Source organism: Lutjanus erythropterus, chromosome 5 (genome assembly GCF_056507025.1).
Source record: "Lutjanus erythropterus isolate fLutEry1 chromosome 5, fLutEry1.hap2, whole genome shotgun sequence".
NCBI classification, from domain to species: Eukaryota; Metazoa; Chordata; class Actinopteri; order Lutjaniformes; family Lutjanidae; genus Lutjanus; species Lutjanus erythropterus.
The window spans coordinates 7132277-7276455 of record NC_139321.1 but is presented as its reverse complement, the minus strand read 5'-3'; the positions used below and the strand labels follow the sequence as shown (position 1 = coordinate 7276455).

At 41.7% G+C, this 144179-nt stretch overlaps 2 protein-coding genes across 5 annotated transcripts; both read left to right on the top strand.

Annotated features, from left to right (window-relative positions):
• Nucleotides 1-28973: 28973 nt before the first annotated feature.
• Nucleotides 28974-33191, top strand: il12ba (interleukin 12Ba). Its single transcript, XM_084718652.1, has 6 exons — nucleotides 28974-29360; nucleotides 29489-29594; nucleotides 31022-31263; nucleotides 31383-31555; nucleotides 31740-31861; nucleotides 32998-33191. Exons 1-6 carry the CDS (start codon nucleotides 28988-28990, stop codon nucleotides 33041-33043), a joined length of 1062 nt encoding a protein of 353 aa, XP_084574778.1. The 5' UTR covers nucleotides 28974-28987; the 3' UTR covers nucleotides 33044-33191.
• Nucleotides 33192-42382: 9191 nt separating this feature from the next.
• LOC146326395 (transcription factor COE1-like) lies at nucleotides 42383-128304 on the top strand. Of its 4 annotated transcripts, none has more exons than XM_084718647.1 (17): nucleotides 42383-44527; nucleotides 45285-45441; nucleotides 46493-46556; nucleotides 47341-47396; nucleotides 48684-48757; nucleotides 52076-52144; nucleotides 87128-87209; nucleotides 88839-88980; nucleotides 92732-92862; nucleotides 95439-95565; nucleotides 107079-107167; nucleotides 114019-114084; nucleotides 115470-115632; nucleotides 116811-116990; nucleotides 120828-121025; nucleotides 122975-123043; nucleotides 125270-128304. In XM_084718647.1, the coding sequence occupies exons 1-16, from the start codon at nucleotides 44394-44396 to the stop codon at nucleotides 123040-123042; spliced, it is 1800 nt and encodes a 599-aa protein (XP_084574773.1). In that variant the 5' UTR covers nucleotides 42383-44393; the 3' UTR covers nucleotide 123043; nucleotides 125270-128304. The 4 variants fall into 4 exon arrangements, with proteins under 4 accessions (XP_084574773.1, XP_084574775.1, XP_084574777.1 ...); XM_084718649.1 differs by having other exon boundaries at nucleotides 125267-128304; XM_084718651.1 differs by lacking the exon at nucleotides 122975-123043.
• Nucleotides 128305-144179: the final 15875 nt, after the last annotated feature.

The following is a 144179-nucleotide window of genomic DNA, read 5'->3' as shown; positions in this document are numbered from 1 at the left end:
CCAATTTGGAGAACATGACAACTCTGATGACTGGGATTCTTACCTCGCAAGGTAGCTTATAATCATGCTATAAGCAGGGTAATGCCCTTTGAGGCATCCATTATCAGGAATTAATGGACTCCACAGCCTCCACGTCATTCATTAATTGCTGATAATGGAAACCTCGTTGGGCATTATCCCTTACATAATGGTTAAAGCTTCAAATACATAAAGTATCATGTTAATTAAGTGTTAATAACTGAAGATTTGTTTCTTTTCATGTAAAAATCTTGTTGAATCAGCATTATTTTTACATTTTATGGAAGCTGTGGTGTAAGTAAATGCCCAAAAAAGTACTGAGAGCAAAACATATACCTGTAAAAAGCAGACATCGGAATATATCACAACAAAATCCATAATGATATCGTAACCACAACTGCAGCTTTATATATACTGTACATGGTTGGTTGGTTTTTGCCTGTTAAAAGTAGGTTTTTCCTCACCACTGTCAACCTAATGCTTGGTCTTGCTGGGAATTGTTTGCTCTCTAATATTATAAAAATGATGGTCTTCTCTGTATGAGGAGTACCTTGAGATAATTCCTGTAATGATTTGGTGCTATTTTTATTAAATGCAAAGCTGGTCATCTAATTGCCAGTCTCAGAAAAATAGTGGTAAACACTTACAAAGACAAACAAGCAAGACTACTGTTTTTTTAGCTTCTCTTTCAGACAATAAACATATAAACATCACATTAGCTTACTTTGTCAAGAAATATTGAGCAGAATATTCCCAATGGTCTGTAAATACAGACAATATATTAAGTCCAATTCCTGAAAAAAGGTTTACTAATAACTTGGACCGGCACACACAAACACAGCTCCAGCACAGCCTCTGCAGAGTGTGGGTGGCCTCAAAGCAACACGAACACAAAACTGCTTTAGAGTCAGCGACTTTTTTTTTCCCCACAGACGACTATTCATTTCAGTAAGTTGGAGATTCATTTTGACCTTTGAACTGAAGCTACTCACCTAAGTGGTTAATTCAATGAGTTGCCCTTTATTCTGGAAATCAAAAGCTGCAGGGTGACCGGACATGCAGCCTAAACACAAAGACGCTATTTATCCAACAGATAGGAGCCTGGCTGTCTTCTGACCTGTGATAAAAGTTCACCCCTCCATCTCAAACTGAAAAAATATCATTGATATCTAAGTCTACTTTGAAAACTTCTTTGGCTGAGCACTGAATTAGCCCTCTGTGACTTTTGTGTGCAGCACGCCGTACCTGCAGCTGCTTCACAGTAAATGTCTTCCAGACATGTCTCTTTGATCATAATGACATCGCTGACACACAGTATAACGCCGAGAGTAGTTCAGTTCCCATCATCGTCTCTACAGACCAAAAGCTCACATTTCCTTAAGCGCTGGATTCAGACAGGAACTGATGGGCTTCGCAGCATCCGGTAAGTCAAGTGTTTAGTCACAGGAGGCTTATTTACTGATTTACAGAAGTCTGGTTTACATCTAGTGCCCTGTGGTGCCACTTTGAAACATTGTATAACGCGCATTTCTGGGCAGAATAAACGTCATTCCTGACGCTCTGACAAAGCATGGCGAACGGGGCCTTATCGGAAAGGTCGCGCTCCTGTCTGTGTGATGAATAGTACAAACAGTATCGTAGGAGTAACAACAACGCCTACAGTTACAGTCATTGTTTGACTCAAAATCCGGCATGTTGGAGCACAGAACCAAAACAATATGACATGCACAGCTGATTCACCCAGCGGTCGTTTTAATCCCGCTGTTGAAGGACACAGTGGATAGCAGTGGTTCATTATCTCCGCAGGGCTTAACCCTGGAGGGGGTGTGTGTGTGAGTGTGTTAGGGTTACATCTGTCCACGGCTAGCCTCACATAATACTGGAACCATCGGCCTCATATTTTTGGCACATTTGTGACTGTGTACTCAAGGACCTCTTGTGGTTGTTGTGATTCATAGTTTTTGAAAAACCTTACTGCTCTGAATTTTACTAAAAACAAGGCCTGCATAGTCTGTTGCAGGCTGAAAAAATGGACATCCATTGAAAAGTTTGGCCTCACTTTGTGCCAGAGCATGTGCAGATTATTTCCATACATGATATGTAAGGATCCATTAGAGTGAGACATGATAGGGGATGAATAAATACCCTTTTTTATTATTTTCATCACATCTTAAAGAAGCCTTGAGGCTCATTTTACTAAAAGTAACAGTTACATCATTTGAAACGGACAGTGGTGGACAAAGTACTCGATCCCAGTACTTGAGTCAAAGTACAAATACTCCTGGTCAAATATTACTCAACCAAAAGTGGAAGTTGCTCAGTCGAAATTTTACTGGAGTTAAAGTACTAGAGTACTTGCTTTTAAAAATACTTAAGTATTGAGATTCCAGAGTACATTTTCTAATATCAAAATGCTGCTGTATTGTTTTCACAATGCGTTTAGCTTACACACCACGACGTACCTTGAGATCCTCGGGCAGAGGTCTTTTGTCTGTTCCACTGAAAACTAAAGGGGACGGGGCCTTTTCAGTCAGGGCCCCAAGGCTCTGGAACAATCTGCCCGAGGAAATTTGGTCAGCCGAGTAAGTGATCTCCTTTAAGTCTCTTCTTAAAACATACTTTTAGCGGAGAGCCTTTCCCGATTTTATCTTAGTTTGAACTGTTTTGCACTTTTTTTATTTTCTTAAAATGTTTTTACTTGCTGTACTATTTTATTTATTTTTTCCTGTTACCCATCTGTTTTATTTTGCTGCCTTTGTGAAGCACTGTGATTTTTGAGAAGTGCTTTATAAATAAAGATTAATATTATTATTATTATTATTATTTACAGAACCTTATAACTCTCTGAAACCACCTAATGATGCACTGACTCACTTGTAAAACCACGATGCTGCACAAAGCCAATAGAAACGCCTAAAAAAACTTGACCATGGAAGCAACAGGAACACAGCATGTGGCCGGTTCCATTTTAGAAAAGAAAAACACAGCAACAGCTGACTTCAAAGCTATGCTTAGCCTAAAAGTAATGAGTAACAACAACCTTCCTGGAAATGTAGTGGAGTCAAAAATGATACGATATATTGCAATGTTATTATTATCAAGAATCACCAGGACAAAAGTTGAGTCCTTAAAAATAGAAGCCCCCCAAAAAAAGCTGTGAAATTCTTTTACATAGTATCACAATGTGTGGCTGACTATATTGCTAAAAGACACGAGTGTACGCGCACGTCAGCCTCATTCAGGAGACAGGCTCGAGATAAAAGGAGGCCAGACGAGATAGAGAGAGCGGCAGACACAGAGGTTCTGTTTTATGGTTCAGATAAGCACAGTCATGTGTTATTAACAATGAGGAGCTGTTTCATTATACTGCCTGTCACTTTACATCAAATGTGATCAATGTGACCTTGCTGCTTGGACCAAGTTTGTGCTGAGAGTGCTTCACCTATAAGTGCAGCTATACGCACCACTTAATGAAAGTGCACCGAGACATTTGCTCTTACACAGCTAATGCTACTGTATGATTGCTTTTCCCCGTCATAAAAGCTGTGTAATTTCTCAGCACATAATGACTGCAATCTGCTTGAACTTAATGAAATTTGTATTACAATAATTTGGCCAGCCAGACATTAATTTTTAACAATCCAGGTACAATCTTTTCTCTCTCATTCGTCCAGCTGAATAATAATGACTTGAAGCAAACCGACAGTCTTTTAACTGAGCATCTGGTGTTGCGTTTTGTCATTTTGTATGTGGACATTGGATCGTCACCCAGCCTACACGTGAATATTTTTTTACTGAAATGCTGAAGTAAGCTAACATAAGAATAGCATTGGCGAACAGGCGTGACCTCTGAACAGGAGCTGTTAGCATGGATCATGTGAGTTCCTGTGAATTTAAAGTGTTAGGCTCCATGTTTTCACATCAGAAAAAGCACCAAAATGAATGTGGAAACTTTTTAAACCACTCAAAAGTGCAATAAATATCTGTTATATGTTTCCAACAATCATATTCTCAACAAAGAAAAGGCCAAATACACTGATTATCTCCTGCTGCCTTCCTCAAACCTCAAATAGAAGCTCTTACTGACTTTAAAGGCCTGCAGAGAAAAACTACAAGCCACATTTCAAGCCTACATAAGACACTAAAGATAGATTTCAAACAAAAACATCTGTCATTATTTTTCCTCATGTCTGACCCCAGCTAATGAATACATTTCTGCTGAAACTCCCAACCAGTCATGCATTCACACATACACATATATAATATAACAGCATCTGTAATTATTAAACAGGGTGACACAGTTTAACCGAACATTTCATTCTGAAGACATCTATTTGTTATCTAACTGTAAGCAGTTAATTATCCGTATTGTTAGCTTATCTCATGACTATGAGCCGCTTAACCCTCCAAAGGTCGCAACTAGCGCTGCTTTTTTTCCCCCTCAGAAATTAGCAGGTAGTTCATCCAACATTTACCTTGGCTCTCTGCCTGAATACCCTCAGCTGAGAAGGAGCAGTTTTCATGCCTGGGTAGTCATAGTGGCATATTTTGTCTGTGGCTGAAATCAAATTTAAATCCCAGAACTAGCTAGTAGCTAACTTTGAAGCTACTACATATACATACATACATATATATGTATACACATATATATATATTTGTTATGTTATTTGCTCTGATTATTCTTTGATTTTGAAACAGAAGCCTTATGTTGTTGACATGCAAGAAAGCAGGGCTTCCCCGAAAGCCACTGTGTAATTCAAACCCTTTATAAAACCGATATAGGTCAACAGCAGCAGGTTAGCTACTAGCAATGTTGGGGAGTAACTAGATACATGTTGTAATTGTAATCTGTTAGGTGTAATTAAAGTACCGCTACCAATCAAAGTTTTGGTGATTTTACAGGGTTTACATTACATATTCCTTTCAGGTCGCCTGGTGGAGATCTACAGTCTTCTGAATGCACTCTCCTTCCCACAAGCTCATCATTTAAACTGCTGAATATTTCATCAGGTTTTTACAAAACATAACGTCTGGTTCAGCTTGCCATTAGTAAGACACACATCAGAACTGTAAAGTCAATCTTCTTCTGTCTTCAAACTTTTTGCCAGTGAACAAGATATATTTTTAAACACACTTAAACTGTTAACGTTCATTGTAAGTGTTTCACCTGCCAGTCATCTAACATTTAAAAAAAGAAGTATTTTAGGATTTCTTTTACAGTTCAACAACATTTAAAATCTTCCAGTTGCACATCCAAGAGAGGAGTATTAAGACATCAGTTTGTTTCAGACCCACTTCAGTTCAGACAAATGGCTCCTAAGTAATGAATGATAGGCTTCAGTTTTTCCTCCCAGGTTCTGTGCCAAGATCATGAGCGATGAATAATGCAGCTTTTAGATTCTGAATTCAGCTGAAAGATGCATTTGCAGAATCTCGACTATTAGCGTTGTGTTCTGGAAGAGAGCTGATATAATTATAGAATCTGATTGCCCTCCATCTCCACCATCATCTCTGACGTGTTGTTTACGAAATACAAATCAAAGGGATAATAGAATGGCGCCCACCTGCTTGCTCACCTGCATATAAATGGGAATATTTAGCGAACGCAAAACTGAATCCCAAAGATCCTGTGAGTGGGAGAGACCACAAAAGAGGTCTTTTTCTCCTTTCCCCGCTCATCCTTTCATAACAGCATTTCACTTGGACCAATTCTGGGCCAAGTTTAAAATTTAAAACAGTCGCCCACTGTGAAAGCCAATATCCCACATCCTAAAAAGTGGAGCGTTATTCTATATCTGTGAGAATTAGAGTGTGTATATTACAGTAAATTACCACTGATTCTGACTGATGCCTTTTAGTTTTGAAGCACTAATCACACAGGATGTATGTATGCCTCTCCCTGACAACAGTTGCTATAGCAGCAACATCACAGACACTCAAGCAGGACATTTGGCCTTGGTGGTCTGTTTTGTCCTTGTGCTGTTCTAGTTTTTAAACAAAAGCATAAAATAATGTAATGTAAAATAATGTATTGTCATAAAACACCATATCTGTTATTTAAAAAAATAAATGTGTTTTTTTTTTCGGCTTTAATGATTAATTATCTATCACCTATGACATAAATACACCTGCAGGCATTGATAAAGGAAGCATGGGCTTTGGATTAATGAGCGGCAGACCCTGAAAGGATCAACAATGCAGCACGGCATCTTGCCAAGATCCAGCCAGATCAGCTGGACGCACCGTGTGAGGAGCGGGGGTGAGCCATGCCACAGCTGGGACTTCAGGCTGCTGTTAATGTCCGGCTACGAGAGTGAAACAGACACAAAAAAAAAGGGCCAAGTAACAGGAAAGCACATCCTACAGAGATCCCTATATCGCAGGTCGAACTGCTGCACCTGAGCAACAAGCAAGACTACGACAGGTCGAGGGAAAGAGGACTCTGTGCTTTTACATGGATGATGTTTCACGTACAAACGCGGTCACACTGGATGAACGCATGTTTCCGAGATGTCGAACTTTTAACTCTTTCCCCACCAGCGTTTTTTAATAAAGTTGCCAGCCAGTGCCAGCGTTTTTGACAGACCATGGAATATGTCAAAAGAAAGAACAGATCTTCTAGTTTCAGACATGAAAACATGTTTTGTTCTGGCTTCATTCATTCTTCTTTCATAAGAACTTGAATGTTGGTTGGTTGCATAAAAAAAACATCCACTTTTATGACAAAATAAACAGAGATAACAGTGTTTTTGTGAGACATTTTAAGCAGAATATCAGCTTCACATTTTTATTTTTGTTCTGTTTTTTTCTCCTCATCTCCTTCTGCTGCTCAATTCCAGCGGTTCCCTTCTTCTTAAGAGTGACAAATTTTTGTCAGGTGATGCACCACAACGTCCCCTACTGCCTCACAGTGAAAACAGCAATTGACGAGATATCTCGTCATTCACAGGGAAATATTTAATGAGAAGATGTTGACCATATTTTCATCACCATTATTTCCTGGAAGTGTACATATGCATCTATATTTAAATAGCTGTATATATTGTTTTATTTTATTTTTGTTTCACATTTTATCCTATTCCATTCTGAATTTAATTAATCATCTGCATGTGAAGAGAGGAACCGATGCAGAGCATAGCATCCATAAAAGCAAACAATTCATCATTTCTATTTGCTATCAGAGCTCGATTATGATTTTGTGGTATAATGTTAATAGTGATTGGTTTGAAATACTTAAGCTGATTTTCTTACCATATGTAGAGCAAATGTTCACTGACCATATGCTGTAAAATAGATGTGACTTGTAGTTAATGGGCTTCAGCATGAAACCACAAGTGGAGGGGGTTCACACATAGTTTCCAAACTTGTTAAATGAGGCATTTATGTGTGACAATAACAAAGGCGGATAAATGTGGTCAGCCCAGGCAATAAGACTTCATGCAACCACATCACATCCCACCAAATATGTGCCATTATCACAATGATTTACATGAACCCAGATTATTAAACACATTTACAACAGTCACTCAATAAGAAGTAATTGTGTGCTGCTCAGCAGGGATGAAACTCATTAGAAGCTGAAACTGATTTTGAAATTGTTTGTCAGTTATTGAACGCTGACTTCAGAGATGAGCTTCGGCAGTTATCAGTTAGCAAGGTTGTAGAATTGTTTAGGGACGGTGGGGACATGTCCCTATCAATATCCAGGAGTTACTGAATTGGCCTCAATAATTTTGATCAAAAAATTAAAACATAACCACAACTGTCTGTCACTGTCTGGTCATTGTTAGTATCAGTGTTGTGATCAGTGTTGGAAAGAGAACTGAAAATCTGTACTCAAGCACAAGTGCTGTTACATCACTAGAATATTACTCAATTACAATAAAAGTTCTGGGGTACAAAGTGTTCATCTCAAAAACTACTCAGAGTATTAGTTACTTTTAACTGTTGATGTCACTGTCACCTCTCCAAACTAGGGTTACAATTTGTGTGTTTTCCTGAACTGACTATCGATTAATCATGAAAAATTTATAAGATACAAAACACGTTTTTCTCCTAGTTTTCGGGGGGGGTTATCAATTGACACGATTGTGACATATGTGTCCTGGTTTTCATTGGTCCATTTGTGATCAGATTGCCTGATTGGCTACTAAAAAGCAGACAAAAGTACAAGTAAAAGTACAGACTTCAAAATCTACTCATAAAAGTACAACAGTAATTTGAGTATTTGTAATAAGTTCCACCCCCGGTTGTGATAAACCCTCTGTGCTAATTATAGATGCAAATGTTGCATTTTCAAGTTTTGAAAGATTGCATGCTCCCCGTCTTTGCCTTGCATTGGTTTGGTCCACTAATTAACTACAGCCATGGGGGTTTTTTTTTTAACTGCAAAATATTTAGTATATGAATTAAGCAACGAGCAACAGGAGGAAAGTGAGAAATATACAAAGAACTGTTAGTTTATCATTTATTTCCATGCATCCTGTAATCTCAGTAAGAGCTCCTCTGGCAGCAGTACAGTGTCTCTTCTTGGACCATGTGCTTCATGTAAGAGAGTGACAGGTTTTACTATGTTTACGGGGACACTATGTCGCTCTGAAAACCTGCAACAACAATCAACAGGCAGACAACACAGGCGGAGAACAGGGTAGGGTGCTAGAGAACACAGTTGCAGCTGATTTTGTAGTGATAAGAAGTTTTGAGTGAACTGACAAGTCTCATTGTTGTAGCTCCAGCTGGGACAGGTTTATTGTCCCCGCCAACCGTGACTTGAAAAGTCCGTCCTTGTTAGTTACTTTCTTAGCCTAAAAATGACGCCTCCTCCTCCGAACAAATGCTTACGCAGCCGGGCTTAACTGGATGGAGCTCAAGTTCTTTGAGAATGTGCAGACAAGGGTCTTGGCTGAAAACCACACAAGTGGATATTTCACCACCCGCCTAAAGCAGGACCATGAACAGAACCAGGATTAGACCGGGGCTTGTCTTATCACCATTACTACTGGAAAGAGGACCAGAGGCCACTAGAGCATCAGTAATCAGGTGCTAGGACAACACAGCAACAGTGGCTGATCTTTTATAAAAGAATGTATATATGTTATTTCTTTGATTTAGTGAATAATGAGTCAGTAATATACTTCAAACTAATATTTTACATCAAGTATTATTAATTTGAATCAAAACTGTTTATTTTTCATAAAGGAAATAACAAATGCTTAGCCAGGAAGTCAGCTTAGCCCTGCTGGTCCCCCCTTGGCACAGCCCCTGAGTAGCAAGAGAACATAGCAGTCAGATTCTGATTCTTTGGAGCAACTGGAACATGATTGCTCTGTAGAAAGGCAGTGGGTTCTCCACACAGGTGCTCAGAACCATTCATTTCCTGTCAGACACTGTAATTGTTGACATAAATTTGTTGAGATGACTGTAGATTTGCCTGTATTGTCTACTTGGAGATCTCTTACCCAGACATTCCACCAGGTACGGCACGTCTGCGCCGCGGCTCTGATCTGTCCTCCGCACGGCTGCAGCGCCAACCAGCAGCGTTTCAGAAGCATCTGTCTTTATGATTGCGATCTTCTGCATGGGGTCTTTTATTTTGAAAATTAACCCGATTCTCCCTGCCTTTTTTGTGTCTGACTTCCTGCCCCTTCGATTTGCTCTGTGCTAATTGACGTAGCAGCTGTCAAAAATAGTCTCTGCGCTTCTGGGACACGCCACTGCGCTTCTGGTGGAATCAAAGGCATTGTGTAGAATGGCCTTGAATTGCTCCGACTCCTGCGGCCATAACGCGATGCAGCCATGCCTGGTGGAAACTGCGGGTCCTGTCAGTTCAGGTGGAACCCTCCATTGTGGTACAACCCACACAAAACCTGAAGGTTCTGTGTAAACCACAAGCTCCTGAAGGTTGATGCGTAAAGAGCCAGGCGATGTCCCTCCAACACCAAAATGACGTCAAAACACCTGCAGCCCAGTTGCAGCCCCTCCAAGCCTGGAGCCTGAAGCACACTGGACGTTCTGTGTTCTTCCACCACCCTGAGAGGAAAAATAGGGATACTCCTAACCTGATTTGGCAGTGAGTGTGTGGATCCAGAACCTATTGGCAAATAGCAGAACAAGTATAAAAGAATAAACTCACTTTTAAAAACTTAGTTGAGTGAAAAGAGGTAGCAAAAATAAATATCAACATGGAAATGGCTAAAACAGCAAACAGCTGAGTTCATGTAAGGGCAGAAAATAAGTCAAGTAGAACTTGCATGAGTTATGACCATGGGAACATTTTTACTTTATTGTGTTGATTTAACCATCATAATTGTGGGAAATACATCACATTAGCTGAAAGAAATGTGGTCCTTTTTAGAAATATTTAGTTTTTCGCCCTCTGTGCTGCTCCCAAATTCAAGAAAAAGAAAACTGCAGGGTCGAGTTGGTTATATAACAAAACATGAAGCCCTGACGTAACTGGAGTTTCTTTCTGTGTGAACCCCGACATGTTTCTGTGATGACCACAGCATAATGCCTGGACAAAAAAGGTTTGTATAGATACTGTAGTTCAGTTTTACAATGGTTTTTATTTATTACCATGGTACAGAGAGAGCAGGCACTGAAAAGCTTTGCACAGAGCAGCATTACAGATGTTTTTTTTGCTGTGTTCCAAGATGAAGACTTAGTGGTGCTGATGATTGGTGCTGAGGGTTGATTTGCTCAACCCTGTCTTCTAGAAATTATGTTTAGATATGACTAATTTGTTGTGTGAGTCCCTAAACAGAACCATAAAAGCATGTCATAATGCTTCAGTTGCTACAACAGGCATTGCATTGCAAGAACAGATATTGCTGGTAAACAAATTTGATTTGTTGGGTGAACATTTTGCAGAGATGGTCAGTACATTTTGTGACTTGGCAGACACGTTAAAGCCGCCCTTAACAAACGCATGTTTTGCTTATTGTTATTCCACTTGGATGCTCGAACCTCTGCTGTGCAGAACAAGGTGTTCTGTGTAGAGTTTGATGCTACAAGGCTGTTTTCACATTCATCTGCTGAAGGTGAAATTTTAGCCGTGCTCATCTTAAATCACCTTGCCAACCTTGAGGCCTCAAAAACAGGGAGGTTTTTCACTCCCAAAAATTTTAGTGTCAGAGACCTGCATTCTGGTGACTTTTAGATAATGAAAGTAACAAAATAATAAGTACAATGCAACAGCATTTTTGTGTCGAATACTTTTAATTCTGCTTGTAATTCTCAAGAAAGAATGCAAAGTAATGTGTCCCTCTAGTATGAAGTTTTATAGGCGTAAACTAATCATTTACTAATATTAATTTATTTTTTTGCCCTTGTCCCTAAAAGAAAATTGATGTGGCAGACAAAATGCATGCCCCTTTCTTTTAGAATTTTCCTCACGAAATGAAATTCATCTTGGGAAGTCTGGTTTGGTGCAGCTGTACAGTGTCAGAAACAGGTTGTGAAAATGAAAAGGTGAAAAAAAAAGTATGAAAATTGGGCAGAAACTGGGAAAAATACAGGAGAACTGTGATCTTGAGAGGAAAAAATTAGACTGAAATGAAAAATGGGAGTCTCCTGAGACAGTCAGGGGGTTGGCAAGTATGAATTTGTTTGTGGATTTATGACATCACAACTAGTTTAGAGCCATCAAGAATTTTTAACCAGGTGATTGAACTTTTTTCTGGGGAAAAAAACATATCAGACACAAATTATTATTAGATGTTGTTCATAAAACTTGTCTTAAGATCTTTAATCAACAAAAAATCCTCAATATGTTTATTAAAAAAAACACGAGTTAGCTAGTATTAAAAGACCAGTGTGTAAGATTTAGTGGCATCCAGCCACTAAATCTAACCCTCGCCTCACCCTCCCCTTCCAAGCATGTAGGAGAAACTACAGTGTGAAGTTCAGAAAGGCTGTGCAGAGCCAGTGTTTGGCTCATACATTCTGGGCTACTGAAAAAACGCAGTGGTGCAACATGGCATCATGTGTGAAAGAGAACCTGCACCCTCTGTAGATCTGAAATTTTCATTCTCAGGTGACAAAAACACAACAGTTCTTGTTTTCAGGTGGCTTTACGCTAATTAAAACATACTTTAATACTGAATATTTTATTGCATTGCCAATAAATCCCCATAAATTACACTGGACTTTTAAGTTTCTTTCAAATGACTGACAATGTTAATGATGTGTATTACTCCTTGGAATAACATTCATATATTTTTAGAGAATGAAAATGCAAGACTGTGACACCAGGGTTCGCGTCAATACTCAATGAACAAAAGCACCTCGATAAAGGCACGGAAATATTGTGCAAGCAATACGAGATACATCAGAGAGTGACGTGAATGAAACTTAATACATTTCCTCGTCTGTGAACACGATAAGTCATGTCTGAGAGATTTTCATCAGAAATGGTGGTTGTTTAACAATGAAGGCAACTCCCATGGTCATGGGATTTACAAGGTCATCAAATTATGTCTTTTGCTAATGTTTTAATGTGAGAATTTACAGAATTTACGTTGTGCGTTTAAGCAACAAAAGCACTTTGGATAGGGAAAGATTGTAAATCTCATGTCTCAAATTACTGCTGACTTGTAAAATGTATTTCAGTCTGTGTTACATTTCCTTCAAAACTTCGCTGTTGCAAAGTAGTTGTAAATAAGGTCTAGGGTTTTAGATCTTAGGTCTATTTTTGTGATCCTATCTCTGTTATTGACCTGTGCTTCACCTCTAAGCCCGTTGTGTTGTAAGCTTGAATAAAAAGTTTCAAAGCTTTACATGTATCTGTGTCTTTCATAATTTTCCTTTGGATGAGATCGAATAAACAAACCACACATGGAAAATTGTTCAGTGGAGTTTGCGCTCTTTGATGTAACTACAGTGAATTGTTTCCTGGAGGCCTTGACAGGTTGGACTCCATTTCCTGCTGTTATATGAATCGTCAGTTTTCCTCGCACACTCGCCCGAGCCGTTCATCAGGAGAGACAGGGAAAACAACGCCATGGCATGATCCTGTCTTTGAAGAGGCAGCCCGGTTGGACGTTTGACATTCCACTGGCACGGCATCACAGCTCCACTTCTCCACATATCAGCTTGTGCAGCTCTGATAATACAATGTGACCAGACCGAAATAGTCCATTACATTGATTGTGTTGGCCTCCACTACCACCAATTACACATCCCCGTCTTTGATCCAAAATTACACCTGAATGCATCTGAGATATGAAGTACTACCTTTAATCAAGCACAGACTAACAAATCTCGTAGACTCGTCTTTCTCTCTCTCGGACTGACGGATGAGAATAAGTTTCACGGAGGGTTGTCTCAGTCTGCACCTGTTCATGTAATCATCATTTTTGAGACTTTTGAATTGTGATTACTTTCGCAGTCACAGACACGCTGTAAGCCAAGGCTTTCCTCAAAATTAAATACAAACTTTTGATGAAACTTTGCTGCTGTTTTTTTTTTTTTTTAAAGACTGGACTCCTCAAATGATGCTTCAGCCCATCTGCTGCACAGCTAAATACATTTCTAAAACAAAGTGCAAACTGCTCTTTCAAACAAGGATGGCAACCATAAAACAAACTTTGTCTACTCATTTTCTGACAAACTATCCTGTAATTAATTTTTTTGTAAACGATGGGCCTATTGAAGCATGTGACATGCAAAGACGGGACACTGAAAAGAAAAAGCAAGCAGAAAACATCAGCTGATTGTGATGGGATTGATCTGACTGTAGTAAAAAGGATTATCGACTGTTGTTGATTGTTTATCCTTTTGCCCATGGTATTATTTCACACCGGTATTTTTCCAGATAAGATGGAAATATAGTGAAGGCCACACCGCTTTATAAAAATAGAGGTAAACAAGAAAGTACTAATTATAGGCCGCTGTCCTTACTTTCACAGTTTTCATTGAAAAGTTGTTGTATGTTGTTTCAGATTGTAGATTTTTTTGTTTTATGTTATATTTAGGATTGTAAAAGTACAGTGAAGTGACAAAAAAGATAAGGAATGAATCTTTTTTTATTAGATTAATTTATCCATTCTTATTGTATGTTGTGCTATATTTTCATATTTCCTAATGTAATAATGTGCATATTTAATCCATGTAAGTGTGTGTGTGTGTGTGTGTGTGTGTGTGTGTGTGTGTGTGTGCATCCTGTTCTCCACAGAAGAACAAAAAAAGTGGGACGGCCAATCCCAGGTTACGGATAAGATTGCCTCAAAGGTAACATCAGCCTCAATGGAGGCGGAAAAATCACTTAAATGAAGCCGCTTTTGTCGAACTGACAGGACATTCATGTTGTCTTTGTCTCTCTGACATCCTTTAATTATCATGACTGCACATGTGAGAAGCATTTGACGTTGCTATGGTAAGGCTGCGATGTACTTCTCTGCACATAGTGGGACAGATTAGCCCATTTTGTCTCAGATTTCTCTGGCTTCGCTTCCCGGTGAAAGAGGCTCCCAGGCAGGATGCCAGGATCCCCGAGGAGAGTCCAGACATTTGCCCTGTGCCGCTGTAAGGACAGCAGCACAGGAAGAAACACATTAATCACATAAAAAAATTAAAATACAAAAAGAATGAAAAGTGACACATGTAGCGCTTGGCGCCGTAACACTCCGAGATAACAGCCAGGCCAAAGGTTGAGCCGTTCAAAGCAAGTTAATTTGGCCAGCTGGAGTCACTGTTACGGGCAGATTCTTAAAATAAGACATAAAGGGAAGTGATCAGTGAGTCAGTCACCTTGTCCTGTTTTAGTTCACACACTTCATGCACACACACAGAAACACAAACAACAGTCACTGACCTCATGAGACAGTCTGATAAAATTGTTAGACAGAAACAACAACATCTTGTGCACGACCCCGCTCCTTTTTATGTCACTGTACCACCCACAGATTGAGCCAAAAAAGGGCCAGAGCTCTAACCCCCACCCCCACATACACCACATACTCTTTGAAAAAGAACACCATCCTTCCTGGGAATAAAGCCGAAAAGTCAGAGTTTAAATAAAATGGCCCCGTGTGACCATGGAAACTAATCCCGGGTATTTTAAATGGATAGTTCAGATCATTTTATGAGGGGCTGTATGAGGTGCTTATCAATGTGTGTTAGCTACACTAGCTGCCTGTTGGCACACCCCCCAGTTCGGAGAGGTAGAGAGAGGCACTAGCATAGCAGCGAAGTACTGCAGTGGATGAGACTGGCAACAAAAGCTTAAAAAAAAGTCCACCTAGAAAAAAAAAGGGTATCATTTTAAGTGTACGTTCTATTTAGAGTATTTTTACTGCTTCACTTTGCTGTCAGACAGCCTTCTGCAATGGGAAACCAGTGTTACATAAGCCAAATAACTCTCTCTCTGTCCAAGTCAACCAAACTCCATAGAATAAATCAGTAATTTTACTGCGCAGAACATGGGAATTGCTGGACCACCACCGTCTCGATCTGTTAGTTTCTTAAGGTTGTTGTGTGACTTCTGTGAATCCAAACTATCCTCTGACGACACTGAAGTAACACAATAATGCAAACAAACTAACAGATCGAGGCAGTGGAAGTCCAGAAGCTCTTGTGTCTTACAAGGTTAAATCACTGATTTCACCTATGGAGTTTGGTTGGTTTGGAGAGAGTGATGTTTGGCTTACATAAAGGCAGTTTCCCATCAGAAAAGGCTGTCTGATGGCAAGGTAAAGCAGTGGACATTTTCTAAATATAGTGCTTAGTTAAAGTGATATTGATTCTTTTTTTAAGTAAATACCTTTGGTTGCTGACCCCACAACATATAGTTTAAGAACATCATTGCTACCCGCCATAGGAAACTCCTGCACACTGTCATTAGTTTTAATTAACACAAGTATGTGAAAAGGAGGAAGATTGCTATTAGATCTTTTGTCTCTGCTCCACCCCCTCTCCCTCAAAAATACAGATTATGATTTATAGTATTTTATAAGCTATGAATCATGGGATGATGAGTACCTCTCCTCTGTGTCTTTACAACAAAGCTGTCAATGTGCACTTCACAGTAATAATCTCTTGCTGCTCAATGCACAATAGGAAAATCAATGCCCTAAACATTTTCTGGTGTTACTGTATTCTTCAATTGATTGTTCTCTTCCTCTTGTCTTGTCTGTTTAGAAAATCATCAGTTCTTCTTGACGATCCTGGCACACAAAGAAGGGGAAAAAACACACAAAGGGCCTCTTTGTTAAACCAAACCATCGGGCCATTTGATCGACGCTTTGATCACATTGATCTCTCTCAAACTCAACAATATTTTCTTTTCTTCTATTTTTTTTCTGTGTGAAAACTGTACCAAAACTTAAATGAGGTGACTTTTCTCCACTCTGGCTTGTTAGAAGAGACACTTTGTAGGCAGTCTGGGGAAAGGTGATATAATGCCTGAGAAAATCCCTCCACCTACCTTTTTTCTCCGGCAGGCTACCCCTCACTGACCCTGTTCTTCTGAGAGAGGACGATAAATGGTGCGGCACCAGCCCGTATTTCCCTGAGAGGAGACGATAGAGACTGTGGCACTGGCGGATGCCGGTTTCATTAATAGCTCTTCATCTGCAGAGAAAGTCTAGTGTTAAAACTTATTGAACCCCGTGAACCCTCTTATTAACTCTGAAACAGGCTTTGGCGTTTGTTCCTCTCTGAGCTCTAACGAGAGATGATTTGATATCAAGTTAGCCTGGCGTCAAGAGCTATTTATTGTAATGCAAATTCATAAATCTTTGATGATTAAGAAAATGCATTCATGTTCATGTTTTGTAGGAAAGTGTCGTCTTTTTATTGGGGAGGTCAAATATACATTGTGCAAAAGGACACAGGGCCGTTAAATAGAGTTACTGAACGCACCCCTGTCTCATGTGCAGGACACAGAGGTGATACTGTGTAATTGGCAATTATTCAATGTGACACGTGGAAATTAAGAAATGAGTTGTAGCAAAGTTGTTTATTTGTGCATGAGGCAAGTATGAGGAAGACCTTGAGACTGAGAATTTTCTTTCAAAGCACAGTAAAACGTTTTAGCGTGTCTTTAGGGATGGAAATATTGGTCAACTGGATCACCATTTTGGACCAGACTGAAATAACTGTTGGATCATGTTTTGGATGGAAATCAATAACAGGCATTTTTTTTAACATTTAAAATTTCATTTATCTGTGGTTGTAGGTCTAAAGTCATTCCCCAGTTGTAAAAATGTGTTAACCAAAAGATGTTTGCGTAGGAGTTCTTCCTGGACTCACAATACATTTCTTTGAGGTGTTCTTTGAATATATGGACACTTGTGTGTCCCTTAACAAACACAAAAAAATCGAAGGCACTCTCTTTGAAAAAAAAAGTCATGGCATGGTCATCTTTGACCTTGAAATTTTAAGGTACATACAGACATACAGACGTCTAACATGACCGTGCTGTGACAATAAAGGCATTTTACTTGTTTTAAAACAGGGTGCCTTGGAGTTTCTGAGCAAAAATGTGTAGCCTATACACCAAATTAAAAAAAGAAATGTACTGTCAACTAAAACATTGATGTTAACAAATGTGAATTAGTCCCACTGACTCTCTATCTTCAAATGAGTCCAGTGACTTTGATTCGTCCAGAACTGAGCGTGTCTGAACTTCTGCCTGAGGAGTTTATACAAATATTGTTCATTTGTAATTAATAATATACATTTTTTTAATAAACAGTTTTCTTATTTAGGTCTATTTAAATACATCTATTTCATTTGCCCATTTCAATAAAATCATTGCTAACCCTTAAGATAAATTCAAATGACAAAGGCCTTTCCCCGAAAATTATGAAATTCCAGACCTGATTTATACCATTAGTGAAGGCCAGTACCTGTCAAAAGTTTGGACACGTCTTTTTTCTTTATTTTAATTATTTATCTACGTTATAGATTAATACTGGAGACATCAAAACTATGAAATATGGAACTACATAAAATTGTGTAGTAAGCAAAAATCTGAGAAACATGTTTTTGCTTTTAAATAATCTAAAATATAAAAGACTCCCGCACACAGTTTTCTGCTCATGCAATCAAAGATTTAATAACATTGTTTTTATTAAATCTTTGATTGCAAGTGCAGAATACAGTGTGCAAGAGTGTGTTTTACTTTAAACTGTCAGATCATCGTCTTCTCCCACACACCTGTCACGCTACAAGTGTGCAAAAGTTTTTTGCTCTTGGTTTAATCTGAACCATTTTCTTATTCTTCTTATAAAAAGTAAAGAAAAAATACTGAAGGAGAAATGTGTCCAGACCTTTGACTGGCGCTGTGGTCCAGTGGTTCATGCAGTCTGTTGTTAGTCCGAGCTGTTACGTTCAGCTCAGTATAAAACTATACAAGCACTGCACATAAGGTTTACAGCTCCACAGCCTGTTAATCTGGACAGTTATCAGATGATCAGATTATGTGGTCGTCTTTCAACAGACTTTGAATGCAGAAGTAATTTTACTGCTTATCACGGCTGATTTGACACTTTTGGCCTCCAGTAAATGTCTTGAAATAAAATAAAACTGAGAATGACTGGGCAACAGAAATAAATGAAGACACACTTTTATTGCAGAGCGATTCAGTAAAGAACAATACTGGACACAATGTGTTAAACTTGAGCCTCTGGGTGTCCTCTGTGCAGGATCAGAATACAGGAAGAATGAATGGGAATCAGTTCTCTTTAGTCAAAACTCCTCTTTCACACCAGTTCACAATGCTGGAAATTCCTCACTTGACAGTTTGACTTCATTGTTATTAACACAGTAAATCTGGTTTAGTTGTTAAGAGGAATTTTGAGAGCAGGAACCACAGTTCCCAGTCGGAGAAACGTCCATGAATCTGTGAATCTGTACACAAATTCAGCTTCTCTTTTCCCGACAAACCCTTCAAGAGATTCCAGAGAGAATTTGCATAAACACAGACAGACAGACACACACACACACACACACACAAATAAGCCAGAGGAAAGCCTGCCAAAACAAATTAAATGCCACAGAGGTCCATCCATACTGAAAAACAAATGTTGTTGCTCACAATCACAAAGGCCTCTGTCAATAAGAGGGAAGGAGCCGTGCATCATGACGCAGAATCCAACACTTTATACGACTCAACCTTTCTGTACCTCCATCCTCTCCTTTCCTCCTCTCTAACACACACACACGCATTACATCATTAGACTCTTCTCTTTTTTCCCTTTGTTTCCCTTCTTTCCATCCCTCTCACACACACACAGATGAGATCATTGCACTGATTTCATTCCAGCTGTTAGGGTTTGGGGGCATCTGGGAGACATTCCAGCGCAGAGCCACAGATCACTCGCCCGTACAGAGCCTCCTGCCCAGCCGTGTAATTCTCAACAGCTGCGGAGCATCGAGTAATGACACTTGAGCAAGGACACCGGCCATACTCAATTAAACGTGAATCTGTTCGAAGCAAAAGTGCACATGTGCCACAGTGTGTGTGTGATGTAATTACACTGCTTAGATTATGCTGACTGCATAACAGATCCAACCACAAGGATTTAATATGTGGAATATCTGAACTATGACTTCAACTGCTTAGACAACTTTTTGTTTCAAATGGAAACTGCAAGGAAGTCCTGCAGACACCTGTAACTTACTGGGGACATCTAGTGGTCAGACGTAAATATTACACAGAACATATTCTTGTAGGAAAATCCTGACTTTAATCATTTAACACTTTAGTCCAGACATTTTACCACAAACTCAACTGATTTTCTGTCCTCAATATGTTCTAAATGAGAAAAAAGAGGCTAAAAAAATGTTTAAAACCGGCAAAATATGATCCTACCTTTAAATGTCTTTTTCTTATTTCCTCATAATCTTTAAATAATCAAACTTGGATCAGTACAAATCACAGTCTATATTAGAGGCACCCTTATTTCTTCCATTGTTCCATTCCAAAAATGTGATAAAAGCTAAAATATTCTATGTCTTCTTTTTCTGGGGACTGTCTACAACCCACTCAAGGACCCCTGTTGGTTCACGGTGGTGGAGGTTCAAAGGTGTTTCTTAATGATACCCTGGTACAACATATCTGCTTCCTAAAATAAAAATTTACATCAACTTCTCTATTTTAGTATACTTGTAAACAAGGCAACATAAATTGGCACTAATCCATATAAATTGTCATTGATTATAATAAAGACAAATTATTTAAAAGTTACGTAAATAGCACTTTAGATGAACATCAACTTTAACACCATCTTTTTTGAACACACACTCCATGTCTCATGTAAAACAGAGTTTCTGGTTGACAGTGGACAGCACTGAACAGTCTGAGTGAACACGATCAGACAAGAAGACATGCACAAATCTTTTTTTTTTAACATGGGTGGGTGGGTTTAACATTTCAGTAATTTTCAATCCTCTTACCTACTTGGATTTCTTAGTATTTTTCAAGTGAATTGACACATTCATGAAAGGAGAACAATTCAAACAAGAATTTCTGTTGCGATTTGTGTGAAGGGCCATGCTGTATAGTGTCTGTCCTACTTGTGTTTTGTTGATTTTGGACTTACTTCCTAACAGATCCACTGCTATATGTGTAAAAACAATAATTTCAAAATTAACCACTTATTCCCTTTAGTATATATTTTCAAGTAGCACAGTACAGAGTGTGGATTAGTAGCTGCAGAGGTGCCACTTCACCTCCTAAACACTGTTGATGCACCTCTGTGCAAAACAACGAATCTACCTGCTGGGAGCATCGACTATGTGACGGCCCCTTCACACTGACATCCAACTAACGCATGTCTGTAGGTCCTGTGTGGATGTGCATGTGTGTGTGTGTGTGTGTGTGTGTGTGTGTGTGTGTGTGTATGTGCATGTGTGTGTGTTGTTCCACCAAGTTCTGAGAAAATCCTAAGAACAGCATATAACAGCTATCTACTGGAACAAAAGTCATAACAGCTCTTGGTGAGTGATGAAGAAATGCTTCTGTCTGGTTATGCTTTATGAAGGTCAGTGTTGTGTTCGGGACAATGAGTTGGATAAAACCAGGGCCGGCCCGAGGCCGAAGTGAACGAAGGCCCTCTGAGGGCCACCAGAGGGCCCCCAAGAGATTCCTGAGTTTTTCTTTGCTGTGTATTTTGAAATCTATTTATTCCATCATTTAACATCCCAAGTCTTCATCACCACAAAGCATTATTCTTCCTTTTTACCTTTTTGGGGGAAAAAACTTTTTGTCTTACTACATCAAGTTTAAACACATGGGTCCAAAATGACCCATGTATGCAAGTGTGACTAAAAAAAAAGATAAAAATAACTTTGTTCTAATGATTTAGAACAAAAATTAATACATTTAATATTCAAAATATGTTTACGAATATGTATTTGAAGTGTAGGGTATCTGTAGTTCACTGCCATGTTTTTTTTAAATGTAATTTTGTGTTAAATTACAGTCGTTTTTTTGGCTACACGCGCTGAAAAACATGAGGTGTAATGACCTGTGATAATTAGTCATGTGATCTATGTGTATTCATATCACGCCTGTGAGTCCTCGTGTAATTCTGCTGAGCAAACCTGACGAAGCCACAGGTGAAACCTGTCATTAGCTCTCAGTAAAATCAGCTCAGTGTGTTGTGGTTTATTTTGATACTTCGCCAAAGATGTTCCTGCAACTGAAATCCACCTGAACGCAAATACTGGCTGGGGAGAGTTCTGTTTACTGTAACTGTTCATCTGTTGTATTGTACTGCCTTGTATTGAATATTGTTCCCCGGTTCCCTTAATTGACTGACCTCCTGTCCCCCTGTGTCACTCTCATATTATGAAAAATAGTTAACAATCAGGGATCATACATATGTAAAGAGAATTTTTACCTCACCCAAGAAAAAAACTCCATTAAAACTGATTTATTTAATTTTTGAATGCTTTTTTTTTTCTTCAAGAGAACCATCGGACGGCCCAAACTGAACCTTAGGACGGGCCAACTTTGACCCACAGGCCCCACTTTGGACGGCCCTGATTTAGCAGCTCTTTGAAAGTCCAGTCAGAGTTCTTCGTATATTATACACAAAATGCACATGTACACGTGAGCACGATCACAAACAAACGGGAACAGGGAAACGATGGGGAACAGAGACAGGCCACAATGTCTCGATGTTTTGACCTGCAAAGCAAAACTAACCACAAACAGCACACAAGACCAAGAAGACAAGACAAGAAGTTTAATCACTGCATGACTGTGACACTGTCTGACATCACACACACACACACACACAAAAAAAATACTGTAGGTCATTTCATAAACGGACTCCTTTGTTTACGGTGTTGCAAGCTCATCTGTATGTCATCATCATATGTCTAAACAAAGGTGGAATGAACAGATACTACACAGGAAAGTACAGACAGAGATATAGAAACTCCTCTGTAGCAAACTTTTATCACTCAAAACCTGAATCAACAAGTGAACGCAACACAAACAATGCTTAGGGACATCTGGGTAACTTTAAGACAGTTTCACTGTAACTTCTCATATAGAAAGAATGACTAAAAGTGACATCTGTGACAAAAGTTTTCAGTTTTTGGCAAATATCCTGTATACATCTGTCTAAAACTATATGTATTACAATAATCCTCTTTTTTCCTCAAACTGAAGCTTGTGTGTGTGTGTGTGTGTGTGTGTGTGTGTGTGTGTGTGTGTGTGTGTGTGTGTGTGTGTGTGTGTGTGTGTGCACATTAGGCTGCTTTGTTCAACTACTTTTGTGGTTTGTGTGAGGAATAAGTCTTGAGTTTTGGCACCATTGTGTTGCCTAAAATTTTTAAGCAACAGGTCTTGGAAAATCCAGTCCTTTGTCTGTCCACCTAGTTGGGCAAAGTCCCATCTTCTGTCCTGCTCATGTTTCTTTTCATATCACACATCTCAATTTCCTTGACCTCTTTGTTGTCCATTTTATAATTTCATCCGTATTATCAACCCTCTGGACGCAATATTGTTCTTTGACCCGTCAAACCTATTTTTATTTTCTTACCGTCTCTTCTTTCACTTTGAGGATTACGGTAAATGGCAACCGAGGATAGTCAAACCTGTTTTAAAGGTAATACACGCTGCTAAATGGCATGCAGATCAACATGTCTTTGTGACATCATTGTGATACTAAGGATATAATAGGACGCTATAATAAATATAGCTCCTTTATTTAAGTAAATATTGTAGAAGAGGTGCCTAAGATTTGTAGCGTTTGGTCCTGGATTTCAAGCTTAAAATCATACTGAATCAGAAATTAAACAATCAGAGAGATGAAACAGAAACAGAAATGAAAAATTAATGAATCGTGGAAATAACATGATCCTACAACACGTATCAATTTACATATTTTTACACATTTCACTCAGTACTTTTTTAAACAACCAAACACAATTCATTTCATCCGGTGGCTCTGATGACAAATTGTTTACTCTGACGTGCTTTCACCTCTTTTTCTGACAAACAAATGGCAGAAGTGGCTCTAATAATTCACACAATAAACACCCTGATGTTTCCAGAGCGTACTGGGAATGCACTAACATCATTAATTGGTATCTAAAAACACCTGACACGCACGCACACACACACACACACACACACACACACACACACACACACAGAGAGAGAGAGAGAGAGAGAATTACCTCACTCCAGAGTGAATAAGAAAGCAAATGGAGAACTAGAAAATTTAATCAAAATGCCATTAGTGTTGATGACAGTGTCCATTGTTGTTGTTGTTATGTTAGTGGACAGGCGTGTACACAAACCAACCAGTCCATCTGAAATAAACTATAATATATTTTAATATTATCACAACCATGGTTGGACAAACTATAATAAAAGTTTCTGTCACATCACAGGAGTAAAATTTAAAATCATTGTTTGGCAAGTCACAAATAAGTCTCAAGTATTTCCACTGAAGTATCCAGTTAAGTCCCAAGTCAAGACTAACAAGTCCAGAGTCTAAAATGCTAGAGATCATAATGAACTCTCTATCTCAGTCATTCCCAAACACTGGGTTGGGGCCCACAGATGGGTCACAGGAGATTTTATTTGGGTCCCCAATAAAAGACAGTAGAGTGTTCCTTTTGTAAACCATTTAAAATGTGTGTATTATTTTGCTGATATGCAGAAAAAAACAAGAGCCTGTTAATGCACTTATTTTATCTCATTTATAAAGGAGGCAAAAAATGTCCTGTGTTGTTTGCCTGATAAGAAAAAATAAAAAACAATAAGATGACCTGTTAACTCAGCCTAATCGAATGTAGCTCTCATTTCTAAAGTTTTGACGTGTGAACATACTTTCAATAGCGCATCCATATACGACAGGTTGATGCAGAAATGGCAGTAAAAATGGTCAGGAAAGTTAATTGAAGTCGTCTCAAAGCTCATAAATCTATTGCAGTACCTTTCCTTGAAATGTTGAGTTGTCTCAGCTTTTTTTTTTTTTTTTTTTTACAGTGTACAGTTTTGACGATGGCTAGTCTTCTTTAGTCTCGAGGATGCCAAATTTTAAAAAAACTCCTCAGGGCTCCAAATGGTTCTTTTTGATCGTAAAGGTTGCAGAAACCTGCCCTAATTGAACACAGAAAACTTCGGTTTATCCCAAAGATGCACGATTTGTGTATCGCAGTACTTTATACTCACACTATTTTAGTCGATAAACCTGTAAGAAAGAAACCACAACCCCTTAAAAATGAGTCATACTGAGATTCTGTGGCCTTTTGGACTGTTAGCTAACATAGGTTACAAATGTGAAATTCTTGTGGTTTCTTGTGACTTCTGGTCATGCGACCTAGTAATGTTTTCATTATTTTGTGGTTATATGACAATTAAAACAGCAACTCATGTAACTTTAAAAATATTTAAAAACTAAAATGAATTTTTCACCCATCTTGGCAGAGGTGTTGCACTCGAGAGACAAGATTTGGAATCAAAAAAGACTTACAACTTGACTGGAGCTTGAATTGATTCACTTGGACTTAAGCCTTTGATTTAAGACTTGAAGGTATACTTTCCTCCGAGCCCAAAGATTAAAAACCATGTAATTTAAAAAGTGTGCTACAAATCAGTTCATTTGCCTTCATTTCCTGAATTAACCAACATTAACACTGTTGACAGTTAATCCCCAGATCTGCTTTATTTGAACCAGTCTGACAGCATTCACTTAAACTATAGGAGAAAACCATCAAGAATTAATTCTATAAACTCCAGTTGGAAAAAAAAAATGCATGCAACAAAAAACAAATTGCAGGATTTGTCAGAGGCAAAACGACTTAGTTCGACATTTAAAGTTGTACAAAGAAGGTTACATCAAGACTCTGTTGTTGAAATGTCATTACATTTGATAAAGCAGTGTTTCACTTTTATTTTTCTGGAGCCCCACTTTTTAAAAATGACAAACTGTCACCGTAATAATAATAATATAATGATAATATCAATAAATTCTGGGAAGAGGTAATTTGTGCTTAAACTCCTGAGTTCTGAAATAAACTTTGACCTACAAACTTTAGTTGAGATAATTTACTTTTCTTCTTTCGATAAACTTGAATCTTTGAGTTTTAGAAACTCAAAAACAATGCATTTCAAAAATTGGTCACCGTAAGCTGTGAACCAGATGTGTCATAATTTTGGTGCCTGAAAATATTAAAATTTTAATTTGCTTTCACAACTATGAATATACCCAACATTTTTTTTTAAATACTACTTTTTAGGGTTTCTAAAATTTAAAGATTCAAGTTTATCAAAAGACAAAAAGTTAATTTTCTCAACAAAAGATTTGTAGTCAGGTAAAACTTTAAAAAAAATTTAAGAATCTGGGCTGGGCTCAAAACTTTTTTTTGTTTTTTTTACAGTGCAGGCCTGCAACGATGATAGGTGAAAATTAAAATTAAATTTAAAATAAATGTTATTAATTTCCATATAATTTTACAGGGAACCACTGGAGAGCGGCTAAAGAGCCAAACACGGCCCTGGAGCCAAGGGTTGCAGACCGCCAAATTAGGGTTTTGTGGGATTATGCTCTTAATCTGAAGGATTTGGGCCGGAAGTCTTGTTGCTGGTACTGCCGCTCGGCACGAATACCCGTATTTACCGGATTTTTTTGGAAGGACGCCAAAATTTTGCCAAAGAAGGCGAAAGCAGGTCGTGTGTTTTTTCTCGTCAGTCATAATGATTCCCTCCAGTTCCCCTCGAACTCATGACAAGTTCAATGGAGATATCACCTGTTTCTTTTTTTTCCATGTTTCGTAACATGTTTGTGACGGTGAACAGGTAACGTCCAGCACGTCATTTCAGGTAACACGATAGCACGCCACCTCTTAGGCTCATTAGTGCGTAACAGAAGCTAGTTTGCATCTTTTTTTTTGGCAAAATAAATGAAATGGAACAGGGACATAATTCTGTCATGATTGAAAAATCCCTGAGTACTGGGGACAGTTCAGAGAAGCATGGCATTTAACAGGTAACTTCACTGGTCGCAAATGTGTCAATCACATGTTAAACCAAAGTGAAAATGAAATGGGAAACTCGCCGACCTGAAAGTAAATAAACAGTTAGTGCACAGGGTAGTTAAAGCGACAACAACGTTAATATCAAAGGCCAATGCCCAAGAATACAAATAAACTATGTTCCGCAGTGCAGCACCGGGCTGCTGCATTCATCCGCGAGGCTCAAAAGTGGAAGTGAGTAAAAAGGTGACCGCATACCTCTCTGTTCATGCCTGGCTGGAAAGCGAAGTTCCGCTGGACTTTTTCTTTTCTTGGCGTCGTGGGGGAAATCTGTCCATGAATTGTTGCTCACATCATTAAAAGCGCTCACCGTCGCAAGAATCGCCACTGATGCTGGACACTCGTGTCAAGGTAAGATGACTTTGACTTTGCTTAGCAGAAGTGATGTGAGATGAAATCAGTGGTGGAAGTAGATATTTTACTTGAGTAAATGTAGAATTATTTAAAAAAATGAAATAAAAAAAGTATTATGTATTGTTAGTATTATGCAGAATGCGTAATTTCTCAGTGTTATATTATTAGAGAGTATTATTGTTCTAATGTTGTCACTAATTAATACATGTAAAAATATTTTAATATTGTAGTTGGTCAATATGGAGCCAGTTTTAGATGGTTGGTATTACCGGGTAGATTAATAGTTGTATTGGATCACATAAGCATATCATAGTTTTTTTCCCCTCCTTTGTGAAAATAAATACACAAATGGAGTAAATTATATCAGTATATTTGTCTCTGAAATGCAGTGGAGTTTAAGCATGAAAAATATTCAAGTAAAGTTCAAGTATGTGTCAAAACTGTACTTAAGTAAATGTACTTAGTCACTTTTCACCACTGGATGAATCCACTAAAACTGGCAAGGAAATGAACAGAGTGTAGGCTTAATAGTTATTGTAAATAAAATGATCATAAATTAAACATATCTCACTAATTAGCACTGTTTTTTTCTTTAGGTGGTTGCATGCTGATGAGCTAAAGTTTTTTTTCAAAGTTTGCAAGGATAAAATGAATCCAGTAATAGTTTATAATTTAAGTTTTAAAAATGTCTTGATTTTGACTACTTTTACTTCTAACTTTTATTTACTTAAGTACTTTTTTTTGAGTATCTGTACTTTACTTGCATATTTGTTTTTAGGAAACTTATGACTTTCACTCCACTACATTTTGTACTTTTGACTCCACTAAATTTCTAGAAAAGTTGTTGTCACTCGTTACTTTAAGGCTACGTGGTTCGATGGTTTCAGAGAGTTTTCAGGTGCCGCAAAATGCTTTGTGAAAACAATACAGCAATCTATTGATACTACAAAATGCACTTTGTAATTTATACTTTTGAATACTTAAGTATTTTTTTTTAAAAAGCAAGTACTCTAGAACTTTAACTCTAGTAAAAAGTTTCACTTGTAGTTGAGTAATATTTGACCAGGAGTATCTTCTGTATCTACTATGACTTGCGTAGTGAAATTGAGTCCTTCATCCACCACTGATAATAATAATTCTGTAAGCTGTGTTTTAGCCTGCGTTTTTGTGTTGTCTTGGGTTTGGTTTTATTTATTAATTTAATTAAAAAAAACTTTTTTTTTTTTTTTGTAGAATTGTGACTGGACTTTATCATGATATATTGTCTTTTCCTCATTTTAAAGGCTGTATTGCAGCAAAGTGATGTAATTTTTTGAACTTACCAGACTGTTCTAGCTGTTAATGTTGTGTGAAAGCACAAATAGCCATGCTTACAATATTGCAGCCATATCGATACATATTTATATCAAGGAATTTGGTCAAACATATCATGATATTTGAGTTTGTCCAGCCCTACTGCACTATTAAAGAATTTGTGGTATGATATTCCACAGAAAATGTGTATGTCGAGAAATATATCCTATATTGTGGAATAGCCTAAAAATTTCAATATTTTATTTATTAGCCTCATCAACCACCCGATGTTGAATTTATTGTTTACTTAGTTTATTGTTGACTAATTATAAAAGCAATTTAGTTTTTTGTGCTAGTAAATCATGTGCATTCATGAATCATATCTGTACTGATTTAGTTTTTTCCCCTGTGCCCTTTTTTCCTTTCAATTATTTTTCTTTGCTTGCGTTCTTCACATCGCTGTCACCACTTAACTTTCTCCCTCTGTCTGTTCTGTTTCATTCAGATGAGGTTCCTTATTTTCACCATCGCCTGTGCGTTTCTGCAAGTCAGTCGCCAAAATCCTACAAGCCAGTGGACTCTGCTGCCCCACGGTATGTTTGATCGCTATGAAAAATCCAAAAATGTCTGATGTCTGATGAAGAGCTGGTGCCCGAAACGTCACATGTTAAATGTCCTATGTCCTAAACGCACTATTAAATCTCCTAAAAGAGCAGTTTCTGGTGTGCGGACCTATTTTTGCACTTTTGGATTTGTTGTTCTGTCTGGCACTCGGTACCCATCGTTTTTGGATGTGCGTGCTGTGTTTTGGGTCTACATGTTTGATCACTGTGAAAACACATCACTGTCCAAGTTCAAATCATTCATCCTTAACCTTCTTCAATTCCTGTGTGTTCTCCTGTTAGTCCTGGTTGCAGATGTGGACGGCACGATGGGCCAGCTGACCCTGAGCTGCCTGGAGGAGCTTAAGACATCAGAAGACGGTCAGGAGAGTCGGGACATCTTTTGGATGAAGAACGGAGTGAGGGTTGCGCAGACGGGCAACTCGTATGTGGTGTGGCTGGAGGAAAGCTTAGGAGGAGGCAACTACACCTGCTACAGCAAAGATGGATCTCTCCTCAATCACACTGTGGTCCTGATCCATGAGGACGAAACTAAGATTAGGAGGATTCTTGTGAAAACTGACCAAGGTGCAGTGTAATTCACTGTTATAGAGCAGCTAGAAATGGGGAAGTATAAAAACGTCATCTGATCAATAGCCTCTAATTAGTTTTTTTGTGTTCCCATCTTTGCATGTTTGTGTGCCGTTTTTCATTAGAGGATTATCTGAAGTGCTCGACTCAAAATTACAACGGAGAGTTCCACTGCTCTTGGACCTGGCACAGCAGTCGTGTTGGCAAAGTTGCGTTTGTCAAAGCTCGACGGTAAGCTCGCAAAAATAGCCAAAATGTTTTCTGTTTCACTCTCCAATAAAAACACAGTCTTCAGACTCATGTCAGAGCTCAGACTACGCAGGAACACCCATAAATACCTCCTCATGAAAGGAAACAATAACAGTGTACTTTTGTTTTTTAATGCCATCTGGGGATCAAGGTCATGTCTTGGGATCATATTTCTGTAAATTCTCCTGAATGATTTATGTTTTTCTTCTGCAATGCTTTTATGAGGCACTACTCCTTCACTTACGTGTCCATGAACAGGGCCGGCCCTAAGATTTTGGTGGCCCAGAAACTAGAATTTTTTGTCACCCTAAAACAATCCCAGCGAAACCACCAAAGCACTGTTCATATCTGAATGAATGAACTGATCCACAATAATTTTAACCTGGCAAGCTGGCTAGAAAGTAATTAATGTTATTAATTTTAGATGAAACATTTTGCATTAGAACAAGCTTGTCTTTTTGCTATTTGCCTGCAAAATAACCTGTGTTACCATGGCTACACACTGAGTTATTAAAGCGAGCAGTTCATCTTAACAGCGTTAACGGCCTTTGGTGTTGTCAGTTTTTGAGGCCTTGAAATAAAACAACAATTTTAAGTCCATGTAAATAATCAGTTTAACTTAAGGGTTCATTTAATTTTTATGTATTGTATATACTATATCTCAAAACAGTGAGTTATCTCAAAATATTGAGAATAAAGAATAAAGTGTTAGCATCTCAAAATGATAACTTTAACTCTAAATCCTATTACAAAGAGAAGTGCACATTAGGAGGGCAATATTTGTAGCAGCCATGTTGCACATGCAGTGGACAGTGAACCGACCGCTTGTGCTGGTAGCTGCTTAAAAAATGCAAGTGAAGCATTCACTAGAAGTGCTAGCACCAAACAGCCCAAAACAGTAAAGTGGTACTTGGAGAGCTCAGTATTTTCTGCCTTGGTGCGCGGTGTAAACAGTTTGAGAAACACTGATCTAAGTCATTATAATGACTTACAGGATCTTCCTTTTTTTCCCCTCACGTTGGTGGAAATGGACCTCCACAGGCAGAGACAGCGCATGAACAACAGCGCTATGAAAGTACAGATGTTTCATAGAGGAGTTAAGCAGATCTAGCCATTTGTCACTGTTAACAGAGACTCTAGTCTGTAGTGTAAACCACAGAAGTTTAGAGTGAGGCTTCATGATCAAAGAAAGTTTATATCACATCAACACTTCTGTCCGTATTTGCACACTATGTCTCTCTCTTGCTCTCTCTGTCTGCTGCGAGTCTGCATCACACTTAAAAAGCTCAGTTTTCCAGCAGTTCGTAGGAGCGCAATACACAGGAAGTCACACTGATAAACTACAAAAAAAAACTATAAAATCACTGTGTTGTCTGAGTAAAGAGACATTTTTTTGTTATTTCACACAGGGTTTCTGACAACAGCATCACCCATTGCTCTGTGGATTCCAGCGGTCGGCAATGGACATGCTCTTCAGGTCAGAGTAACTTTGTCTGCTCAGTGGACAATAGCGGAGACAAGGTCTTGTGCGTGGACCAGCAGCACTGCCCCTACGCTGAGGAGACCCAGCAGATCAGCTTCAGTGTCTACGTGACCACTAAACACTTCCTGCTGGAGAACTACTCCAAACAATTTTTCCTCTCTGACATAGGTGAGACGTTTTTATTTTCCATCGCATAACGCGGTCTCCTCTTTCACTTTCTTGTCTCTTCTTCCTTCTCCCCTTCTTTGCTTTTATCTCACCCTATCTTTTGCTTTCACCGTCAATAGTGAAACCCGACAAGGTGAGGATCAGTAAAATCAACACTACGATGATAGAGTGGAGTTACCCGAGCTCCTGGAGCAGTCCCTTCTCCTACTTCCCCCTTACTTTCCAGATCGCACAGCTCAAACAGCGATGCAAGAGATGTGACAACCCATGCACTGACTCAAAAGCTGCAAAGGTAACAGGAACCTAAAAGAACTAAAGCGAAGTGAAAATAATACACAAGAAAGTCAGCAAAAACAACAAAATATTTGCCAAATGACAGAAAATCCCACAAGTCATAAAAGAACTGCGCATAATAAATCACAAGAAAGACTAAATGTTGTATAACTGGAGTGATGCCACTTGTTTTTGTCTCTTAGACCTCGACAGTCCACTCTCCGGACATTTGTCAGTTTGAAGTCAAGCACAGGACTAAGGCTGTCTGTATCCGAGCTAAGGATGCTCTCTGCGACTCACAGTGGAGCGAGTGGAGCCACTTGAGGTCAGTGCCTCCCCGTGTGCGTGAAGCGGGAGATTCAGCTTTTATTCGCCCCCTAATGCTTCCCAGTTAACCTCAGTGGTTTCCCATCTTCTGCCAGCTGCCTGACTCTCCTCCTGCCTGGAATCTAAACTGCGTACCTTCTCAGTAGCTTAAAGTCTCAGCCAGATTTTCTGTTGTGCCTGATTGTGCCTGTCTCTGTCCGTCTTTTTTGCTTATCATCATTATTATTATTATATTTTTTTGCTTATTACATTTCAGTGCTCCCTGTGGTGTGTTGTGATGGTCAAGTAACTTAAAATTCTATAAAAACGTAACTTAATATCCTATAAAAAAAAAAAAATCACATCTGCCTGAGGGCTTATTTTTATCTATAGTCAGTGTAGAAAATCTATATCAGTTTAAGTGTACGGTTTATTTAGAATATTATCACTGCTTTACCTTGCTCTCAACTCTTGTGTGACCTCCGCTGTGTGATTAAAATTACTGTTTTTTGCCAAAGAAGTCTGGTTACATGAGAGGAAAAGTGATATTTGGCTTGTATAATGGGGGATTCCCAGGCTGTCTGAAGGCAAAGCAAAGTCATGAACATATTCTAAATATGGCAAACACTTAAACTGATGTTGATTTTGTTAGGTAGGCCTTTTTTAAGAGGTTAAAATGCCTTTTGTTGCTGACTGCAGTACATTACAATACGATACGATACGATACGATACGATATACTTTATTGTCCCTGTAGTGAAATTTGTTTTGGACTCAAATGCTGCACACAAAAATGCCTCCACAGTTGCAGTGAAACAAACAACAAACTACATAATAAGTTGCACATAATTCACATTGCACATTACAAAATATTGCACATGCGTAGCACATAACACATATTACTCATACTTTTTCGTGCTGGTACTCCTCTCTGCTTCTCCAAACTGGGGGCATACAGGTAATAAATTGACTGTTGATAGGTACCTCATACAACCCCACTTCAAATAACCTGAACTGTCCCTTTACAATAATTGTTTTAACACAGTTACTTTTTTTTACTTTTCAAGTTTGATCTCAGCAGTTTGCTTGCTTGGAACGTAATACACAATAAGAGACATTTCAGACTAATTTACTTTATTATTTGTGTTTCATTTCAGATTGAAAAAACACAAGAAGAACAAACGGGACAAAAAACAGGCATAACAGAAGAAAGAGAATCCCAAAGCTGGACATCTCAAAAACTGTTTATTTATTGAGCTTTTATATTTTTATATTTATCTTATCTCATGTCATAGTGTGTGTGCGCCGAATTTTCATGATAAGTGAAGAAATAAAATGAAGTTTAGCATAATATTTTTGTTTCTTGCCTCATGTAAAACATTTGTTCATTTGTTTCACAGCAGCTTCATCATTCAGCTGTAATAATTAGAAGAATTGTTTGGTTTTTTTAATTGAGCGTTGTCAAAGTCCTTCCTGAAGTCTTTATGGAAATTTTGTACAAAATCTCACGGCCTGTAGTAGACTCTCTAAACACCTAACCGCATACCTTTAGTGGAGAACAGAAACCTCAATAGTTGTTTCTATTTGACCAACAAGCAAAATGTTCACATGTCGTCAGCCTCTGAGAGTTTTTTGATTATTCCCTGACCGGTTAGGTGAGACCTTGGTTCTTTTGGTGGAAACTCTCCTCCTCACGCACGCTGCAAACAAATCACAGAACTGTCACTCGGCTTTGAACTGTTGCCCGCTCTCTGGAAGAAGATATGGCACGTATGGTATTTCCTCTGTCACACGCCAAGAAACACATGTTTTTGTGTTGTGTTCTCCTCTCATCTCGCTCGCTCTCGCTCTCTCCAGCCTTCCCCTGGATGCAACTGCGGATTTATCCACCAAAACAAAACGTAGCGATACCACCCTGCTCCTGCTTTACATTATAAAACACATTATGGCGGTGAGCAAAGACAGTTTTACATAGGATCAGCTCGCAAACAACAGCAAAAATCTGTTTTTCTGTCCAACAACAGCCTATAAACTAATGTTAGAGAGGTAATAGACAGTACAGTAATATGAAAACTGAGCTCTGAGACAGTTCCTCAGTATGTTTCATCTGTATGAGAGGAATCTCACCCACACTGTGTTGATATTTAGGTGCAAACAGCTGACCGTTCACCACCACCCCAGCAGCACCAGTCACTGCTGGCATCTGAAATGTCAGGAGCTTTTTGCCCCTGGAGGCAGAGGAAGTGTCTCCTATTACTCACAAGAATGAAAGTGACTGCAGCTTTATCATAGTTCATCTACGGCATGATGGTACATTGGTGCAGCGCTCGTGACATTGCATCACAGAGTGGAGTACTGGGATAGTCTGGTGTGGTAGTTCCTGACCTTTGTGGTATGTGACCCCTTTAAATAAACAAATGTCAACCTGTGACCCTTCACTGTAGGTTGTGGCCTTGCAGTGGAAGTGAATTGTTTTCTCATCTGTTCAAGTATTTAAGAAGAAGGGAAAACTCATTATCCATAAACTTGTGAGTTAAAGTTTTTTTCTCCTAGGACTGGGCAATCGAGCTGAAACATTTCCAACATTTTTATGATGAAACGTTTCAGTCGATATAGATACTTACTGATCATTTTTTATGACCTATTTTTAATAAAGACCAGGAGAAAAAATATTGGCTTTAACCTTTATTTTGAATTTAACTGCCTTACTCATATTTATCACACAATTTATCAAGATACAGCTAATAGAATAATAGATTTTAAAAAAAGTGAAAGTTGCCTGCAGTCATTTTCTCGATGTTTCAGTTGTGTCACATGAACTACACACCTGTTGCATGGTTGGCTGTTTTCGTGCATTCGTGTGTTTTGTGCATTAATGGCGAGTTGAATTTAATGCATTTAAGTGAAACTATTGATCACTTTATTGAACAGTTTTTACTTATTGCTATTGATGAAGTGTCTATTGAGTAAACATGTCACTATAGTTCTGTTGCCCAGGACTGATCCTTCATGTAGGGCCAAGTTTTACTTTATATTAAACTGCATTTATTTGACGGCAATAGTTACTAGTTTCTTGGAATATTTAGGATTGATAAATAAATGATGATATGTGATAAAACATGATAAAATATGCATTATCATTGATTACTCACCACTATGAATAGTTAAAATAAGCTCTTCTGTGACAGCATTAAAATTCTCCTTATATTTACACATCGATGAATCAGTAATAATATTCCAGTACTATCTATATCTGCCCACCATAGAGCCTGATTCTCAATAAAGGATAAAAAGGACGTTTTTCCTCATCGCTGTCACCTTAGTGTTTGTTCTTGGTGGGAGTCTTTGGGTTTCTAATTAATATTATAAAGAGAACAGTCTTGACCTGCTCAGTATGAAAAGTACCCTGAGATAACTTATGGTTGGAGCCATATAAATAAAATTTGCTTAATTTAATTGAATTGTTTTGGCCATTCTGCATAATGAGTGCTTTAGTTTTTGATACTTCAACTTCATTTTGCTGGCAATACTTTTGTTCATTTTCCTGTATTTGAGTATTGAGTATTTTTCATTGTGGTATTAAGAAATCTCAGTATTCCACAGGTTGGAAACATCTGGTCTGATAAACACACACACTTGATTAGCACTCATCCACTGAACTAAGAAAATTCATCCAAAAATGAGCACAACTCTTTGCTAGGTGAGAAAAACACTGGTTGCCTTTCTGTCCCACAACACCTGAAGGCATCGCACATCAGTGGCCTGTGAATCCAGCAAACCAGGGCGGGTTGTGAGTCAGTCAGAACTGAAAATAGGACAAACTGCAGGCTGTTTTTTTTTTTCTTTCATAAATCTATATAATCATTCATTTACATAACACTTTATAATTCACTGGATAAAATGAATGTACCAGATTCAGACAAGATGAGGAATGCTGCTTTGTGGTCTAAATTTGTCATCTTTTATAACACATTACTTCAGATCGTGGAAATTATTCAAATATTAAATTAATGTGACTTTGAGTAAGTGATGTAGACAGAAAGCTTTTAGATTAATGCATTACACTATTTTTTTTATGTATGGAAACTAAAACCCTTCAGAAATAAAGAGTAGATCTAAAATTCCAGTGCAGTTAGCGAAGTGAATACAGTTTTATTTATTACTGAAATTCCACATCACATGTAAGAAAAACCCAAACAACCAACACCACAGGAGTAGTAAGCCAGTGTTCCCAGTATTGGTGCATAACTTGCCTGGTCAGGCGTTTGTGGCGAACCGTTGATTCACTTCCCTGTTGTAAAAAAAAAAGCAGAAGAGGTTAAGTGATGTAGGGCCTTTCAGGGGCTGCACATATTAAACCCGTTACCTCTGACCTACATTGTTCGTGGCTTGTTTTTTTGTTCCACACGGCTACTTGACACATTTTTGGGAAATGTTGCTGCTTTTCGTTGTCAGTTTACCGCTTGTACAAAAAAAAAGTCAAAGGGAGGAACAACATGATCAACCGTAACTGTTGTGATTCTGTGTGACCCTGCTGAAAGGCAAATTCATCGTAGTTCAGTACGTCCGGAAATCTTTGTTCACGTCACTGACATCATACAGATGGTCAGTGTCTATGTTCAGTTCTGATATTATCATTAACTGATAGTTTTAAAAAAAAAGTTAATATTTCACCATTAACAAATAACAAAATGATAATTACATTTACTAATTATCGGAAGTGCTATAATTTATCTTAGAATTAGTTTGTGTAATATATGATAATTAGTTTATGAATTGTACTTTGTATCATAACTGATAAGAGATGATCACATTCTGATTTATAAATGATTTGTAAACATTTAAGAAATCATTACACAGAGAGACGCACCAGATATTTGTAACACTGTATTAATGGATATCAGGGGTGGAAGTAACTAATTACAAATACTCAAATTACTGTAATTAAGTAGTTTTTTGAGGGTACTTGTACTTTTATGAGTAGATTTTCAATTCTGTACTTTTACTCGTACTTAAGTATACGAACGAAAAACAAAACAAAATGCTGCAGCAGCAGCGCACATTTGGAATAAGGATGTTAATGATTGAGCATTAATCGATTAATTGCCATTAAGAATGTAATCAATTAAAAATGTATTGATGGATATTTAATCAATAGACACGGCAGTAATTGCACCTCATTTGACATTGTTTTGTCTGACCGAGCCATTTGCAGCCATTCTTAAAACGTGTGTAGTATCTTATAGTACTTTTACTTAAGATGACGTTACATTATGTCACGTTACGATATGTTACGTTACATAAAATTACCCTAAAGCATTATTACCAGCCAAAGTAGTTTTTGTGCCTTTATAGTAGCCATATTGAGAGAGAAGGTGAGAACGTGTTATTGAAATATTATCTTGATGGATTATTTACATGGATAAAGTTGCGCTGATGTTTATAAATCTTTAAGACTGCTCACTAAATGGTTTATAAAGGATGAATACAAATTATTTGAATGTTTGACTATTACTTAAAGTTTGATTTACAACAATTTGCTATTTACTAATGATGGTGACTATAAAAGTGTTACCAATTAATCTGCCAATTATTTTCTCAGTTAATCAAATATTTTTCCAGAAATTGGCAGAAAATAGTGAAAAATTTCCGAAAGAATAAGGGAATATATTTAAATTGCTTGTTTTATCTGTCAAACTCAAAGAAAATAGCATCAAACAAACTACTAGTAAAAAAAAAAATTACATCAATGATCAATGAATCTGCTGATCACTTCAGCTGTAATTTACAGTACATTTAATGGAATAATATTAATTCATAAGCAATAGAGAAAGCAGAGATCCATATTTCACTTGTGACCTGAGCACATCACTTATGAAGACCAAACTGACCAGGATTTAAAAGAAGTGAAGTGTTCCTGTAGGTTAACAGAAGAAACTGAGAAAGAAGAGACAGTGGTGACATTAGTGGTGAGTCGGCCTTGACCTTTGCTCTGGTGTCATGTTGTGGACACTGGAACAAACAACAGTATGTCTCTGATTGATACAGGTCAAAAAGTACAAGTGAAATTGTCCTCTCTGATAGTTTCACTCGTCCATCAACCCACAAACTTTTGTAACATATGAAGCTCCTCTGGTCCAGTAGGTGAACAGACGTAAATCACAAAACATAATTTTGATGATAATAGCACAACAACATCTAATGTGATGAAGCGGAGAAATAATAATTCTGTAGATAAATACGTAATTTACTTCAGCTGTAAGGTGCTGGAAAAGTTTGAAAATGCTTGAAAAGTGCTCGAATTTGACTTTGGAAAAGGTGTATGAACCCTGAACTTGTGATTTTAGATGACATGTGCAAATCTGATTTTGAGGACCTTAGAGCAGAAAGAAGCCTTGGGTACCCCTTGTGATTTCTGGCCCCTCCTTAAGGGGGGCCCGGACCCCAGATTGGGAACCAAAGGTTTAGTCTATAAAATATGCTTATCACAGTTGTTTCTTTTGTCCAACCAACAGTCCAGAACCTGTAAAGACTCATCATTTACTACCACAAATGACAAAGAAAAGCATTCAAAAAGCTGTAACCAGGAAATGTTTACACACAAACGATTAATTGATTATCAAAATAGTTTGCAACTAATTTTCTTTCGATCGATTTGATTTATCGACTCTATGTAACTTTGGCCCATGTATTTCCAAAGAGAGACGCTATATAAATCTGATCAGTCATGGCAGAAACGCATATTACTGCTATGCTGTGATTTTATTCTCAATTTTATCTTCATTGGTTTCATAACATAACAACCTGGGGGTTAAATAACATGGCAATGTCCAAAAATATAGTCACATAAATGTAAAATCATGTATGTTGTAATTTAAGATTTATTTGATTTGATAGATTTGGGTTTATCGGGTCTCTGCAAAGTATCTGTTTGATTTACTGGATAGACTTTGGTCCATCAGGCCTCTAAAAAGTATGTAGTATAACAGAAAATGTGTCTTTGGCTGAAACAGTCACGACTCACAGACGTATGCAGCTGGTGAGGAGGAGTTGCAATTAGGCACCGCTTCATTTTAGTGGGTCACAAGCCAAACAGTTTTAACTTGGAGCAGTAAAACTAGTCCAAATGAAGCCCCAGTCACTTTAAATCTGTGTATGTGAGTGTATGAAACTGTATTCATTTTTCATTAAAAACAGTCTAATTTGTTACAATAAAAAGCACATTTAGTATATGAGAGAAAAAAACATGTTTTTATCATTTTGGAATTAGCTGAATTATCCTCCTACTCAGAAATCAAACACAGAAGTTGCCCTGTGCCTTCAGTGAGCGTTACGTGATAACTTTTTAAAAACCTGACAATTCATACCTATTGTTAAAAACTCAACTTAAAACACAGAAATGTCATTCACTCAGAACAAGAACAACAAAATCAAGAAACTTTGTAAGAATCTTGTAAATCCGCTTATAAGACAGTAACAGAATTAGACCAAACCCTCATCCACCAACCGTCACAGTAAAATGTTAACTCATATCTTTCTTATAACATTAATATTTATGTAATTAATCTCATCTTAAGAAAAATACATTATTTTTTTTTATTTGCATATTGTGTAAAACAAAAATAGATGGCGTCCCAGTGGTCTCCGATACCCTTTGGCACTAATTAACTCAAATATTTCCATCTATTAAAACTTCTGGCAGAATGGGGTGATTCTGACAAGACATTGGTATTTTTAAAAAGCGCTGATTAAAAAGGAAACAGGAAAAACTGACAGACAGAATAAAACACCTGTGAGATCAGACGTAAAGTATAACTCTGAGGTCTACAATTTAAGTTAACCTGAATCCACATGATTTATTCCAACAGTTCATCTTCTGATGTTTCCTGCAAGATCAGTTACATTTCCAACTTGTCCTCATGAGTCCACAGTCTCACTGACCTTGTCCACATTTGCTGACCGTGTTAATTAACGGACACAGAGTTAACAACAACAGTTTGGGCAGATTGCATTTACTTGCATATGCAAGTTCTACATTTGAGAATACGAGTTTAAATTTAGTCGTGCAATGTCGTCTTAAAGCCACTAGATGGCAACATTGCACCAAATACTGTGACTGGAGATTCTGCTTTTGCAGGTCCTCAAGTCACCTGAAGAAAAGTGGGAGAGGTCATCATTAGGGGGTGCCTCAAATGTGTTGCAAAGAAACTGGAAAATTAAAAACACTTTATTATAGTTTGTTATTAGTTACAATAGTGTTGTTATTTGGCGTCGTTTGTCCCTGATGAAATCTTTAAATCTGCAGTTTTTTCTGTAAGAATAGTGGTTAAATATTTCCTTGCATGTTTTAAAAACTATTTAAGTCTACACTCTCTTGATAGCATTATTTTTTATGTATGTATCAAGGACATCACATTCTGCTGGCATCTCGTCTCCATACTTTCAATGGTTAACGTCTATATTTGTCTTCTTTTATGTCGACTAGAGAGCATATTGTTAGACATAAGGCCCATTCTCATAAGCATATGCCTGCCTTTTTTTCCCCTTTTTTTTTTTTACAACTAGTCATTTTTATGAGTCTTCAATTCAATCAGGCCATTATTATCATCAGCCCAACCTTTTGATTTACGGGAACATCTGGTGGTTGTACAGGAGGCGGGCAGCAGCGCCTACAACTCCTTTCTGATCACTTACTTCAAAATGTCTAATAGAGTTATAACGCGGGGGATTTTTAATAGCCTTCCCATATGTGGACACTTGAGAAGAAGTTGTATACACACACACACACACAGAGAGAGAGAGAGAGACAGAGAGAGAGACAGAGAGACAGACACACACACTCACCTTTGCATCGTTTACATGGCGTGCGCATTCCGGCCTGTGCGTAATGGGCACGGATATTTTGCAAACCCTGGTGTCTGGGTGCCATGGCGTTAGTAAATCACAGTATTAACATGGCTGGATCATCCGGCCTCAACTGACAGCTCTGTTTTTGGACTCTGCGACAGTGATATTTGGGCTAACAGTGTGTGTTGGTGCTCGGGGATATAAATATAAGCCACCTCAGGGGGCCCCGGAGTGTTCGCTGCTGGCCCCCACATGCCGACCAAGGCAGACGGATCGTGGCGAGAGAGCCGGCCACAATCAAACAAATGTGCTGAAGGATAGCTCTGACCGTGTGTGTGTGTGTGTGTGTGTGTGTGTGTGTGTTTTCTCTCACGTTGCTTTTATTTATCACTATTTATTATGCCGTGTACTCACGTGGTGGGCCGCTCACATTTCTCCTCCCACAGCAGGAGACATAAATAAACAGCTATAGACAATGATGAGATGATTGCGGGGGAGTGGTGTCCAACCTTGACCGTTTATGGCATTTATTAGACTCTAGACTCTTTCTGTATGTCTGTGGTCTGCTGGCTGCACGGCAGATGATTGTATATATGCAACCAAAAAAATGTAATATCACTGCTAAAATGAAGGTAAAAGTCGTTTTAGATCATTAGAATTACAAAAATATAATAATATGATGCAAAATATTGAAATTTTTGTCATATTTTCTTTTTTTTTCTAAAACTCTTAATTGTGCAGTTTTAACTGCACTGTAAAAATCATGCAAGAGTTCAGTGGAATCAATTAATCTTTTCTCATTAACTTCACGTAAATATAGAAGTTTTATTTATTCAAGTTAATTAAACTTGACATTTCTGTTTCTAGAAGAACTTGTGCTGATTAGTTCTTCCATCTTTAAGTCTTTTGACTTGAATTGATGAGTTGGGTGAATGCATTGTGCAGAGTTCAATCAACTGATTAAATTAAGTGTATGAAGAAACATGAGCAGCATCTTAACAGACTGTGAGAAATTCTAAAGGAATTTAGTGGACTCAGCTAATCTTTTCTCATTAACTTAACACACATATATGCGTGTTTTATTTGCTCTACTTAATTAGACTTAAATTTTTTGGTATTTATTATCAGAAAATTTCTGAACTTATAAACACATGTTCTTCTAACGTGAAGTCTTTTGACTTGAAATGATAAGATGAATGAATGTACTGTGTAGAGTTCAATCAGCTCATTACATTAAGTTTCTAGATTAGCATATTAGCATCAACATCCAGACATGCTTTGTTTGAGAGCTGAAATTCTCCTGAGAGCTTTCTCTTTTTTTAGTTTTTAGTTTAGTTTTACACACTGTCTTTGTTCTGGAAGCAGCTCCATCAGGAGAAAATGCACCTGTAAGTTCTTTATATGAAATGATGAACTGAGAAAATGTAAAAGACAATCAAATCTGTTTGTAATATTTGTCAATTTGGCTCAAGCTTAAAATCATAAGCTTACTGAACATGTTTTATCAAGTAGAACTGAATTAATATTAAGTTTATTTGACTAAAAAGTGTATTTGTTTTGAACATTACCAGCTTCTCTTTTCATATTTAGTCAATTTAAAATTAAGGCAGTCTGGACTCTTAACTTTTTAAAGTTATTTTTTTTTACAGTGTGTGATCCAAACGTGTCAAACGGATTCATTTCAACAATTCTTGATAAAATCTTAATTTTCAAAGATGCCCCCCTGATAAAAACAGGACTCTCTCATTCTTTCCATTTCATTATAATAAACCAAACAGTACTTATTGAACAGATGGCCCCCAGACAATTCAATTTGACAATTTAGAAATGACTCTGTAATGATGGTGAGGGGAAACCAGGACTGATGAGGGGAGCTGTAACATCCTCACTTTCTGCAAGCTGCTCTTCTTGGCTGTGCACTTTCCATGCAGTTGCACGGTTCTCTGAGCAACCATGCAAATTTTTACCTCACACTTTTTTTTAAATTATTTTTGAGCAGTAATTTCAGAGTGTTTTTTTTTTTTGTTTGTTTGTTTTTTTTTCTTTTGGACAGTGGGACGCAGCGCGGTTTAGCTGTTAATCCTCATATTTATGTAGGATTCAGCACTTAGTCCCGCAAGATTTATGTAATGCATCTAATCAAAGCTAATTTCAAACCATCGGGCTGTAACAGAAAAATGTGCGCGGCGGCTGTGCCAGGCTTTTTGGTTGGAGCTGAAACTTTCTTAAGCTCATAATCTGCAAGAGTTGATACTCTGAATGGGCACTTAGAGAAAATACAACATTTACATTTCACATTAAATGTTCACATTAAGAGTTTTTTAGTATTTTCTTCCAGGGAAGTTCATTTGGAAACATGCACAATGCCGAAAATTAAAATACGGCTGCTCATTTGTTAATGTTGAATTAATTTAACACATATATACATAAGTAAACCCACTTAAATCTGCACACAAGTACTGCTGCAACTCTCGCTTAAATAGTTTCCTCTCATTGTGCTGCTGATCATTTTTGTCACATAATAACGAGACAAAAGTCTTGTTTTATCTGATACTAGCGTAAAAAAATGTGATCGGTTTCTGTTTGGTCTTGTTTTGCAAACAGATGAGGCACATTTTCATTGCTGCAGCTCAGCAAACAGGCGATAAGATACAAGCACCACGGGTCTCCTCTTTTCTGCACCCTGCCCTTTAGTCTGTGCACGGATTAAACTAATGTCCTCCCCTGAGTTGATGCTTGATAGTCGTGAATACATTAATTGTCAACGCTAAACACACACAAAAAAAGACGCTGCACACACACACACACTGTGCACACACGCAGCTTCTGGCTAAGTGTCTGGGGCGGGACGCTGCGTGGGACGAGGCGGGGACAGCAGGCAGGCGTGCAGGCTGGTCGGGTTGGTGGACAGCTGATTGTCCGTGTTATTAACTGTGTTTGGGGGCGTTCCCGCTCGCTGTGTTGGCCACGCCTCCCTCACCTACTAGTTCTCTGCTGTTTGGCATCCCAGAGATGGTCCAAAGTGATTCCTCAGGGAAGAATAGAGCGCAAATCACCCGAGCAGGAGCTGACGAGGAGCTGGAGCCGCCGCCGCTGCCCAGGACTGCCTCTTAATTGCGCGTAATCTTCCGTTTCATTCATCTGAGCAGGAGGAGAAGACTTTGTGAATAAAGAACCGGAGCGAAGGAGGGTGAAACTGTTTCATCTCCTCGGTTTTCCTCCTCACTGTGGACTGTTTGTTGCAGAAAGTGACATTTTGCGTGTGTTTTTGTCAGCTGCACCTTGATCCGGGGGGGGACTGTCGCCAACTCGGTGCAGCCTCTCATCCTGCGCGTCCCCTTTCATCGCTGTTCATCTTCATAGCTGCTGCCGCTGTCGCTGCTTCCCCCCTCTCTGTTTCTTTCTTGTGGAGTCGCTGACATGAGGTGCAGCTAACCCTGGATGCTGACAGCTCCCCTTTTTCCTTCCACATGTCGCATCTTTTGTTTACTTTGAGAAACACACGCACAACTAAACGCCAAGTGAAATAGACCACGCCACTTTGCTCCTCTGACAGCGCGATCAAACAGACGCAAAGAAGAAGAAGAGGAGGGGAGGCAGGAGGAGAGGAGAGGAGGAAAAAAAGGAGGGAGCCGAAAGGAGAGGAGGATAGAGAGGGAGGAGAGAGAGTGAGAGAGAGATAGCGACGGCGTGAAGGTGCGTTTTGATGTTTGGCATCCACGAGAGCATCCAGAGGAGTGGGAGTAGTATGAAAGAGGAGCCCATGGTGGCCGGGATGAACGCGGTTCGGACATGGATGCAGGGCGCCGGAGTGCTGGACGCCAACACAGCCGCCCAGAGGTGAGCCCGAGGCGGCCTTGGCGCTGCGCTGACACCGCCGTGGAGACCAGAGTTTGGGGGGGCGAGAGCGCGTAAAGATGTGCGGAGCGGCTGTGGGGCAGCAGCGCGTTCCCAGAGGACGTTTAGTTGTTGGATGATAACCTCAGTGTTTCTGCTGGATTTATAAGTTTTTAGCTCTCACGGTTAAATAGTGCATGTGGCTCAGAGTGCTTTAACACATTTATGGAGAGTTTAAAGAAGCACTTTCAGGGTTTAAAATGTAGGATTACATCAACTTTGGTGTGAGGAAAGTGTGAGGAAAGATTTTCTGCTCACTTTGGTGGTTGTTTCTCTTCTCAAGTAGGTTCCTTTTCATAGACTGCTTGCATAATTTTTTCCAGCTTTAATTTAGTAGTTTTTATTTTAAAAAGACAATCAGATTATTTACTATGAATCAGATTGGTCAAGTTTAAAATAAATCTAACATAATGAAAGCAATTAATATATCAAAATTATGCTTGTAATATAAATTTGTATATTTAGAGGCCTGTATTTGTCTCATTATTGCTGATTAATCTGTAAAGGGCGTGTGTGCGCACTAGAAAGAGATTTTAATTAAATTATGACGGTGCAAATTTTAGAATGGACAGGGGCGACTGAAGCTTGGGCTTATAAAATCAGATCTCTTTTGTGTTTTTAATTAAATGAATTTCTTTCTTCTTTTTTTTTTTAATCGCCTTCGTTGTGGCCGGGGGCTGGTTTGTGCTTGTGTCCGCAGCGGAGTGGGTCTTGCTCGGGCACACTTCGAGAAACAGCCGCCCTCCAACCTCCGCAAGTCCAACTTCTTCCACTTCGTGCTGGCGTTATACGACAGACAGGGTCAGCCGGTGGAGATAGAGAGAACCACCTTCGTGGACTTTGTAGAGAAGGAAAAGGTGAGTTTGTATATTTCATAAAAAGTAAATATTTTACCATATGAGAGCTTATAATAAAATCTTAAAAATAAGCTCATAATTCATACATTTTAGTGGAGTGATGCCTGCCACAGAACACCGGCCTGTTAAGTCAAAGTGATAAATTACCAGACGTGTGTTAACAAAGTGGCCAGACGCACACAGCAGGGATCATGAGTCCTGAAGGCTTCCCTGATGTGATTTTTAAGATGTGGTTTCCTGAAAGACTTACACACTTCTGATTATTTTAGCTTTTCTTTATAATTACAAAACCTTCCAAATCAATTTTATCCCAATTTACCTAAAGGTGTAAATCAAGTGCATGAACACTTTTGCGCACAGCTGCCATTTATAGTATTTAGTAACATTTTTTTTTCTGACACTGCAGCTCAGCGTGCTGCCTGTTCCTGCAGGTGTTCTCGTCAGGGAACATATTTAATTTATTAAACAAACATCAATATTAGCGTTCGATTAATTGTAATATTGATCTGTTTGCAAGTGGCGTTAAAAGTGAGTGTTTTACGTTAAATGTTTGTTTTATTCATTAGCATTTGGCATCGGCTTGTTTATTATTAATTAGATCTAAATGTTCTTCTGCTGTTGGTCAGTATTAATAATACATTTTAATATTATGTACACTGTGATTTATAGGATATAGAAATAATAAATATGTCAAATTATTATAATTTATTATTAGTAGTAGTAAATTTAAATTGAATTAAGTTAAATGTCTGTAGCAACATTCTGAGCATTTTGTAATTCCAGTGTAGAATAATTAAGTTGTAAACAGGCCTATTTGTAAAGACAGTTGTTTTCAAAATATCAGATTATTAAGAAGGTGAGTTTATGTAAAATAACATAAAGAAAAGTTACAAACAGAACCTTTTTTCTTTCCTTTTGCTGTGTGGATGATTTAAACGAAGTGAAGCGATTTAACATGTTGGGGAATCTAAAAATATCGAGTTGTGGACGCGCAGGAAAAAGTCCCAGGAGGAGCTGCTCTGACCGGCTCTGTTTGGTTTAATTTTCATAGGAAACGACGGGGGAAAAGACCAACAATGGGATCCATTATAGACTCCAGCTCCTCTACAGTAACGGTGAGTGTGGTTTCCATAATTTTTATGGAGCAATAACAAAAGCAGCGAGTGAATGATACATTAAACCAAAGAGAGGAAACTCAGGAAACAAATGTCTGAGGTCACAGCGTTGATCCACATTTTTGACTGTTTATTTCTTGTTCAATGTGAAGGAACAGTGCTTTATTTGATTAGTAAAATGTTTTAAATATTATTATTATTGTAATCATTTCTATTATTATTATTATTATTATTATTATTATTATTATTATTATTATTATAACTATTATTACAAATATTATTATGTTACTACAGTAAATATATCTTCTTCTCTTTGGCTTTGGCAGCAGTAAACAACCCAAGGCTTCAAAATAAAATGTTCCTCGTCCTCCCTTTTATTTATTTATTTAATTAATTATTTGCCTCCATTGAATAATTTAATTACATTGATTATAATTCAAATATAATTCATAAACCTGCTGCTTGCATTTTCACAATTAAGTTCTGTAATAAACAAATGTTTATAAGAGATAAAAAATCAACGGGGTTGAAAGAAAGTAAATTAAATTTTCAAGTTCCCAGCAAACTGACAGCAATGCAACAAATACTGAAAGTCATTAGTGGCAGTTTGGACTCATTCAGTCTCAAAGAGCCTCACAGGGGAAGTCAGAATGAATAAAATTTGTGATCTAAAATATCCCCCAGAATGGGGAAAGCTTTGCCTCAGATGTGATATGAATACTGCTAGTGACATTTTAACTATCTCTGTCTGTTTCCCTGTCTCTGTCTCTGTCTCTGTCTGCAGGGATCAGGACAGAGCAGGACTTGTATGTTCGACTCATCGACTCGATGACTAAACAGGTGAGAGGTTTGCATTAAAGTCGAAGAATTAAACATGTGCATCAGTTCGTCTGGTTTTGTTGGTCCAAATGTTGCCCCCACCTCCAGGCGCCCCCTCCTCTTCCTCCTCCCTGCAGCCCCCCACCACCACCACCCTCCCCTCGCCCCCGCTGCATGCCTGTGTCTGAGACCCTCAACTTCAGCACAGCACAGCCGGCTTGATAAACGACCTGTCTTACCTGTGGAATACATTTACAGAGGCCCAGAAAAGTAGAGGACATGTGTCCTCATACTCTGCCTCTGCACAGCAGCCTGTGAGCAGGGCTGCTGTGTGTTTTTATAAGGCAGCACATACTGTATATGTGTGTGTGTGTGTGTGTGTGTGTGTGTGTGTGTGTGAGGCTGTGTGATTGTGCAGGAGCTGTTGTGTGTGAGTGTTTGAGAGAGACAGTGATGCATGCCAGCTCACTTTTTGAGGACCTTGACCCTCATTTCCTCAATGTGAAACAGAACAAACTATCCCTGAGTGTGTTATGGCCAATTCAATCACACAAAGAAATACAGAGCAGCACATGTGGGCTGGCGCACACTGAGGGAATTCTTCGTTTGGATGAATTAGATAACGAAGAAAATAAGCTGCTCCGACGCTGTTTTGATATCAGGTCTTTTGTTTTGCCAATTCTGCCTCTAGTGCCATTAGGCTTGAAGAGAGTTTGCCTTAGAATGAAAGGAGTAGGAGGGGATGTTGTTTGTGTGAGTGCATGTGTGTGTTTGCATGTTTATCGGTGTGTGTGTGTGTGTGTGTGTGTGTGTGTGTGTGTGCAGGGTGATCACAGCCCTGGAGAGCATGTTGAGTGGGGTTGGAGGGGTAACCAGACTAGATTTTTGGACGATGTGCTGTATGGACCAGATGGTGCACTATACTCCAGTCTGGCAGTCCAACTGCTCACTGTACACAGCGTATAAACATACGTGCGCGCACAAACACATATGCACACGCAGGAGTACACACATGCACGGCCATGCACGCACACACACAAATGTTTTCTCTTTTACTGTCTCTGTCAGAACAGAGCGTTCCTGTTCAGGAGGACTGGATTCCCACGATACACACATTTGCCAGATAGACAACACTACTCCCAGATGAAAGACACACACACTCTTTCTGTTTTTTATTTGCCCCTGCAGCGTGGCTCACTTTTTTTTTCTTTCAGCTTTACCACATTTAAAAAAAAAAAAAAAAAAAAAAAAAAAAAGATATCACACTTTAATTTTTTTTCTCTGATTTTCTTTTCTTCCATCCTTTAGGCGATTGTCTACGAGGGCCAAGATAAAAACCCAGAGATGTGTCGGGTTCTTTTGACCCACGAGATCATGTGCAGGTAAGAGAAAACACACCCAGCTACAACTGCCTTTCACTGGTCTGTGTCTGGTGTACGCAACTTGCTTTCCACAGGGGCCACTTTTACAAGATGACAGGAGGCCAGGGGCCGGAAACAAACATCAATAACATTATTTATCAGATAAAATGAATAAAAATTAAAAGGCCCATAACCCATCTTTCTTTAAAATTCTTATTAAAAAATTCTTATTTAAATTCTTAACTACTTATTAAGTTTTCAACTATCACTGAAATTTTTCATGGATACATAAACATAAACTGCTCCTACAGAATGAAGAGCACATTTAAGCTCTTTTCGTCTAAAGTATAAATTTCTGCGGAACTTTTGCTCCTCTTTAGGGGGACAGATTTTGCCCACAGGCCGCAAAACTGAGTGTCGCTGGGATAGCCCCTGGATCTTCAACAGGGGGTCCATGACCCCGAGGGTGTCCTCAAAATTACTGAAGTGGGGGGGGGGGGCACCAAATTATCATTTGTGAGTTTTTTTAAATGAAATATTTCTGAAAATGCACATTAGTATGAATCTGACAAATTATTAGAAATTGTCAGTCGGCCTGAAATCTCTTACATTTCATTCACACAACACTGACAAAAAGCTACCCATGAATCCTCATGCATGTGAGCTTGTTAACCTGCTAAATCACTGTGTAGCTCCTATCTATAGCAGCAGTATAAGATTTGAAGGGGGGGTTTCATCCTGCATGTTATGAGCAAAATGCATCCTGCTTGTTAATCCAGCACCTCATCCTCTATTCATCCCGAAGTAGCAGAGAGTAGTGTCATCTTTAATTTAGTCTTTGTCTTGTGACAGATGTCCTCGGTTTTACAGTATTCATCACATTCAGTCAACCTGCTTTCTTAGTCAGGTTTTAGTTGGCTAAAAGTGTGTGTACTTCAGTCCGATCTTAGTCAAAGAAAGCTGTAACAATGTTAGTCTACTTTTAATCAATGAAAACTGTGGACATTTTAGTCTTTTTATAAGTCATAAGATTATATTGGACATTTCAGGCAATCTTGTTTAGCCAAAACCAATATTCTCTGGAAATTTTAGTGAAACTTGTTTCACATAAGAGTTTATCTTATCATTATCTAATAAAAAACACATGTTGAATGATCCAAAACACAGCGTACATGAAGTTACACCGCATTATTACTGAACTAGTTGGCTTAATATAGCTTAAAAAACAACCCAACATTTGGCCGACCTTCCTAAATTTCTTCGTGGCGAGCCTTAATGTGTCCCCTCAGGTTTGTGGTGGAATATCTTACCAGCTATTTTTATGGCTGCATTGCTTCTCTTCTGATAAACCAATGCATTTTTTCACAGCTGCATTTTTAAAGAAAATGGGCTCAAATGTCACCTTGTTTCTTTCTCCCAAGCCCGGTTGTTGCCATCGGTCATTGTCAAGAGAGTTGTTCATGGGTCAGTTTGCTAGTTGCAGGTGAACAAAACGAAGCAGGTCCATCCCCCACTGTTAAAAATGAACAAATCACCTTGTTAGCTGCTTGCACTCTCTGTAACTTCATGAGCAAGAGACTGACAGACCCTCCACCTCAGAAACCACTGCCAAAACCGTGGAGGGTGAGGTTACTGCAGCTAACATTAGCCGTGCTACAACTGCTGAAAACTTAGCAGCTAATTTTAAGCACAAACAAAAGACGATGCAAAAATATTCAATGCAATATTTCTAGTAGGGGGTCCCGGGAAGGGATCTATGGCCTGAAAATTCGTTAAAGACCTCGGGTAAAGGCGATATCTTAACCTCAGGATGAAGATGAATGTTCTGCTCACTTTGGAGATGTCTCTGTTGGTGCAAAGAGGAGGCAAAGACATGAGGAGCACTGCTAAATTACAATAGAAATCTTATCATTTTCCTCAAAGTGGGTTGGGGAGATGGGCCCTGGCCTATTTCTGTTGATAGGGATGTGTGTGAGTGTGTGTGTATGTGTCTGTGTATATGTGTGTGTGTCTGTGCATCCCTCTCATGTTCAGCTAATTAGGACAAGGAAAAGCTCATTACTCAAACCCATCCTCCTTAGTCTGTGTAATACATGCAGTTTGCTGTGTCCTGACAGTGAGCTATGTGCAGAGGGGGACAGACTCAAATTACACCTAACACACACACACACACACACACACACACACACACACACACACACACACACACACACACACACACACACACACACAGAGTCAAATATACTAAAGCAAGCACAGATCTCACAGGCCATTGCATGCATTTACAATCAATAACAGCATCATGCAGCATGTGATTGTCCCTCATAAACCAGCCATTTGGAAACACACATGCAGAGTTACATGTTAGAAAAATGGCCGGTGGCGAAGTGTAGCCACTTCCTGGTTATCACACGAGGCAATTTAGACCACTTGTTTTCATATGCTGCAGGAAACGCTCAAGATCAGAAATCTGATCTGGCTCTCCAAGCCTCCTGTCCTGAGGGACTCAAGAAAGTAGAAGGGGGGGAGGGTCAATCTCACTCTCCCCCCGTCTCTCACTCTCTTTTGTGCCTTTCTCCATGTCCTCACACACACACGTACAGTAGATGCACGCAGGTACACACAGACACGCATACTGTACGAGCAGACAGAGAAGAAAAGGTAGACGTGATGATACTTTTTGGGGGAAGTGGAGGTGGGGGGGGGGGGGGGGGGGGGGGTTGACGGCACCAAACACACTGTTACATTGTAGTGCAGTCAAATGATTCAGAAAGGACTCGTCACATCAGTATGCAACCCCCTTCTACCCAGCATGCACTACTCCCCAGGTCCAGTGGGACCACTCTGTGACCCACTTCTGAGAGAGAGAAAGAGCGAAAGAGGGAGAGGCGGGATGGAGGGAGGGGACGAGCACTGAGGAAAAATAGAGAACATAAGATGTCTGGTTGTGTGATGTCTGACAGAAATGGAGCTAACCTGAGCCCTGGAGGCTAATTCAAGTTTGGATCCAGCCCCATTCGAGCTCACTGCTTTTGCGCTTCTCCTCCAAAAACTTTTCCTTCAAATCGCCCTGCTGATCTCACCTACTGTAGCGGTTAGAGCCCCGGTCTTACCTGGAGAAGCCCGACAGAAATCCAATCCACGCTCTCTCTTAAAGTCTCACGCCCTTTTACTCCTCTTTCTCTTTCCTGTATCACTCATCTGACTTCCTTTTCTCCCTCTCTGTGATGTACCTTATCTCGCTTTCTCTGTTGTTCACATGTCAGTGACTAACTCCCCTTTGTCTCTGCACCCTCCACCCCCACCCCCCCACCCCAACCTCCTCTTCTCTCCCTGCAGTCGATGCTGTGATAAGAAGAGTTGTGGCAACAGGAACGAGACCCCATCAGACCCTGTCATCATCGACAGGTAAGCAAACTTTGTCCTTTGACCTCGGCTGACGTGATGCTGCGCTGTCATCGCAAACACAAACACAGCACATATGACTGAGTGCAGAACACACAGGCAGCAAATGCTGCAGAAACACCAGGGTGGATAATTCATACCATGCTTGGTGGGGACAGTCTGGGGCTTGTTGTTCATGAGTTGGCAAGTGAATAACACAAACTGGGTTACTTCTTCTCAGTCCGCTACAGCTATGTCCTCTGTGTTATCTGTCTGTTCTCCTGTTGACTGTTGTTGTAAAGTTTCAGAGCAACAGAGACAGAGAGTGTCCCCATAAACATAGTAAAGGTTGTCAGTCTGCTGCCTGAGGCGCATTGTACACAGTTTTTTCCCCCAGGAGAGCAAAGTCATGACCTGCCCTACTCTGCCTCTGACTGGTTAGTTTTTGTTTCTTTTGTTGGTTTTGGACATTTAAATTAACAGGCTTAGCAGAGTTGAATGTTAATGTTTTAGAAGTCAGTCAGAAATGTATTTGTCCAACATAAAATGTTACTTGCCCCTGTACAAATTGTTTGTGGCAATCAAATAACAAAGAGATTAAATGTGATGTCGTGTTTAATCTAGGGCTGCAGGGAACAGTGAAAAATGTCCATCCCAGTTTTTCAGAGTGCAAGGTGATGTCTCTAAATGTCTTGTTTTGTCAATCCACAACCCAAAGATGCTCAGTTTAACATGATAATAAATGTAGAAAAGCAGGAAATCTGCATATTTAGGAGGCTGAAAACAGCATTTGATTGAGTTGCCAGCTTTACTTGCCTGACAGGACATTTGTTGTTGAGATTACTGTTTCGGCATGAGAAGTGTGTTTGGGTTGGGTTAGGGTAGGAATATCAGGGTAAGATGATCAGAGCGAGACATGCCTTCGCCATCCTGGGGGGCAAAAAATCTCGCCGGCTGAGATTACAGCATTCATGGTAATAAATTCTAAAATAAAAGAGATGTGTTTATTTCTCACCAAATCAACATGAGGCGTAATGAGGGGGGGCATGCAATCTTTCAGTTTCTTTTGCATCTATAAGTAGCTCAGTTGCTTTGTCATGACACTGAATCTCACCAACATGGACAGAAAACAGTGCTTGTATTTTAATTTTTGATCAAAATTTCTGGGGAAAATTCAGTAATCCCGGCATGGACATGTCTTTACTCTCCCTACCCAGTTCTACACCCTTACAGAAACACACTATAGATATAAAAATCGTGACGAAATTTAAACGTAAGCAGATGAAAGCTGTTATCGACATGCAACTTGGTGGAGAAATAAAACCTGCAGGCCCAATAAAAGCAGGCCACAGGTTGTCAGCAGCCATAATCGACTGTGTAAGCAAAATGTGTGAAACAGCAGTAAATAATATTCCAGTGGGGTGTGTGTTTGTGTGTGTGAAGTGGAGGAGCAATCACAGAGCAGTTGAGCTCGGCTTCAAGTGTGGTCAAACAGTGTTTGTGTGGTTGGGCTGATGACTTAGCTGATGAGCAGTTAGGGTTACAGCTACAGCGTGGCGTGTGTGAGTGTGTGTGTTTCTGTGTATAAATCTCACTTAGGGACTCGAGTGTGGCACTGACGCTTGTCTGCTGCTTTTGACACTCCCGCACACACACACACACACACACACACACTTTGCTTTGAGTGCACACCTTTCTCCTGCCGTCATAAAGTACCTCTGACCGATGCGGCAGCAGCGCGCATGATTTACGGTCAGTCTGAAAAAAGAAAAGCCCTGCAGATTTACAGTCCGGCGTGTGCTGTGAGTGTGTGGCGCACGCGTGGACGTACAGTGTGAGGGAAATTATTTGTTTATGCTTGAGCAATTGTTGGAGCATGCAGATTTTATGCTGCTCAGGACAGAGTGAGAGTAAAAACTTGCCTGACTGTATTTTGTGATCTTTAACCTGTCCAAACAGCTGCATTATCAGGTAAAAAGAAGGGCATCCGTGGGTTATTTAGGTGTTATGTCTGATTTGAATTTGTCACATTTGAGTGTGTTTGTGTGTGTGTTAATGAGGCAGTGACCTGTGCTATCTGATGAACACAGCTGTCCTGTTCTCGCTGCTGCTCTGTCAAAAGCTACTCTTTACCTGTGTATGTGTGTGTGTGTGTGTGTATTTATGTGTGTGAGTTTGTGTCTGTGCGCGCCACCCTCGTTCCGCTCCAGTGAAGCGGAAGGCCTCACCTCAGCGCTCCCTGAGACAGCTGCACCCCACCACGTGGCCTCAGACAACACGCCTGCCCATCACTCTGTGCCACATTTCTGATTTTTGTTTTCACGTGTGCGTACTTGTTGAGTTTCTCATCTGTGTGTGTGTGTGCGCGTGGGACTCTCTGTCGCTCTGTTTCTTACAGGCGCCCTCCCGCCTCGCCGTATGGCTAAACTTTCCCCTCAGTTTTGCCGCAGTTTGAGCGCAGCCACCTTGGCTGAAACAGGCCGAGCTCTGCTGCGAACAGCTTTCCCACACTGAGCATGTGTTGTGGTCGCTCGCTGGCGGTATTCCCCCGACGCCCAGTGGCTCAGGTGTGAGGGCAGCATTAACGAACAACAAATTAGAACAGGGGGAGGGAAAACAACAGCAATATCTCCGTTTTCCTCTCCAGCGAGCACTCTTTTCTGGACAGGAAAATAGGTCAGGTGAGAGCAGAGTGATTGGGGGGGCTGGCTTGTTTTAAAAGCAGGGGGGGTGAAAGGGAATAAGCAGAGGAGGGTTTATACGTTTGCTCATTTAGTACCAATATATTCTTGGCAGTTGTAATAATCAGGGATTCATAAACAAACAAACAACTGTGAGGGTGAAACTGACTCAATTACCATGAGTTCCCCTCCTTCAAATTCATAAAGAAATACCATCAGCAGCCCCTCTCCACCCTTGAAGTTATTTAGTTCGTTAAATAAGGGCTCGTTAGCCCTCTGCTGTTTCGCAGAGATGATTAGATTTTACAGCCCTAATTAGCTGGGCTAGCTCTAACTCTTCTGGAAGAGTAATGGGTCTGATTGCCTAATTAGCTCTCTCTCGTTAAGATGGGAGAAACAGGCCACTGCAGCAAAACCGCAGGAATGAGGAAAAATAAAGTCAGCTAATGAGAAACTTATTTGATTGTTAGGAGAACAAATCTGGTACAGTGTGGATCGGCAGCGCTCTGGGTACTGTACGCGCTCACCGGGAGAATCTCTCTCGCCCCCCCCCCCCCCCTCTTTATCTCGCCTCCTGTTGAAAAGAGAATTTGTTTGGGCTTTAAAGCGTCTACAAGGAGCAATATGATACAGATTTTAATTATGAAGCATGTTTGTTTAGGCTATGATAGCAAAAAGCACTGTAGCATTTCTTAGATTTTTACTGAAGTTGGGCACAACATCCCCCCACAATCTGTCCTCTTTTCAGCTTTACAAGCAGGCGTTATTGTCTCTGACTCAGATACGTTTCAAAGTCCATCTGATCCGCATCAGTCAGACAACTCATGCCTTATTTTATGTATTTAACCTCTGAGGCGGTGAGTTCGGAAATTCAGGGAGACCTTGGCATGACGTGTTGTGTCTGTGCTTGACACTGGGAAGGGGAAGCAGCTGAAAGGTGAGAAGCTCCTGTGCGCCTCTCTATGTCTTCCCCAGGGAAACATGTGTGGTCCACTTTAGCCTCTTACGGAGGCAGGATAATATGAGGGGAGCCCTTAACCCTCCCCAACCTCCACTTCCATCCCTCTCTGGTTAGCGTAGGGTTAATCATATGCAGCCACCGCTAGTCAGTCTATCATGTGCCTGGATGGGCCTCAAATCACAAACACATTTCCCTCTCTCCTGTCTACACCTTTGCCATCTCTCTGTAGAGCTCTTCTTAAAGGGATGGTTTGAATCGTTTGCTGTGGGGTTGTGTGAGGTATTGATAGTCAGTGTTTTACCTACAGTAGATGTCGGTCACAGTTTAAAGACTTCACTGAAGTCACACAGTAACACAAACAAACTAACACCAGAGAGACAGAGGGGCCCGCAACTCTCATGTCCCGTGAGGTAAAATGAGTGATTTCACCCATGGAGTTTGGTTGGTTTGGAGAGAACTCATGTAACAAAGGCTTCCCATCAAAAAAGGCAAAGGTCTGAGGGCAAAGTAAAGTGGTGGAAATATTCTGAATATATCAGTCACATAAAGTAATATTGAGTTTTTCAGATGGACCTTTTTTAAATATCTAAAATACCTTTTGTTGCTGATCCGTCCACTGCAATTCATGCTCACCTTCCCTGATTCTCCTCTCAGCTTCTCTAAACTTGGGGGCTGTGCCGACCAGCATCTACTGTAGGTAACATACTGACTATCGACAAGTGCCACACACAACCCTGCTTCAAATAATCTGAACTGTCCATTTAAATTCTCCCCACAGACCAGATTTTGTTCATTTACTCTCTGCATCCATATAATTGTGGACTAATCTCTCAACCCTACCCGCTTTGGGGGTATGACTGTCCCTCCGGCCCCAAGTGTCCTCTCTTGCCTCCTACCACCTGTGTCCCGTGGCCCTTTCCTGCCCGTCCAGCTCCCCGAGGCCTGCCGCAGGGTGTCCCCCAGGCAGGGAGAGCCTCTCTGGAGGGGGGAGTGAAACTCTCTGTGACCAGAGATAAGGATCCACTGGATAGCCCTGCATATCCCATGATTCCTCTTTCCAGTCACGGTGCGGTGACGCCGGGGAGGGGTGTGTGTGGGGTGTCAAGTTTACATGCAGAGACGATGTTATTTCAGGTTTATAGCTGTTTTGGAGTGTGTGCTTGTGTGTGTGTGTGTTTGCGTTAGCACACACTCCTGCAGCCTGTCGTTGATGTGGCCCATTTCCTTGCATGCGCGTCTGTGCTTGTGTATCCACGTTGATGTTGCTTATTTCCCCAGAAGTGTGTGTGTGTGTGTGTTGATAGAGGCCATTTCCTGTAGAGTGTGTGTGTGTCTTGAGTGAAGAATGTCGGGCAGGAAGTGCTCCTCCCGGGGAGGATGATGTCATGGCCGACAGTTTCCTGTTCTGTGAGCCCAGTGGAACGGACTGACTCTCAGCTTCACGGTGATTATTTAACACTGGCCTGCGTTCAGTCTACACCCGGTTTGGTTTTATAGGGATGTGATAAGCCGAATGTGAATTAATTGTGATGTCACCTATTGGTTTTTGGACTACTGTTTGCAAGCCTCAAGGTTGCCATCTTGGTTTTCTGCAACCAGAGGATGTACAGCACTAACGAGTGTGGAGCCGGCTGGTGACGTACTGCGACTTTGGCAGTGCTTGATTATGGCTCGTCCATTCAACAGGAAAAAATGGCATCCTGCCTGGCTATAAAAGTTTCTCAAATTACAACTAAACAGTTCGCTGAAATATGTTTCTGAGAATACTTTATGCAAGAAATAGGGAATGTAGTAACCAGGGCTGGGAACCAAACTTTAATGGCATAGACCTAACTGCTTCAATTAAAAAAATATCCTTGACATTACCAAATTTTGATGCATAAGGAATAGATTTTATCAGCGTCAGTGATCCATTAAACATGCTTGTACCAAGATCTAATAATTCTGGTGATTGGCTGCTAAAAATTACAAGTCATAGAGGCATGCAAGAAAAACACTATGTTCTGCCAGAGATGGAGAACATTGTTTTTTAGCTTTGTTCAGAAACTGGTATAGAAGCCAAGATATCTACCGTTTAAAAGATTTTTGAACGAATGAAGCATTGATCTGAGTTTCAGGAGGCTCCACTGGAAACCAAACACACATGTCACAATCTTTTTCGTATTACAACTAAACAGTAAAAAAAACAAAAAAACATGTTTCTAAAAACATTTTAGGCCAGAGAGAGTCAGGGCAGTAACAAAAATCGTTTCATATTTGATCAGCGCTGTCTAGATTGACAGTCTGATCTGAGTTTCGTGAGCCTGGCGTGTTGCACTGGATGGACTCACTGGGAATGACTTGTCGATCACATGATAGCCACGGCCCAAAGCACACGATTTATCCTCAGTTTTACTCTACGTGGCGTCATAATTTCAAAATGAGCATCACGCTGTGTAGAAGAAGACGTGAAACTAGTGAGTGAGACCATAAACTCATTAGGAAACTGTTTACTGAGGTCATAAGAAGTACAGTGATTTTGTCATAATGATACGTACAATCAGACTTCTTTGCCGCCGGTGCAGTCGCCCCCTGCTGGCTGTTAGAAAGACTGCAGGTTTGAGGCCTCACCTCTCAGACCCGGAAGCTCCGTCCAGTGTTTAAGATACAATCTATGGGTTAAACTTCGGGGCTAGCAGTATTTTCAGCTGATGCCTTTTGCTGCTCAGCTTGTTTGTCAGTCTCCCCCGTCTTTGTCTCCATCTGTAGCGGGGAAACCCCTTATTGTTTTGGTTGTTATGTTTGGATGCACTTCCTGGGGTGAGAGGTCATGTGTTGCCTTGGCTGGGCTAACGTGCGCTAGTGAATAATGTATGTCATTGACTTTATGTCAGCCCTGCCAGCCCCCCAAGCCGAGCCCACCCATGTTTAATTCATCCATCTCATTTGTGTGTGTGTGTGTGTGTGCGCCTGCGAATACGTGTGTGTATGTGTGTGTGTCATTTAGAGGCCCAGTCTGCACCTGTCCAGCCATTAGCCCCCTTCTCATTTGCATTTGATGCTAATGTGGTTTACTGGCAGCGCCTTCCGTCCCCTCAGCTTAGTTTCACTTTCATATCCACGACTGTGTCAGTGAGAAGGTGGAAACACACTTACAGTACAGCGTTCCTACGTTCTTCTGTATCTGCTGATGTGTTTGACATCTGGATGTTGAAGTCTTCATTAATATTTTTTTTTCTTTCCCACACTTGGATCTGTTTTATTTTGTGTAGAATAGTATTTCAAGTTTGTCTTCTTAGAGATTCCTATTGTGTTTCTGATAAAGTATTGATAATTCAAAATGTTTTTGATACGATGTGTTTAAAACACTGTAATACCTGTTAATTATAACCCCAAAACTATAAAAATACCTAATTTAAGTCTCGCCTCAGATTGGATTTGAAGCAGCAAAACCAGAGTATTCAGTGACTTTTGGGTGCTGGTTGATAATTTAAAAAATAAATATTTCACATTGTGTGTGCAAATGAATATTTTTTTCTTTTTTCCATTGCTTAGAAATAGGTATGAAAAATCTTTTTTTTAATACTAGCATTATATTAAAGTTTAAAATTCTGGTATTGTGACAACTCAAATGTCAGGCCAGGAACGGTTCCCCGTTTCAGCTGGGAGATGTGTGTGAGCCGTGAGTTTGCTACGCTGTGTTTAATGAATAAACAAAATGAACGCTCAAACCTGGACAGAAACAAAATAAAACTCACAGAAACCTTGGTCTTGGTCAGTCGTTCCACTGTCCCAGCAATCACCAACTTTCGGTCAAAATAAACCCTTAATTCAGCGAGTAAGATGTGAAAATATTCTGGACCTTCAGGCTGTTTTCCTCTGGCTCAGTGGGTGTGTACTGTGCCGCTGAATGAGAGTGTATCGCTCATGTAGACCATTAAATTAGCAAAATAAAATGACAAAAAAACAACCGCTGATGGACTCAGCCAATCACTAATATATTCTCTTAATCGCCCAACCCTAAACGCTATTCTCTGACCACCTGTCACCAGCTTTAAATTTCCCTCAAAGACAAAAAAAGAAGCTAGAGAAAGCCACGAGACCCCGAGGCCTGATGGTAACTCTCCTTTGGTGTGTCTCTTTGGCGGGAAAAGAGATCTTCTCAGATTGTACCTTGATTTTCAGCGCGGCTCTTCTCTCTTTAGAAGATTTTTGTTTATCCTCGCTGATGTGCTGTTTCTGTTGTGCAGTCTTAAGGGGCGACAGCTGCATTAGATGTTATGGGAGGCTTTGAGAAGGACTGGCCCTGAGCTGGTTGTGGTGTTTGTGGAGGGCTCAGGGGCAAAGAGGCAGAGTTGCTGGCTCATCGATATGCAGGCAGAACTCCCCTCCCTCAGGTGCTGGCTGCCTCACAGATCTGCCTCTAACACACACACACACATGAAAACACACACACACACACACACACAGACAGAGAAGCAGCTCTCACCCTCAGATAAACTCATACACAGCGCACAAATACATATGCAGACGCACGCATGCGCAGTTTTAAGAAGAATCCACAGGCGTGCTGGAATATAACACACACACACACACACACACACACACACACGTTGACCTGCAGCTCTCTGCATCTGTTTGGTTGTGTTCTTTTTTCCCTGCGGTGGTTCCCCCCCCCAGGGTTGGAGGAAAGCGCAGCCCCAGGGGACGGACGGCTGCGCTGATTGACAGCAGGGAGTTTGGAGGTCGAGGAGCCTCTAAAACAGCGCTGCCTCTTTTCTCTCTCATCCAGACCTTCAGCACTCTTCAACCCCCCTCACACACACACACACACCCGCCAAAACAACTGGCTCCCTTTCATTTGCGAACACCTCAGGAAAAATTAACACATCATTCTCAGAGTAAACACTGGTCTGTTTCCATGATATGAAATATCAAATTAACACAAGCTGTTACTGTTTTGTGGTGAGGAAACAATGAGGAACACGCTGGAAATAAGTGCCTTTAATGCTCAAGTTTGTGTGTGTGTGTTGCATTGTTGTGTTTTAATTCTTTCCCCAATAAACTAAACAGAGCTGCTATCACGCTTTATAGGTAGTTAAGCTAATGCTTCCCAGCTGAATACAGGTAACAAACACTTTATTAGGGCATATAAAGTGTAATTTACAAATGTCATAAGAGTGAAAACTTCTGGGCTTCTTGACATGAGGAGTTTTTTGGCGAGAGCTACTGTAAATAGCGCTGTTGTGGCTCTATTTTCTCTGCAAACTGCTTTGTCATTACTGCTTGACATTCCCTGCTTGACCTGGCCCGCTCTCCTTGGCCGTTCCCGCTGCCTTTGTGTCAGTGTTTGTTCTGTCCCAGAATGAAGGGGTTTGGCCGGCCAGATCTGACCCAAATGAGTAGCGTCCTACTTCTCTGAGAGCTATTTAAGACATTTTTGGTGTTGGAAATTGCAGGACGGAGAGATAGAGATAGTAGGGGGATTTTAAATAGAATGGAGATATATTTACCATATGAAAGTTTCTCATGTATGGCGTGTGAACGTGTGTGTGTGTGTGTGTGTGTGTGGGGTACAGCGAGTGAGGAAAGAGTAACGTTTTCCAGGATTCAGTCCGTGACTCGCCCTAGAAGATGCGCTCAATTTGCTTTTCAAATGAGGCGTGAAGAGCGCGAGTGTGTGCCTCCCGCGCGGTGTGATGCCATACATTCGGACATGCATGGTTCTGTGTGTGCGGCAGGAGCAATGCTTTGTTTTCTCAATGCTCTGATGTGTGTGGACAGTCTAGCGCTTGGCCCACTAAGTGCTCTCTCACAGCCAATGTGTTACATGGCTGCCTGTGTTGCTGCTCGTAATTGAATAGACACACCAGCTCTTCTTGGTGAGGGATACTCAGGCCTCCTCTCCTCTCCTCTCCTCTCCCTGAACCGCTGTGTCGTCAACAGGGTTGGGAGGATTACTTTAAACCTGTATTCCGATACAATCACTAATTACCTGTTTAAAAATTTAGTATCCTACATACTAATCTAATCCAAGTATCACAATGTTAAAGTAATGTTACTTGATTACTTTCTGTTACTTTTGAATTACCTAAATATGGTGGCTAATATGGTGGCTGTATGTTCGTTGTTAGTCTTATTAATTGTTTGTTCAGATATTCCTTCCTGTATTATGTGTAAATGCACGTTTAGATTAATAACAGTAATTTAATGTACTTTATTAAGTAGATACTCACACTTTACACTCAAACTTCAAGTACACTGAAAATATTTTTCAGTAGTAGCAGTAATATAGACAGGTTAGCTAGCTAAGTGGATTTCTGTGCAGCTAATGTTAGCAGTTGTTCTGTGTAGCTAATGTTAGCAGTTGTTCTGTGTAGCTAATGTTAGCAGTTGTTCTGTGCAGTTAATGTTAGCAGTTGTTCTGTGTAGCTAATGTTAGCAGCTGTTCTGTGTAGCTAATGTTAGCAGCTGTTCTGTGAAGCTAATGTTGGTCATTGTTTTTTGCTGCTAATTGTAGCGAACGATCTTACCTGTAAATGTTTCTTTAAATTAGATGTTGAGTTCCTGGATGATGACAGCATTTCACAGCCCAGGGCAGAACTGTCACTGCACTGTGATGCTGTTCCTCATTTCTGTTTTAAAATAATGGCGAAATTTCCACCTAGTTAAAGCAGCATTTTTCAAGAGATAATGAATTGGCAGCTGTAGCTGGTTCCACTGAGAGCAGAGTGGTGTTGTGAGACTCATGAAGTGTTGTAATGTGTGCACTGCACACTGGTAGGGTAACTGTAATTACTGCACACATTATATTTTGGGTTATTTTTATTACTTAAGCTGCTGTGTAATATTGTGTTTCTTAATAGGTAGTACGGTGCACTGGGTACTTCACATGTTTATTTAAGTAGTAATATTTTAACAGCATTATTGAGTTACTGGTAAATTATTATTTCATTGTCATTTATAGCACTTTGGATATTGTTTCATTTGTGTGTTTTCATGTGCAGTGTTAAAGTGGATTTTGTATTCTAATTATGTAATCCCATTACATGTAATCAGTTACTCCTCAAGCCTGGTCATCGAGCAGTAGAGCTCCTGCTCTCAGCCCTTGCTCATGATTCATTGTTTACCGATTATTCCTGCTAAGTGAGAACACAGACTGCGCGCTTCATGCCAGCTCCATATACCACCCCCCAACCTGGCGTCTCACTTCCCATCAGCCAGCTTCCGTCCCATCCTCTTTTCTTGGCGTTTTACCTCAGTGCTCGTAGCCCAGGATGTGGGTCCAGGTGTCCAGGATGAGTGCTGGTGACCCGCTGTGCCCGAGCAAGATGTATAGTCTGTTGATTGTTTTCCATCAATCTGTCCAGGAAGAATGGATCGCTGGCCAGGCGCTGTGAGCGGCGCTCTCAGTTTCACACGCCACAATGGAAGGAAAACCTGCGCGGCATGGGGGAGACAGGGAGGGAGCGATACGGAGTGTGATAGTGGTGGTGGGACTTTGTAACATAGGAATGATCCTTTTCAATACATAAAAATACATATGTTTTAAAGGGACAGTTCATCACACTATCTAAAATACAGATTTTGTTAAAGGCCTTTATAGATATTTATCCATGTAGACAGTTTTGATGTGAGTTGCTGAGTTTTGGAGGTGTTGGCCACAGAGATAACTGCCTTCTCTCCAATATAATGGAACTAGATGGCACTCTCGCTTGCCTCGGCAGCTTGTGGTGCTGAAAACACCAAAAAGATATATCTGAAAAAATCAAAACCAGTGTCTCTTTCCAAAAATAATGTTTCGGTTACACAAGATAATCCACAGATCTTGCTGTGAACATGTTTCATGCAGGAACTACTTTTTTCTAGTAGAAAGAAAATAGTTGCAGTGGATTGTACCATAAAAAGAAAGTAGCCCCCACATGAAACTGCTCACAACAAGTTCTGTGGATTATCTTGAGTAACCAGGTCATGACTTTTGGAAAGAGGCATCGCCGTTGAGTTTTTCAGATGTGTTTTTTGGCGCTTCGAGCACCGCAACCATCCATGTCCATTACATTGAAGAAAAGGCAGACATCTCTACCACAGATATCTCCAAAACAAACCACAACAATCTGATGAATAAATAGCACTACAGGCAGGAGGGGGAAAAAAAAGAGTGGAGAGAAAGATTTCACGGTGGACTATCCCTTTAATATATTCTGATTATTCGAAGCCAGATTTTCTTTTTGTTCTGCAAGATGATTTTTAATATTGTTTAAAAACATAAAAACACGTATGTAGGCTATTTAGTCACCATATCATTATTTCAAGTTCAGCCTTTTCATATACGAGTTTTGTGACATTGAGCTTGACTAATTTGAGCTGTAATGTTAGGAGACAAAAGGAAATCTTCAAGGGAGTGTCTCTGCCGTAATTAAACGTAAAGCAGCGACGTCAACATGCAGACAATTATGGTCAACAGCATAGTTCGATCAAAGGGATGATATATTCTTACATTCCTAATATATTCTTTTTTCTTTGCATTAATCATCAACAAATGAGACCCAAGCACATGTCACTGTTCCACTTCAAAAAGCCGAGCTGAATTTAAAGGCCTTTGTTTGTGTTTATGTAACTGATGAGGGGAGACAAAGTAAGGCGTAGGCAATCGACTGAGACACTTTGTTGTTTTACACCGCCTCACCCCCTTTGTGTGTGTGCTGCTAACGTTGTTTGTTTGTTTACCGAGTGGCTTGACCTCGCTGGGAGGAATGTTCACTCGTTTCCTTTTCTTCCGCGTCTCCTTCTGTGTTTGTCTCTGTGATTTTTCTCCATCCATGTGTCTCTCTGCTTCATCTCTCCATCTTTCTGCCCCTCTGTCTATGTGTCTTTTTCTTTGGTCCTCCCACTCAAAACTCCAGATTTAACTCTGAGGGTTTTTTGGTTAATCACACTTGGAATCTTCCCCGCGTTTGAACGCTCTTTCCTCAGCAGCGGCGGCGTGTTCTTCCTCGATCTCTGCGTGCAGCACAGGAGAGGAGTCACGCTAATTATCCCAGTTATTGGCTTCTCCAGTGCGCGGGCTGTGATTTACATGAGGTGACATTCAGTTCAAACGTGCAGACCTTCGCAACCTTTTTCTGGAAAACAATTAACAGCGCTGCTTTCTCCTCCTGCCTCCCTCCTGTACCCTCTTTTTCTCTCCCGCTACACCACTCCCTCTCTCTCTTCCTCTGGCTATTGTCTTCACACAAACAGAGAAGATTTACTGCCAGAAGAGTGAGGGGTGTGCGAGGAGGTGAAATTGTTGGTGTTTTTTCTCTGTAGCGAGTGATTACTTGCTTGTTAATTGACTGTAATTCTTTGTGGTAGATATTCAGAGGGGAGTCTGGAGTGAACGGGGTTTGTACGGGTGCTGGAAATCCTTGAAAACATCAGAATTTTGATGCAGTGTTTTCAAGACTTGAAAAGTGCTTGAAACTGCACTTGTATTACTTTCATAGTAAATTACTAACTGACTTAATGGTTAGCATTTTAGATAAAGTAATAAAATAAACCGGATATTGACTCAACCAGGTTGAATAAGATGCCAAGTCTATTTTGAGACAGGTGACGCATTTTGAATTATGAATTGTGTTTTCCTTCTTCCCTTCCTTTTCCTCATACCTCTATAGAATAAGGTCACAAAACAGAATTTTAGTTGTTTATAACAAAATAACACTTGATTTAATGTGATGAAGAACTGAAATAATCATTCTGGGTATACAGTAACTTACCACAGCTGTAAGGTGCTGGAAACACTTGAAAATGCACCTTGAAAATCCTTGAAAAGTACTTGAATTTGAGATTGGAAAAGTGGTGGAAACCCTGAGTAAAGCTAACACAGAGAGGGTATTAAAGGGACACTTTACCCCCAAATCAAAAATACATATTTTCCCTCTTGTCCATAGCGCTTTTAATCCATCTAGAGTGTTTTAGTGTGAGCTGCCAACTTCTGAAGATATCTGCCGTCTCTTCTATATAATGCATTAGATTGCACTCGGTGTGATGTGCAAAGCACCAAAAAGCACATTTGAAAAATTTTATACCAGTGTCTCCTTCCAGAAATCATGACCTGTTTACTCAAGATAATCAAAAGACCTTGTTGTGAGCAGTTTCATGATAGAACTACTTTCTTTCCAGTAGAAAGAAAGTAGTTCTGGTTAGGGGTGAAAGAAACCATTGATACACTTGAGTATCATGATATTATAACTTGTGATATCGTGAAACATGCAAAGGTTGTTGTGTTTAAACCCCTGACCTATAGCAAATACATTGCATTAGAAAGTAAACTTTATTCTGACAGTTTTCCTAAAATTAGATTTAAAAATAGCATACCATATCATAATATATCACAATATATTGAATCGTAACCTCTGTGTCGTCATATGTATCGTAACACCAGATTCTTGCCAATGTACAGCCGTAGTTCTGGTATATTCTGCCGTAGAAAGAAAATAGTTCCTTCCTTGTTCACCACACTTAAGTAATCGGGTCATGATTTCTGGAAAAAGACACTGGTGCTCAATTTTTCAGGTGTGTTATTTCGGTGCTTTGAGCACCACAAGCTGAGAGCCATGTTGTCCCATTAAACTGGACAGAAGGCAGACACGTCTATGGCCGATATCTCCAAGGCCAGGCCAGAGGAAAAACATGTATTTTTGATTTTGGGGAGAACTGTCCCTTTAAGTTCACTTTAGCAGGGACTGTAGCTTCAGCTAGCCCTTAAATTGTGCCACATTTGTACAATAAAAGAACCCAGCTTATACAAAGCTCCTCCATGTGTCTGCCGCTGACCCTTGAAAATTCAAGAAACACACTCTATTACACACTTGAAATAGCGCGTATGGACAGACATATAGCCCACACACGCACGTTCAAACACAAAGGCAAACTTACAAGCGCGCCGTTAATGAAGCGCGTCTCTCTTCTGTCATGACGCCCGTGTTAGCATGACAAGATGTTTACACACACAATCACGGCCGCGCCTCTGATGTGGGCCGGGATGAAAGAGAGATGAGAGGAGAAGGGAAAAAGAGGAGGCAGAGACGTGACGGCGAGCGTCGCGTACGGACCGCTTTTCTGTGTTTGACAGGAGGACAGTTGTAACAGTACCCCACTGAGAGACGCAGAGAGATACAGACAACAGAGATGTACCTGGAGGAAAATGTTCTGAAAAGGAAAAGACTTTCTTTTTTTTTTTTTTTTTTCCCCTCTCTGAGCTCCTCCAATCTGGAGGAAAACAATTAGATCCGCCCGCTTCCCCTTGTCCGGCAGTGTGGATTACAAATGAGCAAACCTGGCATTTATCACATCACTACAAACATTTATTAAAGCCGGTTCCCCTCTAAAGCTGCAGAGATAACAGTGGGTAATTGCAGAGACTGGCTCTATTAGTTAAGTATGCCTAATGTCACTGCCTCAGAGCATTAATGGACGCCGTAGTATTATGTTCCTGCGCTCATTACCACCCCACTCCCCCTTCAAACAGATACACACACATTCACACACCCTCTCCCCCTCCATTGACCCTGCAGCAGGAGTCTGTGCCACTCTAATGAGAAATGGAAAACACTGCTCCGCAAGCTCCAAGACACACACATACACACACACACACACACACACACACACACACACACACACACACACACGCACTCGGCGGGAGCCATTACAAGGGGACAGAGGGGTACAACAGTATAATCACACACGCCCAGGGAAACAATTGTGCCGTTATCAGAGTGATCACATTATAAAAGTTTAATAAACACCAAACGGCCTAATGGTGAATTAGCCTGCATCTGCCCTGTGTTGTGCCAGGCTATAATTAGTGATTTAACAGAGACAAACAAATGTTTTTAGCCAGAGCTTTTCACAGTCAACAGATTTGCAGTTGGACGTAAATTATCCGACACAAGTGTCCAGAATTAAAAGAAAACAAGCAGCTAGGGGTGACTTTTTCTTTTTTTTTTTTTTTCCTTTTTTTTTCTTCAGTGATCTTGATCTCCAAAAGTCACACACGCAGACAAACACAGAAGCACTGAGAGAGAGGGAGAGGAGAGTTTGGCTCATGGCCCCAGTCTGGTTTTCTAAGTGGCACTTGAGATGTGTATGGAGAGAGGCGGATGGGTGCTTGAGATTGTTGAAGAGGAGGAGGAGAGCGGTGAAGGAGGGACGGAGGGAGGGAGGGGTTGAAAAGAAGAAAAGAAACAGGAAGAGGCGATGGCAGTGAGTGACGTGGAGTAAGTTAGTCAAGACTAGAGGAAGAGGAGCGAGGGTGGGAAAAAAAAGGACTCTCCTCTGTCTCTCCTGGGCAGCAGTTGTGTGTCTATTTTGATACTCGCGTGTGCGCGCTCGCATGCGGGAATTGACGTTAAATCGATGACGATTTATAATTTACAATCACAAGGACCTATCACTTTTTATAGGGCCTCCATCCTCTCTCATCAATATTACATCAGGACCCAGCAGACTCTCAGTGTGTGAGGAGGGAGCAGGAGGGTGAGAAAACGGCTGAGGAAGGAGAGAATATGGCTTTGGTCCAGTCTCTCTGTGTGTGTGTGTGTGTGTGTGTCTGTGTGTGTGTGTCTGTGTGTGTGTGTGTGTGTGTGTGTGTGTGTGTGTGTAGGGGGTGGTGTGGGCGTAAGAGAGGGGGAGGAGGTGAAGGAGGAGGAGGAGGAGGAGGGCATCTGCTGAGGTTGTAGAAAACATCGCTTCCAGCATACACAAATGTGCAAACGCATAGCCTACCTCGCATGTGTGTGTGTCTGCATCTGTCCGGCTGCTTTTGTGTGTGTTCGCGGTGTGTGTGTGTGTGTGTGTGTGTATGTATGTGTGTATGTATGTGTGTGTGTGTGTGTGTGTGTGTGTGCTTGCCAGCTGAGTGACAGTTTGGTATTGATCTGTGGGAGGCCCCGGTGTCATTAGACCCAGTATGGACCAGCAGGCACACGTGGAGGTCAGGGCACAGAGTTTGTGCGTATGTGTGTGTGTGTGAGAGAGGAGGAGTGGGGGACCAAGTGTTCAGTAGTGACAGGCTCAAGCCTCTGAAAGAAAATCAATCGTGTCATAAGAGGAAGGTTTCCTCCTCCAACTTCTCCCCCCTCCTCCTTTCTCCTCTTTTCTCCCCCTTTTTTCCGCTCCTCTCAGCTGGGAGATCATCCACAGACCCTCCGTTTATACCTTCACCACTTCTTCTCTGTCTTTCTTTCTTCTCCGAGCGTCTCTGTTTTCCCTGCCAAACGCACTCACGCTCTCACAGAAGCTGCGGCGCCCCCTGGGTCAGGATGGGGGCTGCATGTGTGATGCGTGGATCAATCCGAGGGGTTATCCTGGCAAAAAGGAGCCATTAGTGACAGGAGTGATCCTACCTCAGCCCTCATTAACTAAAAGGGCACAGGGGCTGTTTGTCCAGATGAAAGAAGTGACCCCAAACCAGGGGCCAATTAACTCAGAGGGCAGAGACTGGTTGGATTGATGGCATGCGTTGTTTTGTTTAATCCTCAAAAGTCTCAGATCACGCCAGCTTGATCAAATCACGCCAGCAGTTCAAGACGTTGCAATATTAAAATTACGTCACATTCAGAGTTCAATGTTCGTGTTTTTCTTCTTGCCCCTGTACAAGTATTTATTGAGCAGCAGTTATCAAATAAGAAAAAAGATCCAAGTTATTTGAAATGGCTACGACGTCTGTAAAGTGTCAGAATATAGTGGAAAAATGTCCATCCTAGTTTCTTATGTCTTTAAGCGTCTTGTTCTGTCAGTCCAAAATGCAAAGAAATTCAGTTTAATATGAAAATAAATGTAAAGAAGCAGGAAATCTCCATATCTGAGTGAAAAATGATCATATTTTATGTGTTTTGTGTGTTTTTGGGTCCAGTATGTTGATACCAGAGGTGAGGGACTTGGGTCACAAATTTGAGGACTTGAGACTTTCTCGACTAACGTTGATAAAAGACTCAGCTCCACTTTGACTCGGTATTTATGACCTGAGACCTGACTTTGACCGTGTGACAATTGACTTGAAAGGACGTGAATTTTTATCAAATATTTGCATTTTCCCAGCAGGCTGCAGAGGCCATTGCTCGAGGCATCTGTTATGGTGGGCGCTTGTCAAAAGATAATAAAAATTTGGATTCAGGGATCATGTTGTCGATGATGGTAGTAAGAAGAGAACAACGGTATGTAGTGTCATGTGAGAAGCACTTTAGACAGATGGGTTATTAGACCATGTTCGACTTCGGGTTCAGTGACTGTCTGCCACACTCCAATGACATACTCCTCATTTTATAAACATCCACTCCTTCTAAAAGATTATTAATGATTTCTTCCGACTCATAAACTGACACCTACTCATCCAACAAACATTCTGCATTAATTTGAACTCTAACTAACATGAAAACATAGACGTTCTGGACCAGAATGGAAATTTCAAAGGAGAACATGCTGGCTGTATGTTGTTGTCCGATTTAGTGCAGTAAATATATCGCAGATTTCTCCTTTAAGACTTGGGACTTGCTTGGGACTTGCACAGTGGTGATTCACTCCCACCTCTGCTTTGTACATCAAACTGCAAAAATAATTATCAGGTCATATAGGTGATGTTGTGCTGAAAAAAAGATACCAAACACTGATAGACATTTATTAATGTGTGTGTAATAACGGCAAATTCAAAACCGGACTTCTGAGGGTTTTAATATAAGTTTGAATCGAAAAAGAAACCGATTAGACTTTGTTTTATTGTGAATTTAAGCTGTCCCTCAGTTATTTATTATTAAGCATGAATGCTCACACACACACTCACGCACACACACGCACACAGGGCAAGCCTCCACCTGTTCTCCTCTCTCCTCTCTCGCCTGAGGGGACTAGTATGGTAGATAACAGTTTGAGTGGGCCTGCTGCAAAACACTAATCAGACCTAACACTGCCTAATTAGCACAGAGTCCGCTGATTGGCTTACAGCAATAATTAACACAGGTGAGAATAATTAGCTCCCCATAGACCTGTTTGTGCCTGTGTGTGTGTTTGAGTGTGTGTGTGTGTGTGTGTATGGAGGATGTTATTATGCAGTCTTAGTCCCCAGTGAGACAGAGGAGGCAGAGAGAAGAATCAAACTCATTACTGAAACCAGGCCAACCTGTGTTAGGTGCTCTGCTTTCCCACACCCAGAGAATTAGCCACAGAGAGATCCACCACCTCCCATCTCTCCCTCTCTCTCCGTGTGTGTGTGTGTATGCTTGCTTTCTCTCCGTCCCTTTCCCTTCAGCCCCCCCTTGCCGATGACTGAAGGTGCGTTTGAGGAATCTCACCGTTAGGTGAACCTGCTAAGATAAGATGAAACACAGACACAGGGCATCTTTCTATCATATTCTGTCTCTCTGGTGGTCTGCTTTCTCTCTTTTATCCCCCGCCCAGCCCTCTTTCAATCTCTCTCCTGAATAGTAAGAACGAAATAAGGTAAAAAAAAAAATCTTGGCGGGCGCTGTCTTCCTCTCCATATAAAAAGCTTGAGCACACCCCATAAAATTGTATACCGTACACTTCATGAACTACTACTTACCGCCTGGCTGTATATATTGAATCATGCTCAGCCAACGCCTCATGTCGCCTCTCCAACAGAAGGAGATAATGAGAAAGACTGAGAAGGAGAGACAAAGAAAAAGAAGAAGGGGGGACAGTGTTTTTGCAGAGAGACCGGCCGTCGTTCATCAGTCTGTAAGCAGCATGGTGTCCTCCATCTCACTCTCCCTGGTTATTTTTTGCCAAAGTGCCGCTTCTTTGATCAAGCCAACATCACAGAGAAGAAGACGGGCACGCAGACATTGAGAGGGGGTTAATATTGGAACACAATTGACGGCTTGTCACTTTTAGCTCCCAGGCACCAACATCGCAGAGTAGTTAGTTAGGTGCTGGAGAAGGAGATAGAGGGGGGTAACACACACATTACACACGCGTAACACACGCACACACACCTTGAAGAGCTTTTTGAGTGCTAAATAAATAACAAGGGACGATGTAAATTGGTGTTTTCCTGGAGTGTGTGGCTGCTTCTGGGATGTATTTTTCATGTCAAGTCATTTTAGAGTGGTTTAGGAGCGCAGGATGTGTGGATAATGAATTTAACCCCCAAACTGTGTGCAAACACACATTTTTCTCTCTTACACACACACACACACACGGGGTAAGTAAGTCAAATATTCATCTGACCACAGGTAGAGTTTAAAGCTATAATATGCACCATTTCTACTTTAAACTGTCTAAAAGTGCTTGACATGTGTTATGTATTTAGTTGAACATTGTCACAAATGTTTTCAACAATGTTCAAATGCAGATAAATCCAAAATTTATTCACGGTGACGGTGCGTTCGGTGCTAGTCGTTGCTAGATAGTTGCTATAATTACGTCAGTGAGTGAGGAAGGAAGTCGACAAACGTGACTGATGTTAACATGAATAAAACCTTGTATTACCTCCTCCATGAACGTGATTCCTGCTCAAGTCATGCCAGATTTTCAGCAGCTACAGTGGTTGTTTAAAAGTGAAGACAACAACTCCCATGATCCCACGCTACGTTACAACGTCACAACATCAAAAGCTTAAAGCATCAAAATTTAAGTGAGGCTTTGACAGTTTCTGGACATCGTCAAGGGATATATTAGCTCGTTGGATAAGTTGTTGTTGGAGATAACTGGGTTGGAGTTCGTTGCATTCCAGTACAACAAAGAGGGAAAAAACTTTTTTCCGCTTGACAACACATTCTGCTGCATTTTGTGCATTCATCATGACACGTCCACAGACAGACTGATTTAATGAGAAACAAGTTCTAATAAACAACTTTCACTAGAGCTGATGCAAAGAGCAGCCATGTTGGATTTTGACGTCAGGCTTGATGAGGTTTTACCAACTTTTCGGGTCAGAAATGCAACTTCAGGGGATATTACAGGTGAAATTTCCAGCTGGCTTTGCCTGTGTCCAAAATTTCTCAACAACAAGTTAGTTAGCTCATTGAAACAGCATGTGAGATTCATCTGAAACATTACTATGAAACCAATATTCACTAACAGGGGAATATGACGGCATGCAAACGATGTGGTAGAAATGACAACAACAGCAACAAATAACAGGAAGGATATAACATGTGTTTCCTCTGAGACACACAGGACAGTGTTAAATGCTTTAGTGACAGACTGACAAGCTGCAGGTTGTGGTTTTTAAAATGGCCTAAATAAATAAGAAAATGTTCTGCATAAGCAACAATGTTGAAATAGGAAAATTTGGAACATTTTTTACCATTACAGAGAGAGAGAAGTACCTATAAAAGATACCAGTGGGCATCAGTGATGAATTCCAGGTACTGGTACCTCACTGGTTCAAATTTGAACCACAGGTGCATCGCAGCATTAGTGCGAGGCACATCCAGGCTGACTCCCGCCCCCTCATCTGCCTCTCTCCGCTATTGTTCTCCACTCACTGGAGCCCGGGGAGGTGCCAGGGGTGACATCAGCCTATAACCAAACACTGGTAGAGACACAGTGGGAGAGGGAAAGCTCATTGTTGGCTGACTGATCTCCAGTCTCGCGCTGACAAGCTTCCCATGTTCGCTAGATTTGTTTTTTTTGTTGTTGTGCGTGTGTTCGCCCCTGGTAAACACTTGCCTCTCAAAACAGGCAGCTACCACCTCCGTCACACCGTGGCTGTCAAACACAACTGTACTCCACATCACAGCGAGCCGCACGACACACAGACAGACACACACGTTGAGATGTATGTACGAGCTAAATGGATGTACTCAGAGGCAGCTTAAATGCATACGAGAGCTGTTAAAGCAGTGTTTACGGGAGGCATTTGCATAGTGTTCATAGCACTTTCTGCCTCCTGTCTCCTCACACACACACACACACACACACTCGTGAGCTGCACTTTTCCCCCTCGAACGCTCTCAACAGGCCTTCCTGACTAAAGAAACAAAATGAAAGAACGTTGATTGAGGCAAAACAAGGAAGGTTGTTTTTTTCATATTTCCTGTTTCAATAATTAATATGCATGAGTTTTATGGCCGCTTAAGATGCGATCAATTATTCATTAACAGCATGTTAATTGCATCCACAGTCGTGAATATTTAACCAAACACTAAATCAATGGGGTCGAATGAGCAGCAATATGGACATTTTATAAGCTTTGCCAAAATTGGGTTAGGCTTTAATGAAAACGGCTGAAAAGGGACAACCAACTTCACGAAAAGGATGGAAGCTCATGTTTAGGAAGCAGACGATATGAATAAAATGAATAAATGCAAGGTTGTTGACTCGTAATAGTATAGTCAGTGACTCCTCGCCTTTTCTTCTGCTTTGTCTCTTTATTCTCCTCCTTTTTTAAATGGAGAGGATGTAATCTCTTCATCTCTGCCCACTGTAGCCAGCCTTTTTCGCTCTCAAAGACTCCAGACTCCTTTGTCCTGGATCTTTGTGTACTTGTGTGTCTGCGCGGCTCTTGTTTGTGTGTGTGCGTGCGTGTGTGTGTGTGTGTGTGTGTGTCACAGCGGTGTCTGGACGTTGACATTTCTCTGCTTGGATAACCATCGCGCCCTCTGTCCCTCTGTCCCTCCAGCCATGACGCAGGGTAATGTCACCTGTCAGTCTCAAACTCCTACTTACAACCACTGCCGCCCCCCCTCCCCGCCTTTAACTCCCCCCTCCACCCCACCCACATGGAACACCACCACCACCTCCACCAGTCCGCCACCCTCTCACCCCGACCCTAACTTTGTTCACCTGGGAGACAAAGCCCTCGCCATCTCCCCGTCCCCACTCCTTTTGTCTTCCTCTGCACTACCTCATATGACTCCATATCCTCCTGCTCTTTCACTGCCTTATATCCAAATGGCAGCCCACCCCCCTACGTCCCCCCTGTATATATATATATATATATTTACCCCCAGGACTCCAGAATAAGGAACGGGAAGCCTCACATGAAGTGAATGGGAAAGTCAGGGGTGGGAAGTTGACTTTTTGTCTGGACCCCGGTGCGTTCTGCGTCTGTTTTCAATTACTGTCCCAGCACAGGCGGGGTGGAGGTTTATGCGTTATATGGGAATGTAATTGACTATAACTGCCCTCTTAACATTAACCAGGTGTACTAGCTGAGTGTGTGAGATTAGGCCCCGGGTCTTGGCCGCTTCTGGTGTGTGTGTGTGGACTGTCTAAGTGTGTGTGTTGTTGCTGATGTATTTATACTCTGCCCCTGTGAGGTGCTGCCCATTAGCGCCGCATTTAAATCTGACATTTTTCCTGTGTGTTTCTTTTGTTTTATTATAGGATTTTATTTAGGTTTATCTGTATATAGAATGTGCACATCAACAAAATGAATACCCACAATCTTAAAGGAACAGTTCACCCAAAAAAAACAATAATACATATTTTTCCTCTGAATCATCTAATCAAACTAAATGGCACTCGGCTTGTGGTGCTCAAAGTACCAAAAAATACATTTGAAAAACTCGACACCAGTGTCTCTTTCCAAAAATCATGGCTCAGTTACTCAAGATAATCCACACACCTTGTTGTGAACAGTTTCATGTGGGAACTACTTTCTTTTTATGATAGAATCTGCCAGAACTACTTTATTTCCTCTAAAAAGACAGTAGTTCCTACACGCAGCTGCTCACAACAAGGTCTGTGGATTATCTCAAGAAACTGAGTCATAATTTCCGGAAAGAGATGTTGCTGTTGAGTTTTTCAAATGTACTTTTTTGTGCTTTGAGTCCGACAAGCCAAGTGCCATTTAGTCGGATAAACCAACCATCTCTGCGGCCGATATCTCCAAAACTCTGCAGCTCGCACCAGAACAATCTAGATGGATAAATAGCACCACAGGTAAGAGGGAAAATATGTATTTTGGATTTTAGGGTGAACTGTCTCTTTAATGCCAAAACAAACGAAGACCTGAGTCAAAAACAAGACAGAAAATAAAACAAGGCACACATCTACTTCACATAAACACACAAGCTCAACGTCTGTTTCTGTATATTTCATCAATTTATGTCAAAATATAAATAAACATACAGATACATCACATTTAACTCAAATATCACTTCCTCATTCCTTTTTATCGAGTACCCTCTCCTAAATCTTAAAGGTAGAGTCAGTAGAATTTGTCTGAGGATGTTCATAAATGCACCAGAAAGGTACGAGGGTGTCAAATGCTGACATTTTGGGATGGTAAAGCGTCCCGAGCACAGCAAAATAATGAGAGAAAAAAAAGAAATGCAGGCCGGGTGTCTGCAGTTGCATCTACCACCACACATTTCTAGTAAATGATGACTGAAAGGGATTATGTTTATGGGATTATGATAGTTATGTCCAAGGTGGTGTAACTGTCAACTTTTCCTATGTCCTAACAGCAAAAACAACAACAAAAAAGCAAAAAATAACCACACTAATAAGTCATAAAAAAAACACCAGGTTCAAGTACGCAGTCTACATTTTTTCTTGTAATACTGAACACCCCTTCCCTGTGAGTTACATGTGTATTAACGTGTGTGCAGACTCTGACTGCTTGTCCCCTCGTGTGGGTTTCATCATGCATCTGCTTCTGTGTGCATATGAGAATGAAAGGGAAAGTTTAAAAAAAAAAAAACGAGGCAGGATACAGATCCAGCCTGCTTCAAGGGGGGCCTGACTTTACAAGGACAAAGTCAAAATGGGCCCATTCACAAGGCTGACACACTGTGATTTGTATGTATAGTGCTGTGCAGCCTGCGGGGCACTAGCCCAGGGGCTATCACTGACACCCAGACCAGTGCACGCACAGGGGGAGGTGGTGGAGTGTGTGTGTGTGTGTGTGTGTGTGTGTGTGTGTGTGTGTGTGTGTGTGTGTGTAGAAGGAGACGGTTGTGTGTGCGTGTGTGTGTGTGCATGCGTGGTGGAAAGGGAAGCATCAACAGGCTGTCAATCAAGGCCGGGCCACAGCCTGTCACTCCTCGATAGAGCTCGTCCGGGGGAGAATGGGAGTCCCTGGGACCCTGAGAGGAGAAAGGAGGAGGAGGAGGAGGAGGTGCAGGGAGGAGATGACTGTCTGTCTGTCTCAGTGACTCGGGCTTGATTTGATATTTGATACCGAGCATGTGGCATTTGAATGCAAATCTATTTTGATTGTCCCACCGTCTGATAGGGTTAAGAGGAATCTATAGGGGATATGCATGTATGCATGTGTATCAGAGAGACACACACACATACAAAATGATACAGAGAATTATTCAGATGGATTATATTACTCACCAATTCACTTCCATTAGGGGTTTTTCCCCTAAAAGCAATATAAAGATATTTGATCAGAATACATATATAAGATTACGGGTCAGAGGTTACAAAAATAAATGACTCTTGTCCCCTTGTGGTTGAAGTAGCTCTATTTATGTGAAAGAACTTGGCAGTGTATGAATGGATACATCCAGAGATGGGCACAAATACATCAGAAAGTATCAAATTACAAACACTTGCCCAATAAATTTACCAAAATAAAATACAAAATACTGCACAACAAAACTAATTTGTGGTTTGAAAATACATTCTGTAAAACTGAATATCAATATAAGGAGCGATGTGTAAGAAATTTAGTTTAAAACATTCAAAAGTTCACTGAAATGATCAAATCACTATGTCAAAGGTGTTAGCATGCTAACTTCAGTCTGCCCTCAGTCCAACAACACAGAGGGGGTTTTCTTTGCGGGTTTATCTCCTCCTCTCCATCGTAACGGCCGCTCAGGCCTCCGGAGGTGGGTGCGGACGGATGCCTGACACCTCTCTCTGTCCTGTCCCTGCTGGAGTCCCTCATGTCCCGCTGCGTCCCGGTTGCGGCCGCTGTAAATCACCTCGGAACTGTATCCCCTGTGTTCGGTCCCAGTCTGGCGGTGTTCGCCGGGAGGCTGCTGAGTCTACTAGCTAAGGGCAGCGACAGTTAGCAGCTGTTAGTGGTTACTCTGCTGAGACGCTGCCTCCTGTTTGTTTGGAGAAAGAATTTGGCAAGTGGCAAATTCTAACATATTGTACCTCTAACCTCTTTCTGCATTGATAAGATGAGCTCTGTTAATTTCCCACATTGTAGATCTGAAGTGGTCAATCAGTGTATCTTGGAGGTGCGTGCTGGAACTGAACATTTAGACCACGGTGATGCACTGGTCCTTCCAGTTACACTAAGACTGAGTAAATGCCCAGACTTTTACAAAAGCAATAAATACATTACAAATTACATCTTATTTTTTTTTCTGCCCAGAAAAATAGAGATTACAAAATATTCAAAAGTAATTAAATACATATTTGAAATACATTTACTCGAAACACATCCTGTGCTTCACTGTGTGTATGTGTGCGTCTAAAAATGTGAGCATGTGCAGGATAATTATTTTCCCGGCGTGCGTGTGGAGGATTGTGTTTAAAAGCAAGCATGCCAAGTAGGTAGACAGACAGACAGACAGATAGACAGGCGGATAAAGCCGGTATTACTGCAGTATGGAAATGCGAGGCTCAGTTCCCTCCCAATTAGAGCAGTGACTTCTGAAATGCCATAATACCCATTAATTAGCAGGCTGCTATTTTCTCAGTGATATGGCTAATTAGTCTGCGAGGCTCTACACTATCTGGACCATTATTATTGGGTTGAAGCCATGCAAACACACTCAGCGTACACACACACAAACACACACACACACACACACACACTCATGTTCATGTTGCAGCGCAAACACCAGCATCCTCACGTTCATATACATACGGTACAAGGGGTAGAGATACACATTGCAACAATTTCCCACAGTTGAGTGACCCTAATTTAAGTGACACCATTACATGCTTCAGTGGCAGCATGGCACAGCATGAGAGAGTTAATGGTGAAGAAGGGGATGTTGACGAACAGTTACTCTTCTTCAACTGTATGCTCCTCATAACGTGTTACTATATACTGATAAAACCCAGCAAACAGCAGCACTGCCCGCCCCCCCTCCCTCCCCACGCGAGAAACAACAGGGAAACGTTTCAACCCCCTTGTAATGACTTGGCGTGTGTGTGTGTGTGTGTGTGCGGCGCTCCCTCCGCCTCGACAGTCCATCAGTGTCTCCCACCGGACAGACAGGCCACTGACACAGCACCACGAGGCCGGGGAACCTTTTCAATCACTCCCTCACTTTTCCCTCTCTGTCAGGTGGCAGAAAGGCGTGATTGATCTGTTGTTTCTCCGCGGCGGTAAAGGAGTGGAAAGAAGTTGTGTTGGGTTAAAAAAAAAAAAAAAAGACAGAAAGAAAGAAGGGTCTGGCGTGTGTGACAACCACTTTCATAAGTTTATTAATCATCTTCATCAATAATGCAGCCCTGGCCCTGCTGTTGGTTGTCATGCAGCTGTGTGTGTGTTTGCATGCATGCAGTGTGTGTTCGCACTCCTCGCAGCCCGATGAACTTCATAAGTGTCCCATCACCACTTTAATCAAATTACTTATGAACCAAAATTGACAGTTTTCATTAATTATAAAGGATTATTCTAATTGCGATTCAAATTTATTCATTTAGAACAGACGGCATTCAGTAATGTTTCAGGAAATTTGCATATTAAATGGAGAGGGTAGGCCATTAGCTATGCTAATGTATGCATGATTCCTTATTTTGTGATTGGTGGGCCATATGTAGCAGGCTGGGGGTGTGCAGGTGAGGAATCTAGAAGGAGCTGTAATATGTTTGATAAACACAGAGGGATGCTGAGGCCAAAACACACACATGTGCACATGTCCACACACACACACACACACTGTAGGAAGCCATACATCTATGCACTCTGAGAAATAAGGGTCCCAAAAGGGTTCTTCCTGATGGGCTGAGGCCATTTGCTTCTGAAGAACCCTTTTTGGAAGAAAGACTTTAATTTCTTTCATCAAGTGTTCTTTGTACTATAATTTAAAAAGTAGTCCCCCCCCTGTAGGTTCTAGATAAAACCCTTGGAATATAAAAGGATTCTTGGTGGAATCCCTTGGGTGAGTTCTAAATAAAACCCTTGGAAAATAAAAAGATTCTTGGTGGAACCCCCCTGGTTAGGTTCTTGATAAAACCTTCGGAATATGAAAGGATTCTCGGGATGAGTTCTAGACAATACCCTTGAAATATCAAAAGGTTGTCAGTGCAGCCTCCCGGGTGAGTTCTAGATGAAACCACTGGAATATAAACGGGGTCTCCGTAGGACACCCTGCGGGGTTCTTGTTGGCAGCCTTAGAAGGTGGAAAGATTCTGGATAGAGCCTACAGAAAGATTTCTGGGTAGAACCATTACATCACAGAAGGGTTCTCCTTTAGAAACTCTCACAGGGGTTCTGGGTGAAACTTTTCACAGATGGTTCTAGGTAGTGAAACCTTTATAAATCAGAAACGGTTCTCCAATGGGGACAAGCAAAAGAGCCGTTTATGTTTCTAGTTAGCGCCTTTATTTCTAAGAGTGTGTGCAGTATCAATCTCCCTCTTTCCTTCCCCGCGTCACACACACACACACACACTCTGTGTCTCACATGTTCTCGGTCTCTCCCACTCTCTGCTTCCATATTCCTCCCTCAAGACCCATTGGGGGGAACAACTTTTCACCCGAGAACAAACGCGGCACACTAATTAAGTTTCTGATTTCTGATCCTGCTGCATTTAGAAACATAACCTTGAGCCTGTGTACAGTCACAGTCATAGTTATGATTTAATACGGTGCTTAAATGGAACAAAAAGAAAGAACTTTTGCAAGCGGCACATTCATCCCCACAATGTATGGGGCTGGTCCCGGCCTGACACAATGCTCTTTATCAAGCTATATATAGTCGATGCATTATGCATTAAGTTTAACATGTGCTTAAATCAACACTATTCAATATGAACACATCAGTCTTCAACTAAAGGTAGAGAGGAGAACAGTTAGGGTAAATGACTGCGCGGGGAGGCGGGCATAAGCACGCGGTCACACACACACACACACAAGCGGTCACACACACCCTTCGGCTGTGCGGCAGCGTCTACCCGGCCTGATGACAGGGCCATTATTCACTGGTCAGTCCCACGAGGGCAGGGTTTGGGCTGGACAGGGTAGCAGAGCGTCCCAGCATGGCAGGACAGCGCGGAGGTGAGAGGGACCAGGACCCTTCATTACTCCCGCGGTCCGAGGGGCCTGAAGCTTTTCCCTCCCTCCTCCGCTCTCTTTGTCTCTGTCTCCATCAGATTAATGGGCCAGGCCCCAACAGAGGAAGTGTTTCAATCAGCACCGCCTGCCAAGCTTGTCCATCACCCAGACAGCCTCTTATTCATCATGGCTTTGATACACACACACACACACATTCACACACACACATGCACAGATGTTTATTTGGTTGCATTTTCCCCCCTGGTGGTGTAAAGCCAGGCCACAGGTAGCGATGTTATCAGGCTACAAGTTGTTGCGCCCAGAACTACTTTCTCCTACGCCGCTCCCACGCAGGAAAGATCTCATTGCCTGTCTTTCAATGCTCCCTGCACGATTCCTCAGTTGAATTTTGAATGATCCTTTTCGGATGAAATGGATGAAACACAATTGGTTAAGTGTCTCTGGGACTTCTGTCCCCAAGCTGGGACCGGAGCTTCGGCTGCGGGGGGAAGCGAGGAGCGATCTCTCCCAAGTGGGGCCTCTCCCCGAGCGGCGAAGGCACAGCGCGGATCCTCCCTGTGACCCACCGTCTCCCTCCTCCAGGGTCCATTTGTTCTGAGAAATATTTAACAACGGGGCAAATTCAGCTGACATGACATGCACACACACACACCGAGCAGATACGGACGAGGAGGAGGAGGAGGATGGGACGATGCACGGAGCGAGCTGGAAATGAATTTTTCAGCGCAGTGAGATGTTCTATTTGAATAAATCATGACACTTAAGATAGACATGAGGGCAATATAGAGGTGCTCGCTGCTACTTTGAGGAGGAGCACTCCAAAGGAATGGAGCGAAGTGTGTGTGTGCGTGATGGTCTGTCTTTGTGTGTCTACCCTCATGTTTCTGTGTGTTTTTGCATGTTTTCTTTTATGTCTTGTCCTTCATAGTCGAGTTATCTATCTATCTGATATTAGGAGAACTGGATGTTTCTCTCGCAGTAAACTGGGCCACTGCAGCCTGTTACAGCCTGGTGTCCGAGGCCCAGGGCCAGGCCCAGAGACAGACCTGGTTCTGGATTATTAATGTCCCCCCCTGTGGAGCCAGGCCCCCTCCCCCACCCAGTGCCCCCCTACACCCGTGGGGTCAGCCTGCATGGCTCCTGGTGCAAGGCCCCCCTCATAAATCTCCCTAAATTAGTGTGTGTATGTGTGTGTGTGTGTGCTTTAAACATATACTGCAGCCAGGGAGACAGGTCACCATGAAAACAAGCCAGTCAGGCTCTTGGTTGAAGTGTCAGTGATGCATGGCGGAAAGCGCGAAAGAGAAAAGAAAGAATACGAGAAATGAAACACAAGGAGAGGAAAAGAAAATACACAAAGCAGGAGTCGAGGGAGATATTTGGTGAGACTTCACTCTTACTTTGGTCCCCTATTTGTCACTCCTGTTTTTTTTCCTGCTGTAACGTTATATTTGCTTACAAATATTTACACTTAATTTGAACTCGCCTCTGACTTCATTAGGATCGATTTCCTGAACAAATCTTAATGTTTAATTGCCGAGGTGCAGGAGCCTCCATCCCTCTACCTGCCTCGATTAGTTCAACATGTCCCACGGTGGTAACAGGCATGGGGAAGTGCTGTTGTGTCACTTAGTTAACCCCCGAGACAAATGGCTCCCCTCCGGAGCACAGTGAATTACACACCTCATGAAGCATATTAGGAGCCAGACACAGTGCTTTTCTTCTGGAGATGATCTGTATGGCAGGAATGGATGGAGGGAGAGGGAGAGGAGAGAGGGCTGAGTTATGGCATCACCCACAGCCATTTTTACAGCGCATCGGCATCAGAACAAAACAGAGGGAGCGGAGAGAGGAGGGGCGAAGAATAAAGAAATGAGGCACAAAGATGAAGAGTGTAACAAAAGGCTGAAAAGATGAATAAACTAGAACTACTGAGGAAGATAAAACCACGCAGTTCTGAAGTTATCCATGTTAAATTTGACAAGGAAAACAACTCTTTACCTCATTTGTTGCTAATGTAGGAAAATTATTAGAAAATATAACAGAATTGTCCCTCGGAGGCTTCCTTGCTGTTAGCTAATCGCTTAGACAATCTTTATCACCACAGTAATAATATTTAGATGCTACAGGGATTACTTAAAAGTTGTGTTATAATTGCTTTCCTTGTTTTGTTTTTTATGGGCAGAGGGTGATTTTGTGTTTAATTGCTCCAAAGTGACAAATAATGCCCGTTACGATATGATGAAAGTGTGAGATCATTAAATTACTACGGCGACCGGCTGCATGTGTTTATTCGTTCGTTTTCGCTGTTACAAATTTATGCCACGAGGCTTCAAGAGGCCAAGCAGTTATTTACACAAATTCACTTCCACAGCCATTCCTGAATTTGGGGGTAATTACGTGAGAGCAAAATGGTTTTATTTCATTTAATCCGGCCGCTGCAGCAATTTGCACTGGTAATATTTGTAGCTGTGGAGTCTGCACAGTAAAACAGCTTGAAATCAGCGAGAGTCTCAAATACAAACAAGGTAGAGAGGGTAATAATCAAAGCAAGGACTCATGCAGGAGACAATACAGAGTATAGAGCAACTGATGATGGATGGTTTGACATCGGATATACTTTAAATAGTAGTAGATAAGTTCTTCAACATTACATTTGACACGTTTTAAGCAGGACTGGAGCTTAACTATTTTTTCAGATTTTATTATTAATTTAATTGTTAATCAATATTCTGTACACTTGTTTAAAAACCCTCAAACGTAAAGCTATTATGTCTGAAAAAAAACCAAAACAGAAATAGCCTTAAATAGTCACCGGTTGTTAAAATCCCCAAATTTCTGACTGACCTGACCTCTTTGTCTTCAGTGGCAGCAACAGTGATGATCACAGGGGTGTTGAGTTCTGACAGGAACTGATCAAATACAACTTTGGCAACAAAAATCCTTTCTGATTTCACCATTTTCTCCTTTAAAAGCTGGATTAAACTGAATATCTGTGCCATTAAAACAGTATATCCACATATGCACGTGTAGCAGGAAAATAAACAACCAAATAGGATTATAAATTGTTGAATTACAGATCTTTACTAGATTTATCGACACGATAACCTGTAAGCATAAGAAAGAGTCACTTGTGTTGCCAATAAGACTCCATAACAACTAGTTAGCAAAGTAAGGAGAGAAGCAGAAATAAGGCTTAAATAAATGGATAAACAGTCGAAATAGTTAGTTTAAAGTAAAGGACAAACAGTTTAAATAGTTAGCTTAAAGCAATGAATAAATATTTGAGTTAGCTAAAAGTAATTGGTAATGAAAACTTTAAATTGTATGAAAAAACTTAATGTTACTTAACATCCACTTCAAAATATCTTTAAAACAATTAAAGAGTACTTCATAAAATCAGCGATAAATAAACAGTAGTAATTTTGTTTGTTGTGTCCAATGATTAGGGGTCTTTGTAAGTAACGTGCTGTCTGTATGTAGGCCTGCATAATGTTGTTATAAATGCGATTTCTGTGTCAGAACCCACGAAGAGCTGACGTCATGGTTTTAGCTCATGGGGATCCTATAAACCAACGAACTAATTGAAATTAACACATTTGGAACATGAGGGGTGTCACTGAGTACTTAAGCTGATTGGATAGCGGTGTGGTTTGTATGTCCGACAAAAGAGACCGGAGACCACTGATATAAAGTCAAGCAGAGCAACAATTGTGAAGCAATAAATTATCTTTTTTATTGATTAAAAAGCGAGGAAAACATGATAATAGAGAGCTTAACAGATCAAATGAGAGAATTATAGGCTATCGTCAGCGATCTGCCCATATTTACTGGTCAGCTGTCAATCAGATTATCCAGAAATCCTTATGGTAATCTCTTTGCTATTGCATATCAACACGCACTCCTCTTTATCCCTCCCCCACCACCCCTCGCCGCCGCACACCCACTCTCTGTTGATCCATGTAAATGTGTGCAGCGGTGATTCCAGTCCCCCCGGCTCCCGGGGAGATGAGATGGAGCACCGAGGAATCAACATGCTACAGTTTTGTAATGTTTCCGTGCGGCTGACTCCAGACACCTTAAGTCATGTAAATAATGAATCAGGTGATCCACGCGCGCAGGAGATCGAGGGGACACGCTGACATATGGCAAAGCGAATGAGGCATGCTGACTCTCTGACTTACTGTCTTCATCTCTTTTTCTACCTCAATATCTCAGCGCCGTCTCACTTTTTCTCCCCCTTTTTCCTCCTCCACCTCCTTCCTCTCTCCAACCCAAACTCTAATATTTAACCCCCCGATTTGGTCACCTCTGACTCTGGTGACCCCAACTTTTCCCGTATCCACTTATCCATCATCCGTCCATCATGAATACCTCAGAGGAGGAGGAGAAGGACACATGGGGGGGGAAGAGCGGAGTCGATGAATTAAACACGAGGTGCAGTGGAGAAGGTGGAGTATGTTGGACAAGTGGATGTAGTCCACAGCTGTCTGCGAGGCTGCTCTCTGACCTCGAGGAGATAAGAAAGTTGGGAGACCCTCAGCCTTTGGGGTCCAACAGCCACTGTAAAAAAAAAAAAATCCATCTCTCCGCTTCATGAATTATTGAGATATTGGCCTACAGCCTCTAAAATATACAGGAGGGTGGTCTGTCTCTGCTTCTCTCCACCACGTCCTTCTGTCTGTCTTCTTCTCTTTCCTTTCACACCCCCCCCACCCTCCCTCCTCTCATTCAGCTTTACCCTCTTGCGCCAGCGTGATCGTAAATCAGAACACAAACAAAGCAAGAAGAAAAAATAAGAGCAGCGGAGAGAGACAGTTTGTTGTTCGGATCACAAGAGGCTTTTTCTTCCTCATACTTGAAGAAGAGCGTCTACCACTAACCAGCTGTCATGCATTTAAAAGTTGTCAGGGATAAATTCACCAGTTCTTGTGTTACATCAGATGCTTGTAATGCGCACAGCAGTAGGCCGGCCCTTGAAATGAGACAGAACTCTGGTCCGTCCATTTATCTTCTTTGCTCTCTTGTTTTTTTGTTGTTTTTTTCTTTTTTTTCTCGATGAAGCAATTGTCCGAGGCACAGCTTACTGTGTTTCTCTTGACATGTCTCTCTACGCGTGTGTGTGTGTGTGTGTGTGATGCGTCTGCCCGTGCATGATTATATCTAAGGCAGTTGGCTCCAAACGCGCTGCCCAGTGCAGAATCCTAGCCATAACAAATGAACAGAGGGTAGAAAATAAGACATATGAAAGAAAAGCTGAGCAAAGGAGTGATTCTCTCTCTGGCTGGTGGAGATCTGTATTGTAAGCAGTTTCAGCTGTCAGCACTTCTTTGAGCTACCTCAAAGGGAGGAGGATGAGGAGGAGGAGGAGGAGGAGGAGGCGGAGGAGGAGGAGGGCGGGATGTTGTAGTTTTATTTTCCCCCTTTTGAGGGTTCCTGTTTATTTGTACACGGCGCTGTTTATTTTCGCGGTTCATTTGATATAGGTTTTTTTTTTTTTTCCCCTTTTCGGAGCGACAGACAATGCAGAATGGCGAGTGGAAGGGGTGTACAGTGGTGTACTCCCGGTTAAAGAAGAAGAAGTTGTCAGGCTTGAGCCTTGGGGTGGGGCTAGGGAATAAATTGTCAGCCGTCCCCTTTCTGCTTTTCAGGCCTCCGGTGCCCCCCCCCCCCCGCACCACCACCCTACGCTCCCCCCCTTTACTCCTCCGACCCTCCCTCCTCCCTCCCTCCCTCATTAAGTATTGATGTGGGTAGCCATACTTGCCATCTCAGCCTATTAATAATGCATGGCAGGTGCTGTTGATGTGGTCTCTCACACTGAGATTGAGAGAGGCAGGAATGGCAACACTGTGCTGCATAGTAGCTACAGCACAACCTCCGTCACACGGCTCTGCAGCTGGGGGCGGGGGGGTGTTGGGGGGGTCTGCCCCGGTGAGTTTATGGCACGCTGTGACAGCAGCTCGGAGATGGATATACAAGGTAGCATCTTACTCAATATCCCCGAGCTGTTTTTACATAGAAAACTGCCTTTGTCATAAACAACTGATGGATGAGGGTGGGATAGTGTACGGGCCTTGTCTGCCACTGCTGTTTTATTTGTTTTATTTGTATTCTGTGTTTCGTTGAAGTAGCTCATGCTGTACTTTCAACAGCAGACAGCTGTACGTTCACCACCTCATTTGTTTCCCTCTCTGTCTCCACTCTGTGTGTGTGCAGGTTCTTTCTCAAGTTCTTCCTGAAGTGTAACCAGAACTGCCTGAAGAATGCAGGGAACCCTCGAGACATGAGGCGTTTTCAGGTGAGAAGCAGCTGTCTGGATCCATACAGAATGTGCTGTGTGGTGGACAAGGACACACTTCCTGGAGCTGTCTTTCAGATTTTTTTTTTGCAAAGTGACAGACATGGCAGGAGCATCCTGCAGCTGAAGAGAAACAAAACACTTACAGTGTCTCTCTCAAATGAATGCCCTCTGTACCAGGAATAAACCCAGAGAGGAAAAAGAACTTATTATAATAAGACAAATAAAATTCTCCATATTTTATAACAGAAATATATATGCATGAATCCATACTTACCTGCAGTTTTAGAGAAATAAAGAATTCACAAAAGATCTCTTGCCCAAATGCTCTTTATGCTGTCCGCAGATAAAAGAGAGCATAATGTTCACCAATATTACAAAAATACAAATAAGTCACATAAAATACTAAAATAAACATTCTTTCTGTCAGTGTTTAGAACAAAAAAATCCCTGCATGGAACCATACATACCTACAAAAGCATTCACAAGCCCCTGTTGCACAAAAACTCTCTGTGCTTCTGTAACAACATGAGCAGAGTTACAAAACTGCAACAGGGGAGACTTGGGAAATTAGTCCAAAGTATACTGGAGCACACGGACTGAAGGCAACAAACGTTATTCAGTGACTAACATTTTGATGCTAGATGCTTCTTCATCAGAGTCTGGCCTGCAGTTCCATGTGAGTCAGCTGAAGCGCATTTAACTTCTTCCTTCATCAAAATGCCTCGTACACGTCAGCATGGTCTCAACAAGACACGTAACAGTAACAAGCTACACAGCAGCCCTGTTATAAGCGTGTCTCAATTACACCGACACTTCAGAATTCACAGTTGTCTATTTATTCATCTTACTCTTATTTAAAGCAGCTATAAATGATGTATTTATAATCACAATAGGCCCAGTAACTACATTATCACCCAGCTCTGCAACTCACTTCAGCTTTATGCAGCATTTTAGCATCTTTCAGCTCATTGTTTTGACTTTCCAGCACTCAACTTTAATGTTTTGGTTCATTTTCACAACTCTGATAATTGTTTATGACTGCAGAAGGCAACTGTCTTGAGCAACATAGCTCTAAAAACCCCCTGCACATTACCTGCCCTGCACCAAACTATAGAGAGCCGGAGTTAGTGACCAGCTGGTGAACATAGTTGAGCATGTAGGAGTCGGTGGAAACCAAAAACAGAGCAAAAATAATGAATATTGGACATGCATTCACCAGACGACAAGAAACACAACTCTAAATAAATGCCTTTTGTTGGTCTGTGTCTCTTGGATGTGTAAATTGACAACTGTTTGCAGGTTTAAATAATTCAGCGGCACATATAAAGCAAAACGTGTAAAGTAAATAGAGTTAATTTCTCACAAGTGTTCAATTCCTGTGTACTAATGCTACATTAGAAGAGATTTACTCCATGAAAACTATATTAGAAACTCTTTAGAAGGCCTAAGAAAAATATGAAATATATCACTGGATATGTTAATGTGTTACCTTCAAAATAAAAGTCTGGGTTTATAATGCCTTCTTCAAAGTCTTGCACAACACCCACACACTACAGACTACATATATAATTTGCAGGGGTCTATGTGAAAGCGAGGCTTATTTATTGTATTTCCATGCTTTTTCAGGTGGTTGTGTCAACCACGGTGAGCGTGGAGGGTCACGTCCTGGCCGTGTCCGACAACATGTTTGTGCACAACAACTCCAAACACGGGCGCCGGGCCCGGAGACTGGACCCCTCGGAAGGAACGCCGTCCTACCTGGAACACGGTATTAAAACTCAGAAACGAAACACCCAGACTCTCCCACCGATCTTCCTTTGTCTTCCTCACTTTCTTTCTTTCTGTCTGTTCAACTCCCCTCCTCTCCCTCCCTCTCCCTCTCCCTCACCCCCTCCCTCCCCCCCGTCTGGCTCGGCACTCAACCCCTCCTCTGTCTCCGCTCTATCCCCTCTCAAACCTGCTCTCTTGCCTCCTTTCTTATCTCTCTCCTGCTTCCTCCCAGATTCTCACTTTCCTCTCTTGTAGGGTTTCTAAGTCGAGCTAAGAGAGGAGAGAGTGGTAGCTAGTGAGTCTCTTGTCTCTCCCTGGTGGCTTGCTCCCCTCAGGTCTCTGCCTCTGGGCCTTCTACTCTGCCTCGCATAAGCACTATGTGTCTTATGAGGTCTGTTCTGCTTAAAGCCAACACTGGCTTTATTTCCTCGGAGACCTGCTTTTATCCTCCAGCCCTCCATCACTCCCCATCCCTCAGGTTTTCAAACACACCCATACACACACACACACACACGCAGACAAAAAAGCCCCTGCACTCACATACACACCCCCGCATGCACACAGTCAAACCTTTAATACTTCATAATGACATGTGCACATGATTTAGGAGCCCGCACTGATTCCCAAGTCCCTAATCCAGTTATTTTCTCATTTCGATTTCCCAGACATTGAATAAGAGAAACATATTTTTTTTTCTTAGAGGAAAGTCAACCTCAGGGATGATAATGACAAAAAACTAAGAAGGGATTTACATGATGGCCTACAGTAGATTGCATTAAGATTGAATGTTGTGGTTAAGTCTTTCTAATGACTGCTCCCCAGAGGTAAGGTGGACCACTTGTCCCTGCGACTGGTCTCACAGATGATTAGAAAAGTTCACAAAGACGAGACATATTGGAGACGTCAGAAAGAAGAGCACACACAGTGCGCTAACAGATGTTCCATGTGTCAGGGAGATTTGTTTGGGAATTTCCTCTTCTCTGATTTTCTATTCTCCCGATGACTGGGGTTGGAAGGAAGAGCAAAAGAAGAAGACGGAGGGGGGGAGACGGAGAGATGTGGGCGTGGTGATGATGAGAGGAGGGGGTAAAAGTGCATGATGGTATAAAGAAAAAGACGCTAATAAAAAGACAGTGGTTTCTTTTTTTTGTCTCTAGTGTGTGTTGAGTTTGTGCGCAGGATGCACAACTTTGGGGGCCCATTTCAGGCGGTAATAGATGAGCAGCGCATAGAGTTGAACAGATGGCACTGAGGAACACCCCAAAGTATAATCCTATCACATGGATTCACGTTCCACCATCTGGTTAATCCACGCACACACAAACACACACACGTCCACACATGCACATGGAGCGCACATAATATCAGCGGCTGTGAAAAGGAGGCATCTTAGGCCATGATTACGGCCACAGATTGCTGCTTGGTGAACGCTGATCTCTGCAGGCGTATCGGGGGGCTAAATATCATTCCAGCTTGTTGGGGAGGATCAGCAGAACAGGGAGTCAGGCAAAGAGCAAAGGCTAGGCTTCAGGGAAAAAAGTCAGCCTAGTCTAAAGTGGATTATGCCGCTTTACAGAATTACAGCATGTCTGACAAGCTGCATATCTGTTAAGGAGAGGAGATTTAGCTTGTATAAACATGTATTTTCCCCAATGCTGTTCTTTTCTTCAATCATATCCAGTAATCTCCGAGTCCATAATACCAACAGATAAGGTCAAAAGCCACATTGAATAACAGTTATTGAAAATGCGGTTTATTGTTGTTATTCCGTGTACTTTGTCCGATAAAACATGAAGAATATGCTTTAAGAGAAAACATTGAAAGCTTACAAAACGCATTACAAATATCCGAGCGGGAGCTGAGATGACCCTGTGTGGTCATGCGCTCAGCGGCCAGGCGCCATACTTGCCAACCCTCTTGAGACTCCTGTTTTTCATTGCCCTCTCCCGGTTTCCTCCCGGAGTCACAATTCTCCTGATTTACGATGAATTTCTGGCACCGTACAGCCTTACGACTCTAAAAGTCTACCGGTTCCACCTGGGATACAATGCAGCTACATCAAATGTCGTTTTGTGACACAAAAGAGAGCTCCTCACGCCCGCTTCATGACTCCATCCACTTCTCCTTAAGGGAGAAATCTGTAATATATGTACAGTAATAATAAAATTACCATGATATGTTGTCAGGGGTCAAAGAAACATGTTAAGTTGAAATACTCGCTACTCTGACAACAACACTAAAGCCTCCTTTGACATTTTTGTTTTCCTGTTTCACGTTCTAGAGTTAAAATTAATACCAAATGTCACCGAATGAGTGATTGTCTGTTCATTAATAATCTTTAAGACGGAGTGAATGTTTGTAACAGTTAAATTGAGCAATATGTTAATAGAGTCTGGCAGACAGTAGAATAACAGGCTTTACTTTGACAGACAACTGACAGTTATAAACAGCAATATTGCACTTGTTTTGTGCTCCTGCAGTGTTCCTGCAGCCTGTCTGAGCTTCCTCGAGTCGAGGGAGGAGACTCACTATCTGGACTGCAGTGCTCACTTTTGGATGCAGAATTTCCGCGTATTGCTCCTTTAATGTAACCGCGCCTCGTCCTCCTGTGTCTCCTCAGTGAGCGAAGCTCTCGTCTGGAGGGGAACCCTTGATCTGTGCAACTCTCACGAGATTTGTACTCCATGTTTCTTCATTCCTTCCAGTAATTATGTTTTATAATGTGACAACGCTGTGGTTAAGATCTGGTTAGGAACAGAAAACGCTTGGTTAGGATCAGGGAAAGATCGTGGTTTTGGTTAAAATCATCGCTCTCACAAGATTTTTCACAAGTCTTGGGTTCCCTTCTAGATATGCCTGTGAGTGAGAGATGGAGAGAGAAACTGAGAGCGCTAAGAGAAAGAAAGGAAAATTTCAGACGTCTTGGAAAGAAGAATTCCAATTTCAAATGATAAGTTTTAAAGGGAAGGAGCATATTGTTTCTAAGAGCGGCCTAATTAACTAACATACCCATAGAAAAAAATGGTAAAATATTCATTTTTCTCTGTTACTGGAATCCAATTTAAAAGTGTAAGACTAAATGCTGTAGTCCCATTGTGTTTTCCAGCTAATAAATGTCAGCTGTAAGTCGTCTGCAAGCATCTATTTACCAAAAAATGTGTACTTATTATTTTCATTTTTTCATGTTAGCAGAATGCAGGAAATAAAGTCCATGGAAATGTGAAACCCCCTGCTTTGCTTTCGAAATCCTCCCTGTCTGTGAGGTCTCAAGGTTGGCAAGTGTGTCATTCGCTGAGATAGCCACACAGATATATGTATGTATGACACAGACAGCTGAGCAGGAGCTAAGTGTTTGGTTAATGAAGGCGGCGTATTCAGAGGGCAGAGCTACTGTTGGCTCTGCTCTGCTCCCCGGTCGCGTGGCCTTTGATCAGACACTCAGCACACCTGACATTTACACGCCTGCACGCTTTGCCACGTGTCATAAAACAAGCGCACCGCCGCTGCCCTCACACACAGGGCAGGGGTGATGTTTAATAACGGGGTGCGTATAATCACTCTGATTAGTATTCCTCGCTTGCCCCCGACCCCTGGGAGAGAGGAGAGAGAGGTGAAATGTGTGTGTGTGTGTGTAAGAGAGAGAGAGAGATGGGAAGAGGAAGAGGGGACTGTACATGGTGCCAACAGCAAAGACCTTTATGTGCTGTCATTAGGTTAGTTAGCATCTAATCTATTTTGTCTTCTTGCAGCAACCCCCAGCATCAAAGCCATCAGCCCCAGTGAAGGCTGGACCACAGGGGGCGCTACCGTCATCATCATCGGGGACAACTTCTTTGACGGCCTGCAGGTCATCTTCGGAACCATGCTGGTCTGGAGTGAGGTTAGTCACCCACCCGTCTCCTAAAAGAACATCTCTATGTGTGGATAGGTGATTCCTAAACACCACAGATACTCAACAGAAGCCTTGCTGCTGTAAACCAGTGGCTCCCATTTTAATTAAAATGTGCTGAAAATGATCTCACTGCTCATGCACACCTTCAGTTTGTAGACAGGTGTAGGAGTTAAATCAACGAGCGAGAGAAAAGAGAACTCCTGCACACTGTCCTTGACTTGAAATAAACATTGTTGAAGATACAAGACCATAATCAGACTTTACCTGATGAAGGTCTAAGGAGCAAAATGTTGTATCTTCAATAAAGTTTATTGCAAGTACAGGATAGGACGCTTTACTGCAGCTTTCCTGTGGAAATCAAGGTACTAAAAGCCTAAAAAAATAAAAGGTTTTATATTGAAAACCTGTCAACGGTTTGAAACGACATCATGTCCTCTGTGATGTCACTGTTTTCACGGACACAAAACCAACCCACGTTACGTGGCACACCTGACAGTAATACTAGACATCAGGATTTTTATTAAGGTTTATCATGAAGCCGAGAATCATTTCATCCCTACTCTCAAACTTTTTGCCTTGGCGCCCATTTAAAACAAGGAAATGTCAGTTTGGGACCCTTTATCACAGGTTATGGCCTTGGCATGTAAACAGTCACACCAAATAACAGTTTTTTCCCTCTCAGACTGTTTAATTCGTGTGTATATAGAGGTATAATGAGGTGAAAGTATGCTATATACATATGGAAAATAATAAAATTAGAGAAATGTACAAAGATATATACATTATTTGGACAAGGAAATGTGTTTTTCTTCCTTTTTTCTTACCATAGTCATCTTATGACGCTGTAAACGAGCTATTGATGATAATAATAAATGATATATGTTGCTACGAATACGATACATGTTGCTGTTGCTTTTTTCTTCCATTGTATTCTGATGTGTCAACAGTGTAAAGATGGAGAACCTGTAAAGATTTGGTAAAGGATATTGTTAGCTGTTTCATGATGACCTTTCAGCCAAGTCGCACCTGTCACATTTTACCAACGCTGCAGAAACTTCATCACATAAAGAACAGGAAACATCATGCGGACGCTGAACAGACGTGAAATTTCTTAGAATACCTGTTGCATTTACATTTTAACACTGTAGCAACAACATAACTAACAGTAACAGTGTAACTGTAATGTTGCAGTGATGTTGCAGGGGCATACTGTGTTTGTAGGATATACTGATGTATCATCTTTCTGTGATCAATTTATAATTTCAAGTCATTTCGAGTAAAACACAGAATATCTGCTGGTTTTAGCTTCTGTGTTTCAAATCATTATAAACTGAATCCATTTGAGATTTTTTTTTATGTGTTCCAAGCTCAAGGTAAACTTGCTATTTGCCATTAAATTCATTTTATGGACTAAAAAATGAATCAGGCAACTGAAAAAAATAATAAATTGATGATTAATAATGGAAACGATCGTTAATTGCAGCTCACATCAAAAATATTAAACAGTCTGAACAGCCTGCTTTCTCATTTCTCTGTGTAGCAGGTCTTATTTTTGTCACATCTCTCTTCAGCTCTTTTATTATGTTAGTATCTGCCTTCATGGGATATGTGCACACTGTACAGTATGAATCTCTTTGTACGGAGCATCTGCCACATGACTAAAATGTAAATGTAGTGTATGTGTGAAATTGAAGGTCAGTGAGCGCCGCAGCTAAACAGCTTTCTCTTTAGTAAAGGAATAATTCTATAAAAAGCTCTTATATTATCTCGCTGAGAGGTGAGTGGGGCCAGACAATGGTAGAATAAAAGCGTAGCTAAGTGAGCAATGAAAGGGACAGTTAGAACACACACACACACACACACACACACACACACACACGTGCACATACACAAGTCGCTGGCAGCAGCATTGATAGCTTTTGAGCACTGCTAGCTTTGAGTGCTAGTTCACTATAGTGTGCAGAAAACGAGCACTCAGTGAGGTCTCATCTGTGTTTTGTCTCGTTACCGTTTCCTTCAAAGACCCTTCAGCACACACACACACACACACACACACACACACACACACACACACACACACACACATACATACATACATACATACATACATGGCGAGCAGGCTCATCAGCTACACTAAGTGAGCCTGTTTAAGACACAGTGATGCTTTAATGTGGCAAACAGCAGCTAGACATCCTCAGCTGACAGACACAGAGACGGGGGCAGCAGGGACGAGCGTATTACACATTTACTTATACTGCGTAATAGACGTATGCAGAGGAAGGTGTGTTTTATTCATAAACAGATAACTGCTTTTGAACCCCTCTTACAGAGCCCATGTCAGCACTGATAACCATCCTAAGCCTCACAGTGACATTGCCTCGGGCTACGAGGCCACCTGAGGGCTTTAGCGCTAACACATCATTTTCAGGCTGATTATACAAAGAAAGAAAGTCAAAAGCTGCAAAGGAAAAGGTCTGAGGCGAACCGGGAACAGTCCCCCGAGCGCATGTTTGGATATGAAGTTTCATTGCATTAATCTTTTTGCCCTCTCTGGCTCTCCATAGCTCATCACGCCCCATGCCATTCGAGTGCAAACTCCGCCCAGACACATCCCCGGGGTGGTGGAGGTCACGCTGTCCTACAAATCCAAACAGTTCTGCAAAGGCACACCTGGACGCTTCATCTACACAGGTACCACCTACTGTACACACCAACACTTACTAATGACACTCATTTACAGGACCAAAACTTAAGGCATAGACTAAACAAATTTTAGCAAGCTATAATCTTTTGTTGAGATAATTTCCTTTTCTTCTTTTATTAAATTTGAATCTTTGAGTTTTAAAACCCCCCAAAATTTGTTTCTCTAATTTTTTTCAGACTGATCTGTGAACCTGATTTGTCATCATTCAGGTGCTTGAAAATTAAATGGTTGAAACTAAAATATTAAATTATTAACCGTGATTCACTTTCACTTCAATGACTTTACTCAATGTGTGGAATACCAATTCTGGGGGGAGAATTTTTAAATTTTATCTAAAGAAGAAAAGCAAATTGTTTCAACAAAACTTTATTAGTTGCTAAAACTTTTTTCAAAATTTAAGAAGTATTTGAGTTCCATCCTCTCCCTAACTCAAAAATCTTATGTAGTAAGGAGCGTTGAAATTATCGTATCTGCTGGCTTTTTTAATGTAATTTTCTCTCAGATTCTCTAATTTTCTAAAAACGACAAATAGCCTCTAGAGCAGCGGTTCTCAAAGTGTGGGGCGGGCCCCACTAATGGGCCGTGAAGCCACTGCAGGGGGAAGCAATGACCAGCGGAAAAATATGGAGTGAAACTAAGTTGAATTATCATGATTTATGTAGTGTTACTGCACGGCATTGTTAAAAACTCAATTCTGATTGGTCTTCTGATTCTGATTAGAGACTCTGGAGGAGCACTAAAATCATTTTTAAATCCATAAAATCATTTAAAAATGAATATTTTAATTAATAATCCTGTCTGTGTGCTGCAAGACCTCAACTTAAAGTAACAAGAGTTTGCTGCATGCTGAGCTTTAATTCACTAAAAATTAAGAAGAAGCATGAACTGTTTTTGGCTTCTGCTGCATGCCAGAAAAAGTCTGAGAATCACTGCCTCGGAGTAATGTGAGAAAAGCTATAATCACTGAAAAAAACACATTTACATAGTAGATTTAAAGGTAGAATAGGTGGGATTTGTCAGTTGGTCTTTGTAAACATACCATGATTGTTGATTCTCATTGCCAGGATGTCCAATGCAGATGTTTTGGGTGTGTAAAGCCTCCTGAGCGCAGCAAAATAATGAGAAAATAAGGAGGTACAAGTGAAGGGCGTGGATCGTGGGTGATGATTGAGAGAGATTATTTTTGTACGAGTCTTTGCATTGTTTTTTTAGGGAAAATTCTGCATGGTGTGCCTTTAAATTTTATTAGGACTGTGTATTTGCAGTATCTGCTAAAAGCAACCTGGTGCAGGTTATTTTCTCTACACTGTTTCTGGAGAAAAATGTGCATGCTAAACAATTTAAAATTCAATAACACAACTCAATAATTCAGTGAAAAAGCCTGCTGATCAGAGGAGGAAAAGTGTTTGCCCTCTTTTATGAAGCAGGTGAAGGTCAGGGGGAGGTTTAACCTTTTGATTAGTGGGATTATTGAGATTTAACCCTGTCGAAGGCATGATTCACAAAGGAAGAGGTCCAGGAAAGGAGAGTGTGATTTTTGACGGGTGAGCGCAGGGCCATGAATAGCTTGAGTGTTACATCAGAGGCCACAGGTCCCCGGGGAGACTGTGAATCACATAAATCTGTCTGTAATCTCAACCACTGATAGACTTAGGCCGTAAGCCTCGGCTGGAATTGCCAACATTTGAGAAAATCACAACCGAGAGAGAGCGTGTGCGTCACGTCACCGCCGCCGTGCGTTTTCTGCATCTCGCGTGTGTCCTAATTACTGCGCGTGGACAGAATCCACGTCCATGGGTCATAATTATGACTCTGTGTTTGTGTACTTACAGGAAAGGCTGCGATAGGTTGCCTGTGTTTGTTTATATGTACGTGTGAATGTACTCCAGGCACACACACATGCACGTTGACAAGTAACTGCATTACGAAGACAGAGGGCAGATGGGTGGGCAGCCTTTGCCATGCCAGAGCTGTCCAACAGCCCGCACTCTGCCAAACCCATAGAGCTGTGTGTATATAAGTGTGTGTGTAGGTGTGTGTGTGTGTGTGCAGCCGTTTAATGTGCCAGACATGTGGGAACCGTATGCATAAACGCCCTATCTCTTCCCAGCCCTCCTCTCTTTCCCCTTGTCACATTCACTTATTCAAAACTTGCTTCTTTGGATGAATTCATCCTCTCTTCTCTCCTCTCTGCCTCTTGGCTTCTATGGAGGCGCATAGAAGAATCTCAACAGGTGAGAGGTAGCAAGAGGTCATCCACTGGGAGCTGAACACACACACTGTGCTGCTGCTGCTGCTTGCCAAGCGCTGGCACCTTCACAGTGACACAGTCAACCGTGTCGAGGCAAAGATCCCAGCTCTACTCTTCACACACTTCACTTCAGCCACTGCTCTGCACCCCCGCCGGGTATTTGTACCTCTCCCGTAGCACTTTCATCAGCCCCCCCTTTTTTTTTATCATTTTATTGTTACGTTCTCCTAGCGAGGAAGAACCTGCTCACATTTGGTATCCTGAGAACAAGAGCAGGAGCATGTATCACCTTTTTCTGATCGATTTATAATTTCAAACCATTTCATGTCGCGTAGGGGTCACAGCACCAAACAGTGTTAATAAATCTTGAATTTGCAAGTGCAGAAGACAGTATGCCGAAGTCTTTTTGCTCTTTAAAATCATTTAAAGTAAAACAGCAAATATTTGCTGGGTTCAGCCTCTCAAATCTGCAGGTTTCTGTCTTTCCCCGTCTTTCACATCGATGTAAAACGAATCCATTTGAGATTTTTTACTTGTTCAGACAAACTAATGCCTTCACCAAGGTCTCTATAAACTTTCAACTGTGCTGAGGCATAGATCCCAGCTCCACCCTTCACTAGTGCTGCAACTACCGATTATTTTCATTACTGATTAATCGATTGTTTTTTTGGTGTATGAAATGTCAGAAAAAAGTGAAACATGTTGCCCACAACCCAAATATATCCAGTTTACTGTCACAGTGAAGTAAAGAAACCAGATAATTCACCTTTAAGAAGATGAAATTAGATTAGATTATTAGTTTATTAGCATAACTTTTTATCCTAATTACTTAAACTGATTATCAAAATAGTGATTATTTTAATAGTTGACAACAAATCAGTTAATCATTGCAGCTCTTCCCTTCACACACTTCACTTCACTGCTCCACGCCTCTGGCAGGTATTTCTACCACTTTTTTTTTTTTTCTTTTTAGCACTTTACATTCCTCACTCCTACTGAGGAAGAACCTGCTCACATTTGGTATCTCGAGAACAACGAGAGCATGAGCAGAGTATTTGGAGCAAAAAAAAAAAGCAATTGATGAGAGTGGAGAGTGGTGGATGAGAACGGGAGGAGATGGATGGGAGAGAGGGATGGAGGATTACCATGGGCCATGTTGCCCTCCTGGGTCTGTTTGGCACCAGTTTGAGCCCAGTTGCCAGTGGGTACTAATCATGGAGGATTGGCAGCACTGCGTGGCAGCTGGCAGCTACCGTACACACACACACACACACACACACACACACACACATCGACACCACACTCACAGACATGCATATACTCATATATTACTTGTGCACGCACGATCACACACACATGCGCACACACGCTGAATTACATTGGGGACAGCTGGCATTGCTAATCAACTTCAGCTGAGGAGAGGAAAGCGAGCAGCTCACAGACCTAATTAAGTCACCACATACCCAATACTGCTGCTACTGCTACTTTGCAAACATAACCCAACACGCACACACATATAACCCGTCTATAGGTTCCCTCCTCCTCTGCGTGATCATTGATACTCCACAGCCGCCCGCCGAATGGAAACATTTCAGCCGTGGCTCAGGACAGCGGAGACGAGCGGGAGACTTTTTGGTGCAGAGGAGATTCGGAGAGAAGCTATTACAGTAATGTGTCCTCTGTCGTCTCTGAGGACTCCTCTGCCATTAGACTTCAGAAAGCTCCAATTAGACTCATCAAAGGCAATTAAGCTCTCCACTGATAAGAATAAAAGAATGTTTTTTTTTTTCATTCTCTGCTCTTCCTCTGTCTTTTTATCCCCTTATCCCCCTTCTGTTCCTCTCTCTGCCCTCTGCCTTACCCACCTCTGGGGCTGAGAGCTCTCCCTAATCTCCCCCTCCCCTCCCTCTCACTCTCTTTCTCTCATTATCAGGTCATTGCCTCTCCCCTCTCCCCCCTTTCTCCCCCCCTGTACAAATGCATCTCCATGTTTGGTTGTGTATCACCTTTTACTGGATTGCTGTCTTTGTAACATTCATCAGAGAAGCTCTCCCTTTTCTTTTCTCCATGCAATATAGAGTGATAATGCTCTCTGCCACTAGGGCCCACATGTGTGTGTGTGTGTGTGTGTGTGTGTGTGTGTGTGTGTATGTGTGACACAGGGATGCTGGTCATAGATTTGCGGAGTTGATGAATCACCCTTGTCGTTCAAAAGGCAATCCCTCCCTCCTCAGTATGCAGCCTTGTCTGCTTAGTGCTTCCGCTACAGCTTCTGCTGATATTAAAAGGCTCTGCTGGCTCACATTAAGGCCGGCACCGTGCGCGCCGACGCGCATCCCCGCACACGCACGCACAAACATTAGGGGTAGTTTTTCAGCGCTGAGTGCAGATTAGGTGTGTAGGAAACATCACTCAGTTGCAGCCAACAGTGAAGGGAAAAGACAAAAGTCAAGAACAGAATTTAAACCAGCCGGGATGCTGCTGACATTTTCCCTCCGTCTCCGCCTGCCTCTGTGCTCCAAATTAGTTTTAGGAGTGGAGGAAGGGCTGTCAGTTGTCTGTCATTTTACACACTACAGACACTGGAGTGAAGCATAGATGATGCTAGCATAAGTGCTGCAACCATGAACATACTTTGTAAACTTTTGATATATTTTAGCCCTAATTAAAGTTATATTATTTAATATTTCCAAGTTAAAGGAGCAACATGTAAGACCATGGTGTTCAAAAGTGACTGCAGTCCAAATAGTGAGTTGCAATGGATTGAATCCCTGTTTATTATCCGATCAGTAGTTGAAGCTAGTTGTTTCCCTCCAGCCCCTCCTCCTCAGACTGAAGCTCAGGCAGGTTGCCTGCAGGCTGCAGGGATACAAAATCTACATGAGCGCAACATTGTATTATGACACTGTTGAGCATCAAAGAGTAAAACTGCAAGTTGATCAACTGTTTGTAAGTGTGAGCTGTCTGTCAAATGTGAAGCTAAGCCTGTTATCTTGAAAACAAAAGCCCACTGCGCTGAAAATACTCACTCTGGAGGTGGAGTTCAGTGACTGCCCACATTGTGCTTTCCATTAGCATATGGTTCATTTTAACCGTTTACTCCTTCTAAAAGATTATTAATGATTTCTTATGACTCAAACAGACTGTTACTCATTCGGCGAATATTCAACATTAATCATAACTGTAATAAATGTGAAATGGCCAAACAAAAACAGACGTTCCAGACTGGAACGATAACTTCAATGAAGAACATGCTGGCTGTAGCATTATTGTGAGAGAAACTGTTTTTGTTTTTTTTTTCAGTTTTTACATGTTTCCTTAATCTCTGATGACAAAGATAGATGTTCATTGGCAGCGGTGGACGCTGAAAGCATCAACTCCAATGATCCCACACTGCTTCATGACTAGGGTGTGACAATTCTAAATCAAATGATCGATCAAAATGAGCTTCCAATTTCAATAATGGAAATCAAAAGCAGGATCTGCGATTCTCCTGGGATTTTTCTCTCTCTCCACCCTCGCCTACTTGTGCACGTCCAGCATGTGTCCGAAGAAAAGAAAACAGCACTTTAAGTGTTCACATGCAGTAACATTGCTCGGACAGAGACTTCTTATTTCTCTTATGTGACAGTCAAGGCAATACACGGCCTTTCAGTGACATTTATCTAGCCACAGTGCGACAAACTGAAGTGACTTAACTCCACAAACACTTTTCTGTGACTGCGACAAGATGCTGGTGCTAGGAGAGACTCACTTCCAATAACAAACCGGCAAGTCTACTTCACATGTTAGGGTTCAGGTTACCCGCAAGGCCGCGTTCCTTTAGGAGAGGCTGGTAGCTCTTTGTGGATGAGAACTCAAAGAGTCTAACAATGACACAGCCATCAGTACTGGAAAAAAAGTGAAGTCGAATTCTGGTTTTGGAGAATCATGACACCCCTATGGTGTCATCAAACTACATCTTTTGTTATTGTCTTAATGAGACAGACCCCACAGCAGCAAAGCTGTTCACACACACTGGGAGAGATTGTTCTGCTCAGTGTGGTGTGTGACTACTTAAGTTCAGTTATACATCTGATGATGATTGTGTTGACATCATGATGCTGGCGCAATTTGCAAGAGAATTGGCGAGAAAATCTATTGCCTGTTTTTACAGATACACATATTCTGTGTTCATATGCACGCGTGATACACCTACATGCACACATCGCAGACACACACATGCAGCGTGTAGTCATCTGGCAATAAAAGTGGGGTGCAACCACACGAGCTGGTCAATTACTCGTCCTGCTCCTATTTGTGAATGCTGTCTTTTATTGAGCTTGGGTGGAGGCCTGCTGTTGATTAAAACGGCTGGTCTCCAGCTGGAGACAGGGCCAGCTGAGATAGCTGCACACACATGCTCACGTTTACTGCGTGCAGTCTTAACAGTGAGGAAATTCACACCTCTATTTGAGATTGAGATTAATTTTCTGCACCATGTGGCTTGTCTTTCCCTCTTTAGCATGCTCCGCTCTTATTACAGGAGCATCTGGTCCATGATGATGATGTAAATGAATCTCGAACGTAGATTATTTTATACCCTGCTGAAATGAGCAGCGTTCACCAGGAGGAATGATTTCTTATGTTTTCCTTATATCTTAATTCAAGCTCGTACTTTTCCTCAAGATTTTCCTCCAGAATTTGCATTTTTTTCCCAGTGAGGATCCGTGCTGTCAGGTATTGTTAACTGTCGACGTGCACTTTTTGCAACACATAATTAGAGCTTAGGTTGTAGTAGCATCCACACCTCCATTGATTTGTAGAATCTCTTACCGTCTCCCCCCTCCTCCTCTCCCAGCCTCAGCCTCTCCCTTCCTTTAGGAGCAAAAAGCTCTACTCATCTGTTTTCTGTGTATGAATTTCCAGCCATGCATTAGTCTCCCTGACATGTTCAAGCGATGCTTTATTTAGCTTGTCGGATTCTGCAAATAAACGCAATCTCGGGGTTTATGGAAAAATGGATAAAAATTAGATTGTAAGGTATTGATCTGGATTGTGAGTAGTCAGTGGGGGTGTTGTATGTGTGTGTGTGTGTGTATGTGTGTGTGTGTGTGGTGGTGATGGGGGGGGTCAGCTCTCATCTGTGTGAGGGAGGGTGGCGGGGGGGGGGAGAAATGAAGCCGTAATTCAGGGCTATTGAACCCCCTGCCACTGGCGGCATCGATCGCCAGGCAGCGCTTATGAGATCACACCTGAGCACTGGAGACTGCAGAGGGGAGGGATAGAGGAGGGAGAGAGGGAGGGAGGGAGGGAGGGAGGGAGAGGGGAATGTAGGAGAGGAGGGGAGACAGAGGAGTAGAGTGAGAAGAAGGGAGAAACAGAGGGTTGTGATATGATCAGCTCCTTACCTACTGTCTGAGGGCCTGTTAAGGTGTTAACATCAAGCCTCAGAGCCAATTACCTAGCCCTGCAAGTACACACACACACACACACACACACACACACACACACACGGTGTTGTGACACAGGAGGAGGAGACAGGTCTACTGGACACTTGCTGTAGTTTCCCCTCCTCCTCCTCCTCTCTTGTGTTTCCAGGACGACTCCACCGCACTGACCTCTCAATTATCCCTCACCCCCCCCACCTACTCCTTGCGCCCCAAACATCCACCTCCCCCTTTTGATCCCCCCCCCCCAAAGCTCATACCTCCAGCACCCCCTCCGCCCTAGCCTCTTCTCCTCCTTTCTCCCACCCCATCACCCCTTCATACACACTCCCCCTGTGGCTTTGTGGGTTATTATAGTGAAATATGAAGCGGTGTGGATTCTAGGCTTCATGAAATTTCCATGAGCATTGATCTGATCTGATGTGGGTGATTGCTAGGTGAATCCCTCCAGTCCAGGGCTGTTGCTCATCTATTCATTTATTTATGGCAGTTATGTTTTACTGGCTTTGATTTGCTCTTCTGCAGAGCGACAGCTAAGGATTATAAATATACCTGTATAGGAGAGTGTGCTTTGAATCCTGGAGTGTACCGGCACACCACTCCTCTTTCGAGGCAGGAGCGTTTTTTTTGTTTTTTTTCTCCAGTGCTAATTCCTGTTGTGAAATGTGAGATATTGAGCATAGATATACAAGCATAAAACACCAAGATAATCCCCAAAGAGACACAGCCAGGTAGTTAGTGGTGCGTGTTGTCCCCCACATACTCCTCTTCTGGTTTATGGTCCTTGAAAGCGAGCAGAGACAATATCACTTCCTCCCTCAATTACCAAAATTGTCTCTTTATTTGTAATAGGGGGTATCTCTGTATGTCTTGGGGTTTTTATGCTATTGTTCACTCGAGGCTCATTTGGCACATTGTGGAGAACTGATAAAAAATTCATCATAAAAACAAAAGCCTTTGAGACGAAAGAGAGGATGTTGTCGGAACAATCCCCTCCTCAGACTGCGGGCCTAATCCAGGGCAAATCCTCCTTAAGGCTTTAGCGACATCAGAGAATAGGGAAGTAATGTCAAATATTTGTCCTCAGAAATAATTCATACTTTATTTGTTGCATGTGATCATCTCATTGTTTTGGCTTATTTTATCAGTGGGCCAGCTGGCCTGTAATGTGTGTCATTCTTCAGAAGTTGAGCCTGCCTCTGGCGTCTCTCTACTCCTACTTTTTTTTTTCTCCGCACTGTCTTTGCTTCGAGCTATTCACCTTTCCTTTCTTTCACTCTTATGGATTACTGGAACGGTCCGCTGGGAGTGCTGTCCAAATACGTTTGTGTTGCCAAAACAGAGCATCGCCCATCCTCGCTCCTTTTGCTCTCTTTTGGTTTGTGTGTCTGAGCGAGCGGCTCAGGAGGAGCCGTGGTGAAGTCACTAGAGGTCCAGCAGGACAGCTTGTACTCATAGCCTCTAGGGGCCTTTTTTCTGGGGGCCGCCTAGTCAGCCTGGCTGCTCAGATGTGAGGCGAGCAGGGCATCAGCCCTCAGGAAACGGCCAAGCTGCGACCCACAGGGGAAACAGACGGACAGCACAGACACATACAGGCAATCCTCACGCATAATGGCGCCTTCGCTCTCGGTTTTTACACACATATGAGTCCAGATACACACTTGCCCAGGACACACACACAGCCACAGACTCTGAACACACCATCTTATTCTCTACATGCATAATGTAGTGTGAAGTATATCCATGTTACAAGCTGCACATCTGTCTTTCATTCTTATAAAAGCATAATATGCAAAATTTCCCTAAAAAAACATAGTACAGACTTAGATACATAATCCTCCATCCATCCATCCTCCTCCTATTTTTCTGTGCTCAGGACACTTTTTACCAGCCCAAAACTTGGGTATTTGACATCCTGGGAATCCTTTTTGAGCATTTTAGATAACCATTAGCAATGCCAGCTAGCTAGCAAACATTATCATCTTCATTCAATTTTGACGGAAACAAAATAAAACTCACCAAAAACGTCTTTCCCTGTTTCAGCAATCACCAGTTCTGGTTTAGTTGAAATTAAGCCTTAATTCATTGTGTTAGATGAACATGATGAACAGCAGGAGAGGATCCAGAGGGAAGTCATCAAAGACATCAGTGGAGCAGCAGTGTGAAACAACATGTACACCCAGATTATTTTTAAATCTATCTTGTTAAATGAAGAGTTTATTTTGACCAAACTACCAGAGTTGGCGATTGTTGGAACAGTGGACATATCTGATGAATTTTATTTGGTTTCCCAGCACCTTAGGGCAGAATCACGGCTAACCAATGTCCACTCCATAAACGACCTTGGTGCTGTATTCTCTGTTGGTCTCTGAGGTTGTGTGCGTCCCAGTGGCCGCTCATGTTCAGAGCAGCTAACAGCTAACAGATACGGTTAGCTAATTTAGCAGCATGTAAGCTAAAGCCACCATCCGTCCATCAAAACTCTCTAATTAAATAACTGAGAGTTGAGGCTGAGCAGCCGGACGACATCAAAGGGGAAACCAGAAAATATTCTCCAGGAGATACCGTCCAGTTTCACCCCAAATCAATGGATTAAGCTGTGCGGGTGTAACTGAATGGATTTATTCTCCTTCCAAGCTCCACTGCATCATACGGCAAGGATGAGTCATCAACAGTTTGTAATCATTTTCCAAAAAACCAACTTTAAACTACCATTCAAACACGAGAATACCTACAAAACTGACTGACCGACTTTTAGTCTAGTATGGGAACTTCAAAGATGAAAGATCAGTAAGTTTGCAGGCGAAGGTAATATTACTACAGCACTGACAGCAAGAAAACAGAAGTGCAGCTCACTACAGTACACACTACAGTACGCTGTGCAAGTAGAGAGAAGGCTGTAGCCCAGAAAAGTAGTCAAGACGGTTATCCATGTATGTGCACTGCCTCCCCAGGCAACCCACAAAGAGAGGAGGAGGAGGAGGAGGGAGGAAGGTAAAAGACAGAGAAGAGAGAGAGAGAGGGAGAGGGAGAGTACATTAGGAATGAATTATGTGGAGAGAGCACTTATCCAACAATCCTCCTCTGAAGTGTTTGTACTATAAGCCTCAGATCTTCATTGTATTTATTCTAATGTTTAAATATTCATGGTAAATCTTCTCATATTCAATTACCGTAGCACGACCACAGCATGCCGAGAGAGTGCTTTCTCCCTGCTGCCTGGATGATCCGACTCTGTGTGTGTGTGTGTGTGTGTGTTTGCATGTGCATGTGTGTGTATGCGACTGTCTCTATGCGTGTGTGTGTGTTTAGCTTGTTCCCCGGAGCGATCAAGCCTTTGTTATATTGGAACCAGGCTCTGTAATTGCTTATATTAGTCGCTGATCAACGCAAGACCACAGGACACACACACACACACACACACACACACACACACACACACACACACACACACACACACACACACACACACACACATGCAAGCACACAAACACACATACACTCTGGCTGATTCCTGACAGTCTTTTTATTAAGCACCAAAGCAGGCGACAGAGAGAGATTCATTACATCACAGGCAAACAAAGACACACACCAGACTTAATAGAGAACACCCACATTTTTCAGCGTGTTTAGTTTAATGTTGAAATATTCATGTAAAACCGTGCTTAATTCAGTCGTTTCTACCGTAGAGGAGAGAATCACTCGTTCCTCCTGCTGCATCTCTCAGTTGCTGGTGAACAGTAGGTGTTTTCATTATTGAGAATCAACCATTAAACGTTTTTTTCTTTTTTTTTTCTCTCCTGTCTCTCTTTCTGCTTAGCGCTGAACGAGCCAACCATAGACTACGGCTTCCAGAGGTTACAGAAGGTCATCCCCAGACATCCCGGAGACCAAGAGAGATTACCCAAGGTCAGTATTGGAAGGGTTATTTTTAAAACATGTTCCACTACAGTACATACTCTGAAATGTAATTTGTAACATGTTCCTTTAGATTACTCAGGTTAAGTAACATATTATAATACTCTGGATTACTTTTGGAATACTTCAGAATCACCTTGTTGAGCCTATTTTTCTGGGTCGCTCTGAATGGAGTTAACACTCCATTTGCGGTTCTCATTAGGTCACATAAAGGAACTTCCAGTGAATATAATGTGAATCATGTGTTGAATATCGTATTTGCAGCTAATTAGCAATACATATGAGCAATTCGACTGAGATAATTAGCTAATTAGACAGATAGTTAGCCATACTAGCTTGCAAGTGAAGCCAAATTTTACTTAAACATAGTCCAGAACCACAGTTTGCCTCAGGGGGCCTTACAATCAGCATAGACGGTCTCTGTCCTTAGATCCTCATTAGCATGACAGAGCACACCGGCACGACAAAAAGGAACTTGAACTTCCCTCAAGGTGCGTCTTCAAATTAAAAAAGGAGTCTTTTGATGTAGAAAGCAGCATGGTTGATGGCAGTGATGTTGCAACTTTCTTGACCGTGCGTGTAGGTAAAAAGTTTTATGTATCTTCATGCCACAAGCACATTCCTGACAGCGTCCTCCTGGCTGTCTGTCTCCTCTCGTGTGGTGTGCAGCAGGTGCCAGGGCTCGAAATTAACTTTTCCCCCTCAGTGTCCCGCAACTGTCCCGAATTCTACTTTCAGCTGTCCCAGACTTAACAGCCATTGTCCCAAATTGAATTTCTTCTTTTTTTTTCATTCAACATAGTCAATATAGTTTAATAACTTTGTTTCAGGAGGTGATGTCACTTTATTGACTCAGTCTGGTCCACCGCTGAAGTTCTACTAGTTGTTTCCTGCAAAAGAAAATTCAAATCATCTGAGATTTTTACTATTCTGCTAGTCAGTGGTTGAGTTATCATGTATTGTTTAGTTTTTGATGAAGTGATTAATAAATGTATTGTCACAAACTGCAGTGATACAATAGAAATGTACACTGACACCTGTCACCTGAACAAGCCCCCTTTTTGCCACGACTTGTCTCAAAGGAAGGACAAAATATGAGACCACACATGACTTTTTAAAGTAAAATACTTTTTGTTTAAGTATAAGTAAAAAATATAAGTCTAGCCAAACTGGACTGAGGCCTGTGGGTCGTCACAACTATAAGAATCATCCCTCGTAGTAAAACTATTTTATTTTAAACACCATGACAGCATGTAAGCGTGCATGTGACAGAATAGAGCTTGAATTTGAACAGTTAAAATGATACGTATCCCAAGATGACACATAAAAGTGATAATTTACTTTGTTTCTCTATTGTCCCAGATTCGTCCCAGACACTGTATCTTTATGTCCCTGGTGCTTTTTTATTTTATTTTTTATTTTTTGGCCCTAGACATCCTTAATTTCGAGCCTTGGAAGCTGCACTGCACACAGAAAAATTATTGCACGTTTATAAAGTGTATGAATGGGAAATGCGTGCCTCATATGAATCAAATTAAACAAAAACAAAGTAATCCCTTCAAGTAATCTGTTTTTAAAGACAGTAATCATTCAGAAGTAGCACAAATTTAAACTGGAACAAAATACTCATATTTTGAATTTTAAATATCACTCCCCAACCTTCCCCGAGGTTCAGTACAGTCCCCTCCTCTAATGTGACTGGTTTGCCACATGCAATTATTTTATAGGAATATGTCTTGGTAACAGTGGTACAGAGAGGTATTGACAACTTCTAGAGTTTCATAGCATGTATGGATATACATGGCACAAGGGCAGCGTGACCTCACGCACAGAGGAATGATTGTGCGCTGGAGACAGTGGGCTATACATGACACTATGCAGCATGCACATAAACATTTTATCATATGTTCATGGTCATTTTCTGCTCAAACAAACACTTTATTTGCATACCGGACGAGCGCACAAGTGACTCTATTCATCCTTCCACTGAGTGTAAGGTCATTTAGACTGGCAAAGTGGGAGAGGAGAGGAAAGGAGAGGGATGGAGGGAGGAAAAGAGGGAGGAAAGGAGGTTGAGGGGGAGAGAGGAAGAGAGAGGCAGAAGCAGGTTAGGTGATCCATCATAGCTGTCCAGTCTTACCTCCTGCTGGGTCAGTGGATCGAAGTCAACCCCGGGTGGACTTTATTACTTCCAGCACACACACACATACACACACAGAAATGCACACACACACTTCTCTGTGCCTGTACGTGCACACACACATACACACACCCACACTCAGTGGAGGGAAGTCACCATGAGGCAGAGATGGAGAGCTCAGGTAGATGCAGAAGGAAGATAGAGAAATCACTTGTCCTCGCTTTGTGTCATGTCTGGTGGATACAAGACTTGTCCTGGTGAGTTCTGGTCTTTAGCCTATCAACCCCCTGTATCTCTCTAAATATCTTTGTATCCATCCATCTCTCCTCCTGCTCTCCTCCTCTTCCTCCCTCACTCTGTGGTGTCTCTTTCTCCTCTAAATGAACAGCGGTAGCTGGCAGGCCCAGTTGTTCATTTCAGCTCTATTGATTTGTGCCTTTATTGAGGTAATAACAGTTTGTTGACCACACTTCTCTCAACTGTTGGCCTCAATCATGAGGGAGAGGGGCAGCGGCGGGGGCACACACTGGCAACTTCTTGTGCTACAAATGTCCATTCATGGCGGCCTTGGCAACGCCTCTCTGTGGATGTTCTTCATCAGTTTTTAATCAAGATTAAATTGATTGAGAATTCGATGGGATTCTTTAAGGGATAGTTTATATTACTTAATGTGGGATTGTATGAGGTACTTATGAATAGTCAGTGTATAACCTGCAGTGGACGGCGGTTGGCATGTCCCCAATTTGTCAGCGTGGCCGCTAAGCAGTGTTTTATCCACTTAAAAAAGGTCCATCTGAAGAAAAAATTCTATAAGTTAAGTGTACACTATATTTAAAAGATTTTCAGCACTTAACTTGGCCATCAGACAGCATTTTCTAAAGGGAAACCACAGTTACCTAAGCCAAATGTTGCTCTCTCTAAACCAACCAAACTCAATTTGTGAAATCAGATATTTTACCTCACAGAACACAGGAGTTCCTGTTCTACCGCTGCCTCGAATCCGTTAGTTTGTTTGTGTTGTTGTGTCACTTCAATCAATCTGAACTAACCTTTTTAAACTGAGACATCACACAAAACACAAATAAAGGAACAGATTGAGTTGTTAAGCAAAGTAAAATGACTGATTTTACCCATGGAGTTTGGTTAGTTTGGGGAAAACGATATTTGGTTTCTATAACTGCGGTTTCTTGTTAGAAAAGGCTGTCTGACATCAGTGTAAAGTGGTGAAAATACACTACACTACTACACTAGACTTAAAATGATATTGATTGAGTGGCTAAATTATGTTTTGCTGCTGACTCTGTCCACAGCAGTACATTGCTTTGCTTCCATGCTGGTGCACCTCCCTGCTTCTCCAAACTGCAGGTGTGCTTATCAATAAGTACCTCATAATACGCCACATTTAATAATCCAAACCATCCCTTTAATGCACACCCCTACACACACACACACACACACACACACACACACACACACACACACACACACACACACACGCTGAGCAGTGAACAAGCAGGATATCTGCCAGTGCCTGTTCTATCTCTGTATGCTGTGGTAATGATCCAGTGTCCAGCTGAAAACAGCCCCCATACTGCGCCGTGGCTAATAGTCAGGCAGTCAGAGTGAGGAGGGAGTGCTGGGTAGCTCCGGCACAGCCAGACTGCAGGGTGTTTAGCTCGGGCTGTGGTGTAGCTGGGGGTCTGGGGCCGGCTAATGAGTGACCGCCCTGCCAGACGGGGCCAGGCTCTGCTCTGGATCAGGTTCCCCTTCCTGTTGACGTCTCTGTGGGCCTGACTTTACGGGAAGAGACCCTGCGCCCAGGAAATGGTCTCCCCTTACAGCAGCAGAGCTGGGGAGGCAGCACGGCGCTAACCACATTTATCTGTTTATCAGAACGACTCTGGAGCGCTGCCTAATCGCGTTTAGCTGCTGGACAGATCCCTCTGCTAACGAGAGACTGATAGGTACAGACAGGGCACAGGACCACAAGAGAGAGTGATTAATAGAGAGAATGAGAGAGGAGAAGAAGAAGAGGGAGACAAGAGAAAGTAGTTCGGAGACACAGGTGGAGATTAGAGATGGAGACGCACAGACAGAGTGGAGTACACTCTTAGAAACAAAGGTTCCAAAAGGGTTCTGCTTAAAGACCTGAGGTTCTAACCAGACCCATCTGCTTCTGAAGGACCCCTTTTTCAAAGAAGGGGGTTCTTTGTAAGACTAAGAGTTCCATTAAGAACACTTTTCAACCAAAGAACCATTTTTGAAATCTGGAGGAACTGTTCACCCCCTGGGTGGTTTCTATATAAACCTTTGGGATTTACAAGGGTTCTTGGTAGAACCTCCCCCTTTGGTTCTATGTAAAATGCATGGAATATAAAAGGGTTCTCAACAGAACAGTCCAGGTGCCCTCTTGATGAAACCCTTGGGATATAAAGGGGTCCTCGGTGGATCGCCCTGTGTTGGTTAAAGATAAAACCCTTGGAATAAAAAAAATGTTCTTGATAGAACCCCATGGGTGGATTCCTCTTTTTGTTTCCACCAAAGTAGCTCTCGTTGTTCAACTTGTTCCAATCGATATCTTTGGAACCTTGGTGCTATCTAATGATTGAGCAGTTTTGAATGGAACCATTGTAAATAAGGAACTCATCAACAGAAGGCCTTGCAGAATGCAAAAGAACCTGTAGAAATAGACACACCCACCCTGGTTCCCAAGGAAAACCTGCTATTTTTGGTTCCAGTTGGGAACCAGCTTATACTTGGAATGATTCAAAATTAGATGCTTGAACCAGAATGGGGCCAGTTCCATGTTGGTGGAAGTGGAAGTATGATGGTTCCACTCAAAGCAGGTGGAAATGTGGGAAGGTTCACTAGATTGCACCAAGGTTCCAAGGATTTTGAACAGAACTGGTGCAAGAACCAGATTTGGTTTGGTGGAAAAGGGCCCAGAGGGGATTCTTGGGTGGAAACTTTCACAGGTGGCTCTAAGTATAACCCTTTTTGTTGGGTTCTGGGAAAAACTCTCTGAAAGGGTTACAAGTGGAGCCTTTATTAAAGGCTTTACCAGGATGCAAAAAAGGGTTCTCCAATGGGGCCAAGCCAAAGAACCCTTCATGGTTCTAATTAGAACCTTTATTTGTCAGAGTACACTAGAGCTGGGAGGCTATGAGACTCATACCTGGTGCAGAAGGAGGCAAAGACATGTTTTAGATGAAGTGAAGGTTTCACGTGTCCCTCCCTGAACACCGTCACACTCCAGCTGCTGATCTGTTTGTGTCCTAATGCCTCACACTTCCCTCATTTCCCCTCCTCCTCCACCTCCTCCTCCTCCCTCCCGTCATCCATCCATCTACCTATCTAGCAATCCCTGGGAGGCACGGGGGAGTCGAGGAAAAGCAGAGAGAAGGAAGCGAGGAGCGGTGCATACATACTAAAGAACCACTTACCTTCCTAGGGCCTCTACATCTCTCAATCACCTCGAGCAGGCCTCCTCTCTGGTTCTCCCCTCTTTCCGTCTCCCCCTCCTCCTCCCTTCCCTGCCTCCCCCAGATAGTGCTAGTAATGGGAGGTTAACACAGAGGCAGCGCTCCCATTATTGAGTGAATTTAGCACCTCGGACAGCGCTCTACAATCTTTATTGCTTTGCTGACCCTCTCGTCATGTCCTGGGCGTGCTCGACAGCCTCCACATGTGCGTGGCTGCGTGTGTGTGTCTGCGTGTGTGTGTGTGTGTGTGTGTGATATGAGGTCTGATTGAAAGGCGGTGTGTCACGGAACAGAGAGCACACATGCTCCAGGGCTTGTTCACAGCGAGGGATACACTCAGGAGGGTATAGCGCACAGCGTGTGCGAGCGAGAGGAGAAGGAGGGGAGAGAAAGAAACGAAGGGGGGGAAGGTTGGAAGGGAGGAGGAGGAGGATGGAGGGGGGGGGGGGGGGGGCTGCAATTTTCTGGTTGTCGCGCCTCCAGCATATATCCTGGCCCCGGCACATTAACTTTTAAAAAGGGTTTCGTAGGGCTGTAGGTGTCTACATCACACACACACATATAACGACTGCCTGGAGTCACACACTCATACACTCAGGGAGGGGAGAAGAATAGAGACGGAGAGAAAAAGAGGAGAAAATGAGTGCGGAGAAACGGCAACACCGCGGAAGGATAAATGTTTGATGTGGGAAATTCCACTCGGCGGTTTTCACCTGAGCAATGATGTTCTACATTTATCACACAAAGTGGATGCGGGGCTATTCACTTGGATCATTACCGGGGTTAATACGGGGCATGAGACGGGTGTGTCCCCACTGACGAGGGGAGTTGTATAGCCGTCAACCTGATGATATGTTGTGTTAAATGAGATTGATGCGCGATCATGTGCGCCAGATTCACGATCGGGCAGTGACAGCGGGGAGGAGGAGGAGGAGGAGGAGGACGCGGAAGATGGTTGACTGATAAAGAGATATGGGCTCATGTTTTATTCACAGATAACAGTATCTTACCTCTGCTCTCCCAAACTGCCCCGGCTGGTAACAAAGTGCCGGGACAGGCCCATTTCTCTTCTTCCTCTGCCTTCCTCTCTTCTTCCACTCTCTGTTCTGCATTCACAGCATAATGCAAGACGTGAAATGTAATAAAAGTGACTGAACTCTTTGAGCCGTCACACTCATGATCAATCCCCTTCTCCTCTTTCTTGCGCTTCTTGATTGTAGGAGGTGATCTTAAAGAGAGCGGCGGACCTTGTAGAGGCTTTGTACGGGATGCCTCACAATAACCAGGTAAACACTCACACACGTACAAAAAAAAAGCATGTACACAAACATCAATATCTCTCCTCAGATGAAATTATGTTTGCGGTTCGGACCACTGGCAGCATCAAAGGCTGCGTCTCCGCTGGCCCTCGCAGCACCCCGCTGCGCTCAGGCAAGAGCTGGGACCCGCAAACACACTCGTGGGAATAAGTTAGCGCTTTTATCAGCCGGTGTGTTGAGGAGGAGAGGAGGAGAAGCACAATGGAAGCTAAACACAGGGGGAGGAGAGGAGAATAGGAAGAGTATGGGAGGAGGAGGAGGAGGAGAGGAGAATGGAAACATGAAGAAGGGAGGAAGAGGCAGCCTAAAGATTTGATGAGTCTGTTAATGAGGCTTTCCTCCATTTACTGGAACCAATCCCACCACTCCCAGTGACCACTGATAAAAAACACTCAGCCTACTAGGTTTACATGCGCAATATCTCAAGTGGAGATCTAGCATTCTTGTGAGACCATAAAGCCTGTGCTGAGGGCATATTTTCTCTTCTTCTCCCCTCCTCTCTTCTACAGCCCGGCCGATATATCCCAGTGAGCGTTTTTCAGTTGAAAAGATGTTTAAAAACTGACTATGACCACCTGTGAAAAGACTTTAAAAACTGGTTCAAAAATTGAAGTTTTCCTCACTGACTATTTGGAGACGTTGATTGAATGTTCACATTTGGCACCATGTTTCACTGGGATTTGCAGGAGTGAAATTTTTCATCCTCTACGATGTGTAAATGAAAGCTTGTTGCATCTTTGGAGGTTGATTAGGAAAATACATCAACATTTCTTAGTTAAAAGCCAGAAGAAGTATTTTGGCACAGGTAGGCCTCAAACCTGAGCCACTGAGGAGTGAATCCTGTGACTGAAAAACACTGGGCCACCACTTCCTGTCAACTTTAATGTCTTTGTTTCTCTTTATACCACGTCCCAATGCGTATACCTTTGGAATAGTCAAAGTTTTAATTAAAATGCATGAATATTAGACTCCAGCAAGAAGTGCTATTTATTTATTTTTATTGGGAATCTTTTTGTTGGCAGCACACAGCCTGTTGAAAAAAGGGTGGAAAGACATCCAGACTGAAAATCAACCAGTTTTTAACTAGAAATCAATGTTTAAATCCCAGTTGGTTTTCACTGGGATCAGTCGACTGATATTATCAGCCCAATATTGGCCTATCACAGCTGTATCGGTCATGGTTGATAACCACATTTCAGAGATCACTGCAAAAAATGTGCAGAAGTTTGGACACACCCTCCCATTGTCTTGAAAAAGGAAATATGACTGGTATATATTCTATATTTCTTCTGTTCTCTTCTCTTCTGCCTCTCTTGCTGACCACAGCTTTTTTTTCCCTCCCTCATTGTCAGGAGATGATTCTGAAACGAGCGGCAGACATCGCGGAGGCCCTCTACACATCGGTGCCACGAGGGCACAACCAGCTCGCCAGCCTTGGCAGCGGCTCGGTCCATGCTGGCATGATGGCTGTAAACTCCTTCACTGGGTCAGAGGTGGCACAAACGGCCAATCAGGGTGAGCAAACTTGACAGGGAGCAATTAGAGTCTGTAATCATGGGAAATGTGGCAGGGATTTTTTTTTGTGTGTGTGTGTGTGTTTTGAAAGAAGGATGGATAGTAAAGACAAACAGTGCAATAGGGGATATTTTATTTTTCATGTGGGAAATTGAGAAAGGTTGATTTAGGAACACAGGCTGAAAAAGGAGGACAGAAAGAGCAGGAGGAGGGGTAAGAAACAGGGAAAACTTGAGACGAGGAGAGAACGAAGGTAGGAGAGTGAAGAATGGGGAAAAAGAGAGCCGTGGATGGAGTGCGATGGAGAAATATGAGTGGGTCCTAGGGGTGTGTATATTAGACTGGGGTCGGCCCCTGTCTGACAGAGAGAGATGTGGGTGCAGTCAGTGGTGATTCATCACATGTATCAGGGGAAGGAGAGGACCGGCCTCTGGATATGTCTCAATACTTTCAATGAGCTTCCTCGCCTCTTCCTCCGTCCTTCATCTTCATCTGGAAACGTGTCCAGATGTGAGGAAAACAACAGATATCAGCTGCGTGACTTCTGCCCCGCAGTTTCCAACTCATAACAGATGAGGACGGGGAATTGGTGGCACCTAATTATAAAGAACAGTAGAGAAGCGCGGCCCTTGTTGCACTAGAGAGCAGAAATTCCTGATGTTCAATTCCAGCTGTTTTTTTTTTTCTCCAGTGTCAGCGTGTTGGACCTGAGATGTATATTTATAGTCTTCTTTCCATCTTGTCCTCTTTCTGTGAAACATAAAGGAGAGAAAGGTCCTGTCAGAAAGACTGGCTTCATTCTTTATAAATTACAGTAGAGCTGCAGAGGCCTTTTACTGTTAATTGCCTTATCAATATATCTAATTTTGGAGAGGAGCCAGTGAGGTTAAAGGCCTCTTGTTTCAGTGGTTGGATCGCAGCGAGTTCTCTCTCATATCATTCTTCCTCCGCTCTGTTCATTGCTTTCTCGCTCTGCCATATGCTGTCTAAGATTTTTCAAAAAATTTCTTTTGGCTTTTATCGCCGTGTCCATTAGCCGTGTAGGGGAAAGAGTATTTGGCAGCGTTGCATGTAGGCTTTCTCGTTTTGGTTTTTGTCTGCCATCTGCTACACCCTCCCCTAACACCTATTCTCTCTCTCTCTCTCTCTCTGTCTCCCCTTCTTTTCCCTGTCCATAGGTTTCAGTAGGAGTACAAGCAGTGTGTCTCCTCATGGTTATGTCCCCAGCTCCACTCCCCAGCAGAGTAGCTACAGCTCTGTCTCCACTAGCATGAATGGCTACGCTAACTCTGGCATGGCAACCCTGGGCACCTCGCCCAACTTCCTCAATGGATCTGCAGGCAACTCGCCCTATGCTAGTGAGTAAATACACCACATCCGAGATCTGAAACAAAGACTGGATATTAACCCCGCAGACCCCAGTAGTTTAAAACACGGCTATTTTGTAAGAACAAATAACAGCAATGTGGCAGAAGATAGTGTTCCTGGCAGCTTACATGAGAAAAATCGCTGAATTTATACGTGGAAAAGTCGTGATTCAATCAGCCCTTCCAACCAACTCTTTGTGGCACCTGCCCCCGCAAAAAAAGCCTCCATGTTCTGCACGAGAGTTGAGTAGGTCCCACTGTTTACTGATGATGATTATGTGATGTAATTTGGGGAAAAAAAACTCACAATGTCTTTGTCGTTTTCCACGATGGTGTTGTAGGTTGTGTTTTTGGTAATTTGTATAAGAAAAATACCTGAATACTTGACCTGGACAGTTGTCCCTACTGACTCTTTACTAACAGCAAAAAAAGATTTCCACTTCTGGTTATTGATGACAACTTTAAGTATCTGCAGCACAAAGCTTGGGATGCTTTTCCATGTTTTAACACACTGGGAATGATTTTAAAATGTAAGATCGTGGATACTATACTGAAAAACAGAACGGCTGTTCCGGCGCGCTATGAGGTCTAATGTCAAGGTTATAGTGGACAGAGCTTCAAGGTCTGAGAAGTGAAGCCAATGCAGAAGTGTCTTAAACATGCATTCTGTCTATTGGCCAACAGGAGGCGACCTCATTGTTTGCAAAAAAAAGTTTGATTGTATGTACTCTTATGGCAAAATGAGTGTACTTCTCACTTGATTTATGACCTCAGTAAACACTTTCCAGGGGAGTTTATAGCCTCTATCATGAGCTTCAAGCCTTCTTCAATACAGCATAATGATAATTATGGTCCCATTTAAATTGAAATAGACAATAAAGCAGAGTATGTTTAAGGACAGGGCTACCTTATGATTGACAAGTCATTATCAGTGAGTCGGTCCAGTGCAACACACAGGGCTCTCAAAACTCAGCTGTCAAACTAGACAGCGCTGATCAAATATGGATCAAGCATGTTTTAGTTTACCGTTCGGCTGTAATATGAGAAGGATTTCAACCAGCTGCTGTCATAATGTGTCGGTTTCCAAGTGAGCCTCCCAAAACTCAGATCAACTGCTACTACGGTGCCTATTTCCCTTCTAAAATGTTTTCAGAAACATATTTTAGTGTACTGTTTAGCTGTAATATGAGAAAGATTGTAACCAGGCAGGCCGCCATTATTTCCTGCCAAACGGATGTGCCAAAACCAAGTGTGGCCGAAGTCATGGTACGTCACCCACCAGCCCCAAGCTCTCATCGGTACTGGACATAAAACAGTTGCAAATAAACAAGCCCCTACTGTATAATGCCAAAGTCGAGGCTTGACTTGATTAACTGTCTACCTCAGTGGAATTTTGTCTGCTAGTCCACAAACCAGCGGCTGACATTACGGTCGGTTCACACTCGATCTGAAACCAGGAGGGGACGACACAACCGAGGCACAAGAAAGATCGACTCTGAGCCCTTTGAACATAAAAGAATAAGCGTTTGTCAGGAACTGAGAGCCGGAGGTGGAAATAAGAAGTGACACACAAGGAGAAAGTCATGCAGTTCAGCTGGCTCATCTGTTTCTTTAAGAACAGAGTCAAACGCAAATCCCCACTTTATTGGCCAGGGGAGCAGATCACCTAGCACACCCCAACACACACACACACACCACCACCACCTCTGCTCACACACACACATTCACCCTCTACATTAAAGACCCTTGATTAAATCAATAAACTAATTGCTAGAGAAGCAATTCCATTTCAGCGCTTTGATTCCTGGGTGTTAACAAGTATTTTAACAGGCTCATCGGCCCCACACAGACACTTTCAATCAATGGCCCCTCGGCCTGCCTTTGTAGGTCCAATTTTCATTAATTGATTAGTTAGGCCCCTTCATAAATGGATTATGACTTTATTGCGAGGATTTGTCAGGAAGAGCCATAAAAGCTAAGTGTTGGATAATAACAACAATAAAGGCAGAAGCAGATATCAGAGGGCAGGTGAAATACGACTTGGTTGATTGTAAAATCACTGAGGGGGAAAATGCTCTTAGTGTATTAGCAGACAAAAGACAAACCCGGGAGAAGTGGATGGATGGGATGATGTCAGGGGGAGACAGGATTTGGGCTGTGAAAGAAACCCTCTGGACATTTTTGTGTGTGGATAAATCTCACAACTGTGACTTACAGCGGGCGGCAGATATCTTGTATAAAACCTTAATGTCAAGAATAGAATATTTCACAACGTTTCTGTTTCTTGTTTTTTATTCCAGAACACTGTTATGCTGTTCTATGTGGGAACTCCTCACAATATTTAATCCAGAGCTGATAGCTGTTTGAAGCCATGGTCATACCAGAATTTAAAACAGCAAAAATTCACAGAGAAATCCAATCTTTTATCTTTTTCCAATAAAATGGTGGTGATCAGTGGAGTTAAATTTTTGGGCCAAAAGAAAGCCATCTTGGCAGTGCTGACTTTCAAGGGAACAGGTAGCCAGATTATCCAAAATGGAGAAAGCTATCATAGCTGAGGTTTTATTCAACCTTTATGTTGCAGTATTAACTTCTCTGTAGCAAAGACATGTTTAACAGACAGAGGTAAATTCCTGCTGGCTGGTGTGATAGTTGACTAGCTACAGTAGTTAGCTAGCTAACCCCTGCATCACCAAACTTCTACAACCACATTGTTGTTGCTTGATGCATGACAGTATTTGTACCATAATTTTAACTGTTTGATGTTTAATCAGTTATTCCAAAAAATGGCAAATGTGCAATAATTTTACCATTTAAATAAATGCACAACAAAGCCACACTGATCAAGCAGCTGGTAAAGTAGATTTTTGTTCTGAAGGTTAAGAACAGAACAAGTGACTGTGTCTTGGCCTGTGATTGACTCTGTGTAAAACAATACAGCTGCAGATTACACATGACCGAGTCTGCATGTAACATGGTGCATAGCTTTGCCATTCAATGTGGTGTCCTGGACCCTTTCCAGGTTGTTTCAGTACATATGATTTTGTCTTTTGTTAAAGTCTGATCATTTTAAGGTTGCGGTACAGTATTTGCTGTATTTTCCATCTGGCAGCACTGAACCACATATTTTCAAAGACACACAGATGGATTTTACTGTAACCAGGCCTTCAGGCTTTACATTATGGCACTGATTAGAACGCTGGACATATGATCAACAACTGTAGATGACAACATGCTACTAAAAAGACAAAGACGCAGTGATTATTGTCAAGCAGATGTTGTCAGCCCAAGTGTTGGGCTTTACTGAAACCACTTGATCTGGCTGTTCATTTAAACCTCTTGCACGATTATCTGTGAAAAAAGGTAACCCAGGAGAGTCTTGTTTGCAAGTTGCCCTGAGAACAAATTACGGGTACAGCACCCTGAGTTAGCGAGGAGTTGTTTATCAAGCAGTTGCATCCCTTAAGCAACAGGATGAGTCATCAAAACAGACCGATCAGAGGGAAGAAAATGCTCTGGGCTGTTTTCGGTGCAAGTTTCCAACTAAACACATTTTTGTCTTAGCTATGGAATATCTAATTGCCAGGTGACTGCAAAAAAAAAAAGTCTGAGCCAGTTGATCTGAGTCCAAAATATTATCCCTCCTGCCATCGTCCATTGACCAGTCCCTTTCTGTTCGTCCCGTCTGCCCGTCCTCTGCCCTCGGCCCTCTCTCTAACCTCGTCTCTCCCCTTTCCGTCTTCATCGTTCCTCCCTGTCATTCTCTCCTGACGTGCTCCCTATGACCCCCTTAACCCCTTCCTCTCCTCCCCGTCTCTCTTCCCTCAGTCGTCCCGTCAAGCCCAACCATGGCCTCATCGACCAGCCTGCCCTCCAACTGCAGCAGCTCCTCCGGCATCTTCTCCTTCTCTCCAGCCAACATGGTGTCCGCTGCCGTCAAGCAGAAGAGCGCCTTTGCCCCCGTCGTTCGACCCCAGAACTCCCCTCCACCAACGTGCACCAGCGCTAATGCTAACAGCCTGCAAGGTAAGCCGCTGAACAGGGAGTCAGCTGGCATTTATTTGCATGGTGCCGGATGAATTCGGAGCAATTATTTTTTACAGTAGAGAAAGGCGAAATCTCTCCCGTTCTGGTGGTTCTTAAAAAATATCAACAATAGACAATGGAGAGAGACAAATACTTCTTGATCCTGTTTCATTTGTGCCACAAATTGCACATATGATAAGTGATGAATTTACAAATCTCAATTCCAAAAGAAAAAGTTGGGACACTGTGTAAAATGTACATAAAAACAGAATGCAATGATTTGTAGATTATTTTCAAACTGCATTCAATTGAATACAGTACAATGACAAAATATTTCAAGTTGAAACTGATCAACTTTTTGTGAATACACACTCATTCTGAATTTGATGCCTGCAACAAGTTTCCAAAAATTTGGGACAGGGGTAACAAAAGCCTGGGAAAGTTGTGGAAACCTCAAGAACAGCTGTTTAGAACATTTCACAGGTAAACAGATACACTGGTAACAGGCGATAGTATGATGATTAGATATTGAAGGAGCATCCTCGAAAGGCACTGTCGTTCACAAGCAAGGATTGGGCGAGGTTTACCATTTTGTGAAAAACTGCAAAGGCAAACACTTTAATAATGATTCTCAACACACAATTGCAAGGAATTTAGGAATTTCACCATCTGCAATCCATAACATCATTAAAAGATTCCTAGAATCTACTGAAATATCTGCACATAGGGAGAAACCAACATTTAACGGGGCTGTGTTACTTGCATTATGGGTAACTTGCACTTGCTTATGTGAAGGCACAATTCATGCTGAAAGGTAAAAAAGATTTGGGGCAACATATGCTGCCATGCAGACGATGTGTTTTTCAGAGACGTCCTTGCTTATTTCAGCAAGACACATTCTGCACGTGTTACAACAGTGTGAGGTTTGGATATCAGACTGCAGCCTGCCTGCAGTCCAGACCTGTCTCCCACTGAAATATGAAGCACAAATTACGACAACAGAGACCCCGGACTGTTGAGAAGTCGTATACATAGCAAGAACGTGAAAGAATTTCACTCTCAAAACTTCAACGATTAGCGTCCTCAATCCTTAAACCCTTAGGTGTTGCAGGCATCAAATTCAGAGTGAGTGTATATTTACAAAAAACAACAAGGTTTTACAGTTTGGACATGAAATATCTTGTTTTTGTACTTCATTCAATTGAATATAAGTTAAAAAGGCATTGCAAAACATTGCATTTTGTTTTTAATAACATTTTACACAGTATCCTTACTTTTTTGGAACTGGGGTTTATAAAAGAGAAAGTTGTCATTTGTTGTAAAACTGTTGACTGTGAGGATTTGTAATTAGAAACGCTACGCACCCAACAGTCGCGTAAGTGACGTCATAACTTTCTCCTTCCAAAAGCTAATGTTAGCCGCCTGTGTGTTTTCATACTGCGATTTAGTCACATGAGCAATGGGTCTTGCTCATTCTTTCACTTCAGGCTGATAAAAGGACCAGGAGTTGTTGGACAAACCCCTTCAGATAAAATAATGTTAGAGATGACATGAGCGATGCAGTTCATTGAGCAGTTTCACACAAAACTAAATGGTACTGAGACAAACTGGGACTTTCTTGATTTGTAAGATGATGCTAAACATCATATGTGTAATTCAAATGGCATTTAAAACTTATCTGTCTCTCGCTGATGCCTACAGTTCATGTTTTTTTCTGAAGAAAGGTCCCATGGGACACGCAGGACTTCGCCTCTCTAAACTAAGATAACAGTCCTGTCTGTACCTCTTCATCAAGCTTAAATCCTGCTCTTCTTCACCTCCTTATGATAACAATTTCTCACTTTTACTCCCACTTCTTCCTCCGATTTTCCTTTTCTTCCTCCTCTTCACTCCCTGTTTTTCCTTTCTTTACCCTCCTTGAACCCCCTCACTCTCCTTCCTCACTGTAGATCAGTCTTTTGTGGACTCTAGCAAGTACTCATCAGCCAACGCTCTGCAGGGCCTGGCCTTCTCCTGAAGTATGTTATGCTTCTCTTTTCTCTGTTTCTTTCCGTGCCAACACTATCCCACACCGCTCATTTGCACCAGCAGCTCATCCTGCCCTGCCCTTCCTTCTCTTTTCTGTTTTTATTTGTCACTCTTGACTCTTCAGAGCGACACCACGCCACGCCACATGTGTTCCATTTCCTGTTTTCACTTCCTGCTTCCTGCCTGTGCTCCAGTGTAGAGAAGTGGTGGGGTGGGTGGGTGGGGGGGGGGGGTTGTTATGCCACCACGGGTCATTCTGCTCTCCCATGTCCATTGAATGCAGCGCGCGGGGTCTGCTCGTCTAGGCAGGATGTTGTATGGTGTTGAGATCCTGAGAGAGAGAAATGATGGATGGGAATCTTTATCAGAGCCCCAAGCTAAGCACTTCCTCACTTCCTCTGTCGGCGTTGATGAGCGCTGACCACGGTGACCCAGAGGCCATCGGCCACTGTGCACTGATCACACTGACACACACACACACACACACACACACACACACACACACGCACGCACACACACACACACACACAGCCGGAGACACTTAGGAAATAACCAGGGAATTAGTGAATTGAGGAGAGAGGGGAATCAATGGGGAGCCAATATGTTATATGAAAAATTCCTCCCTGTGATGGCTTCTGTGTTAAAGTGGGGGGAAGGGAAAGGGGTGAGGGGGATGTGGGAGCCAGGAGGTGAAGATGTGAGAGCTAGTGGAAGGCAGCAGAGCCAAACCAGTATGGGATTTCTGAAACCTATACAGATTTTAGAGGGGGGAAAATTCACACATTACTGATATGGTGGCTGATGTAGTGAATTTTGAGCTGGAATAAAAAAATGACCTTTTTTATTTGGACTGAGCACCAATATAATAATGCAAAGTGACTCAGAGGCTGTTTACTGAAACAAACAACTTTATTAAATGAACAATATGTAACAATTGCTTAAATAGTCTAAATAGCAAGTTGAAGTGAGTTGTTTCCCCCTACCTCTTCCTCCCCACATTCGAGGAAGCTGAGGCAGGCTGCAGGAACACTGCAGGAGCACAAGACGAGCGCAATATTAAAATTTGATGATAACGAGCGATGACAAGTCCTACATTGTAAGCGTAAGCCTGTCATCCTGCAAACGAAAGCCCACTGCTCTGAAAATGCACTCTCTGAAGTTGGAGTTCAGTGACTGCCTGCCAAACTCCATAAACATATTGCACAATTTAACTGTTATAAATATCTATTGATTCTTACAACTCATAAACAGATATTTAGTCATTCAGCGAACATTTGGCATTAATTTTAACTCAGATTAACGTGTAACAAACCTACAAAAGCAGTCGTTCCGGCCCAGAATGGAAACGCCGTGGTTGTGGTGTTGTTGTCAGCAAGTATATCAACTCTTTGATGACATATCATGGTCATATAAATACATTACGGATTACTCCTTTAAATAATATTATATATGTTATTTAATATACTAAATAATAATGCTGTCTGTCAGTTAGGGGCAGCATTTACACCCACACGGAGCTCCTCTTATCCTGCTAAATGTTCCCCGTTGTGCTGAATCTAAATCATCCCAAGCATCATTTTCTGCATTGTATGTTCTGTTAAAAAAAAAACAAAAAAAAACAAAGGTTTCATATCAGAAAATATATATGTCATTACCAATATATCTACGACAGGCCCATATCGGTCAGGTTTTAAAGGACAGAGCATGACATAAGAAGGTAAAAATGTGAATAAAGCTGCCTTTATTCCACTTCCATTTTCAAGTGTTGAGCGTTATTTCATCACCTCTGTCATCCGACGTCACTGCGTCTCCCTCTCATGTTTGAATTATGCTCCGTAATGCACGCTGGGCTCACACAATGTAACTGCTAACAATTAACAGTGGCAGCTCTTGCATGAAGCTATTCAGAGGGCCTGCGAGAAAAAGGAAAAAAAAAAGTTGAATGATGTCGTCCGTGTGCGCCAAGTTAGCGGCGCAGCGGAGAAAAATGTTTTGATTTCGGGGCCTCGGAATGAAGAGATAATGAGGGAGAGTCGTCTTTGTTCGCCAGATGCTGGAGCACATTTCTGCTATGTGACTGTTGTGATGACAGATGAAACCCAGCAATCACATGACTGACCTCTCTTTCTCTCTCTCTCTCTTTCTCCCCCCCTCCACCACCACCACCACCACCACCACCTCCACCATCTTCCTCCCCCTCTTTTCCCACAAAGCAGCGATTCCCGGGATGATCGTTCCACCCATGTAGAGGATCTGGGATAGCTGGAGATTTGGGAATGTTGAGAGGAAAAAGACACAGTAGCGGAGTCTGGCGAGTCTCTGCTACGCTCCGGAGCTGAACTGAAGGAAGTCAAGATAAGACGCAGGACTCTGTTAAACTCAGGCCTTTCCATTGGGATTTCATCTGAAGGGAGGAGGAGAAGGAGGAAGGAGGAAAAAAAAAAGGGACAATACGAACCTTTGTGATGTTATTTCCCTCTTGGTTGAATTAGTGTAGCTTCTCTGACACCGCGTTGGATGGAGTGTATAGAGACTGATAGTTTACCCACAGTGTGACACTGACCTCATGAAAAGAGCATTTATTTATCTTTATGTTTATGCCTGTAAGGTTTGGGTTTGATTACTGGAGGCCCCCACGCCGTCTCGCAATCTCGCACAAACAACAAGTGAAGTGTTGGTTTGGCCATGAAGTTTACGTAACCTCTGTCACAATAGAAGATGCTTTCCCCTCAGCTCGGCCTGCTCGCTAAAACCACATAACAACACACTGGCCAAATGGAACCAAGGTCAACAACACAGAAAAACAAAGAAATACAGAGAAGAACAAAATCAACCCTCAATTTTTTGCTGCTAATTATCCTATAAATCTAAAAAAAAAAAAAGTGGAATAACAAAATCGCCCTATGATAATTCAACACCAGAAAACATGCCTTTCTTTTCTTTCTTTTCTGTTTTTTTTTTTCAAATCGTTTGGTTTGTTTGTTTGACTTTTAATAAAACTGTGAGGATTGAGCTGTTTGCAATATGCTTTTTCTGCTTGTCATGTGAAGAAAAGGTGATGATTTAGCCAAAATTGATCGGAGATGATAGTGAAGACTTGAAAAGCCAGAGGGGGGTGGGGGTGGGGGGTGCGTCCAGCCAGCACTGTACTGAAGGAGTCTAGCAAATATCAAATTAGAATAAAAGCGTGATATATGTGATATATTTTTGTATATAAAAAAATGTTTTTCATTTGATGTTTCTTTTCTCTTTTTTTTTGCGATAGCTATAGTTTGAAATGTAAACATTAAATGTCTTAAGGCAGCTTCTCAGTACAGAAGATAGATTTACTGTGTGTTGTCGAATATCTCATCTGCTAAACATGAGAAACATGGATTTGGATACAAAAAGGGGATTCCTGTAAAATATCCTTATAAATAATGTATTTATCCCTTGTATTTGTACATTGCCTCTCACCCTCGTTTAGTTGTGTTGTGTAAGTTTAATACAGTAAGTGAACATATTTCACAGTGTTTTGTTTCATTATTTACTGTTGTCTCTCACTATTTAAATGTGACTTTTTTTTAATCTTTTTGTTTGTTTTGTATGTTGATTGTTTTGCATCGGTATACCATGCTTTCATTTGTTGATTCAAAAACATGCCATTGTCTATTTTTGTATTATTTGTAAGTTAATAAAAAAAATTTCAGTTTTTTTCCTTATGAAAATGTTTATTGTATGGCAAAAAAGTAGCATCTTATTCAGAGTATTTGGTTGAAGTAGATTTTTTAAGAATATATACACACATTAATATATACTGTAAATCTATATCTTTTTGTTTGAGGCTTTCAGATTGATACTGTTCTTGAACTGATAATATGCATGGGTTCTTCTCTTGAGTGACACTTTCTTTTTTTGTGCGTGCAAACCAAGAGAACTAAGAAATTGCTCTGTGTTTTTCTTTCTTTAAGTTCCTCTTTTTTCCCCCTCTCTGTTCTTTCTGTTCCTATGTTATTTATGCCTGCTTACATACTGTATCTATATACTCTTTCTTTTTTTTTCTGTCACTGTAATCTTTACCAGCAGTCTAGATGCCTTAACAATGCAAACCCATTCTTCATTCAATCACGTGTACAGTTTTCTACCCTCACCACAATTGTCTATTGCCACAGAGGAATTCATGGGAACTTGGGGACAAAGCACAAACCCACTCTGTTTGGTGGTGAAGCCAGACTAGAATACAAAGAGCCATAATTCAACAATCACACACACCCCGATGTACTATAATGCTACAGCAATGGCACGCTTTGAAGGACAGTCGACGCTGAGAGGCCCGTCTCAGCTGTGCTCATTGCACTTTAGTGTTCACAGAAACACTTCATGTCCTTTTTTTTTCTGTAGCGATTATGTAGCTCTTTTTTTTTTCCATTAATGAAATAATTTCAACCGCATGCTGGTAATATTTCTCATTAACCACAGGATCACAACAGTATGACAACGCAGCGCTGTGTTAATTGTAGTACAAAGGGGTGCACAGTGAAGACAGGCACTGTCACAGCACAATTTTAATCTCACACACAGAGTCTTAGGTCTGACTCTGGTATCTGACAGTCGATCCCCCCCCAGTCCTTCTGTCCCTGTATTAGCCTTCGGACAATACGGCTTCATTACGAGCTAAACAGAACAAGAACAAGTGAGGAAGCATGAAAGGGAGCTCCTTGGCCCCTCAGCCATTTCTGTAGTCTTTTCTTTGTGTCTGCCGTGTGTCTTCAAGCTGTTGCTGGACAGAGAATAGGGCTTTTCTCTCTGCTTTTCTTTTCTAGAGCCTGGTTTTGTTAAGTGGGTAGAAAGGACCGTTTTAACAGAGGCGCCTGCTGACAGACGAGTGTTTTTCAGGCACTTGTGTGCCTGCGCTGGTCGGGCCGGGGCGGGAGGGGCCGCACCATATCTGTTTCAAATGAACTACAGAGGTCTGTTGTCATACAATGGCTTCTTTGTAAGCAAAGTTCCATCCTGATTATGAATATTGGTTATGGGTGACAAAGTTTTGTATTTAGGTAACAAACAACAAAAAAAAAGATGCAAACCAAATAGCTGGTGTCTATTTTTTCCTCTGTTTTGTCTTTGACTGCAAATACACTGAACAGCTCTATGATATAAGGGAAGAAAAAAATTCTACTGTATAGATTGTTATTGTTTTTGATGAAAATTGAGCTGTAAGATAACTTTTGGACTCTCACAATGTTGAATTAAAGTTACCTCTTGTCTGTGACTTGTCAGTTGTCATTTTGTTATTTTTTAAAGGCAGAATATGCAGGGGTTTTCCCACCCAAAAAAAACAATGCACTGACTCACGCAAATATAATCGCTCTCAATCATCACTCGCGACTAACCAGAGGTGCGTGGCGGCGCCTGCACCTGCAGAGTCCCCGCCCTCCGCCTGTACCTTCTTTTTATCTTATTTTGCTGTGCTCGCGACACTTTACCAACCCAAAGTGTCAGTGTTTAGCACCTGGGAATGAGACTTTCTGGTGCGTTTACAAATGGATTTCTGTGTCACAGTTGCAGAACATAGATTTTGCTGCACTCAACATGTGAAAGATCGACTGGACGTATCATCTCCAAACAGCTGACAGGCAGTTAGAGGAGAGCTGGCTATAAGACTAATTCCACAGGTCAGAAACAGGCCTGCGTCCCCTCCCCCGCTCGGCTCCTTTCTCTAATGAATCTAATTCATTAATGCATTACTGATGGCATGGTGAACATGGTTAGCCTGACAAGTTTCCTCCTAAACATATTAGTTAATGATGATTCCAAGGTTATTAATTGCGAACGCACCAGCCCACCATAATTGAGTCATCATTTGCATACCCGGTCATCAGCAGAAAATTAATTTCTTTTTTATTTTTTGCATATCTAATTTAGGGGGCCACGATTGGATTAGCTCGTGAAAACAGCGGATCCCAGGATTCTGCTGACCTCAAAGTGTTCCAGGGTCTCCACGGTAACTGGAGGCTTCCGTAACGCCGACGGGGGACAGCGAGATGACCTGGAAGTACTGATGAAATAAGGGCTTGTAAACACCGTGTGTGCTTGTGCGTGTTTGCCTCCTTAATTGCCCATAGGTTTGTAAGTGTGCAGGGCTTTTTCCTCTCATATATATCCAATAACAGAGTTGATAGTTTGCTGACAAACAGTAAAGTGGGTTGCAGCGTGCACGATTTAGCAGTAAGAGGTGGGATATTGAATTATGGAGGTTACACACTCAGTGCTGGGGAAAATGAGTCCTGGAGCCTAATGTTTTTGATTAGCGAGCCGAGCACCGCTGCCATGTTGCACCGCGCGGCTCCAGGGATTCCGCTTTCCACAAATGCGGCTAGCAGTGGAACACACATACACACATTCAAACACACTCATAAATCATAAATACACACAGACAAAAGGTGAGCCCATTTTGCTCTTTATTTCCAGCAGCTTTTCAGGCCTAGATAGACTGGTCAGTGTGGGAGGAGGACAATAGGAGTGGGAGGCCGAGGGCAACGTGGAGCCAGCAGACCTCAGCCCTCTGGAGACATAACATTAAAAGACGCGCTATTCCTGGAGAGAACTTCTCCTCTGGATAGCGACGGCAGCAGAGCCTTCGCACACATCAAGAGAGGTGCTGTTCAGGAGCTTCTGTGCTACTAGTATCCTAATGAAATATATTAATGCACATATTCCTCAACATCGCGCTCTCCTCCTCCTTCTCTTTCTCATTCTCCTCCCTGCATGGACACATGAAGGGAGGAAGAGCGGAGAGGCGTATTTGAAAGAAAAACAGGAGTCCCCATGGGGATCCCGGATAAAGAAAGGAAAGGAAAGAAATGGAAAGGAGAGAGGATGGGAGTGTGGGGAGGGGGAGAAGAGGGGAGGGGAGGGGTGTTCAGAATGGAGGTAGACAGTGAGCCAAAGACAAGGAGAGGAGGAATGAATATTAATAATATTCTATGTTAGAAAATAGTCACAATGGACATCATAGAAAGATGAAGAGAGGCAATGGGAAGCAACTTCCATTCCTGGCCTTACTTAATGCGTGTGTGCGTTTGTTTCCCCGGTATACGAGGACATTTCAAGGGAATGTATGCTCTGTTTGTGAGGACTCAGCAGCCTTGTGAGGACAAAGGACAAGTCCTCCCAGGTCGAGACATGTAGAAGCACTGAGTCCCTCCTGCTTTTTCTCCAAATGTCCCAAAAAGTCCATCGCACCAGAATTCTAGTGTGTGTGTGTGTGTGTGTGTGTCAGTGTCAATATTGTTGACTAATCATTTTTATTGTAGTTTTTGTCAACAACATTTTTTCACTGATGAAAACAAGACTATAACTATATAATAAAACTTTTATGGTGAATAAAAACAAGATGAAAATGTTAGGGAGGTACAAGCGGGGAGGAGATCCAATCTCTGACTGAACTGCGCACTCAAGTTGTTTCTGTTATTCCTATCCGGTCTCTTCTCTTCTCCCTCTCCTCTCTGTACGTCTGTGTGCGTCCATGAAGTCAAGTACATTCAATCCGAGCAGAATCCAATACGACTCAAGGTATTTATTCCTCCAGAATCTCAAAGCACAGCAATACGCGCAAGTTTTTCGCTGGATATTTTCAACTCGCTCTTTCAACTTGAGCTTAATACTATGTCCCCAGTATTTTGCCGCCTCGAAACAATCCTAAACCCCTGCGTTTAATTTGCCAAATGACAATTACTGTATGCGAGGCTGCTAATATCAGGTGCCATCATGTGTCAAAATATGCTAGCTTCAGTGCAGCATTCCCCTCCGGTAGCACCAAAAGAAAACTGTATTCATCATGTTATTATTAATGTTTGTTTACTAACTGGCCCCTGCCCTCTTGTCATTTTGCAAAAGTGACCCCTGGGCAAAGCAAGTTGAGTATCCCTGATCTCTGGGGCTACTAACACTAGCTATATGTCATTTCTAGACCGTGGTGGCTCTGCAGTGTGTGTGACAGAATGGTCAGTAAAAAAAAAAAAAAGGCACACTGACTCTCACTATAAATTTACAAAACAGTGCCCATGATGAACATAATGCCCCTGGCGACAAAAAGGGACTGGGTTGCTGAAGTAATATTTTAGTGGAAATAGCCTGTTGGTAAAATCATGGTTTGTAGTTTTGGATCCATTCATAGAATAATTACATGGGCATCATGAAGGGCAGGTCTATAATACATAATATATTAACATTTGACTCAATAAATATAAACATAGTTCAGCAATGTGCCGTCATAAGTATGAAACAAATATGCGACAAAAAGATGGATGCATGTTTGAAGAAATGTAGTGTACTTAATATTGTAAGGTGACTGGGCAGCTCAGTGTGTGCTGTGGGTCCTCTGCAACGGCCGTGGTTTCGACTCCCGCCTGCATCCCTTTGCTGCGTGTCATTCCCCGACTCTCTCACACAATTTTCCTGTCATCATGTCTTCAGCTGTCCTATCAATCAAAGGCCTAAAAAGCCCCCCAAAATATACATTTTTAAAAAAATGAGTACTGTAGTCGAAAATTGCCAGTTGGAGCCACAGAAAGTAAATTAAATAAGTTGAAATCCTATGTAATATATGATCTAGGGTTGAAGCGAGTTGTTTCTCCCCCATCCATCCTCCTCAGACTTGAGGAAACTCAGGCAGACTGCAGGAGCGCAAGACAAGCGCGACACTGTGATTCAACAACAACAAATGGCAACAAGTCCTGCACTGTAAGGTGACCGGCCGTTTATAACTGTCAGTTGTCTGTCAGTGTAAAGCTAAGCCTGTCATCCTGAAAGTGGCTAGCTGTCTTGTTGTCGACCAGAACATTTAGCTCAATTTAACTGCTATGAACATCTACTCCTTCTTAAAGATTATTAATGATTTCTTACAACTCATAAACAGATACTCGGGGTCATAATTAACATGAAGTGGGCAAACAATAACAGAAGTTACAGGCCAGAGCAGAAATTTCACAGGAGAGCACCGCGGCCTTGCTGTCAGAGAATCAGCTTAACATGTTTCCTTAATCTCTGTTGACATACCGTGGTTATCTAATGATTTATTAACTCTATTAAGGATTTCTCCTTTAACTCAGCCTGTCAGATTTTAGTCAACTGAATCTACTGTGGATTCAGACTAACATCTTACGATATGTAGTTGATTAGACCCAGACTGAAACTGAAACAATTCAGGTGACTAAAATTTGATTTGTTTGTGTGTGTTTGTGTTTGCAGGTGCACACGAGCCGCCTTCCTGCATCTGCGTATGTATGCACGAACACGCCCGCCGGCAAGACAGAGCATATTTGAGTGCAGGCATACCCAGGATGAGCGTGCAGCACTCACACTCAGGGTTTGCGCTCTCGCTTACGAGGGTGTGTGGTCGTTTCCCACAGTAATTATCCCGATGACTGTGGGTGTCTGTCTATGATCTGTGTGGTACCTGTCAGAGGGAGCCCGGCAGAGCCTATGCTTTATATTCCCTGTAATTGCTGCTGCTAATTTACTGTGCGTTGGCCTAATGAGTAGGGAGGTGAGGGGCTGGGGTATGTAATGGATGTTAGAGAGATAGCGATAGAGAGATGGATTTCACCACTGCCGGCAGAGAGAGAGGGAGAAGGGGAGGAGGCCGGCGAACTGTGTGTGTTAAGCAAGCATGTAGAACACTTATCTTTATTGTTCTACTAAAATGAGAAAAAAAAACAAAAGATAAGCTATTTGCCCCCCCTTCTCTTGCTTCCCCCCCCCCCCACCTCCATCGTCCCCTCAGCTGACAGTACAGTGGCGACTGCAGCGAGCACATTAGACAAGCTTTTTGTTATGTTGATTAATGATAAAAGCAAATCCATAAATAATATAGATTATTTATTCCATTTATTCACATGCTAATTAGAGCTGGAAGCAGATACCTTAGAGAGATGGCCCTTTTTTTTTTTTTCCTCATCTGTTCCAGTGCAGAGCCAGATAGACCGACTGACATTCAGACGGAGGCAGAAACAGTCACATATTAATGTCATTCACACTTTGAAGCACCAATGGTATCTCGTGATGGGGACACGTCCACCCTTCATTTCTCCCTAATGAGGTCATGATAGAGGCCAGTGGTTTCGGCACACACACACACCCTCGTGTTTTCACTCTCCGCTCCGCTCTTGACGAGCGCTGGATTGACAGGGTCGTCTTTGATTGATGCACCGCGGTTCTTCCACATGTTCTACAGCTCAGTCATTTAATTATGTTTCCTAAGCATCATTAAGTACCATTATATTCTATCATATTCTAATGAGAGAGGTGGCCAGTCGCAGGACAAGCTAATTGGTGATTAATGTTGTGTATCAGTGAGAGAACAATGCAAGATTGGTCGTTTAATGACACAACGCTGTATTTAAGTGCTGAATATGTAAAAACACAAACAGAGGGAGAGGGGAATTAGACAAGCTGTGATTGAAGTCAAAACAGATATCAGCTCTTACAGGTCTAATCTCTCACTTTGCCCTCTTGACCCAGCTTGGCTTTCTCCCCCTTCCTTCACAGAGATGGACTGTAACTAAGTACATTTAGTCAAGTAACGTACTTAAGCACAAATTTCAGGCACTTGCACTTTACTTTGCTTGAGTATTTTCATTTTATACAACTTTACACTCCTTCTCCTTCCACACACTTCTTTTCTGTCTGTCTGTCTTTATGATCGTGAGTTTGCACAGGGTCTTTTATTTTGAAAATTAACCAGTTTCTCCCTGCCTTTTCTGTGTCTGACTTCCTGCCCGTATGATCTGCTCTGTGCTAACTGACATGGTATCTGTCAAAAATAGACTCTGCACGTATTTGATGCATAGCAGAGTAAAGAGCTGCTTCTGGGACACAATGCGGCGCTTCTGGCGGAATCACAAACACTGTGCAGAATAGCCGCAAATCGCTCCGACTGCCGCGGCGCTGCCGTAACGCAGCACAGCTGTAGCTGGTGGAAATTGCGGGTGTTGTGTGACTACATCTCGGAACAAAAACACACTGGTATTGTAGCTTCAAGGGTTAATGTTAAGATATCTTGATGTCACTTACTCAAGTGACCTCTGGGTGTGTAGTCTTTCTTATTACGTGTCTTCACAGTTTGATACTTAAACAGTTTTTGTTAAAGATGGCAACTTTCTTAACTTGATTTTTGCACAATAACCCAAATTCAAAATGCAATCCTAAAATGCATTTAAACTAAAGTAACAACCCTGTGCAAGTAGTAGAAAGTGCAGGTATTGGTGTTATAATGTAAGAAGTAAGAAAGTTGTCGTTCTAAGAGAAATAAATATCTGAAAAATGTACTTACAGTAACAAAGTATTTGCACTTTACTTCCCACCTCTGCTTTTACTTAAGGTTTTGAATGCAGGACTCTTACTTGCTGTGAAGTATTTTCACTTTTACACAAGTTAAGGATCTGAATACTTCTCCCACTGCTGTACCTTCACACACACACACACATACACACACACACTTCCTGCATTATCCTGAATTGTTCGCCTCTTAGCCACATTACACGCACTTACTCTGATAATGCTGGAAACCGTCTCGGCAGACATAACTCACCTGCTCCTCGAGATTAACCACTAACTCAGTATTGATGCACTGCTTCACAGGTACACATGAGAGCATGCACACACACACACACACACACACACACATGCGACACACACAGACACCAACATTCTCATCTGGTATTGACATGCCGCGCGGCTGTAGGTGTTTCCATTTAAGGTCAGTCGATTGCCTTAAGTATGTAATGTTAGGAGGGGGGTCCGTAAACATGTCAAATTAGCAGTAATGAATGACCAGGCACCGGCAGGGGGAACTGTCAGGGTGCACGCCCAGGACAATACATTACCCTGAGTTATCCTAGTCTGCCCTCCCCGTTACACACACACTCACACAAACTAGTGGGACCCATTCAGTGGTCACACACTCTGCTTTAATGGGCTGTGTGGCTGATTGGTGTCCAAGAGATGAAAAAAAGGAGACTTGAAACACAATGTTAAGAGTATGGAAAGTTCAGGGGAAGAAATACATTCAGAACAAAGTTGAGAGACTGACAGACACAAACCGGGATGACAGAAAAAAAAATGATTTGAGAAAAAATGTATGAAAATAGATAGAGAGATAGATAGAGGACTAAGCTAGAGGGAGAGAAAACAAACTGTGGTATTTATTTTTTCTTCTCAGTGTTGAAACAGGAAAAGGACCTCTGGTTTAATAAACCATGAATCCTTTCACAGAGGGTTTGTATGTTATTCTTCGGAGAAACAGATATGTGGGGAGGGAAGGGGAGACAGAGAGAAAGAGAAGCAGGGAGCAGCGGGGGGAAAGAAAAAAAACGAGATGCTCTGCAACCATATGAATTTCTTTCTCCCTCTCACCAACGCACACACACACACACACACACACACACACACACATATACATACATACACACACCCTCAGCCCACTTCCAGGCTGTATGTTAGTTTTGGGTTAGAAGTGTGTGGGATGAGGAGGGGAGGAGGGGGCTACACATCCTCCTCACTCCAGCCTGAGAGCACTGTAAAAACTCATACAGGAATTTAGTGGAATCGACTAATCTTTTTTCATTAACTTAAAGGGATAGTTCAGATTATCTGAAGTGGGGTTGCATGAGGTACTTATTGATAATCGGTGTATTACCTGCAGTGGATGATGCTCGGTACACCCCCAGCTAGCAGGAGCAGAAAGGGGCGCCAGCACAGAAGCTGAGCAATGAACTGCCGTCGACGGGGTCAGCGACAAAATGAATTTTAGCCACTTAAATCAGTTTAAGAGAACACTTTATCTAGGATCTTTTCATCACTTCACTTTGCTGTCAGACAGCCTGTTCCGGCTCTCTATAAACCGACCAAACTCCGTAGGCGAAATCAGCAATTTTTACCTCACAAAACACTGGAGTTGCTGGTCTACCTCTGCCTCGATCTGTTGGGGCTTTTGGTTTATCGTGTGACTTTCGTGAATCCACACAAACTATTTAAAACACTTAAGACAAACATGATTTTCATTTTAAAATGACTGATTTTGCCTTTCAAGTTCTCTTTGGATTAGAGAGAGAGTTATATTTGGCATGGATTTTTAATCATTATACATATCTATGAATGAAAAGGCACAGAGCAAATGATTTATCTTCTCAATATACATAAAACGCTGCCTACAAAGCTAAAAAATAAAAACAATCTACATTATCTCCTGTTAAAAAGTTAAATCATATAAGCACGTATCAGACAACATATAAGCCAGTACCAATATAGACCAATATAGCTGTGATAGACCAATATCAGGCTGAAAGTAGATGGTCAGACTCTAGTCTCTAATGCACTTTAAAGGTGCAGTGTGTAAAATTTAAGAAGGAATTTATGTTTGTAATCCTCAAGCTCACCACTAGATGTTGCTAAATCCTACACACTGGTCCTTTAAGATAAGTTTTGGTAGCTTTAGGTAGCTCACAATAATTAAAACACTGCATAAGAGTTAATAAATTCTGATAAACATTAAATGTCACTGGTTCAACTTAATAGCCTAAGCTTGTTGAATATTATTTGTTTTGAATCATTACCTCAACTTTTCAAATTCAGTATGAACATTAAAATGCTAAGGCAGCCTGGACGCTAACCTTTGTTTTTTAAAGTTAAAACAAAATTTAACTTAACTTTAAACTTTATTTTTACAGTGAAAGAATGAGCATAAATGAGAAGTAAAAGATATACTTCCCATCTGTGAATGATTAAATCCTTCTCTTCCTCTCAGCATTTGACAGTTTGTGAAAATAAGCCTCTAACGTATTCGCTGCACACAGAAAATCTCCAGTTCGCCACAACAATGCGTGTACATCAGTATGTGGTGCATACACAAGCAGAACGAAACTGTCCACTTGAATTCTTAAGCTTGTTTTCACTTTATGCAATGTGGATATAGTGATAAATAAACATGTACACAAACATGAACCTACTGTCTCTGTATGTTGTCTCCTCAGCCCCCCCCACCCCCCTCAGCCTCCTCCCCCGCTCCTCTCCTCTCTCCTTCCTGTAACAAAGGTTACATTGATCATGTTTCTAAAAGAGACTCTGTATTTCCACATGGCCCTGCCTCTGATATGTTTTTCTTGGCAGGTCAGACTTCTACTTTTGTCATTCACTCAGCATATTTTAACAAATTAGAAACATTAGAAACCAGGATCGCGGCAATGTTTTGGTTTGGTTTCGAAACTCTTACGGTCCCCACAATTATATTTCAAAACACGGCTGAATTGTTTGACAGCCGAGCGGAATAAAACCCTAAAACAACTTTTTCATTAGAAACACATGTTCTTGCAATTAGAACCCAGCATTATGTTAATGTGTGTTTGCGCTGGTTCATTTGTTGTCGTGTGAACGGTGACGCCGTGCGAGCGCACGTGGGTTCGAGTGCGCGTGTGTCTACACGTATGTGCTGTTATACGTGTGAGGGTGTGCGAGCGACTGTGCGGTTGCCTGTGTGTGTGTGTGTAAGGGACAAAGGGACACAGTGCTCCACATAACAGCATTACAGATGGCTGTTGTGAGTGGTTGTGACAGTGAAAGCGAGTGAGTTCCCACTCCATACAGATGTACTCTGAGTGACCTTACAAACACAGTGGAACTAAAACAGGCCCCCTACCTCTCGCTCTCACTCTGGCACACACTGTCAATTCTCACTCAGCCCTTGCGGGGCACTAAAACTTGTTTCCTGAGCCAGGAATACATCAAGGGCCAAGAATATATAAGCAGGGAGCAGCAGAGATGCATAGCTAGGGTCCAGGAAAGCATAACTTGGACTAAGTAAATATTGGACTGAAGGATTAGTAGCTTTTGCCACCTATAAAAGCAAGACAGGTATGCCAGCCGGAGTTAACGACCACACGCTCTGACTTTACCCTGGATTGTTTTACCAAGGAGCAGCGGTGGACAAAGAGGACATTTCAACAAGTTCACTTTATGGAGGAAAAATGGGAAAAACTAGAAATGACTTTACTTAGCTGAACAATCGACCCCTTCCTTTCACTGACTTTAGGGACTGTTCAAAAATTATTGGAATTGGGAGGGGGGAGGGGTGGACTTTGTGTTTCACTTCATAAAAAAGCAACCCCTGTCCAGCTTTACTGAATATTTCTCTTGGACCCTCCCCTTGCGTAAAAGAAAATATTTAGCACAATCCACCCAATGTCTCAAATGAATATAACAGTAATAAATCTGATTCAGTTTTGCACTGATAACTCAAATAATTTGAGATTAAAGATTAAAAATGGGTCCAAAATTACAAATATGCAAAGCATGCAAAGCTCAGGCATTTTGCCTGCAGTCTGCAGGGACACTGAACGTGCACAAGCACAACATTAGACTTTGACAAGCTATGATGAGTCCTAAACTTTAAGTTAACTGTCAGTTGTTTGTCGACGTAAAGGTAAGCCCATAGGGGTTTAACCATTATTGACAGCACAGCAGTAGATAAGACGTGAAATGTGGGAGATGGAGCAGCAAAGGGCGAACCCATGCCCGCACATGGGCTGCACAACCCACCAACATATTGTTCAATTTAACTGTCATAAACATCTGCTCCTTCAAAAAGATCATAAATGATTTTTTTTACAACTCGTAAACAGACACTTAATCATTCAACGAACATTCAGCATTAATTTAAACTGTGTGTGAACTGAATAAAGTGAATAAACGTGAAACGATAAAACAAAAACAGATCTGATCTACACTGGAATGGAAATGTTGAAGGAGAGAACATGCAAGCTGTGGCATCGCTGTTGGAGAAGACAGTATTTCAACTCGGTATGTTTCGTTAATCTCTGTTGATGTAGTGTGGTCATTTTATGGTTTAGCGCAATAAATGTATTATTTCTCTTCTAAGATAGTGTAACATAATTTAAATGTTAAAATGTTAACGCATAACTGTGATTTCATCGTCTGTTTACATGTCTTGTGAGGTACTACTGCATACATGAGAAGTGTTTTGTGGCTCCGCCAAGCTGCGCAAAGTCCGATAAATTGCCTCAAGCAATGTCACTTGACTTAAGACCACAAGTTTGAAAATGGGAGTGGGAGAAGCAAGATTAGATTACCAGACCACTGAAGCCTGCTGCTCATCTCTGCTTGAGGCTGGTGGATCAAGGCTACAATAGCTTCTACTAGCATAACAAGCCCGAATCTCCAACACAGTTTCACTGCAGTTTGTGAAATTTACGAAATTTAATCTGTACTTTACATTCAAGCACATGGTCACAAATTTTCCTTCCCTTTTTGTGACACTCTGCAAGACTTTCAAACTAATGTTGTATTATCCACTGTTCTCATTACGTCGTCAAGTTAGCCATAATGAATACAAAACATCCAATAAGACTCGATCACAGTTTCGTTGGGTTTCGGCACCAAAATAAAGTCAAATCATTGGTTTCTCAAGTTAAATGAACCCAGCTCTCCTGTGGAAAGGCCCTACATTCATCCTTATTAGTTTAAAAGTTTTAGAACTAATCTATAGATTGAATTTTGTGACTGTTGGTGTGGTAGAGTTGCACTGTGGGTAATGTAGTCACCAGGTTTTCACGGTGAGGAAAAAATCTGCAGCATTGATTTTGTCAACTTTGGTCAATTTGGTCAGCTGTCCATCACCATTATTGGACTGCTATTTTAAATCACCATAATTTTCACATAGCCACCAAATGCCAAACTTATGACAAAGCCTAAACACACTTTTAAAACCCATGTAACTTTTGTTTTTAATTTGCATTTAAATTAAAATTATATTGCTACCCTCTCTTTGGCAAAAAGAGAAAACTCTCCACACTTCTTACACCCCTAATAATTTTTATACAGTCCCTTATTATGCCTGTCTCTTTTTCAAGTACAAATGCATTTTTAAAGGGTCTGTCTTGGAGCATTCCTCTGCTTTCTGTGATGTTGAAGCTGATTTTGATTTTTGTCTTTGCTTGCTCATTCTTTTATTCCTCCTCTGAGCCAGCTCTTTTCTGGTGGTGGATTGTGAAACAACAAGAATGTTTTTTATCCCCGTGCGGTCTCACCCACAACATTTGTTTCCCATTTGACAGATTTTGGAACAGAAATTCTTGGGAGAGAAAATGATGGTTGCATGATGGTTCAAACATAAGCTCTTTACAAAAAATCCTCCACCTATCCCTCAAACACACACACACACCCCCCCCCCCTCCTAAAACCCCTGTTGCTCTGAGGCTCTCACTCTCCTTTACTTCCTTCACCTCCTCTCCTCTTCTCCTCTGTTGGTTTAAGTCCAAACAAAGTCACCTCATCGTGTATTGTGGGAGAGATTGTAAAGTTTTCATTGAGCCCATGTGGAAGTGATTTAGCTGTAATCTTCAGTAATTGTGACTGTAACACAGAAACAGGCTGGAACAGATTGGCCTCATATTTTTCTTCAGGGTCACTATGGGCTTATCTCAATATTTAGCGTCTTGCCTGATTGAGTTATCATATCACATTTGCTGTTAAGAGCTGAGTGATGTCAACAAATGTAACCAGAGAGCACGAAATGTTGCTTTAAATCACAAAGAGGAAGGTTCCTGTTTGAAGAAAGCACACACATCAATGTCAGCGCGACCCGCCGAGGCCTGACTTTTTAAAATGCATGACATTTAAGAGCGCTGTAGAGATGTGAAACAAAAACGCTGTTCAAACCCGCCATTACAGTGTGACCTGTTCTGCGCTCTCAGAAATAAAGGTGCTAACTAGAACCGTGAAGGGTTCTTTGACTTGTCCCCGTAGGAGAAAGTCCTTTTTGGTTCCAGGTAGAACCCTCTCTTAAAGTTCCACTTGGAACTCTTACAAAGGGTACTGCTTAAAATCCAACATAAAAGGTTGTAACTAGAACTATCTGTGAAAGGTTCCAAAGAAACCCTGTCTATGGCATGATGGTTCCAACTAGAACCCTCTCTGGGAGTTTCCACCTTCTAAGGGTGCTAACAGGAACCCCCGCTGTATTCTACAAGGAACCCTTTTATATTCCAATGATTTAATCTAGAATCCACCCAAGGGGTTCTACTGAGAACCCCTTTATATTCCAAGGGTTTCATCTAAGACACATATGAGGGTTCTAGTGAGAACCTTTTTCTATTCCAAGCATTTTATCTGGCACAGACCAAGGGGGTTTTACGAAGAACCTTTTTTATGTTCCAAGGGCTTTATCTGGAGCCCATCCAGGGGGTTCCACCAAGAACCCTGTTATATTCCAAGGGTTTTATCTAGAACAGACTTGGGGGGTTCTACCAAGAACCCATTTGTAATCTAAGAGTTTTATCCAGAACACACTATTATTATTCCAAGGGTTTTATCTAAAACATGTTCAGAGGGTTCTACAGGGAACTCTTTTATCTTATAGTGCAAAGAACCCCTGCAGAACCCTTGATGAGAGCGTTCTTCAGTGACTGTTGCAATCCTTGTGGGGTTCTTTGGATGAAAAGGGTTCTTAATGGAACACTTAGTCTGACAAAAAAAAAAACCTTGAAGGATTCTTCAGAAACAACTGGTTCTGGGTAGAACCTCAGCCCTTCATGAAGAACCCTATCTTATTTCAAATAGTGCAGATCTGAACCCAGTTTCCCCTGACCCATGTCACACACACACACATCCATCTCTCTCTCTCTCACACACACACACACACACACACACACACACACACACACACACACACACACACACACTCATTTAGAAGTCAAGAGCACTCTGCTCAGTTGCTGTTGAGGTGCAAATGGTTTGTCTCTACGCATCACTGACCCAACGCTGCTCCTTCACCTCCTCTCTCCTCTGTCTGCTCCTTCTTGACTCTGTCCATCAATGCTCCACCTCAGTCACCCCACTCTCCTTTTGCACTTTTGTCTCCCTGCGCCCTCTTCCTCCTCCTCTTCTCCCCTCCCCATAATTTGTCTCTTTGTCCTCTGTTCATCATAGTTTCCATTTTTCTGACTCATGATTTGTTGTCAGCCCCGTGGCCTTCGCTCACACATCCTGATGAATGAGTAATCTTGTTGCATTGTACTCAGCCATCCTTGTCCATGTTCAATAATGGCTCATTAGATTCTTTTCCTACCAGCGTTCGGTGTGGATGGCAGAGACTGAGAGCTGGGAGCCATGCAGTTATCATAAAGAGCATGTCAACTGCGAAGCCACAAAGCCTACAAGTGATTAAAACCCTTCAACTCAGGGTTACTTCATCACAATCATTAGTCTTTTCTTGTCCTACCTCCTGGCTGTAAAAACCCACAGAGCCTCACCCTCCCCGTCCGTTAATAATATTCACTCTGCCTCTGATACATTAGCCAGTGAATGATAGGGCAAAGCCCTGGCCTAATTGCTTTCTTCTTGTAAAGTCTCAATTCATTTTTGCTGAGGAGACACAGAGACGTGTGCACATACATGAGCCTGACGCGCACACTTTCACACACACTTACACTTACACACACCACCCCACCTTCCCACTGCCGTTTTATGATGGATGGGGCTGAGGATGCATGGGGGAGGAGGGGAGAGAGACTGTAAGGCTGCGTGTGTGTGTGTGTGTGTGTGTGTGTGTGTGTGTGTGTGTGTGCAAGTGAGTGTGTGTGTTGGTTGGAAAAGAAAAAGAAAAGGGGAGAGAGGGAGAAGCTGAGCTGAGAAGCTCTGATTAACGACACAGAGAAGGGGTCCCAGAGGAGCTGGGGGAAGAGCAAAACTATCTAGGGCCAGCTGAGAGAGAGTGTGTCTGTGTGTGTGTATGTGTGTGTCTGTGTGTGTGTGTGTGTGTGTCTGTGTGTGTGTGTGTGTGTGAGAGAGAGAGAGAGAGGGCACAAAAAACAGAGGTAGAAAATGGGGGCGGGAGCGGGGGGGTGTTTTCTTTTCATACGTTTCATTAAAACAGACTCACAAACACATGAAACTCTGCATATCCATCATCATCATCTGCAAATAGGAGCATGAGCTTCGTCCCTGTTAGCCTCGCTGCACTGCTACACAATGCATTCCTCCTCTTATACCTACCAGATAACGACACACACCCTTCACATTAAATCTCCTCGTCTTACGGCCCCGGAGCCCGGAGCCTCGGGCTTCTGTCCGCAGTGCTGTCAGAAGGGGAAACAGGGTGTGTGTTGCCAGAGCGCAGGCCATCACCTCTCCCTGATTGCACATGAGAGTAGAGGTAATGGGAGTGTAATAGCACCTTAAGTACCCTGCTCTCACTGACACTGGCTGTATAGCATTACCCCTTGGTCAGACTGCGTGTGGTAAAGTGTGTGTGCGTGTTTCTGTGTGTGCATGTGTGGATAAGGGGGCGTATGCATTGGCATAAGTTTACATAGCACTTTATATTAACCATTAATAAGTGGTAAGTTGATAGTTATTTAACTTTAGTTGTTAATTTACTATTAACAAACAATGAAACAACATTTATATATGCTTTATAAACCATTTACTGAGCAACTGTAAAGTTTTATAAATGAGTTGCAACTTTACAGCCATCCAGATAACTTTTATAGATGCTCTACACTGTATTTATTAACATTTATGAAGTATTATAAACATCAGTTCCAACTTTGAAATAATATTCAGATAATGTTTTCGTCTTATCTAACTATCTTTGATTTGCTAAACTTCATGTATAACGTAGCATAATGCAACACAACATAACGTAACGTAACATATTACATATTATATTATTTTCATTGTTCATTAACAGTGAAATAACTATGAACTGAAGTTAGCTATCGATTTACCATTTAGTAATGATGGTTATTATAAAGTGCTTCAAGACTAGATATCATCTTAAATCTTTGATGTTATTTTTATATCATAATTTTGCATTTTTTCTGATATTAGAAGCTGCGTTACAGTGAAATAAAGCACCATTAGCCATCCACACAATACTGTTGCAATATCAATATTAAGGTATTTGGTGAGAAATACCATGTTATTTAGTTTTGTCCATATTGCCCAGCCGTAGTTGAGGTTTTATGTTCTGTTATTTTAGAGAAAATGCACATCTTGAGATGTATATCACATCACAGAGTAGCCTAAAACTATTGAGATATTATTCATGAGATATATTCCCAGGTCTAGTGT

Bases quoted from the DNA above. Each gene is read 5' to 3' on its own strand.
- il12ba (XM_084718652.1), top strand. From the start codon at position 28,988: ATGTTTGATCACTGTGAAAACACATCACTGTCCAAGTTCAAATCATTC. The intron at 29,595-31,021 runs GTAAGCTCGCAA...TATTTCACACAG, and splicing joins GCGTTTGTCAAAGCTCGACG to GGTTTCTGACAACAGCATCA. The intron at 31,862-32,997 runs GTCAGTGCCTCC...GTTTCATTTCAG, and splicing joins AGCGAGTGGAGCCACTTGAG to ATTGAAAAAACACAAGAAGA.
- LOC146326395 (XM_084718647.1), top strand. From the start codon at position 44,394: ATGTTTGGCATCCACGAGAGCATCCAGAGGAGTGGGAGTAGTATGAAA. The intron at 46,557-47,340 runs GTGAGTGTGGTT...CTCTGTCTGCAG, and splicing joins CCAGCTCCTCTACAGTAACG to GGATCAGGACAGAGCAGGAC. The intron at 121,026-122,974 runs GTAAGCCGCTGA...TCCTCACTGTAG, and splicing joins TAATGCTAACAGCCTGCAAG to ATCAGTCTTTTGTGGACTCT.